Here is a 144,179-nt window from a genome sequence, read left to right on the forward strand (position 1 = left end):
AATATTCCATAGGCTGGGAATAAAGACTAGATCCAAGGCACTGTCCCCTGAACTATTCACTTTTGCCGTTTCAGAAGGGGTTTGCTGACACCTTTGTGCCTTGGATATAAAAATCTACTGTCTTACTGTCATAGCAGTATTAATACCTGAAATACGTTTTCATACAGCCACACAGATGATGGATATTATGTGTCTTCACAAGTTTGCCTTGCTAATCTTTCATGGTTTCCTAGGCAATGAAAAGGGAATATACAATGGACCACAGATTTTCATTTAGTTTGTATTCAACAGTAATGGAAGTGTCTATATTGGCAATAAAAGAAAGAATGTAGAATCAGAAAAATAAATAAGATACATAAGTAAGTCAGCCAGTACTGATGGCCAGAAAACATAACTTTTATCTCATTTTTAATATGGGATTGAAAACAACCAACCACAAAAACAAAACACAAAGCAACCCCTTCTCAAACAAACAGAAATCTCTCCAGCCGATTTTCCAGCCAAAAAGAAAACGCGTTTCAAGAGACTTCAAATGCACATTTTGGCTTCTGGTTTTCCCATTTTCCTGGAAGAGATTTGGGTGCCAGATGCGCCATTTGAACTCTTTTGATGAAAATTATATTTTCTCAGCAATAACACCGTTTTTTAAACCACCGTTCTCATTTAAAATCCTGACTGCCTTCATCTTTTTGCTCTGTCTTCTTGCATAAACTTCCATGGACTAGGATACTGACTACATTTGAAGGATCATTTTAAAGCATTACTTGTACTTGATGTTGTCAGACCTATCCCCCTCCGATCTGTGGAAAAAAGATTAGCAAAAGTGAGCTCGTCTCCAAAGGACTTTTAAGAATATACTGCTGGTGTCTTCTGGGACATCTACTGATAAGCCTAACCATTCCCAACAGAGTTTGATAGAAAAGGCTTTAGAAAAGGAAATGAGGTAATCTCAATAGTTTGACTTTCATGGTGTGTTTTATGGGAGGGTTTGTGCCAAATTCATGTTACATTTGCCATCAAGAATGTGCTTCCATGCAACCTTATAGTCCTTAGTTCTTTAAGGCTGCTTTTAAACCATTGCTATTCCACTGACCCCAATGGCATTGTTTCTGATTTATCCAGGAGGAAATAAAATTAATTAAAACCCAATGTATGTGACCTTGGAAATGGCCTAAAATCAGAGTTTGAAAATCTGTCTGTATCATGTGCGAGTTTGTACAGGACTTGAGTCCTTTCAAATATTTGACTCTTGGATGCTTGTGATATAAAGTCCAAATTTCTCTATTTAGTCCCTAGGCAGGAAAAAATGACTGACTTTGAAGAAAGAACAGAACTGAGAGGTACAAGGGCATTTAGGTAACTAAAAATACATGTAACAGGATGGGCAAACATTGACTACTAGCAGCATAGGAATTTAATTCCCAATGAACTGCCCAGGGTGCCAGACCCTGACACTTCCACAGCTCCACTAATGAGTGTATTTACCTGGTGCTGTGAACTCACATATAGCAATAGGTGATGGCTAAGCCCCTGTGCTTCACACAGCTCGAGGGGAACACAACTGACTCATAGGCAGGGAACAAGAGTTTCTCGTGAGACTTTCTTTTCCCACTGTGATAGAGTGGTAGCTGGGTCCCAGGCAACGTTAGCAGCAGCAGCCCCTACTGCTATTTTCTATCTTAGCCAGAAATTCAGGTTACTTACCAGCCTTTTTCACAGCACAGTCCTGCATGACATCACATGCTGTAAGCCAAGCATGGGAATTGCTTTTGAACTGCTGAGAAAGTGCAAATCATTCATGGGTTGCATCATCCCTGCACAAGGTGTTTACACACACGGGAGTACATTGATGTGCTGCTTCTCCATCCCAAAATCAGCACTCAACATTACCAAAATATGAAACAACCAACTTGCTGAGTATGCACAATTCCCCTGAGTTGGGCTACAACTCAAGTATACAGAGCACTAATTGTAACGAGTTTTTATCTACACATATGCAGTAAGCATATCACAGACACAGAATACAATTACCTGCAGGCTTGGTCGTGCATGTCTGCTACTACTCCCTCTCACTCTGCATGGCAGCCGGGCTCTGGAGATACACACAGGTCTTGGCAATACATCATAGTCTCCCAGTTATAGGTGTTAAAGTTGAAATGTAAACTTTATGCAAATAAATAACTTTTTTCAAAAAATAACTTTTTTAGACGTTAGGGTAAAAGGTGGGGGTTCCAAAAGTACAGTCATTTAGGAATGTCTGTTCTTGCCTGGCTGTTTCATGCCTGGGGCCTTTCTTCAGTCTTTAACAAACAGTACTTGGGGAATACTGCAACCAGCAAACAGATAGGCTTTCCGGTTTTTAGCCATGATGTATCATCTCTGATTTTGCAATATATCGTAAGTAATTATAATTAGTCAGATTGTGTCACAGTGGACATTTTTGATGCATTTGGGAAATGCTTGGTATCACAGTATAAACTACTTTAATCTGACAGAAGCTAAAAATTTTTTTATGTTTATTTCCTAAACCATTGCTCTGGGCTGATACTTTTTTAAAAAACATTGTGTATTGACTACTTGGAATGACATTTTCATGTATTAAGCTGTGAAACCATACAGTTATTTCTGTGAATCTTTTAGTCAAGTCTAGCATATTCACAGCAGGTGAGATTTATTGGACTGGCAGCTATAGCAATGTGCCAGACTATCTGATCTATATGAAGAGCCACAGATGTTCAGCCTCAGAGCTGCACAAAGGCCCGGTCCCTCATGGTTTTCCCAGTGTCACATATAGAGTCAATGGGCCAGGTAGGGAGGAGTGCCTCTGAGCTCCCGCCATCATCATCCTCCCTGATCAGAAAAGGAAACATAACAACCTTTTTCATCAAGACCTACCCACTTTAATTATTAAACTATACAGAAGTAGGGACCCCTTGCCATTTTTAGTTACGCCAGCTTCCCAGGGAGTGCAGTCCTGGTTCCTTTGAACCGACTGCTTGGCTCCGCAGAGGCTGTGATCTCTAGCTAGTTTGCTGCCAGCACTGTAGCGAGGAGGCTTCTCGCCTGCTGCCAACTGTGCCTGTTGGCATGAAAACCCCTCTCCCCGAAAAAATGCACATGCAGCAAGAGAGGACACAAGATAGTAGTGGGGTAATATTGTCAAAAATTTTCCTCGTATACTCAGTCATGAGCCAGATAGTCAATCAACCTTTACTGATCCTTGGGAAACTCCAGCTGAGTGCACAACTGACAGTACCTGGTGCTGACAAGTCAAGTAGATGAGCCCTAACCATCTGTATGGGCTGTGGAAGAGAAACTCTTCAACTCCAGAAGCAGTTTTCTGTAGCACGGTCTCAGCAGGACCTTCTCTAAGTGCTGGCAGAGATTCAGGCTGTGTCTGAGTATGCAAAAGGCATTTCTGCACCTGGCATTTCAAATCAGCCCAGTCTCAATGTGAAAAAAAAGGCTCTGGCTACACAATTTGAAACCAGTGTCTAAAACAGATCAGCACAGGGTGGCTTAATATATTTTTTGCTTCTAACATTTGCTAAAGGATTGTTCTGCTCTCCAATGGCTTTTATAGCAGAAATAGAAAAGCTCATTCTGCCAAAAATGCTTGAATGTTGTATTGAGCCGGATAACTACTACAAATTCCCTCACTGTATGTTATACCTTTAAATCTCGAGGAATCCTCTGGCTTTCAAGGTAGACATCCATTTTGTATTCCAGGCAGCAGAGTCTCTTGCAGAGATATACAAACACTTGGAGTTTTCTTAGGGATATTTTCTCTCATTTTTATCCTGGTTCCCTAAGGAAATCCTCATGTTTTGGGGGTGGGTGGGAGGTTTATGCGTATACATTTGTCCGTCTGTGTTCCATTCTAAAAATTCCCATTGTTTGATTGCAGTTTTCTCAGACAAACAAGCAAGAACAGCTGCAGTGGGAGTTTGCGTGTTCTTAGACACCAGAGAATCTACACAAGCCAGCAGCATTATAAACACCTAAAGATTCAAAATGCTGAAAAAGCCTTACCAGAGGTGTGCAACGTCTTGAGCTCCAAAAATCCACACAGGGGAATTTGTGACCTGGGAGAAAACAGCTTTGAAACTCTAAACACACCAGGCATCAATCAGGAGATATACCTGGAGCTGTGTAAGGTCCTTAACCAGTGAGTCTGGGGACAGTTCAATGCTTGGGGCCAGTGGGATTGGACGGAAGGAAGAACCGGTGGATTGCTTTGGTCCTTAGCATTCAGAAATTGCTATTGATAGGGACTTAGGAGAGGCTGGGTAAAGCCAGGCTGCTCAGAACTCCTCGGTAAGCGTAGCAACACCAGGCTCCAGGGGTTTGTCTCTGCTAGAAAATATTGCAGGGAATCAATATATATCAATATAGCTAACTTGGGAGATGGTAACTACATGCAGAAACCGGTAGATGCAGATGAAAGGAAACCTTAGTAGAATTGAGGCAGAATTAGTTAATCAAGCAACACAAATCCATAGGAATCAGAATTCATTAGTTCTTGTACTCAGCAACCTGCCTATTTTTCTCATTTTCTTTCATTCAGGCTGGATTTAAGAAGCTGCTTCTCATGAAGGGAAAAATGCAGATCGCCTATTCTAGATTTAGAGCACATCCCGAATCCTTTGAAGTTAGAATTTTGTTTGGCTCTTATAAAATGTATGTTCAGAGCCACAGCATATTTCTCCGTCTTATTCCCTGATCTTTCAAGAGGCTAGGCAATAATTACTTTCAAACAAGTTTCCTTACTGTGTGATCATAGCAGGCTCTGAGTTTCTGTGCCAGCATCGGGAAGGATGAGATCTACAGGCTCTTTTTTTTCTTAGCTTCCTACAAGTTGGATTCTTTCATTAATACCTACAAGTGGATCCACTTGTTGGTGTGTAAGCTGCAGGCCGCTGGGCTCCATGCAGCAGTCCTGCTGTGTAACTCCCCCATGCTGGGATGAGGAGAGGGAACCCAGATTTGTACAGGCCTTCCTCCCCTTGGGACAAAATCAAAGCGCAGGGAGGGAGCTTCAGTGTCCACCAATACTTGGATGACTTGGTGGAGCAAGAGCATGGTGCGCTGGGCATGTAGTGTAGGCATCTTCTCGGGAGCAGCGCTGGGTCCGTGGCATTAACCACAGGAGCTGTATGAAACAAGGGCGAAGAAACACTTGACTGTTTGTTCACAAAGCAGGCAAAATGAATGGCTATTAGGAGCTTTTTTAAAGTTTGTTAGGAGGAAAATTAATTGCAAATTGGTTTTTGCTGTGTCTTTTCCCTAATGAAACAGAGTAAAAAGTCAATTCCTAAAGTGTCAGGTAGAGGAGGGGAAAGCTTTTTTTATTTTCCTTCATCCCTTCTGCTTTCATAGGTCTGACTTCACCTGCTATTCTGATTTCTGTTCCTGGTTCCTTTCATTGTCTTCATCCCAGGGCACCAATCCACGATTACTGGCAGACTGCAAGATAAAAACACAATAATCTCTCTTGATACTTTCCCCCTCCTCTACCACCTGCTTCAGCATTAGCACTTTCTAACAAGAAAATACCAAATCCTCATCCTGTGCCCATGAGGAGTTTCACTTACAAGAGACTCAATTGGAACTGCATGCATGGCAGCATAGAAAGGGATTTAGAAGGTGGTAGGCATTGATTGACGCTACCCAGGGCTTCATCCAGCCCTGCTGAATTAGTGCTCACATTGGCCTACCCACACTGACCTGAACAGCTTTAGTATCTCCCTTAGTGAGAGGCTTCTGGCAAGCTCTGGTAAGGTAGTAAATATGTACGAAAGAGTATCTGAGCCATGATATAGCAGACTGGTGGATTGTCTAGTATAGTAAACCTGTCAAGGGTCCACTCCTGTCCTCGTAACCTTGGGGCATCTCTGTCTGGAGACCAAGGGAAGGTCAAATAGCCTGATACTAACACTAGCACACTGGGAGAAAACTTACTGTATCCTTCTTGGTCTACCCCTTTATGACTCTGGAAATAGCAGCAAGAAAGAGAGTCAGTATTAACTGTCATGGATTAAGTGAATGCTTGTAGAATTACCCTTGTTTTCTGTGAATGTATCAGTGTTTGACTAAACAGATATTTATATTTAAATCTATATATCTTTTTACTCTGGAGTCCAAGGCAAAAATTATGTAGAAGCAGAACTCATACCCTATTCCCTGTTATCTGCAGAAGTTGGATTACAGGCTTCTCAGGAGTGAGGAGGTAGCAATATTTTAATTATTTTTTATAAAAACTGCACAATAACAAAAGCTATTGTAGACTGACGAATACCTTCAAACTAATTATCAATCTCAATATGATATGAAGAAAGGCTTTTCAGAGCTTAATCAGAATAAAAAGGAATCAGACTGGAAATTAAAGGAAAAATGTAAGAATAGAGACTAAAACAATTTTTGGAAGAAGCCAGAAAAAAGAACTTGGGGAGGATTAAGGAGTCTTGAATTGCATTATAAGATTCTGAGTTATATCCAAGTATTCCTTTAATTGAAAGGATATTCTGAAATCAAATACCACTCTCCACGTACCGGGAAAAAAGGCCATAGTTTTGCTGCCCAAACCAGGCCTGTGTTACACTTCTGAACCTCTGAACTAGAAACCAATACATTTTGCATACACTTTCTGTGAATAGAGAAGTTGAGTGGTAAACGCAAATAGTATTTTTAGACAGAGAACATCAAGGACAAGCTCCAAAGAGCCCCTGTCTTCAGTGAGATATATCCTAATAAACTTAATCTCCTAAACTATGCGTGCAGGACTTCAGCTTTTGCTCTTGTTTCTGGTTCTTCTAGCTTATTCTCAGCCTAATCGTAACTGTACTCACCTATAAGAAATACTCTCCTATTTCAACACCAATAACCTACCAGCCCAATCAGTATGATGAACGAACCATCCCCTTTAACATATGTAATTCATAGCTGGGAAATGTAGCAGTGCCTGATGTGTGCTCGCGGAGCAGTGTGTGCACGTTGCGTGCAAAATCATTGCTGAATTCACTGCTCACTGAACTTGGAATGAGATTGGCAATGCGATTGTAGGAAATCCTCTAATTTAGCAAAGCTGTGAATCACACCTCTTAGGTGGTGATAAAGTCCGTCTTTATGCAGAAAGCCATGAATATGCACTTAGCAGCCACTGAATGCAATGGGAGTTGAGCATATTCTTAAAATTAATCACATTGGAAATGAGCTTTTTCAAGATCAGGAAATTTATCTACAGGGAGAAGAGCAGTGCAGCTTTTGCTCCCACCCTTTTGGACCTAAAGAGACTGTTCTGTGGGCAAAGCAGGAGGAAGTTTGGTTCCTCCCTTTCAACGCTGGTGTGTTGGAGCACAGCGACAGCAGGCTGCCTCCTGCTCCCCACCACCTGCACCATGACCTGTGCCAGTACCCCCAGCGCTGAGAACCAGGCAGGCACCAGTACCTGCTACCCGCTGAAACACAGCTGAGGAAGTTTAATCTCCAAGCCAGTGTGAAAACTTTCATACCGACTTTAGAAGAGTGAGAAATTTGAGCTGTACTGACTGAAATACTTTCTGAATTAGCAAAGGCAGAAGCTGAGGGAGCTCTAGATACTGTTCTGGGTGTTATGATCCTGGGCCCCTTCTCAGTTCTGCCTAATAGCCAGCCGAAACCAAGAGGGAGAAAATAGTTTCAGGGTGATTTTTATTAACTTTCTTAAAACTTGATACAGCGAATAGCACCTCTAAAGTCAATAGCATTGCTCTTGGAGAAAATACCTATTCAGCAAGGATAAGGCTATAGGAGTCCATCCCAAGGTACCGGGAAAAGGCTTCTCAATACAGTATTTGTATCTAGTGTGTAATTTGAAAAATATCAGCGTTTCAACAGTACCACAAGAGTGCAAGTGTTTCAATAGACTTGTTATAATTGCCTAGAGTTGCAAAAGGCAGTTTTCACGCAGTCAAAATTGCATTTCCTGTTGATTAGCAGCATTTTTTCCCTGTAGCTGAAAAAGTGAAAAAGGAAACTAGGGCTACAGCTGATTTGTTTCAATGTAACTTTTGCTCCTGTCTGTTAAATGGAATGCTATGAGTTAGAAATGCAAAGTGGAAAAATCTATTACAGTTCAGTTTGATTCCAGGGGAAAAAAAAAATAGAGTATAGCACCTTGATTTCAGATGGAGTGAATTAACTGAATTAATCACCAAGTCATTATTTAAGTAAATTAAGGATCTAGTAAGTTGTCAGAACTGCAGTCAGATTCCTCTCTGGATGTTAACCAGGTGATTCTGTTTGGGTCCATGGCCCCGTGCCTTGTTCATTTAAACATCTGCTGCTCTTATGGGCTTTGTCTCTCCCATTGCTGGCCCCTGGCTTGGAGAAAGGCTGTGCCTGGCGCTGCCAGACCCCCCACTGGCCGCTCAGACTCCCACCACACCCGGCTGCTCTCCCACCGCTCAGCCGTCGAGCCCCGTGGGAGCTCTCCTTGGGTTTTATCTCTGTGGGATAGCTGGCAATGCGAGCACATAGCTGAGACATCACAAAGGGCATCCCACTGTACCTGCGTAACTCATTAAATATTTACTATACAGTATAGGGCGACACAGGTGCAATAGAAGTCATAAGGTGCTAATACAAGTTCCCTGCTTCAGCAACTATCTGTGGCTTTATCGAGGCTTAGATCAAGTGCTACAGGCTCGTCCTGTCCGCCCCTCATACCTGAAATGTTCATCAAGCAGTCAGACCCAGCATGGATGCGGGCAGTGTTGTTACTCCTCCTCTTCCTGCGCTGCGGGCCAGGGCGAGCTGCCTGGGGTTGCTGAGCAATCCCGGACCCTTTGAACAGTGTCGGCTCAGGGACATTGTTGCTACTGAAGTGACAGCAGGCAAATATGGCATCATCAAAGCCAAGAAAAAAAATTTTCAAGCATTTTTTAAATTAAAAAGTTTGAGAACTTTTTGGGGGGGGTTTCTGCAGTACTAGCACGGGGGACAAAACTTTCATAAATATTTTTAGCTTATCAGGTGACAGCTCCTTTATGGTTGTGTCTAATCTTATGAGGTTTAAAAACAGCTGTTTTGATCAGAGTTGTCCAATGAAAAGTATCAGTTTAGGTCCTGGTCAGTACCTTTTATGCATATTGAAAGGATTCCTATTTACATCACTGAAAGTAGTATTTTGCCTCAGGATTGGGAACACAGTGAAAGTCATTTTATTATAATACAAAATTCAGGGTTACTGAGGTCTTGTTTTTTTTATATTAACCTCTCTTTGCATGAGGTCCAGAGAATTTTTAAAGTTTAGTAGTTTAACTTTTAAAAATCTTTTTTCTCTTCAGTCTGTTCCATGGAGTTGAGAAAATGCACATAGACTTTTAAACAAAGTAGGTATCATATAAATATCTTCTTTGTGAGAAGCTGCTTTGTACTATGTAGGTACAATTCAGATCAGCTCTTGACTTCAGTGGGGCCAGAATTTCATCCTAAAGATTTAGGATTCAGTGCAGATAACTTTTACTCATACGAGTGATCTTCTCTCCTGTGTCCCAATGACTTATGCCAGCTTGTCACTAATTCTAATAGAAGTACTATTTTCTCTGCTTCTGTATATATAATCACAGATGAGCTGCAATGAATTCGTAGCCTAAATGATGGTTCATATCTGAACCAGAAAAGCAGTTACTACCACACATCATTTGGAATTTGCTGTGATCGTTCAAGCCATTAATAACAGAATTAGAAGAATCTCATTAAAATGATATTCCATATTTGACATCACTGGTTAGTCTTAGTATACAATGATAGACTTAGCCATGAGAAAGGCACATTGCATTGCTGGCTGCTGGAAAAATAAGATGCTGTAGGTTTCTGTACCTTGGGGAATATATGAAGCAGCCTAAATTTCTCATAATTACAGTAGGTAATAAAGATGCATTTTAATAGAAGAAACTAATAGGCGGTGTCATTTTTACAGATGATATATAGCTGTGTTCTGCATATTTTTTGTGAAGTAGTAGGATAAAGCATTTGATTTGAGGCACTAAGTTATGAGAATGCAATATAATACTGGCTGTGGCCTTAAAAATATTTGTCCTTCTAAAATACCTCCTACAAATGATACAGAAATAAATGGATAGTATAAGACAAGAAATGCTGGCTCTCCACTCCAGCAGGCATTTCATTCTCTTTCTTTCTTTAGTAGCCCAACGGAATGGAACCACTTTTGCATTCTGGTTGCTCATAAAACAGTCAATCTGGTACTCCCAGTTGTGTTATAACTTCTCTGGCAAGCAAATATATAGTGCAGACCAGCAATAAAGCATGCTCCAAGCAGTGAGTGTATCGAAGGTACATTCATCTCGTATTGCTGGAGACACAGAATCACAACAGTGGCCCTGGCAGGGCTCTGCTCGTGAGGACCGCCAAAGGTGTCAGAGGAAAAGGAACATAAAAATTATTTACTATCTCTGCATATAAAATCTTGTCGCTAACCTTATATTTTGAGTGAAAAAACCCCAAGAGCTCGTTAAGGGTATATTTTTTCCTCAAAAAACACCGATAATCATTGAAGCCCTACAAGGTGCCCGGCTATACTCTGCATATGGATTGACATCAAAGAAAAGCAGCCTCTGAGACCAGAGATGAGCCAATTTGACTTGCAGGAGGAAGCAGCAGCATTCAGCACTGGCAGCAACAAGTCCAGGGCTGCATTAGAAAGGCTGAGTTTGAAAATGCATTTATTTCTCCACGTTTGACAAAGTCTCAGTCAGATCTGAACTTCATTCAAAGACCTGGAGGTTGATAACTTGTCACAGAATACAGAAATATTTCATCTGGAAGGAGGTAGCTCTCAGCTTGGCAGACTGTGGTAAGACTGAATCAAATGTTTTATCCAGGAATGTATTTCCTTCAGTGGCAATTGCTGCTTCCAGATGACATCAGTGTTTCAGGAGACCAAAATTTGTATTCTCTTTCAGCAGTGTCTGCATCAATTAACATTGCCCATGAATGATTTTAGGTTTGGAGAACTCTGAACAGGGAGAAATAAATCTGAAAGGTCTGCGTAATTTGGGCTTTCGAAAATTGGGATGAATAAATTAATTGCAATATCACCTTTTCACCCAGAAGGGTATCATTAGTATAGCAAAATAGTATAATTTCTTTGATTTGAAAACGTAGGCTGGGCACCAAAGTTATTTTGCTGTCATATATTTCAATAAACCTCACAGAAATAGTTCAAGTGTAAACAAGATGCGGGCTGAGCTGGATGAATAGTTCTGTGGATCGTGCCTTGCACCTTTCCTGCACTTTTCCTAAGGGCTCTAGCCAGCAGCTGTTGGGAAGCCAGGAGAAAGTACATGTCCAGTAGAAAAGTAAGCTACTAAAAAAAGCATTTTTAAAAGTGATTCTATGGGTGTTTCAAGAATGTGCTTTTCTACTAGGTTGTGTGAATCACATTGCAGCATGGACATAGGCAAGATGCTAAAGTTAAGTCTGTCTCCATACTTTGGGCCTTGGTGGGAAATAATGCTTGATATAAGAATCCATGCAGAACCTATGAGTGGACCTACGAACTGTGAATTTTTGCTAACCGTCACTGTAGGTGTGTTGAAAACTCCAGCATTTTGAAGGACATTAATATGGGGTGGGATGTCAACAACCTATTTGACCCAGCGCATACTCTGGTGTCTGATGCTGGTACTGGATCTGAAGTGTATTGTCACTCCTGTCACTCGTTCGCATGAGGATACTTTGTGGTGCAAAAGGATTGATAAAAAGCATAAATTCATGTAGTGGGATATGGCTTTGGAGACAGTTCAAGGCTGCTTACATTTCTGAAGTCCCTGCTTCTCTTGCACAGGCTTGAGAGGTTTCCTCCTTGCATGCAAATCCCATATACTACAATGCTAGATCTGTGATGGTCCTTGTCTGTGGTTCATGAGGTTAATTCTGGATGAAGTAGGCTACTTTCAATAAAACTGAACTTTTCAAGCCATAAGTGTTGTCCATAGGAGCTTTTCTGTCCAAAGAAGAACACACAGTATGGCAGCTGCTTTCAAAGATATAAAAGCTATTTTTGAGAAGTCTTAATTCTATATGATTATGATATAACAAATCAACTTTTTGAAAAAAAATTCTAAGTACTTTTACCACAAAAGGCTACTTTCGCATGAAAAATGGTGAGAAAATGTGTATTTTTAACAAATCTAGAAAAAAGTTATGCTCTCACATTAACTATATTTAATGTTACCTCTTGTTCTTATATAGAGACAGATTGCCTGGCACTACTCCATAGAAGTTAATGCAGTTTTTGTCAGTTCATACCTTCTAAGAGCTTAATCCATAAAAATATAACATAATTTCAGAAATCATTAAAAAGTGAAAAACATTTCTGGCTCTGCATCCCAAACCATTGTAGTCAGGGGAGCTGCCAGAACTGTTCTTATTCAAGGAGATTTCTATGTTTACGTGATGATTAACAGCACTTAATGTGTTTATTCTGCTATGCATGCATGCTACTTCCATTAACACTAATGTGGCTTATGCGTTTCCTATCTTGGAGATATAGACCCCTTTAAAGATGATGCTATCTGATTTTTCTATCCATAAAGTCTGACCTGGTAAATTTAGAAATGTATAAAAATCTCCTGCAGCTTTGATTGATGTTAGTTCAGAGTCTTGCGCATTAGGATGAGGATGGAAAGGGTGGGAATATGACTCCTGCCTATGTGCATGAAGGGTGATGTTAAAGCTCAGTAACATCTACAACACTTTAACAATGCTTCTGGATCAGAATCTCAAATTTTTATCTTCTCCTAGAAGCTAGAAAACACAGTGTTGTTTTCACCTGAATCTTGAACTACCTAAATAATTTTGGAGAAGATAAATTCTCACTGCTTTTGAAAAGGCAACAAATACCTACATCCACAGTGGGCATTGGCACCACAAAGCATGGCAGCACCTGCTCTGTCAGTGGCTGTCCCCTGGGGATTTGTGCATGCATTCCTCCGCGATGCAGGGGAGAGACAAAACGGCTCAGAACAAGTCTCGCAAGGTGCAGTACGTTAGTAAGGGGGGTGCCAGTGCTGACAGGGACGGGAACGACCAGCACTTGCACATCTTACTTGTCACTCTGTCATCGCCTGAGGAGTTGTCTTATACAACTCCTTCCTTTTTTCCCCTTGAAAGGAAATGAGGGTCAATTTTTTTCTGTAATAAACAAAGGGAACAGGTCAGCTGTTCATTTTGGACAGATCACACTCATCCAGCTCATCTCCACCCTCTGCCTGGGGAGCTGAGACTGAGCCTCCAGGAATCAGCCCATGTTCCCAAGCCAGCACTCATCTTGCTCTCTCTGCTGAATCTATTCACATTTTAAAAAGAGAAAGATTTAGGAGAGGAGTTCTGCTTACAAATCATGTTTGAAAACCACCTTTTTTTTTCTGTTTTCAAGCAGTTTGGGACAGGTGCAGCTGAGGCCTGAGGTGATAAAGCAAACAAATAATTAATAATCAATTCTGTAAAAGAAGGGGAATCTGACAAAGCCAATAAAAGAGTGCAGTAGAGGAAGAAAAGGAGATAGACATGACATGAAAAGAATGAGAAACAACAAAAGTTGTATTCTATTATTTTTCTGTTAATTTCCTACATAAATATTCAGTTTTCCTCACAAACTTTGTATTTTACTGTTATCAATGATGGACAAGAAGTAACCGCATCGGTGTGTGTTCTTTTAGCTTTATTAATTACATGAGATACTTATCTAAAACCCCTTCAGAAACTGACTGATTCTTTATCTCAGTTTACAGCAAAAAACTTACATTATTTGTTCTGAATGAAGAATGGTCAACATCCACTTTAAATATAACAATGTGAAATGTATTACAAAAGTTAGATAAGAAAAAGACCTAGAGGTTTGATTCTCAGACTGTTAGGATGCAAAATAATCTTCCTAGTTTCCGTGCACAGTAATTGTATATGCCAACTGGGTGGCAGAAAATATGCAAATAGATATTTAGGTCTGCAATTACCTGATTGGGATGCACAGACATGGGAATTGCTTAATCAGTTTAGGAAAGCAATTACACATGCATTTTATGAACAGCATAGCTTAGTTTCACAGAAATCAGTCTCTTGAATTATGAAATCAGTGACTGTTCTGTGATATGTGCAGTATTAGTTCATACCTTTAGGATTCCTCTATTTTGTTCTATAGATTTTATATCTTTCATCCCTGGGATGTTTCCAGCTGTGCTTTCAAATATGAAAGAACAAAGCTATGAGAAGATGATTATATCAACCATATTATTCTTCTCGTAAATCATAGAATCATAGAATCATAGGTTGGAAAAGACCTCTAAGGTCATCGAGTCCAACCATCGTGTCATACGTGATTATAAAATGGCTGGAGCTATTCCTGAAGCAAAAAGCCCATGGTGGTCATTTATAGAGGCAATCAGAGTCATGTCTATGCCTTGCATTTCTTGAGGTGGGTCCAAGAGGACCTGGAGGAGCGGACATTCATCATCCGTAGATCAGCTGCTCTCTCTAGTTTGGATGCTTTTGCTACCTTCTAGTTTCTTCAAGCCCTGTTTTCTCTCTCAGATCAGAGGGATTTAGTGAACAGCATTGTTGAAATGAACTCAGCTGACATGGTTTCACAAGGTAGCAAGGTAGTTGTATCAGTAAGTTATCAATCCAAGAGAAGACCATTTCTGTTCACAATGGGAAATAGAAAGGACAGAGCTTTTTTCTTTGGGGCTTTTTAGAGTGGAAAGCATTAGAAGTGTCTAAAGATGCAGGAGCTGAAGAAATCTCTGCTTATATCCCATTTTTGAGTGTGATTGAAGTACATAAGAAGTTAGGGACCCACTGACTCTTACCGACTTGCATCCTACCTGTTCAGATTTCATCTAGGAATATTTTATAATACTGTTAGAATAACATTTTTGCGTTTACTACTATGGCAGTGAAGTTTATTTGGGTGTTACTATAGCTTTCTGAATGTATTAACTTCTACATATTTTTTCCTGATGTAAGAGGAATGTATGTCTACTTACCAGCTGTTGATTCCTTGGCTAGCTAGATTTGTGCAATGTTTTACATTCAAGTGAAAATATTAATAGAAAATAGTTCAGGCTACTGGAAAATTTTTGTCTCTTTTTCTTTAGTATTTTTGCCTTTCTCAGAATGTTTAGAAGTTGTGCCATCAAATCACTACAATTATGAATAACTTAGTATTAACTAATGTATCAGTGTAACTAGATATAAAAACTGAGTGGGTCTCTCACTTCAAAGATTTACATATCATTCATTGATGTTGATTTACCCTAGCTTAGTATGTTCATGAGTTCATTTTACTTCTATTAAATGCACATATTCAATGGCGAGAATTTTCACTCAAAACTTAAAGATTTTGTCTGCGATTTATCCCAGTGGAATTTAGTAGCAATTCCAGCTCCGCTCTAGGAAGTCAAAGGATGTGGCTCAGTCTGGGACCAGGACAATCACACCTTTCATGAGTGGGATTAAAGAAAATTATAGAACTGTATCATCAGTATTAACCGTTTTGCCAAAGCAGAACTATGGTTGTATAAAAATTGCTTTGAACATTTTGCTGGTACTTCAGGAGATGAGCACTCTGCAGCTCTCTGAAGATACCAAGATAGATCAGCCACTGAGTATGTGTAAGTTCATCTTCTCTGTGGACTCTTAACGATTTAATAAATTTTCTAGTGCCAGCCTGAACTCTCCTTCCAGCTATAGCACCAAGAGCTCTTCTTAGTTTTTAATGGCTAAATCAATTTCTTTTAGTCTTTGCAATACTGTTAGATCACTCTGCATGACAGTTTAGAGCAGGAAACCTGAAGAGCATATGCCACGTGGAAACCCAGTCCTTCCCTTCTCCCTGCCGTTCTCTACTTGCACATGTAATTGATTTGGCAGCGTTTGTTGTCGCAGGTTACTTGGGTCTTCCCGCAGAACTGAAGACATGTCTGGGAGCCTCGCCAAGCGCCTCTCCCAGCACAGCTGGATGTCTGGAAAGGCGTGAGGAATTTCTCCATAGTCTAGAGCAGCTCAGGTACCTCCTGACAGCCCTGCGCTGGCTGGCATGGCTCAGGGTCCTACCAAAGCCACTGTAGCTTCCAGAACTGTAGGCCACAATGTGGCAGTTTTAGGCAAACATCACCTGATTTTAAAATGTGCTCACAAATATTCTCAAACACTTCTGACTTGATATGTTCTGATTTTCTTTGTGAAAATGTGTCTTCCTCCTTTTCCCTAGAAGATGCACTGTATGTCATTTTCTAAAATTGTCCAAAGCTATTACCATATACACAATAAAAAATCAGAGACTTCTTGGGAAAGCCTGATGAGAAAAATACGCGTTCCACCTCCTCCCCTTTCTCTCACCAAGCTCAAATGAAACAGTTTCCTCTGGAGTTATTATGTAATCACAAGAAAATCTTTACGCAATATTATTCTTACAGCGCTCACATGAAATGTAAAGTCCTTTTCTACATACTGAATCCACTACGTTACCTACCAGAAGATCATCTGCGCCACAGGAAGGCAATGATTCTCACAAGGTGGTATCCACTGCTGACTTTGGAGCCTCTGTTGTTCCACCTGTAAGACAGGCTATTTCTGTCCACTGTGAGAGCCAGATACTTATTTCTTTTCTGGAAGTTAGGTGACAGATCCTCAAAGGACATCAACTGCCCTGGTTCTGCTGAAGTCAGTTCAACAGTTTGCACCAGCTGGGAAGCACATGAAACCGAGATCATTTATCCCGATCTGCCTCTGTCCTTAATCCAGGATTCCCCCTCTGCTCAGCCGGGGTAGAAATTTAACTCAAGAGTAGGAGACCTCAGATGGGGTGAATCTCTGACTTACTAAACAATTTATTTTTTAAGATGTATGATTATAGGGGTGGGCAAGACTATTACAATATCCAAAATTTTGGTATTTGTCAGTTTGCCTGCAAGAGGAAAGAATAAGGACTTCCCTGCCAATCTGTATTCTATCAAATATTTAACAACAATTTCTTGGAAACTGGCATGTAAAACAGGACTGTTGCTCTTGGATCAAATGGTTTGTATTATTATATTACAAGTGAAATCTGAAAATGGCAAAAAATATGCTTAAACAACAAGAACATTTATGTAGCAATTGCTGTATAATGAGGAAGATCAATAGAAGAAAAATGCATATAAAATACTTTAATGCTAACTACCTACTTTAAAAAATTGTTGCAAAATTGGATTCATAATTAAATTACAATTATAAGCAAACATGAAACAGTGATTATTCTCAGAAATTTGTATGTTTTATTTTCAAAGTTCTGTAAGTTTTTTCTGTGTGACTTCTCTTGGTGAGGGTTACTGCGCTCCTTGGTTTGTAGCTCTCATATTGATTTTTAATCTAGTGTTTATTTAAAATAGTATACATTTCTGCTGTCCTATCATTCATGAATATGGTCATTTTTAGCTACACCTCATTTGCAAGCAAAAAAAAGATGAGGAAAAAAATCTATTCCCTTTACATGTGCTAAAAGTCAGTGACCTCTGATTAGGGAAAATCAGATTCAGATGGATGTAAAATGACAGGACTGCTACAGCTGCCTAGCCTGGCAATTGTAATCCTCTGCCTGTTTACTGCTAAATGAAATATTAGCTGTTGGTCTTGGTGCAGTAGTTCCAGAACAACAACTGGTTTGTGTGGAGTAGATGGATGCCTCAGAGGTGGGAGGATGCTGTGCTTGATAGTGAGGATGATGCTGAGCCTGTGAGGAAGACCTGGGAGAGGGGAAAGACAGCATGTCGGGTACTTTCTTTTACACAGAGCAAAAATCCAGCTGACTCTGGATCGAGGTCGCAAGGAAAAAGCCTCTTCCCTTCTTCCTTGCCTTCTGATGAAAAGCCCCGGACAGTGCCTGGATCTGACCTGTGCTCCTCAGCTTTTAGAGAACCAGCTGTTTTGTAACAAGCCATTTTTAATGTTGTGACTCACAAGGTGTTTTTGCTTGTTGGGTTTGGCTTTTTAGTGACAACTGAAAAGACAGAGGGAAATAATCACTTTATATTGAGCCGTACGAGACATGCTTCAAGGCTGATTGTCTGAACTGGCAGAACTCCTCCACCCCACTTCTCCCTGTCCCTTTCCAACAGTGCTTGTTTTGGGTCAAAACATTCCTGGAACTTCACAGAAAATTCCCACTGAAAATGGGAGCCTTCATCCCCTCTCTTATTTAGTACTGGGGCACCAGCCTGCATTCCTCTTCTTGCCATGTAGAGCACCAACATCTGCAACATTGTCCATGTGTAGAGCAGATCCACATTCAACAGCCCAGAGTTTTATCCTTAATCCTTTCTGTTTCTCAATGATGACAATTTTATGAATGTATCTTTACATTTGGTTCATTAGTGTATTTTTTAAGCTGCAGTGCAGAAGATGAGTAATCTGCTATATCAAGGCTTATTTCCTTCTGTTTTCTTACAGCCCTGTACTCTTGCTTTGGCACTTGCATAGGTACATGTTCTCACCGTGGGAGAACTGCAGCCACAAGTCCCTTGTTTTAGGGAGTCTATGGTCCTCACTCGGCTTTGGAGAGCTAATGCAGCATGTCATTGCTAACAGCACACAGGAGCTGAAGGTTTCTGCTAAACTTAAAAGCTTCTCTCAGATTACATTCCTCCAATAAGCTTCACCACTTTTACTCGGCGTAAATGAATCTCATTCTTTGAGCTGTGCTCAACATAAATCAGACCTAGCACATTAATGTCAATAGGAGTTATTCACACCCACGAAGAGTCAAATAGCCCTTTCAGTTCTTTTCATGCACGCAGAAATCATGAAGGATTATTTTAATGCTGCAATTTAATGGCAGATCTCATTTGTGTCATCAGACCTGTTCCTCCTTTCTCCCCTTTCAGATGATACAAAAACAACTCATATTTGCTTTTCTGAAGCAGTCACATAACCAGCAATGTTACTAGATGTGTCCTTTTCCTTTTTCTTCATCTTTCTTTTTCCTACAAATACCATGTCACAGCAATTTCACTCACTGTGAAAATAATGCATTTCTTGTATTAATCTTATGGGGGAGTAAGTTGTACTTTAGCTACTTTCTGTTAACAGCTGCAAGGCTGAAAGCAAAAGGTAACACACTTGTTTTTGACAAAACTGGATGAGGTTTTTTGTAGGCAGGGTGGAGCACGTGTCTAAGATAAGGTATGTTGGTTGCAGTAAGTGAACATGGGTCTGCTCTCCTAGTCTTTGCCTCTGACAGTGATTTGCTGCCTGATGTCGAGCTCACCTAACTTCATCGGTAACACTTTTGTTATGCATCTCTTCTGGGTTATTCTGCATCACAAGTCTATCTAGAGCTCCAGCTACCACAGGCGGGAAATCACAGAATCACAGAATCACAGAATAGTAGGGGTTGGAAGGGACCTCTGTGGTTCATCTAGTCCAACCCCCCTGCCGAAGCAGGGTCACCTACAGTAGGCTGCACAGGATCTTGTCCAGGCGGGTCTTGAATATCTCCAGAGAAGGACACTCCACAACCTCCCTGGGCAGCCTGTTCCAGTGCTCCGTCACCCTCAGAGGGAAGAAGTTCTTCCTCATGTTCAGACGGAACTTCCTGTGCCTCAGTTTGTGCCCATTGCCCCTTGTCCTGTCACTGGGCACCACTGAAAAGAGCTTGGCCCCATCCTCCTGACACCCACCCTTCAGATATGCCAAGGGAAACGGTCCGGAGGACAAACCCCATATTGTCCAGGAGCGGGGGAATTTGCTGCCAGCAAAGCTGCCTCAAGCTGCCCTGCCTGAGCTTTCCAGTGTGGAGGTAAAACATTGGTTCTGCAGCGTCAGGACCTCCAACCTAAATCAAGTTTCTATAGCCAGCATCAATGTAAAAGTTCTCTCCCCTCCATCTCCTCAAATATAAAGGATAACATTTTATGTAATACATGTATCTACGTGTTCTAGTAGCCAGAATTAATATTGTCTTTCTCCTGTAGAGCACGGTTGGTATACTTAGGTAGAAAATATTTAGAGCTCCAGGAGTGCATCAGCACTCTGTTACTGTGGGAAGCTGAAGCGGTCCCAGTTGCTTTGTCCAAAGTCTGTCTGTTGGGAGGCAGGATCCCCCGTCGAGGCTTGCAAGCTAATCACATTAGCTGTCACTCTGAAAATACAAGTGAAAGCATCGGTTTCGGTCTTACAGTCCCTGACATTGCTAGGGCCCACTTCTGCCGCAAAAACGGAAATGGGTAGCCCTGATATAGGTCCCAACAATCTCAATTTTGTTTATAGATAATCTGGTTTATTCATTTATTATCCCTATTTTTTCAAACATAAACGTTTTTGCTTGTGAAAGAGAAGAAACAATCCCTTGTGGAAGAAAGTAAATGTAATAAAATGAATCAGTGTGCAAATAAAGCATCCTTTGGTTGGATGCTCTTTTATTTGCATCCTTGTGATATGAATCTTTGTCTTTCTGCTCTGATGAAAGACGATCTCATTTTCTCTATCTCTCTTTTTCCCTGTTCCTCCTGCACACTCTCCATTAGAACCATCCAAATCCCTCACATTGCATTAGAGGCTCATTTTATTTATAATTAAGCAGTGATGCAGTCATACGTATTGTTGCATTTGAAAGATGCTCTCAGCTATATTGAAAAGCTGGAGATTCTGAGCAGGGTGCATTAAGGTTAATTACCTAATAATTTACAGTATAAAATGCAGCTGCAGACACTTTGATTTTCACTAATTGTGACACTGAACAAAGTAAATAAGAATTTGCTCATATTCCAGCACTGTGTGGAAAAAAAACCTTCTATGGCATTTATGATGTCCTTTCTTTCTCCTTGGCTTCAGCAGCACATGAGCAACCTTCAGTAGGGTATCATCCAGAGTACTGGAATCTCACCATATTTGTTTTATAATGATTTTCCTTTCCTAATAAAATTCAGATGTCAAATGTAGACCAGCTGACTTCTATTGCATTATAGGATATCAAAAGTGTTATTCTATAAAGGCAATACTAATAGGGTTTGATGGTGTTGGAAAGGCAATTGTGAGGGTCTTAGGATGAAGTGGAAAGACATGAAGCCAAGAGCATGAGTTGAGAGCTGCAACAGCTCCTCAACTACAGGATCTTGCTCTCTTTCCTGATCTGTACAACATCATATGGTCCTAGGTCTCCACGTGGTATAAATCTGTGTAGCTTCACTGAATTCATAAAAATGGGCAGGATATTAATTGTGAAAGGAGACATGCATAATTGTTCTAATATTTATATGCCATTCATCCTGTAAGTCTGCTGTCATCACACTGTGTGTTCCATCCTAACTGGGACCAAAAGCGCAGCCCTTGCTCATGGTCATCCTCTTGAAGATATTCTCAAATCAAGCAGTATGGAGAGCTAGTGTTTCCAACTCCCACTTCATGTCTTTTTTAGTCATTCTCAGATGAATATAATCAGCTCAGTTCTGTATCGGACAACATGGAGCAAGAGGTCTGGGAGAAAGCATACTGAGCAAAGATAAATATCTGTAAGGGAAAGAATGGCAGGCTACAGACCAGCCTCTGTACCTGTCCCTCTTATCTCCAGCAAAAATAAGCAATGTTTCATGTTGCCATGATAATTCATTAATGTTGTACTCTGCCAGAAACGGATGTTTTGGTTCATTTGGGATTTTCTATGTTAGATGTATCATTTGAAGTTGGAATGTTCCATGATATTTAGCAGCATCATTTCCTGTATACTAGTCCAAGTCTTGCTATGGTTTTTGTCTTAATTCTGTCATGAATTTTACCCCTTTGTTTAGCACCAGTGCAAGGATTTTGTGTCTCTGAATCCCCAGTTAACCCAACCCTCTGTACAGGATAAACTTCCTTCAAGAGTTTTGGGAAGGGGCTTTTTGGTTTCTTATAGCTTCTTCCTTCTGATGCGATGTAGAGTGGCCGAGAAAGAATATTCTTGGATACTATAAATAAATGCATTTCACATGTTGTGGCAAGCTTACAAATCTTTTCTATTAGGTGTAACTGTTGTGCGAAAGCATTAATTGCATTTAATAAATATTAATGTTTGTAAGAATGAGCATCACCAGCATTCCAGATTTCTGCGCTCAGGTAATAACAGCACACAGAAGCAGTGAACAGCAGAAACCGAGAAACACCTCTCCTCAGGAGATGTCAGCCTTTCTTTACAGAAAGGATAAAAAGACTTCAACATTTCATGCTGCAGATGGTCAAATGCTTCGCTTTCTTTTTCCTATAATTCTTTCTGATGTTCAAAATCCATTCAAAATTTTTCCATTAAGGTTTCTCAAAAGTTTCAATCCAGAATGAAATAGGCATTCTTCTTTCAGCTGGATTCCAGTCTAATAATTTGAATTAAAAACTTGGGTCCTTTCAATTTCTTACAAGGGAAAATAGGAGTTATTTAGGGAACAGATTCCCCTAATCACTACCACTATCTAACATTTCTTATATTTTTTTTAAAAAAGTTGTAACAAAGCGAAACAAGGAGAGTGTAAAGTTTTTTTGTTTTTTTTGTCATCTTTTACTGCAGGAAAGGCTTGGCAGAAAGCAAAAGAGGGATGAGGAACTGGGGCTGACTCATAATGTGTTCTTACTGATTAATACATTTTAATACTCTGAATGAAAACACTTAACAGATAATAAGATGATGGGTTTGGAATTTTTTGGAGCTTGCTTGCTTTAGACCTTTTCCTCTACATTTTCTATGGGAAAGACTTAGAAAAGTGAGATGAGGAGCAGCTCTTAATTGTTCTTGGTTGTTCATAGGCTCTACGTTTTTCGTCATTCTCTCAAGAATAGAAAGAAGGATAGAGGGAATATTTTAAAAGAATAGAAGAAAATCCAAAGAAGCCCAGGAATTCCAAATCTTACTTTTATAAAACAAAACAAATAAAAAATGTGAAAAACCCACAACAGAATACAGCATATATTTCTCGAGTAGCCAGAAAAAGGAGGGATCAAAGGAAAATCTTCAAAAACCTAACTTATTGTCAAAAAGGGGTTGAGTGTTGTTTGCCACCTGTGGTCATGACTCCATGCCCCCAGCAGCCTGCACCCACACCTTGAGCTCCTGGGGCTCAGAGTTTCTCCCCAAGGAGGATGCTGGTGCCACAGCACTCGGTCCAGCCTGGCCCAGTATAGCCACACTCCCTCATCCCAACGTCTGTTATTGATACATGATATTGAGTAATGAGCCGGATTCCCTAACCCTTAATCATTCTGAGAAGCCCTTGCAGAGCCAGTGAGCCCAACAAGATGACAAATGCAACTCAGGGTAAAGAGGTGAAGATTAGAACCTTCTGATATGCCCATGAAAATAAATCAATACAATAGTATTTTACTTAAGTGAAAGTTAATTAGAAAAAATAATCCACAATGTATACAGGGGGCCTTGAGCACTGATAAGACCTTTGTTTTAACATATAATAAATCTTTCACTATTAAGGATCAAAACCAACCAATTCTTGAAGATTCATTCTAAACAAAATTGTTAAACAAAGGGTGATTTATTGAGAAGAGACCTTAACAAACCAGGCAGTCACTTCATCTTTAAAATACTGTTGTTGCATCCAGTGTTGAACTGTGCAATCTTTATATTTAAAGGGAAATCAATATCATTGATTAAACAAAATAAAAGCTGCTCCATAAGAAACTATTACTAAATCTGGCTGTTGGAAAAATACATTGTTTTTAAATCAAACTGATAAAAATCAGTGCGAGTTTCTTCTATCTAGACATGATGACTAAAATGCACAATGAGTAGCACAGAATTACACATTTTAGCAAGAAAACATATGCCACTAGTTTGAAAAAGCTTCTTCTGTCCTTGCTTCTTCCTCGTGCAAACAGCTTTCTGCAGCAAGCAATTTGCTGGGGGCTTTTATTTAATGTTTTAATGGATTTTTTTCCTCTTCCAGAAGATGCATAAAGCAGTCAATCAAATTAGTGTCAAAATCCTAACCGCAATAAAAAAGCCAGCTTAGTACAATTCTTGATGGCACAGCCCTTAGATTTAGCTATGTCTTCATAATATGGTTGTGGGCTTCCATTGAGAAATACTTACACCAAACAGCTATTATATTGGAAAGAAATTTAGCGGTGCCAGTATTGCTGACAGAACTAAAGGGCTATTTTTCAATTTTAGTAGCACTATTCAACTCGAGCACTGAATTTCTGTTTTAATAGTTTTATCAGTCTTATAGAAGTTGACATTAGATAATTAAACTGGCATCCACATCGCCAATGTAAAGGTATAATGGTATATTTAAAGGCACAGAATAAAGTAAATTATGACCTAAGCTGATATAAACCAAAGTTTTGTATGCAAAGTAATTTCTCATAAATTTGTTTAAGGAGGTTATTCATTAAAGCAACACAGTTTCTTAGAAAAAAAAACCCTGTCTGTCAAAGATACTTCAATTATCTTTATTTTACTTTGTTTTTGTTCTAGAAATAATAGTAAAGAAGGTGCTCTGAATGCTTTTATCTGAAGCAATAAACCTCTAGGATGTTCAAGTATAATTAATTGCATTGCTTAAAAGTAAGGGCTTCTAGCAGAATCTATGGGCCTTGACATTTTTGTTATGCATAAACTCTACTAGGCTTATGCCATAATTAAGCATCAGGATTATATTTTCATTACGTTCTTAAAATTTTCATTAAAAATAGAATAAGGAAAACTTACAACAAAAGCTTATACTTGAATAAAAAGTGATGACACATTCCAAGATTGAGGTATGTAAGAACTGAGATGATAATGTTATAAATACATTTCTTTCACGTTTGTCAGAAGAGCTATTAACTTGAAATTTACAAAAGACAGTAAATGCTCCAAAAAGCAAGCTAGGGTTTTGCACTTTGCAAAGAAATAATAGAGAAGCCTACTTTTATGTCACAGTTAAATCAACACAATTTGCTTCTGAGTTATATAGCAATTAAATGTTATTAGGCAGCTGCATGGATGGACTTGGTTACGGCCTAGTTTACAGCACTGCAAGGCAAAAAAGATCTCGTCAGGTTTTCATGGCAGAGTTCACGTGTTAATGAACTTCTCTCCACATCTCACAGAAGGGTGAGGTAGCACCCTGTGAAAAAGCTGCAACAGCACACGTGCTAGTGTCTGCTTTGCCAGATGTTGCTGTTGCTGCTCTGCTTCGTAATAGACAGTAAGACGTGGTTTATGTTCACCTGAATCAAGGTCGGCTGCGGCTTCACACAGGGGACTGAATCCTTAAGACCTTACGCAGCTGAATCCATAGGCGTTAGCAAGGGCAGGAAGAAAATGGGTGGGAACTTCAGCATAGAACTGAACGAATGACTTCCACAGGACTCAGATTTCCAGATTCTCGCTGGCTGGTATTTTTCAAGCACTGGGCTGAAGATTTCTGTCAATCCGCTTTTAACGAGAGGTTTTTATAGAAACTACCTTTGTAACCTTGAGCTGTTAGGGTTAAAATAAAGGGTTTTAGCTGCTTACCTTGAAATGTTATTTTTCTACTTTAGTCCTCTGTTTTTACCTTGAATCTGTCCATTTAGGTGCGGACTACATGCAGATTATGATCCAGCATCATGCTTTCCGTTAGCAGTAGGATATTTTTCCTACTATTATATCAGTGCCAACTTTTCTTGTCGCATGAGGTTTGTCTCTGTGCATTGTCCTTATAGCACTTACAATCCCTCTCAAATAAGAAAATACCTATTCTCATGAGTCATTTGTAATGCCTTAGCCTCAATTACGTACTGTCAGGCAAGTATTAGCAGTTACAACTCTGTCGACAGCCCAGACATGTACCAATGTGCTTACCTGTGGTTTTACATTGGCCGTTGCAGACACTGAACAATGAGCTGATGCAAACAGGGAAACAAGCTGGCGTCCTCGTTGGAGACGATTTTCTGTAACCCCTTTCCATCTTTGTCTTCTCCTACGCTTTATCCATACTCCTTCCTTCACGCTCTTTTTCTTCTCCTACGCTTTATCCCTACTCCTTCCTTCAGCGTGCAGCTCTGAAGGAGGGTGGCCTTAGTAAATAGGCTGAAGATTATCACAGTAGTCTGCTATTTATTTAAGACCGTATTATCTGTGCATACACAACACATTCAGAAAACCTGGGCAGACAGCAGTGAGTAGAACTTTATGAAAGCAACCAGCAGGATGCAAGGGGGATGCTTAGCTCATCAGTGGCTCCATATATCTTTGTTAACAATCAGGGCTAATTTTGTTCCTGTGCTTTCTTCATGTGGGAGAATGAAGAATTATCAATCAAGTTCCTTGACTGTGGCCACATACTGAATGCATGAAGTATCCAAAAAGGAGGAGGCAAACATCTTTGTTATCACCACACAATGAAGGCAAGTGCTGGTCCCCCCAGGCAGAAATGCCCTATTAGGAGATACTTCTCTGTGTCCTTGTTTTTAAGCCTGTTAATTTGACTTCCATTGTATAGGCTCTGCAGTCCTTCTCATTAAGAAAAGATCTTACCTATGATGCTGAAATGTCGTCAAACCTATGTTTGGAGAAAGAAAATACAGTTTGGTTCCAGATTAGGAAAAGGCTGAGTCTATATAGGTTTCAGATCCCAGTTCAATAGAAAGTATCTCGCACTCTTCACGAGAAACTGCAGACCCAGTAAATGAAAGGCTTTAGCCAAAATCTTGTGAGAGCAGGTAAGACGATTTTAGCCATGTCAAATGGAAAGCAGAAGTAAGCAGAGCTAGCCCCGTTCACAGATCAGCAAGTTAGACTCTTGTGAATCAGCCTCTGTATTTGCAAATACATCTTGCATTTAGAAGTGTTGAACAAGCGAGCTGTTGGTCTGGAAAGGAGCCAAATACCTCGTTCAGTCACAGCGTTCACGCTTTACTGGCCCCGCTAACGACAGGGGTTGTTTGCTCTCTGCCCCTGACGGCTGATCCCAAGGGTAAGACTTGCTCAGCCTGGAGCTCTGCACACCGGGGACCATCCCACACCGCTGCAAGACACGCTGATGCAAAAGGCACGAAGCTGCCCAGGTGTATTGCTGCCACTCGCTTGTAACTTTGGGATTTTTTTGCAAAGAAACAGTCAAAGAAACTCAACCAGAGATAAAAGGATACAAATTAGGAGTGCACTAAAAACGTTTAATGCTCGGGAGAAAAGTGCCTTAAGTATGGGATAGCATAAAACTCCCAGATGCTCCTCTGAAATTCATCTACATTCATCTGAGGTTATTTTACCCCTAAACAGAGCGTGCACACTGATACTTTAACATGCCACTCCACAACAAAGACATGGGGTGCATAAGGTAGCGTAAGCAGACATCCATACTAGAGTCTCAAATACACATAGCTGCTGACAAATCCCACATATTTCAAGACAAATCATCCAGTTGTAAATATGCAGAAACTAGAATAAGAATGAATCATGTTTTTTTTCCCATTATTTCTGTAGAAGTAATTCCATTTTGAGTTTGGATATGACTTTTACTAAAATCACAGGGGTGAATTAGGCCTCTGTGTGTTGAACTCAGTTCCTCCATCCCCAGAAATCTGAAATGCAAGATTGAAACTTAGAACTCTCCACATGCCACTCTGCTATACGTACCACTTTCTGGAGGGAGTTTCCTATATCAGGCAAGAACATCGTAATTTAAGGTTCTGTTGGGCACATAGATCTTCTGATGAGTAGATTAGTTCTGGCCAGACCACTGCAGTAAAGCATAGGTTTTCCTATTTTTGTATCCTTGCGGCCATATTACAAAAAAAACCAACCAAACAAAACAAACAAAAAAAAAAAAAGGCAACAGAAGAGGCTCTTGTCACCTCATTCACACACTTCTTTACCTTGCTTTATTTCCAATCCCAGACTCAGCAGTCAGTTGTACTCCTTCTGTAGACAGAAATCCTCCAAGGCTTGCAAATTAAGTAACCAAGGTGAGTCTGAGTGTATCCCTCTGGTCTTGGTTGAACTGCCCCTTCTCCAGCTCCCCCTCACACCCATGGCATTTGTAGCCATCAATCCATCAGTCCCCTACCTGTGAGCTGATTTGGACTGCAGTGGAACCAGGTTTTAAGCACTTTGAGCTCTGACCCTCACACAGTGCGTTAATTTGTTTATGTGGTTTACAGGCATTTCTGTAGCCTACAGAACTATAGTAATGAGCACAGAGCTAAGAAAAACTTTGCTAAACTGCACTGTTGAATTCTGTAATATTTTTTGTAAAATAGTAGCTGGAAGAAAGCTGGGAGCAAAGAAATGTCCCTGTGCTGTCTAGTTATCGCTTTCTCTGTGACCAATTCCAAAATTCTCCAACTTCAAAGAGAAAAAAAACATATTGTTGGTGTACTACATTTGGCATTGCCTTTGAACACATTACTCAATGTTTAAAGGACAGGCATTGTTTTACTACATTTTGAATTTAGTTTCCGGCCATAAATTAAGATTATTTAATCCTGTTTCATTTCAAATCCTCAGTTCTGGTTTTTACTTATGTAGCTGACGAAGATATCCATCCTTCTCCCTTCAAAAACCCATGTTGCAGGTGAATTAAATGCAGTCATATGACCAATACTGAAAGCTATTCATAATTGTCTCTGAAGTACTCGTTTAACTAGCTTTTAGCCACAGTGTTATGTTTAAGGCCAGTGACCTGGCAGCTCATTGCCACATAAATTGATCTTGCTTACAAAACACTACCTAGCAGTAGAGTCATATTCTGCAGTATTACAGCTTCACCCAGACTCATGTTTATAAGTCTAAACTGGGACGCTTTATCTGTTGGTAAAGAATTAAGCATCTAGAAACCATGATGCATAAATACATAAATAGTCCAGTTCCTAGCCATTTCAAAGATAAATGCCAACAACTTGCCTCAATCTGTGGAGACAACATCAGACGGAATGCCAAAGGGAATTTGTGTATTCCCAATGCCAGTATGAATTCTGAGAAAGCATCTTTAATACATTAAAGGATAATATATTTTATAACCTAACTCCATGCTGGTACTTCTGCACTGGCAATAACCTTGACTATTTGGGGGAATAAAAATGTATGAAATGCTTAGAGAAAATAAAACAAGTATAGATTTCCAAAACCTATATAATGACTCAGATGTATCAAATCTAATATGTCTCTGTATAAAATACAGGACTAGACTGTGCAGGAAGGATTGAATTGTAGATTCGCACTCCTGCGGAGTCCAGTCAATCCCAGTATGTGCATGACAATACTCTGCTTCATCAGCTGGCTTATGCTTCGTCCACAAAAGCTACTAAAAACCCATCTTGGTGAATTTGCAGGAGGTCAGATTCAACTGACAAAACAGACTTTGTGCTCCTGTTTCTCTGCTAGTTTTCTAGCATTCCCCTATGTGATAAAATTTTTTTTCCAAGCCGTGGCCCTGCTCAGCTCTCAGCTGCATTTTTGCACCTGTAGAACTGTGTAACACTTGATATAAGTTGAGCGTTCCCTTCTTTACACCTAGCTATGTGAGATAAAAGTGAAGAGCATTGCTTAAAATAGTTATAATTACTAAAGACAAAGGAATTGGTTAGAGCTGGGTGACAGGTTTCGGGAACCTGAGTTCTGGGTCCCTTTCTGATAATCGTTCCCTGGGTGATCGGGGAAAAACAAAGCAAATGAATTGTCTATGACTCAGTTTCTCTTTCTCTACAGCTGTGATAAGGACAGCTCTGCAGTGTTAGACTGTTTTGAGATGGGAGGTTCCACAGATGGAGAATGCAGTATAAAATGTCGTATTATTACCATGACCCATTCAAAGAATAGGAAGACTCTTTTGTGAAACTTCTCCATCTTTCTGCAATAATATGAAAGAAGAAATAATAGTAAAGTCTGCTTGCAGGAAATCTTTCTAAATCTTTGCTTTTACCCTTTATTTCTTTCTTTGAACAAAATATTTTGGCTTTTATAAATTTGTGGGGGTCCACTGCACAATGCTTTGCCAGAGCAAACTTTCTTGTCACAGACAGTGCAGAGAAAAGCAGGGTGGCAGCCATTAGCCCAGCAGCTCTCTGGCTACCCAGGCCGATGGGAGGATCCCGTAGCTGCAGGAACATGCACCAGCATCAAATCCAGCTCTTAGACCACCTAGAAACAGATCTTTTCAAGAGCACCCAAAGTGATTTAGCATGGTACGCCCATGAGACAAAGTGCTCTGGAAAAAAATCTCACTGTAGTCTTCTTGAAAACTGAAAGAAGGATTAAACGGCCTCAAGATAAAGAAAAGAGAAATTCTGTGGGGTCTGTCTTGCCATGAGATGGTCAAGGAGGAGTAGTCCCGCAGAAGGGAGGGCTCACCAACACTGACTGGAGGCCAGTGTCCTTTGGTGCTCAGGAGGAAGAAACTCTACCCTGTTAGTACAACCTTGGGAGAGCTGACATCATCTTTAGTCCTGCAAAAGGGCAGGGAACTGCCACGAGTCCCATCCTGGGCATTGTGCCTCGTCCCCGCCGAGAGCCCAGCTGGGGCGGGGAGGTGGGTGGCTGTGGCGTACCAGCTAAAGCAACATCTGCTCCCATAACCCCACCTGGGCTGAAGGGGGGGTGTTTTTGATATTTGTTATCTTGTCATATCCCTTCTTTGCTAGAAGACAGCAGATATTTTTATGAATGCTACTAATGTGAGTCTTCTTGACTTTGTCCTTCTCTGCAGGTGGGGTCTGGTGCCCAAATCCACCCACACTATTACCGTTCAGTCAGAACAACTGAAGGGGAGGAGATTTCATCTTTGAGCAATGTCCTGCATTTAGCGCAGCAAGAGAAATTTGGTTGGTTGATTGCACGTCAAATTACTTTTTAAAGCATTACCTATCCCTGCAAAGTCTCTTATGTTGGTGCAACAAAGAATTACGCAGATGCATAAGTTTACACGTGGAAGCAGGTGTATCAAAATCTGTGAAACTGCTTCAGCTTTTAGCGTTATACATGTGCTAACTGTCTGCTGGATGTTGTTGTGCTTACGTGTGTAACGATTATGTAAAGACTATTCAAGATCTGATTTGCAGATATAACTAACTATGGGATCTTTTTTAGAGTCTTTATTTTTCCGTTACCAGAATGATTGTGATACTCAGGAATTTCTCCAGTAGACTGGTTTGCCTTTCACAATTCAGAAGACATAAATAACGTCTATACTTTTCAAGTTAATTTAAGTCGGATTTGGTATACCATCAGTTTCAATCTCACTCCAAAATTGAATCAATCTTTATTCAGCTTAAAAATGTGCTAAATTGTTCAGATATTCTAAATCTCTTCTTCCTTAAGGCTTCTGAGTGAAATTCTACATTTATTTAATAAAGCAGCCAGGATTTACTACACCAGTAGTGGTAAGCACTTTTTACTTTCCTCAAGATAGATTAGAGTTGACTGTATACTTTTTTTGCTACAACTGCACAAGTTTACAAGTCGCAATTGAATTACCAAACTGAGGAAAAGAAAGATTATTCCTGTGGGTGCAGTACAGGTTGCAGACTTGTTTTCTTTTAAAGAAGGGTTTAAAGAATTAGCAATAAATGTTATCAACTGCAGCTAGAAAATGATGCTGACTTATTACTTTGTGGGGACCCTAAGGGGCATCATGAAAACCAAATTCTTTAGCTGAGCTTTCCAGAATAAAACAGAAAAAATCTAACAATGCGTTTTGAACTCCTTAAACTCAGATTTACTGTAGAGAAAAAGACTAAGCTTATAGGGATCTCTAGCTTGCTCCTGACATTGCACGACTCTGCAGCCCTTAAATGTTTACTGATTTATTTACTACTTAAACAACATGTTCCCATTGTCACTAACAATGTATGAGGTGGGGATGTTTCGACTGACAATCATCCATAACAGGGGAAGGCAGCCAGCTTTCTCGCCTCCAGCAGAATCCTCCAGCAAAGCGTATGCTCTGCCAGCCGAGAGGAGCACCAGGAAAGGCTGTAACTTTATTTCATATCACGCTGGGGTGAATGCTCCACTGAACTGGATGGACAATGCTTCTCTGAAGACTTTCCCCTTGTTACCTACCACCAAATAACCTAGTGGCTTTAAGGATATGTTTGATGTCTGGAAGACACAAACTCAGGACAAAGCAGAACCGTTGACCTTACTCTTCCATATACCATTTGAGTGGCCCTAACTTCAGGCAATATCGTGATGTTCCAAGAGGCAGAGCTGTTTTTTAAAAGGCTTTTTGAATGTTATTTTCGCAAGTTTTGCAGGTGCTGTTGCACATCAGGGTTTTTTTCCTGTGTCTAAAGAAAAACAATATTGTGAGCCATCAATTTTTTTCTCCATAAAATGTACTTGCTACATTTTGTCCAGCTCTACTAAGCAGTCTTTCATCTTTAAACCCTTAGACTATGTGCTCAGTAAAATTTCTCATCTCAAGGTGAGTTTTTGACAAATCAACAGAGTTTAGAAATGTTCACAATTATTATCTTGCATGCTATCATTACTGGAAACCCCATTTAAGCCAATTCTGTGTCTTAGCCAGGACTGACGTTGACAAACACAAAAAAACCTCACAGCCTATTCCACCAGATGTATGTGCATAATATTCAATACAACTTGTATAAATTTGGGACTTAGATTGCAGCCTGCAAGTCAGAATATTAAACTCAACATATTTTCTGTTTCTAACATTGTTATTTGAACAGTTATATACCCTCATCTGTCTCTCAGAGACCTGAAGAGAAGTATCTTCTGTACTCATTCAGTTAAGTAATTCCTGTACAAAAAGTACATGACAGCTGAATCATGCCCAGTGAATCACTGCTTACAACAGAGTAAACCTAGACTGTCTTACTTAACCTGTATTGAATTCAAGACAACTAAGATAGATGGTCTAAGAGTTATCTTCTTCAGAAGCCTTTATTATTTTTGTAGGAATCCATTTAAACAGTCCACAAAAACTAAAACACATGATGCCACAGTGGAATTCATTTTTCTTACACAGCAGAAACTGCCTTAATATTCCTGTGGTTTAGGTATTCATTCTTCACGTCTTCATTATTTGGATCACAGTTTTGCTTTGTAGAAATGAACTAGAGCTTATTTCTCCCAAAGAAATGAGAAATGAGATGTCCTTAAACAGGACCTGTACATCAGGTTATCTTCTGGCTATTTAGCTATAAATCTGCGTTGCATTGGGCAGTTCCGCTTGTGCACTGATGACCACGACTCCTCTGTAGGACTTTTTGCAATTGCCAAGCCTGGGGTTCAATTCTCAGGCAGCTGCTTACTGTCTTTCTTCAGAGCCCGTAAAGGTTTCTGGTTGTCTTACCTTACTAAAAAAGAAAAAAAAAAATTGCCCAACAGGACCAAATCATGTAGTGTTTGGTTAACTGAGCTAACACCTGTACCGGTAACTGTTGAACTAAGCCAACATGTTTATCAATATGTCAATACTGATATTGATTTCAATATCAATGTTTCTGGCTGGCCACAAGTGCACAGAGAGGAAAAGCATGCAGGGAGGTATGGTGCCTGGCGTGCGAAGGGACAAATGTCCCGCTATCTAAGCTTTGCAGGGACCGGTTACACTTCTTGGGCAGACATGTAGCCAGTTTTGAGCATCTGGCAAGATGACCAGAATTTGAATCTATGAAAAAGCTTAAATAAACAAATAAAATAGACTGACCGACAACATCATATTAGGAAGTAGTAGTTGAGGGTGAAGATGGAGTGAGGTTGTAGGCACAAAGCAAAGCACCTTGTATGTGGAACCTGGACCCCGTCTTCTAAAGTGTCGAAGGTCTTCATGAAAATTTCACTGAATTTGAATACTAATATGAGCGTCTAGTGAAATCTTTAAGCCAGGTGTCCTTAATCTGATTGGGTTTTCTCAACAGGGAAAGTCTGCAATGCTTGATCAGCCCTGAAGATGAAAACAGTGTTCCCCATGACATTAAAGATGTACTCTGAAATAAAAACAGTTTATGAAATCTTCTTGCAGACCTTTCAACAGATATTTTGTATGATTTAGCAAATCAGTTAATAGGATGAAAGTAAATGGAAAACCTTTGCTTTCTGTTAAAAAGAAAAAAAGGAAAGAGAGAAATTTGTAAATACAGTAATCCAAAAAATCTGAATGAACTTCCAAAACTGCATAATTTTTAGCCAAATGAAATTCTAGTGACAAAATTCATTTTAGAGCAACCTAAATGTTTTCTTTTCAAATCCGTATGCCAAAAGTTCAAATGTTTTGTTTCAGTTTTAATTCTTTCCCTTTTCTATTTGAACCAATGTAATCTTTCAAATAAAGAATGAGTTTAAAATTAAACACAGAAGCCTTTTGATCCAAAACAATTCTCTTTTATTTGCAAAAAAAAAAAAATCATTTATTCTAACGTGTCTGCTTTTTCCAAACAGTAGTTGAATTAAAATGGTGTTTCCTGGTAGGGAATTGTTTCACGTAAAATTTTGCAACCTGCTGTAAGTCGGAGCATTGCAAAGGCTGGTCAGGTCTGCCAGGGTTCTTGAGAGGCTCTGGAGGAGCCGCATCGAGCCCTGATGTTCCCGGGAAATGCTCCGACACCAGCGCTAACTTTCCTCTCGTGGAAATGCATCTCATTAGCAGGAGCTGTATGAGCACTGCCAGGCGAGGCTGCCCGGTGGCTGTTTCTACCTCTGCGCGGTGGGAATAGCCGGCATAATGAGTTGTTATACTGTTGTACCAAGCTTCTGAGCTGTTTTGCAGGTACATAGGATAGATGCCAGAATCAATTTTGCTCTTTTATGTTTCGTTGTGTGGTAGAGCACAGATGTATCTTTATTTTCATTTGCTTTGCTATTTAATTGCATCCCTTCAATTTAAGAGAAATTTAGCCTGCTATATACTTAGAAGAACTTTTTCTTGTATTTATTTTCAGACAGAGTTAATTTTAAAGACTACCTTTGTTTGAGAATCCCATATGTTCACTGTAAATAGACCTTTGTTTGCAAAGAAAGGGATAAAATAAAACCCCAAACATTGATTTTTAAATTGAATAAAACTCCAGAACAGCTAACAGCGTGCCTGACTGTCATAACATGGCTCTAAGACATCCACAGAGGCCCCCAACACTGGGGTCAATACAGACCCTCCATCTGTGGGCAGGGCTTGTCCCTTCCTCAAAGCTTTGGTCACTCTGCCCTGGTGCCGTGGGGATCTGCCTCCCTTCAGCATTAGGACTATACAGTGCATTTAAATGTCCTCACAATGAGATTAGAGTAGAGGTTTTTCCTTGTGTCAGCAGTCACTCAGATCTCCGTACTCTCAGCTTGCTTTCGAGTGTGTCAATGTTCATACACACGTTTGCCCTTTGCACCAAAATGCCCCGGGGATGACAGACCTGCTTTGCGGCAGTAAATCCAGGCACACGTGTAAGTACAGAGATAAAGCTGTTTTATTTGCCGATCTCCAGTGCTCTGCACTACACTTCTACATCTAGGTTCCTCCAGCAGGACTAAAAGCCATCAGATTACAATATGGTGGCCTTAACAGGATGGATCAGTATCATGCATTGTAGAAAAGTGTTAAGCATATAAGCAGAACATATTTAGGCAATTCACTGAACTGAATGATAGGTCAAGACTGTATTTAGATTAAGCCAAGTTGCATGGAAATTAATGTTGCCATTTTGCCCCCGCCTCCTGCTTGTTTTTTGCCCCCATATCAGATATCAGGGGACAGAAATTTCCCCCTCCCTCTTAAGAAATTAACTTTTCTTAAATCATTTCTGATCCCATTTTTTCTGCAGCTAAACTAAACCACAAAGCAGAATGAAAAAAAGAGAAGGAAAAAAAAAAAGGAAAAGAACCTGTTAAAAATGATGCAACTGGCTTTTTCCCTTCCCTCAGACTGTGAAGATTAAAATAGTGATTGCTTCCATCAAACGCCTTAGATCACAGCTTTCGCTAAACAGACTATTCAAGCCACATTTCCATTATTCTCATCATCACTTATATAACGGTGACTGACTTTATCATTATTCTTTGTATGCATTCCCCTTAGTGCTCCAGGGTAGGAAAGGGTTCCCCCCCCATTCCTAACCAGCAACAGATAAATAACTTTGGCTCAGTGTCTAAGACAATGTGTTTTCTCAAAGGAGCCTTTTCTGTCTGGACAACAACAGTACAAAAAATATTTTGTTGTGGCATGTGCCAGCCAATAAATTCTGTCACTGGGGGATCTTCATTTATTTACTTTGAGTCATCTGGTTAACATTGTCTTTAGAAGATAGAGAGTTTGAATATTGTAAAGAGCTCTTACAATATGAAGGGCAACTGTAATGAATTGCTGAGGTAAAACACGTGACCAACACAGAAACCCTTTGAAAAGGAGGAGAACATATATCTGCTTCTCTGCCTCAGCCCGTATTTCATGTTAATGGTTCGGCCTGCTTGTTGTGATTATGACATACTGCTTCTTGCATTTATCTTCCCTATCCTAAAACCTGCTGGTAAAAATACTGTACATACTGCAGGTGTGTTCCTTCGGGGGCTTGCAAAAATTAAAAAAAATAAAGCCAGAGCTGCTGATAGCTAATTGTGAGGTTCTTAAGACATTTAAAACACTCCTGTTTCACTGCATGCATCTTTCTAGAAACAGACATCTAAATAGTATGGAAGAGGAGATGCTGCAATATGCCATTCACTCCAAAAAGTCCTTTGTTTTTAACAAATGCCTTGTATCAGAAAAAGGAGCGATCTGGCAAACTGAACAGGATGGAACACCAGGAGTGGCTGGGCTGGCACTCTGGGTACGGCACTGGGCATTTCCCAAACCCTGTCTCCATTTTCTCAGTAGTAACACTGAGGTTGCAATATTTACTCTGCCATGACCTGGCAAAAGTAATTTCATTAACACTCAGAAAATGTTCAGATACACCTAGAAATGACATAACATAAAATAAATACAAAATGTTGCTTAAAAAAAAAATGTTACATTTTCCTTCTGTATGCTTCAGAGTTAGCGTTTCCTTTTTAAGTAAAGGTAAAAGTGCTTTTGTGAAATTTTCAAAGCCACCTCAGTGCCTTTTCCAAACGTCATTACCCAGGCTCGTTTGAACAGTATCTTTTTTTTGGCTCCACAGTCATCTGGCACATATAGCCTAAAGTCTTTGAGGCAAATAGGATTCAACAAAACAGAGCAGCTTTCTATGTAGAATGAATCTAGGAGACCAGGGTATTCCTGACTCTACTAAAAATATTTACATCACCTGAGGAGGACAATATGGTTCTTTATTTTTTCCCCTTATTTTTATAATAAAATATAAATATAAATAAAATATAGATTAGAAGGTAAAAATACTGATCTCTTTTGCAAAGAGAAAACTGGTAATAGCAATACATAAGTTACTCTCAGAAAGTAATTTCTCTTTTTATCTTTACCATGCATGGCCAGAAAGTTTACTTGCACACTCGATCTTCGGTATAAGCTACCAGGCTGACTGCACAGTGGGTATATGTTGAAGGATGTGGGTATAGATCCTCGGCATGTTCTGTAACAGGGATACACACAGAGTGGGAAATTCTGCCCTCGCCAAAATCAATAGGACTAGCGTCATCGAATTCAACAGGATCAGAAATCTGGCTCTAACCTTTACAGTGCAGCTCAATAGAGTTTAAAGTTCTTTAAAAAAAAAAAAAAAATCAAACCTCTAATCTTAAATACCCTTTGAAATTTGAAGTGTCTCCTGAGCTGTTGCTTCTGAACAAGCAAACTACTGCAGCAGTAACACAAGAAGACAGAAGGAAAAGGAATGAGGAGAGAGAAGAAAAACAGTAGTTTCCAGTCCCAGCTCCATCTAGGCTAGTTTATCTGCTCAGAACACCTCTTCGGGAGAAGCTCCTACTGACAGAAATGAAGCATGGAACTACACAATGGAAATGAGCTCAAGATCTGGAAAGTAGCTCAAATTGTAGTCTAAAAACCATAGTTCGTTATCATTAAAATATTTAAAGAGAAACTAAGAGAACGGCTGTGCAGTTGCCCATCTCCCGAGGCCACCTGTGAGTGGAGCCAGTGCTTGGCGTTGCGTGAAGATAACACAAGCTGCTCTACAGTGACTTCTCTACAGTGACTTCTCTGAAACTTTTTTCTTTTGACTAGCAAAATAATTAGTTAGTAATTCTGATTTTAGAGGCTGAGGAGAAGAATTTCGGACATTTCCATCAGAATGCATCTCCTTAGTTAAATAACTTCCTAGACTCTCTAGTTAAAGTTTAAATAAGAGTGAATGACTTCAAAGCAATCAGAAACATTTTGCCGAGGGGAAATCAACAGCATATTAAGATAGTTCAGTATTATTGCTGAATGCTAAAGGCAGCTTTGAAAGATCATATGTTTACAAACTAAAGAAATTAGATACATTTGATGATTCTGAAAAGTATACTGACACCTTTAATGCCATTTTTCTTCTGTCTGTGTGGGAACAATATTTCCTTTACATTACACATATACCAATGGGTAAGGTGAGCTTTCAGGTTTTACCAATTTTATACAAAATATTGAAGTTCCTCTCTGAAATAAACTCTTACGACAAATAATCTTTCTATAACATCATGCATATTATGTGTTGCAATCCCAGGGGTTTTAGATATATACATACACATCTTTTGGGTACAGTAGTGATACATTTTGATTATTCAGAATGGAAAACTTTTTTCTGTTTTTCGGCAATGTGTATCATTCACCTTCATGCCATGTTTTTCCACTTCCTCACAAACTGCAATGTTCTGTACAGAAACAATACTGTGTCTAACAAATTACCTCCCCATTTGACTTATCCCATAGGGGTGCAAATGGACCCACTTACCTTCCTGAAAATCCCCCAAAAATCCTGTATGTTGAGTCCAGAAAAATAAGAAATTTGGGCACAAATCTGTGCTACTGATTCCCTAACATATTTATCAGGAGCATCAACCAGCCATGCATTAGACTTTAAATCAGTGAACTATCCACTTACAGTGGTTAGAGCAATATGATACACTGCACTTGGCTAACAAGTGAAGAAATTGGAAAGAGATTACCTAAAACAGCAAATCCAAGCCCAAGCTGGCTTTTAGAGAAGGTCCCAGATTGTTGGATATTCTTCCATCCAAAATGTTTCTCAGGTTTTTTAATTTGGAATTGTATCCTTCATGATATTGCAAGGCACAAATATCTGTTGAATTCAGTGTATATTTTTAGCATGAGGGATGAGGTTTCATTAGCAGTTCATGTGAAAAGAATTTTTAATTGCTATTCAATTTGATCACACTGGAGTTTAATGCTGATGGCAAAACCTAAAGCACAGGTCGCATCCAAAATCCTTGGAATCAATGTGATTCTTAACACTAAATTCAGTGAAGCCAGGATTTCTGCCTAAATGTTTTTTAAATAAAATGCATAGGTTATTTCATCATTCTGATTATCTCTAGAATTCTGCCAGACTAAGCTGTGACAGTCTGCCTGTCTCCCAAGACAGTTTCTGTGAATCCCAAAACCTTACACTTTGCATATAATAATTCTATCCAATAAAAAAATAGCATGAAGTGACTTCCAAAATCCAAAGGTCAAAAATTCAGCTAACATACATTAATCTTTATTATGTAATAATGATATAATAAATAAGTTTATGAATTCATATGACCTGTACAAAAAGCCGAAAAGGTATTGCACCAAGTTAGGTACCGGCTATTTGGATTTAGTATTTGTTAAACATATGATCTAAAATTACATACAGTTGTGGAGTTAAGGCAAAACCAGATGATACCTCTAACACAAGAGAAGGCTTGAAAAATAGACATAATTACAAACGAGGGGATCTCATCTCCAGCTAATAAAGTGGTTGTGTCTAAGGCAGGAATCCCTTAGTTTTTTAATACACCAGTTATTATCAGTCATGTTAATTAAAATTGAAGAACAAGTGTGACATTCCCTGCAGGGCAAAGCTGTTTTACAAAGTTGTGCCTGAATGATCACCTATAACCACGGTAAGAATATTTTTCTTAATGGTTATAATCTGCTCTTCCTTTTAGAAAACAGCATGTGGAAAACAGGAATGCCTTACATAGCCAACTAAAATACAACCCAAACCTCTTAGCTTTATGTAAGCTAGACTTCATTGTGATCGGTGACAGAGCATAAATATACAGGTGAACCATCCAACACACTACACGGAGACGAGAATTAAAGTCAACCACTTATCAATAATAATTACCTTTCTCAAGACAATGGAATAGATCATGTCAGTTAAGTCCCAATGACAAAAACATGTATGACCAATATATCAATATACAGTTCTTTGGCAGCAACACACTAACTCTTGATTGAAGTCTGAACTCAAACTTTCCTAAATTATGGACCTGGTTGCGAGTCTTTTCGTAATTAAAGAAAATCCACTTCTCCCATGAATCCAATAAGTCCAGTAAATGAAATCTGAATAAATCTTGCAGGCAGATTTAGACTGTAACATGAAGCATAGATATTTATTGTCTGCTTTAGTCTTAATCCAAATATATTGTATTTAAACACACAAAATTCTGCGAAACTTCTGAGTAGTTCAGATGGGGCCAAAATCCATAAAGAGAATCCATATTCACCCATGAAAAACCAATAAAGAAACATCAATCCATGATGACAAAATGATCTTCATGTAACAGAGGCAATGATGAGTCCACACCTGGATGAATGTCACAGGAAAAATTGACTTTACAGGGGAAAGACCAGAAAGCCAGAAAACGTAGAATACTGCCATCCACCGACCAGATTACCTTTCTCCAGTTTCAGGTAAACCTTATCCTCCTTGTCTAGGTAGAGCAGGACTCCGTTAGTGGCAGCTTCACGTGTGACGTCCTTGTCCCCGGCAAAAGCAGAAATGACTGGCTTTCCATTTAGCATCAGATTAACCTGCAAGACAAAAACCACTGAAAAGCTCTAATTGACAGAAAAACATCAAGAACTATCACTGAATATTAGCTACAGTGTAAGAGGTCTGCCAAGGTCCCAATCTTGGCTGCTTGGTTTTGTTTTGTTTTAAACCAATAATTACATGTATTTGGAGTGTACAAGCACTTTTGTGTTTCATGGGCTTGACCTGCAGCTGAGTGAAGTCAGTGGGACACTGTCCTCTGCGCACCACGGTCCGGGCTCAGTCGGTGTGAGAGGCAAACATGACATTGCTTTCATCTGTTGCTTGGGCACACAAATTGTTGTAAATCTCTGGTAATGTGGACCTGTGAGCTATTACCTTGGTTTGTTTCACTTTGCCTTCCTCACAGGTTATTCAGACACACACTAGCAAATAGACATTGTCAAGAAACTTCAGTACCCAGAGATGCGCTAACAGGCACCTAATGAGATGTCAAAGGTACTGCAGTAGGCTGGGACCTTACACTTCATTGAGAGCAAAATATATGTCCCTTCCATTACTGACGCCAGCTTAGTTTTAAAGTCTAGAACAGACTTTTAGCTTTACAAACCACTGCGCTGTGTTTTGGTACTGAATCCATTTTTCTACAAAACACTTCTGAAAGTCAGCACAGCTTCAGCTCTGAAAGCAACATCACACAGGCACTCTGTAAATAAAGATGGGCAGGGGCTGGGGGAGTGGACAGATCTGGGCATTTTTCATTTCCCCAATGGCAACCTATTAGCTTTCTTCTGCTTTTTCTTTTTAAGCAGCTATAATGCAGTCACAGAGGGGTGAATTATGAAATGCTTATTCATATCAAGTATGCTGGCCTTGCATATGCTCCCATTAATTTTAATGGGAGTCACCGTGGAATAAATTAGTGCTCAGCAGAAGTCAGGGCAGCAGAATCTGGCCCTGATTTGGGATTCGCCGATCTGGGAAATCCACTTAATCAGATGTCCCCAGGGAACCAATTTCAGTTTAATGATATTTAATGGCACTAACAGATGTTCTAGGGGCATAGTAATATCACTTATGTAGGAAGCCTTCAGGTGATTTAGTGATGGTGAAGTCTGCCTGTGGCTGAGACTCAAGCTGGTTTGCTCCACTGCAATGGCTTTCAGTCTTCCCCCCTAGTTATCACACATGGAAAACAAGGGCATCAAGAGTTTACTCGTTGCTTGGCTTTGGTTTATCTCACTCCCTCTGTACCGTCTCTCTAGGTCACGTTTCCCTGCAGATCATCTTACAGCTATTTTAATCACAGCAGAAGACATTTTCAGGAAATTTAGGTACCCATCACAGGTTTGCACCAGATGGTCTCGCGTTAACTATGCCAAAATGGAGCCAACAAAACCCATCCATCACTTCAGAAACTCTTGATCTATGCAAGATTCTGGGTCATGCATAAGGCTGTAACATTCCCTGTTACGAGCCCCAGACTCCCCGGTTTGAGTACCTGGTGTGTGAAACACCAAAGGTGGCACTGGGCTTCCAGAACCCAAGCCTTGACATCTTTCTTGGCAATATGTGTTTTAAATCCAATGCAGCTGGCTGACATACAGTTATTCTAGGCCATTTCAACCTTCAGCATTTAAGAGAGTGAAAGGAACAAAGTTTGAGCGTATTAAATAGCTTATAAGCTCATTATAGAGATTTTCATGAGGTCAATATTTTGCCTAGGACTTTTGCCGTTGACCTGAATGGAACGATGATTTCCTGTTGTAGCCCAAAGGCAAATTTCACCAGGGATGTGAATGTGTCTCACACCGGCTTTCTCTGCCTTCTCTACCATTTTCACGTTTCTCAGGAACTTTACTGGCAACCCGTAGCCAGAGTTGCCACAAAGAAATGGCTGAGCAGTCCTGCAGAAACCAGCTTCGTCTCAGCCTTGTACACTGAAAACCATATTCACAAGCAAGACAGGTAAAGAGAAAAGCATCAGATTCTGCTGCACATCTGGTGGCCTCATGGGTGGAAACAAGGGAAGCCACAGATGTTATTCCAGATCTAGGAAGCCAGTATGTAAGTCACAGAAATAGCATGACCTGGCGTGAAGATTAAGGAATGTACTTTAAGGAATTTACTGTCAGCTCAGCGAGGGGGTGTTCAGGAACTTAGAGGTTTTTCCTCTAAGCTAGTACATACTTGTATTTAATTAGGCAGCTCAGCTGCTCTTAAGATACAGAAGAAAGTGCAGAATCACTCTTTTTTTTAAATAGATGACACATTTTATGTATTATATGGTGAAAAAAATGTTTAAACTGCTGTAAAGGTTCCCGAGAAGACATCGCTACAAAGGTATAACATTTTGGTGTGGTTACTGAACAAGTAGACCACTGTAACTAAGCTTGGTCCACAGCAGCCTGGTGTCGTGAACAGATACCTGGCATCATCAGCTGCCAGTCGGGTCACAAAACGTTACCAAAATAAGCAAATCTGGTACCAGTCCCCGGAACTCCTGGCTTCAAGACTGAGTTTAAACTGTAGCAAAATATACCTCTTCAGTAGTATTTATGCAATTAAGTGAAATTTAGAGCTCTGTTTTACGCTTGGATGATTCATTCCATTTAATACTTTGTATCACCCCAGATAGTTCTTATCATATAGAAGTGAAGCTATGGCAATTTATCCGAGGTGAGGACCCTGCCTTATTACAGCTGTTCGGTTTAGACGTATTCACCTTATTGCTAGGATCTCTATGCCACAGGTTGCTTTAAACTAAGCTGTGTTTCCTTGAAGTGTGTTAAATACTCCTGCGTTCAGCCAAGATTCTATTCTAAATAAACAATTTCAGTAAGAGATTTTATAATCATACTTGATCAACGTACCTGAATTGTTTGACTCTGATAGACTTTAATTACGTGAAAACTGAAACTGTAAATTCCTTTTCTTGGTGCTACAAAGACAGACTCCAACGTGAAAAAATTGCCCACATTTACAAGGATCTACAAACAAAAAATATAGCATGGCAATTAGTACAGGTATTCAGTGCTAAATGAAAAATACAGACTATTAACTTTAGGAACCATTCACCCATGGAAATCTGTAATCTACATCTATGCTGTTTTATTCATTGTTCTCACAAGTAAGTTGGAATATTACTCATAAAAGTGAATATTTATTTATATTTATAGTACAACTTTACTATAAATAAATGAGGGTGGGAAATATTTCTTACTTCGCTACTACATCATACCTTCAAGGTCTTTCTTCTATACGTGTTTAGAGGAGATAAAGAAAAGGCATTTTTGTTCATCATTCCCCCAAAATGACATCAAAACACTATTGCAGGGAGCGGCATACTGGTTTGGGCTAAAAAGCAGTGGTCAAGTCAACACCATCTTCCTGAAAGTCTCAAGCTGAGAGAGGAAGGATGTACGTGGATGATCTCATTCAGCAGTTCATAGGCAGACTGAGCTACTGAAATACCTGGCACATCTGAGCAAAAAACTGGCTGCGAGCCCTTGCTGCTTTATTTGTTTTTGTAAGCACTAATAATAATTTGAGTTTGGGTAAACAGAGACAAGTAACAGAGGGGAACATATTAAATGAGTACATTGTCCATATGCTAAATATCTCCTTTAATGACTACATTTTTCTTTCTTTACACTTAGTTATGCTTTGTTTTTAATTGCTATATTCAGGCTCCTTTACGCTAGACACAGCCCTAGAAAGCCACTGGGAATGTCCCTGAAGTTAGGGTAATTTACTTTGCTAGCACTAAGCTACGTGACATCTCTGGCTTCAGTTGTCACGACAATTTACCGTCCATTATGGTACGGTATAGGAAGCCAATCAACCGTCAGCCTCAGTTACCTTGGACCTGCCCTGGGACAGGAGCAGCTCTGTGAGATGTGTGCTGGCATCTGTGCGTTAACGTTAGTGGCTGAGGTGCGAGGGGCTCTACTGCGAACCTGCGACTGTTAGGGGAAAGTTAAGGGATTTTTCCTTAAAATTCGTTCTGCTTTCCCCTCTCAAAGGCCGCGCCAGCCGTCTAAAACCCTACGCAGGCAGCTTGGCCCCGAGAAAACCCTGTCCCCAAGCCTCCCGGGGCCGCGTCCCCTGGCGCTCGCACAGCCCCGGCCGCCGCCCCCCGCCTCTCCCCGCTCAGCGCCGCGGGACCCCGCACTCCGCCTCACTCACCGGGACCCGTCCGCCGCGGGGGCTGGAGAGGCCGGGGCCGGCGGCCCCCGGGGGGGCTGTGCGGAGGGGCAGGCAGCGCACGGCCCCGACGGCGGCTGCCCCGCACCGCTCCCCGTCCCCGGGGGGCAGGCGGGGAACCACCGCGGGGCGAGACACGCCCTGCGCGGGGGCGGCTGTCCCCGGCTCCCCCCGAGCCTCCCGCTGCCACCTGCCCGGCCCCTCCGCTTCTCCCGCTGCGGGGTGCGGGGGTTCCCCGCGGGCAGCCGCCCCCTGCACCCCCAACTTCTTTTTGCCGGAATTAAGGGAACGGGCGGCGGCACCTGTTGATCGCGCCCGGCCGCGTCCCGACGGGGGGTACGGGCACCCCGGCCCCGCCGGGATCCCCCCCCCTCCCCGGCCCCCGCCGCATACCTGGTCGAAGTAGATGATGCGCGTCTTGTTGCTCATCTCGGAGGGCTCGTGGTTGGTGCTCCTCACGGCCGAGAAGGCGACCTTGGAGTTGGCCGCCCGGACGGAGATGCCCAGCGGGGAGGAGGACGAGCCCTTGGCGTCGGTGGCCGGGTTGGAGTCGCAGACCACCAGGCACTTGCCCTCCAGGACGATGGGCTCCGTGTCGTTCTGCGCCCGCGCCGCGGGGCCGCCCAGCGCCAGGGCCAGCAGCACGGCGGGCAGCAGCCGCCAGCCCATGGTCGGCACCCGCGGCCGCCCGCTCCGCGCCCCGCTCCGGCCACCGCGCCACGCAGCAGCGGGAAGCTCCGCCGGCAGCCGCTCCCCGCACACGCACACACGCGCGCGCACGCCCGCACCTCCCGGCAACGCCGCGCTGAAAGTCTGCTTTCCTCCGGCTCCTTCCCTCTGTCTCTTCTTTTTTTTATCTTTCCTTCTTCTCTTCTCCTCCCCGCCCCCCCACCCCCACCCCCCGCCACCACTTTGTGCCTTCCTTTCTTTCTTTCTTTCTTTCTTCACCCGGGTCCTTTCGTGAGCTCTTTAAACCACGCCGCAAAAAGCTGCCGAACAAAATAAACACTTGCCGGTGCCCCCTTTTCTCCCCTCTCTCCGCATCAAAAAAAAAGAGTGAGGGGGGCTTGGGGGTGGGGGGAAAAAAAAAAAGCCCTTCGGTGAATTATTGATGAGAGAGATGCGAAGAGAGAGGTCGTGAAGAAATAAAACCATTTGACGTTGCCACGATTGCCTCTGCTGGCTTGCTCTCTGCTTCGAGCTGGAGTTCCAGGATGCTGCGAGTGGTGGAGTGGAGAGGTGGTGGCTTACCCCAAAGCTGCCAGATCCTGTGTCTGATATCACTGCCGGGGTGCTGCAGGCGCCAGTTATCTCTCTCTCCCCCCCACGCTCTCCTCCCCACCCCCCCCCCCCCCAAGAGTTGTCATAACAAACCTGCCCAGCTCTCACCTCGCTGGGCAGATACGATGCTTCATCACTAGAGACCCTCCTCTTGGAATTGCCCCCTACGCAGACACACACGCTTGTCTTCCCAGGCAACTTTTTTTAAACAGCTACAAAGCCAAAGGGAAAGCAACAAACTATTGCACTGTCCCCTGTTTTCCAAAAGAGGAGGGGGTAAAAATTGCAGCCTGGTTGAAAGGCAGCATCTGAACCCGGAGGAGCCTCGCAGGGCACAGACCCCGACCCTGTGCACACTGCCACTGCTTTCCCATTACACAGCCGGGAGCAAAGCAGCCCTCCTCAAAGCCAATCACTCAGACACTTGGATCACTGATAGGACTTTGCTGACTGCTCTTTGAGGATTAAAGTTGCCAGGTACCACCTCACGGTGCTGCCGAATGGCAGCTTCTGGTAATGTTTCGATTAGACACCTCTGTCTAGTGTTTCTTTTTTTGATGTGTACTGAAAGGATTGGAAGAACTGAGCAGGTACCTTAGCTTAATACTCCCATGTATTTCAAGATTATTAAAAACGTGACTGGTCTGGTGCAGATGATGGCTTCTAGAGAAGATCTTTCCTGTATCACCTGGTCCCACTGACGCAGTCTCATGGTGAAACCTGAGCCCTCTTCAGGGACTGGCAGAAATGATACAGTGCTCCCAGAAGCAGAACTGGCTGAGCAGATTTCCATCCAAAACAACAACAAAGTGCCAATAGTATCTAAGAAATTGAGCATATGATTTTTAGATAGATACCTTTCAATAGAACAATTTTTTGTGCCCATAACCGCTTTGCGACAAATATGTCCCGTGTCAACCATTAGACACCAGCAGCCTTCTTGTCCAAAGGCATCTCTATCTGGGTGCCCCTTATCTGCCTTTCAAACGCAGCTGGGAAAGGTGCTGATCTAGTTTGGAGCTGTGAATGCCAGCACATCTTGCTGCCTCCCATTCTGTAGAGAAAGAGGCTTGGGGTACAGGCAGCTCACACAGCACCTCAGCTCCACGCACTAACAAATGCTGGCCGTAAATCTGGATGCTAACAGACAAAAGAAATTAAGGAAGCAACAGGAAACTGAGGAGCAATAAAAAGCACTGAAACCCACTCTCTACTGAGCACAAAGGCTTCCTCCAGGCAAATGTGAGCTGGGACTGTTTTTCAGTTGATGTGGGGAACTGAGGATGAAGCATTAATGTCTGCAGAACTCAGCAAAGTCTTTGAGAAGCCATAAAGCAGCCTAAAGTCCTCTTAGCTAGCAACAAACGCCATACTCTCTAAAATTCAGAAAGCCAGACTTAAATTTTGAGGAATTCCATTGGTCAGACAAGAGGTAAAAAGAAATTTTACCCTTTTCTAGGAATGCATCAATATGCTCTTCTTCAGTGACACCAACAAAGATGGATAGAAGAATCAAGCTGAGAAGCACCACTTGCTGTAAACAAGGAAAGGAAACAAGAAATAAAGCAAATACTTGCAGCACAACTTTGTCCCTTTTGTAGAAAGTGGATCTACAGATTAAAAGATTTATGCCAACACACAGGAACACCTGTCTGGAGGACTCTTGCGAAACAGAGCTGTATGAAAACACAAAAAGATTTTGTGCCAAAATATTTTGTTAATGCATAGAAATGTATAAATAATTCCGGACTATTTCAACATCTTGTACTCAAAAACTCTTCTGTATCTCATGCTGCCGAGTAGCCTTTTAACACTGCACAAATAACAGCAAATATATTTATACCATGACATAAATTTAGATTGAAATTTCAAGTTGCTGACAATTTTGAAAGATCAATCATTTGTCAGAGGTTAAAAATTTTGCAATCATTTCGGACAAGTTGTTTCAATTTCATTTTGTTGTGGATAATGACATCAACTGTCTCTATAGTGGGGAAAAAATGGAAAAACAAGAAAATAGCTGAAACTCAAGTGAAATAAAGTAACATTAGAAACCCAACTGATCAGCAAGCCAAGGTATGAGCTGAATCAGATTTGTCAAAAGCTGACTTCCCTGGCTCCTCATCTGCAGGAGCAGGCACCCACGAAGTCTGACCTGGCCACACCATCTGCCGTTCCACTCCTCTCACTTCAACACGTAAGGGCCTGGTTTGCACAGAGCAGACACAGTACTGCAGACAAAGTCAAGGTGAGAAGCACCTCTCACTCATGTGCTTTTCTCCCAGAGTTGTGCAGACATTTCTGTGCAAGCAGTTTACTTCAGCTGTGTGAACAAATTAGTAAGTAGGCGCTAACTAATTACAGCTGTTCATGAGCACAGCTGCTTCATTTCAGGGCTGGGTTGCAATAAAGTTAAATGCAAGTTAGGAACAAATTTGCACACACATTTTGCATGCAGCTATAAAACTTCTTTTGAGATCACAGTCTGCAAAAGCTAAGTGCTCCTCATCTCATATGATCTCCAGAAAAATCAGAAAATGTAACAAAATTCTCTTAGAACTGTCAGTCTGCACAAATAACATAAGACATACATTAATGATTAACATCGTAGTTCTCATCACCTACAAAAGGAGACTGAAGTGGACTCTGTCCTGCAGCATGGATTACATTTTCAGAAATGCCAACAATTTCCAAAAATGTTTTGGCAGTTGGCATTACATTTTGATGTCAGTGGTACCCTAATCTGAAGGAAGCCCAATTAAAGGAGGCTGCTAATAAAGACAACAGGAAGAAGGGAGCAGAATCTGCCTGTGCGTTTTGCCTGTGTTTATGTTGGGCACATGCTTATAGGTGGTTCTGGTGTGAAACTCCTGTTTTATTTAAATGACCCTTTTAACTGCAGTATTGGAGAGGGGAAAACCTCAGACCCTGTGGCTCTTCTGCCTGTCTTGGTGCCTTTGACTTAGCACATTTTTTCTTATTTACAAAACAGTATGGACAAACCATTTTCATAATTTCACCATTTTCTTCTCCATGCCTAAAACATCGTCTAGAGTACTACTGACTGTGGTGTGTTTCTGGCTTGATTATAGCTCAGTAAAATTAGCACTTTTACTGGAGTTGAAGGAACGGGCGTGAGCAGAGGTGGTGCGGCAGCATTGGCTCTTGCCTGCAGCAGCTGGTACGCACCAGGGGACAGGGGAGCTCCAGGCCTTGTGGAAACCAGCAGCAGCCCAATCAGAAATTTTATTCCATGCTTGGAACTGGAAGTCACTGTGTTTCAGTAAAGTATGCTTTTCCCCGAAGGGTAACCGGTATTGAGATTTCAGATGACATTTATTAACAATACGAGTTCAAGAGATGAATAAGACTATTAAAACCTTTCCTTAGCAATAAGCTATTTTCAGGATGGAGAGAAGGCAACAGAATAACAGGACAAGCAAAACTCAACACAGCGATCACTATTTAACAGCCAAGTCCTACAAGCACAGAGGAAATCATAATATATTGCCTCTGCTCTGGGAAAAGGAAAGCAAAACAGAGACCATCAGGGAAAGTGTATTTGGAGGGGGAAAGAGATGAACTTAAAATACAAACTGAATTCTTCCTGGAAATAAAATTAATGTAACCTACAATAAAGTCTGCATTCTTGGATATTCAAACATAAAGCATCACACTCAACAATGCTGCAGGTAAAGTCTCTTTTCACCACTCAGACACGGCACCAAATCACGGTTCAGAGATTAATGGTGGCAGTTAAAACATATCCTCGGAGGCAACGTATCAAGCCCATAAGAGGAGACCAGAGCCTGCTATCAAAATTTCCAAGCTGATCACTGGGCTGTTCCAGCTGATCCCGCCGCCAGCTGGGCCTGGCCTTGGTCGGGGGAGCCCATGCACCGACCAGTGTGGAGCTGCTGGCACAACCGTAAACTTTATTCACATGATGCTCTCAGAGAGATTTGATCTACAAATAATATACCTAATCCAGCCTCAAATCCACGCCTAAGCAAACAGACTGAAGAGCCCCGTCACCAAAATACCTGAACAGTATCATGAAATACCTCCTCCGTCTTTTCCTACCCATGCAGCAGGAAGAGAGCTTAAAGGTTATTAGTAACAGTGTTTTTTTGTTTGGGTGGTTGGGCTTTAATTGCTGAACAAAATGAGGGAAGTTTGCTGGGGATGCTGTGGGAAAGATGAGTTGAAAAGTGAAGTTTGCATTTAATTCATAAGCAGCAAGGTTAATGATTGTGCTTATTTTATCTGACAAAGAATTTCTTAGTATTGATCCAGCTCCCTCTAACAGGGATTTTTTTTTTCTTCTTCCTTTGAAAGAAAAATGAGTGAAATAAATAGCAACAATGCTTAAGAATGGAAAATCAGTTAGATTAAGCTCACGGTTTCTTTTCCTTTCTGGACACATACTGCAGAAGCCTAAGAATGTCTCCAGCTGGAAGTATTTAGCCCTTTCACAGGGAACTTTCTGCACCGAGTCAGGCATGCTAGGCATCTTTCTGACAAAGGGAAGAGCCACAGGGAGAATAAGGAGAAAACACCATGTTTACATTTACATTTTCTTTTACCTCTTGGCTTGTAAACTTGCATTAAATCCAATTTTTGTATCAATATTGCATGATACCTTTCAAATCTCTTTGGAAAAAAAACATCTTGCATTGTTATAATTAGTCATTTGCCTTACAAAAGGGAGAAATAATCTGCCTCAGACTTCCTCTCCTGCTTTTGAGCTTCTTGCTTGTGTCTAGAGGCCTTATGAATTCTCCTAACCCCCGGGTAACAGAAGCCCTCCTTCCTCTCCTTTGCTTTTTTCTTTATCCTAATTATATTTCCCTTCTGTCAAGCTGAGCTTTCTCTTTGCTGAATGTGTAACAAGGTTCTGTAGTGAGCTGGTTGAGCACCCATCAGCCTCCTCCTAGGATTAAATCCCCACCTCCGGTGCTGCTCCGCTTGGTTTTTTGCTGAACTCCTGCTGAGGACATGCGAGGTGAACCGGTGCGGGAGCGCGGGGGGAGAGGGGGGCAGGAAGGCTGAACTTCAGGGCAGAATACTGATGACGATTCAAACCTGTGTTTATGAAGCTCAATGTTCAGACTTTTTACCGTCTTCTGACATTCTTTCAGGCTAAATATTGTATTTCCTGCGTTGGCTGTCGTCTCCACCTGGGTGTTGGCTCCCGTACAGACTAACTCGTCTTTTAGACAGCTGGCCCTGTGGCTCTTAGCTAGTCACGCAGTTTGTTGGCCAAATCCAGAACGAATTCACCTGGCTGATGAGCTTAATGGTTCTTAAGAAGATTCCGTAAATTTTTTATAAAGTAAATTTCACTTCCTTTTTTTAAGCATAAAATGTAAAGAGATCCTATAGGAATAAAATAAAATCTTCAGCCAGACATATGTATATGGCTGGAACAACAAAAATGAACAAAAGTTTTTGCTATTTAACTTAATTCAGACAGATGCAGAATCAAGCCTAATTTTATTTTAACTTATTTCAACTTTTATTTTATCCTTGTTTTATTTTAACCTAAAAGCTAATCTTGCTTGGCTTTTGAAGTAAGCTTTTTCTGCATGTCTGCCATTGTTAATGTACCTCTCTTCATTCCATTCCATCTTCAATTTTTTTTTAACTTTCTGAAGTAGCAGAACAGAGAAATCAGTGAAAAATAAATTGTCTACTTATATTTGTTAGTTTACTTTCATTTCCCTGACACTCTGCTATAATAAATCTGCATTTTGATGGCCATCTTAGGAAACAGAATTATAAAATTCTGTGTGAATTTTAGAGGTGATTAAGAAAACGAAGTCAGCACAATGTCTGCATGCATTTAAAGGTAAAACTGTTCAGCTATGCTGATTGCGTTGGCATTTGAGGTCTTTATTCAGCATTTCTCATGCAGCCAGACCTTCTGTTTGGCCAATACTGCAAACCTGAGCACACTTTAGGCCCAAGAACAAAGTGCAAATCAGGGTTTGGAATGCTCATAGCCAGATTCTGTGACTCCTTACAGCATCGTGCTTCTGCAGTTACTCTTTGATGGATGTCTGAAAATACTCCACAGTTCTACTGTTACACGGAGTCTGGTAGACTTAGTCCCGATTTACATCAGTGTAAAACTGAGAGCAAAATTTTACCCTGTAGGTTCTTTTTACTCCTTCTTAGATCCTAGGTAGGAGTCAAATGTTTGCAACATCAATAGGCCAGTAAATTTCATCATTAATCTTGGCTCGGCTATCCACAAATAGTTTAATATTTCTCGTGTTTATTTCGATTCAAAATATTTCCAGTAAACCTAAATTTAATAAACCTAAAGGGCTTTGGTGGATGAGGACCGTAAAATCAACGCACATATATCAACTGCCTTTATAAGAGGTACTTGCAGCTATATAATTTGTTACAAAGTAGAATTTAATTCTTGTTTTACAGTTGCATTTCAGTTCATGTCTAGATAAAAAAAAAGTTCTTTTTGTGTTTTCAACTAATTTACCTGATACATTTGTGCAATTTTATGAAATATAAATAATTTTGCAAAGCACTGCACTGACCGATGCAATGGTCTTAGATTTTTCAGCTGCATTTTAATGAGGCAAGAAGTGTGATTTTTGCCCAAATGGAATAAAATCAGATGATACGGTCAGAAAACCAGAAAAATAGCCTCACAGGAAAATCTTTCCCTTTTAGCAGAAGGGAAAGTGCAGGAACATGGTTTGTTACTTGCTCAGAGCTTCAGAGCCCATTTCACCGAGCAAGATGGTTACAGTGAACTCAGGATGGAGTTTGCAAAGGCTACAGCAATCTGCTGGCAGTCAGTTTAGCTTAAACAGTTGAATAAATTTTGTGGATATAGTTTGCTAATTTGGTGTCAAGGAAACCACAGAAAAATTGGATCCTAAAGTGGTGTAATTTAGTGCATCTCCTTTGACATCAATTGAGGTACACAGATTACCTCCTCTCAGGAGAATTTGTCCCAGAACAATTTCCCACTGAGTGGTTTTCATAGCAAGGGCCAATGAAAAACTAAAAATAGCATTGCTGAGGGAATAATTTGCATTAAAAGAAGCATCTAAGATAGTGAATTAAGAGACTGTCCGTTGGCTGTATTGCTTGTTTGATATTTAAAGGGAGTGGATTGACTAGGAGGCTTGTGGTGCTATTCAGGGAGGAAGCCACAGGGAAGGGCTTTGCATTCAGATTTTTAGTGCCATCTGTTGAGATGGGCCAACTTTAACAGAAGAAAAAAAAATGTTTTTTATATATAGTAGGTTTCTTTTTTTAACTTTTTTTAACAAATATCATGAGAGCGAATCTCCAGAGCCGGACACAGCCCTCCAAATCTCTAGAAACACCTTGGCAGCTGCGACAGAGATGCCATGGCCATTTTTTTTTACTTCTTCTCCCCAGTACATGGCTTCCAACAACTATTCTCCACTCCTCCAACAGGTTTTTTAACCTTTCTGCAGCAGTCAAGCTGCTCGTGGGGGCGGGTGTCGAGGCAAGCTGGGATGGCATAGTAGTGCAACAACCACAGGGAAGCTCCATGTAGAGTCACCTAAATGAGCAAGGATGAGTGAATAAACGATTTCTTTAAAATGAATTAACCAAATAAAAGGTTTAAAGGAATAAAACTATTTGGGGGTCAACCCACAAAAGTGTACTTTTCACTTCAAAGAAAGAGATGGGCTTAGGCCAAATGAATCCCTTCTTTGAGAAAAGTAGAGAGGTTTGTTTTGTCTACAAAATTTTTATGCTTAAATGCTGGCTAATTTCTGAAGAAAAAATTTCCAAAGAAAAAAAGATTACATTGGTTTTGTTGTCGTAGTTTCAACATTTCCACTTTCCTTCCATTCCCTTTTATTTTTTCCTTTCTTTTTCATTTGTTTTTCTATGGGTCAGCAGGGCTAGAGGGAGAGGAGTAAATTTGACCCCAGTTCTTCTAGAAATTTCCTCTAAAAATGTGACCTTTCCAGAAATTATTTGTGACTGCAAATGTGCAAAAGAACCTCAAAGAGTCTAGATTTTACTTTGGTCTTTCAGAGGCAGAATACAGTATCTCAAACCTTGTTTCTGATGTTTTCCCAAAAGCACACATCTTTCAAAACCAACGTGTAATTTTCTCAACTCAATATTTTGGTTCATATATCATTTGGGTAGCAAATATTATAATGTCAATGTACATTTTCTTCTACAAATTGTGGGATTCACTTAAGGAGTTCATGTAATTTATGTAACTTAAATCTCCAAAATATTCAACATCAAGTGTCTATTCAGTTCTAATATGTGCAGTTCACAATTGGCAGTGGGTTAGAAAATTAATAAATGAGACTTTTGATCAGAGAAAGGAAATAATACTGTCTAATTATCCAACAATTCAGGCAGCTCAAATAGTAAGTCTTTTACTGTACTTGTGTCTCTTGGTTGTCTGCTTGAGGATTCAGGGCCAAATTTCACCTTCTCTTGTATTTGTACCATTATCCAAAGAGGTCTGGAAGTAAAGCTTAATAGACCGTTTTAGAAGAAAGGATGCTTGGGTTTGTTTTTTTTTAATTTATCTCCAACATCATTAGTTGGTGTAATAATGTTCAGCTGTGAGTTAGCAACATATTTAGAGACAAACAGGAAGTACAAGCAGCTTAACCTTTGTAGCAGGTAGGAATTGATTAATCTGGTTAAATATTGTGAAGATTTCTAATCAAAGCAAAACAATGCAAGACTTTCTTCCAATGTTTACTTGCCTGCAGCAAGCCTAACTAGTGCTTCTCCTGCATCTCTCTGAAACAGAATCCTAATAGAAGAGCATTTTTTTCCTTTGCCAGGTATTTAAAACATAGTTTAAATGATTTCAAGTTTGAGCTTTCTGTTTGTGTGTCCCTATAAATGCTTAAAGCTGCTCTTGTCACAGAAAGTACGTGGCAAGAAAACCAGTGGGGATTACAATGTTTTGCTTTGTTATTTTTTGTTTGTATTGGGTTTTTTTGCAAGAGACACCCATATATAAGCAGTCATTCCCCAGACGTTGGTACTAGACTCCTCCAAATACGCCTGTTGAAGTATCAGATACGGTTAGGCACAAAAAATCCCCAAACCCTGAAGTTTGAATAAAATATTAAGATCATGTTAGATACATCCTTATTTTTCAGCACTCTCAGCCCTCTATAAAGCACATTTGCAGTGTTCCTCTGTGCTGTGCATACATCACTACTGCAGTACAGAAGCATTAAATTAATTTTTCCATCTTCCATCCTTTCTTAATCTGAAAATTGTACCAGCAACATGAAGGGTAAAACACATTCCCTATGAGCCCTGCAAGGCTTGTCCCTTTATCCGAAAGGTAAATTCTCGTAACTGCTCATGAATAGCACTTATTGCTATTATTATTGGTAAAGCCTGTGTGATCCTTTACAAACCATGGCCACAGAAAGTATCCTGGAAACCACGCACTTACCATTGAGGGCCAAACAAGATGATACCACTGAAGATGATCAGCCATGGAAACACCCAGCACTGCAAGAGCTGGGTTAGAAGTCCTCCTTCAAACCCCCTCTAAATTTCTAAGGAAAGCAACTACATCCCAGAGGACCCCAACATTGTATAATTAACTCTATGTAATCTAGAACTTCTTATAGGTGAACCACAACCACCTCTGGGATGGAAAAAGATCGAGTCTTTTAAAAGCATTTTTCCATTAAGTTTGAATAATTTCTTGGACATGTCACTGAGTAATTTTTAACCAGACCTCTCTGATTCTGTCCAAGCGAAGCTGTCAAGAACAATAAATACCTATTAGCTATTTTTGTGGTAGTGAATATTCTAAAAACATGCAAGGAAGAAAACAATACATACATTTCACAGCTAAGGAATCAAGTCCATCAAATCCACCAATTTCTCTCCCTTGGCTGGTAGATGTCTTTCCCAAGTGACAATGTGTTGTCATATTTTTAATCCACTTTCTTAAGGAAATGAGACTCTTGAGCTCACATTTTATGTTTCTTTTGTCCTCAGCTAACATTCACTAGAAATGTTAAACTCGCCAACAAATTGTGAACTCTCCATCTCCTCCATCATCAGAGATACTCAAAAACTGGACATGGTCTTGGGCACCCTGCTCTGGACTAGATGACTTCCAGAGGTGCCTTCTAGCCCCCACCATTCTCTGATTCTGCTAAAACTCTTTTTTTTTTCTTTTTTCCTTGCAATGAAGCTACCAAAAGAAGTGAAAGAAATACTAGGGGGACCAAAAAGAAAATTAAGCAAATGTCCAAACACTGAGTGCTTCTGAAGAGGTGATAGGGTTCATTAGTCACTCTGCAGTCAAAGTATGTGACATGGGTGTCCTTCCCTGATACTCCCATTCCAAGAGTCATTTCTTAATAATGAAAGAACAAGCGGTATGCTGTTTCCCAGCTTTATGCCAATCCCAGTCTATGGGATTTTCAGCTTGAAACATTGGCTCTCTTGCAACAGGTACAAAAATTTCACTGACTGCATTGAGTTGGGCTTTCTCTATGGCTGCTCAAACTTTTTCCACAGGATGACTTCATCAAATGAATGATAATAAGCTATTATCTGAGTCTCAAAGGATTCAGATAAAAAGCTTTAACACAGAAGCTTTTTTTTGCATGTAGTCCAGCCCTTTGAGGAGGGTGTCGGAACAGCCTCCCTGCTTGCAGAAAGGGAGAGACAAATTGATAGAAAAGATTTACACACCTAAAACACAGGCTTTGCATAACTTTTGTGCATTTGACCCCCAGAACTGGATCCAAAATCTAAGTGTCGTCACCACATTCATAGAAATCAGGCTTTAGGGGTTCTAGCTCTTCAGTCTGTAGCCCACAGCCTTGTTCTGAACAGAGGCAGGTGGAACTCTGTCCTCTGTACCAATGGCAGCTCTTCATTTTAACCATCAGGTTTTCAGTACAAAAAAACCCAAATATTTCTTGAAATAGTGACTGGCACTTAGGTTTCCTCCTTCCAACTGACTGTCCCAATCTCGAGACAGTCATTTTCTCTGCGCAGCTCAATAACACTTGATGTTTTTTGCACGGCTGCAAGAGAAAGAGGTGGGAGCAATTGAAATGAATCACAACTGTTTTCTACATTTCATTCCCTGAAATGTCTGTTTTGCACAGCACACCCGCACGGATATGGTACAATCAGTGCCTCTAAATGAGAAGTTGCGAGAGCCAGAGGAGCGTCCATCAGCTCGGCGCACTGCAGGCTGGCTCCACATGGCTGTTTCATCAAATGCAGCCAGAGCTGTACTTTAGCTTGTAGAGCAGAGCCACCACAGCCGGATTGTCCTTTCGCAGGGCAAGTTCAGTAAATCCATAATCAAAAGGATTTTGGTTGGTTTTAATTTTCCTAATCAGCTTAATTCCTGACAACAAAGTGAGACATAAGATTGTTTTAAATGGCAGAATTCCAAATAACAAACTTCAATTTAAGCATTAATGACAGCAACTTAGGATATTATCTGGGAATTATTTACTGGCTGAGAAAAGTTCCTGTTTTGAAACTGAGTTGAGCAAATTGCTATTTATAATTCCATCATTTCAGGCCAAGTCCTATAGAGCTTGTTCAGGAAAATTTCTAGGAGCTATGAGAATAATTTTGTATAAATATGCTCATCAATAGTTAATCTTTATGGACAATAACCTTTGGGGTTATTTTCTTTTTTTCAGTGCAATGCTTGTGAGCAAATGGCATCACCATAGCATACATCACCAGTTATTCATCTTTGTGCAAGCAAAAGAGAGTCACTTCTTTATGTTTCAAAACACAATGTAACATTTTTAAATTGCATCCCGAGATTTAAAATCTGCATCTGAAACCTGTTGTTTCAAATGTCTTATCTGTAAAATGATCTTAAAGCAATACTTACCTACTTTGTAATTTTCTGTTGTTTAGTTACTGCTGATTGTCCTTGTCTAAAATAGTTTCAACGGGCAAAATTCACCCCTGGGTAAACAGGCAGCAAGTGTAAGGATTAAGCACATTTAGCAATCTCTGCAGTCATTTCAATGTATACTCAAGAATCACAGAATGTTTGGGGTTGGAAGGGACCTCTGTGGGTCACCTAGTCCAACCCTCCTGCAGGGTCACCCAGAGCAGGCTGCACAGGACCTTGTCCAGGCGGGTCTTGAATATCTCCAGAGAAGGAGAATCCACAACCTCCCTGGGCAGCCTGTTCCAGGGCTCTGTCACCCTCAGAATGAAGAAGTTCTTTCTCATATTCAGACAGAAAAAGAAAGTGCAGTCTGCTTCTTAGATGTATCACGTCAGCTGCAGTAATATGCTGTGATGTGAAATACTCCATTTAATGCTAAATAAAATCTTCTTTGCACAAAGCATTCATACCTGCAGAAGTCTGAGTTAGAGTTTTCCTTAAAAGGCTCCCCCTTCTTTGTTACTCTGGGAATAAAGTAGACAGTTCAACTTTTGGTACATTCTACTTGGGTAGTGAGCAGCAACAGTGAAAAAAAGGAATATTAGCATTTAGTTTGGTGAGAAAACTTAATAGTTGAGCATTTTGGTAGTCTGCAAATGTCTTTCAAATCAGGGAATGGAATCTTGGTTCTATGAATATCCACAGCAAAACTTCTGTACTTCCCTGCTGATGCAGGGAAGGATCTCACCAAGAGATTTTTGAGTCCCTGTTTGAGTCAGAGCACCTCAGCACTTCGTCAAAGCAGCCCCTCAGTTTGAATTTTTTAATATATTCTTCTTCAAGGCGAGCAGCTTGAAATTTGTTTGTGGTTCTTCGGAGTCATCATTAGCAGCAACTTCTTAAGCACAGGAGTGAGTATTTTCTAAGAATACTTTCAGGCTTTGGTTGTTGTACAGTGAGTGCCCAACAGGTTCCCTTTTAGAGACCCCCATGATTTTATTCACTTGTCTAACACAATTTTTTTCTTCTCCTGCACTTGGTGTTTGTATTTGAAAAGCATTAATTCCAACTAGAAGACCAGCATACATAAGTGACTTCAAAGCTGTTATGCATAGAACACGTTCCAAGTGACCACAATTTTTATTTTCACTTTACTGCTCATTTATACAAATTAGCAGGCGCACTCTGCCTATCGCCTGGTCTTCTGCCAGTTCAAATAAGAAAGAAAAAGAAAAGGAAAACTGGAAAGCAAAATTCAGCCACTGTCCTAGGATATAATTGTCTGTTTATGAAAGTTAATTTTTTTCCACTGAGTCCAGCATTGGATAATCTCGGCTCTTTACATTTTCAGTTTGAGGAAACTCTGGGAAATTTCTGCCTCTGGGGGAAGATCTTTATGTTTCAAACCATGAATTCTTAGAAAACCCTTGTGAGTGCTGGTACACGTGTAACACTAGCCCCTCTGGGAGCTCAAGTCAATTCCGTGACCCATGTCTATAGGAGCTCCATTTCTCACAGCATTTCTCAGGACAGATTTGAATACACTGGGCAGGCAGATGAAGTCAGAGATTTCTATGGGGAGCTCCAATCCCAGAGCCCAGGGGTTCTCTCAGTCACATTTTTGCTAGAGACAATTAATGTTTAATATGCGATCCAGAAATTTTCTTTCCTGTTCCCGCTGAAGTGCTGCACATACTACCAGTAGTGGGCATTTTAAGGAAATAAACTTTCAAAAGGGACCTCTGTTTCCTTCTGGAGCAAGCACTTCTTACACAGCTGAGCTGTCTTGAAAAAAAAATCAGCACAGCATCTGACCCACAGCCTTACTTCACACAACCGAATATTGAGATGAATTTTACTGAGCAGAACTACCTATATAACATCATCATTAAGCTTTCATATTTCCTAATATGCCAAATGTCAGCTTTGTGGTTTTTGTAGGGAAACAAATAACCCAGATGTAAAATTACTACAGTTCTTTCAGGTTGCTACTCATCAGAGTGCTCCCAATTGTATTAGTTTCCACAAACAGAAGGCCCGCCTGACGCTTTGAGTTTTACGACTACAGGTTTGCAGGATAAAATTGTCAGCTGCTGAAGAAGATTCCATAGACATTATCCACACAGAGACTCAGAGTTTGTCTATATACCTCCGAAGAAATGTTGAGGTGTAGCAACTGTTATTCTTTATACCACTAAACTTAGTAATACAGTCAACTCTAAGAGACTAGAATAAGCCAGTCTTATGCAAAATAACACTTGGGAAAAAAGAATGAGGTAGGGAACAAGGTGTATTTATTTTTTTTTTTACGTGTAAATCAGGAAGTCTCTGAAACTCACAGGCACTGAAGAAATAGCTTGAGACAATTGAAACACATCTCTTCAGTAAGCCCCACTCCATAGGAAAGCTTCATGCTCTCTGAAGGGGCTAGAACTTCTTGCCAAGAAGGTATTTGGACATTAATTTTTTAAATTAATGCTCCAGGATATTCACACAAAGACACAGATATCGACTACTGTGTAGAATATATTTTTAATTGGAAGAGGCCACGCCAGCTGAGCTATAAAACAAGTACAAGCTGTTAGATATAATAATAGAGAAAAAAGACTGGGGGAAAAAAGTGAGTCATGGAAAAAAAAGAGAGAAAAATCTATTTAGTTAAAAGAGACTTCCCAGGACTCCTGAGCTAAGGTAATGGTAGAAAAACATGAAACTTATCATGACCATCACGAATGCTGTTCAGGGATGCAGGGATCTTGATACCATGGAAATGGCACTTGTATTCAGGATTATCTTACATGATTCACATATAAATGAAGATGCTTCAGATTTTGGAGCAGTAACGGCACATCAAAAACTGCAAGTGTTGTTTACAGTGCATGTACTTGCACTGTATAGGGCATTGGGGTATAGAGATGCAAGACATTAAAGTAATTTAATTTTTCTCTTTCAATCAGAAATGAGTGATGTAAGCTTAGCTCCTGACACATAGATAGGTGCCACTGACTTCAGCGTCAACCAGATGTCACTGCTCTGATGCTGATTTGAGGCAAATATAGCCAATATGTTTTCTGTAAAATTAAATCCCTTTATTTGCTTCTGTAAATAATTTTCTGTAAAATAAGTATCAGGGGCACTAATTTTTCTATTTGTTTTTTGTTTTATTCCTTTTGCCTCTGAGAAGCATGACCACATGTTCTTAACTGGAAGCACAGTCCCGACAAGACTGTTGAGAAGCCCGAACGACGCACTTTGTTAGCGCAGACAAGCGAGAGCTTACGGGTGGCAGGGACCCTGGCACTGCAAGGCTGACGGGACCCACTGGGTACTTTGCTGCTGCTGCAATGCAGAGCACTAGTTCAGGATTCCTCAACCTCACACCAGAGAGTTTCTATATATGAGACGTAGGTGCCTGGAAGGTGGTATTAAGAATACTAAATACTTAGTCTGTTGAGCCTCTTCCTCAAAGATCCGTTTAGACATCCTCTAAGATGAAGGGTGGATTTAAGGCAGAGAAGTTAAACAGTGAGGCCCATCGGCATTCACAGCTGGCACCAGGATTGCTCCTCACAAAGCTGGAAGAGCACTTGCTTCTTTGCTCATCAGTGTACTTGCTTAACACCTGATGCCTGCTGTTAGAAGACATTTCCCTGGAGTTATCATGCACTGGCCAGAAATTAGATGCTGCCTGCTCAGCACACCTTTTGGCCAGAGCACCCCTGTAAGAGGAGTATTCTACAGATTTGAATCCTTCAGGGCAGGATTCCACTTCCTCGGTGACTCCTCAAAATAGAGTTGGGAACTATCAATTTAAAAGAGCATTTATCCCTGCTCCCTTCTTTGAAACTGAAGTTGTGAGCACCTGCCCTCGGGACCAGATTCAGCTTCCAAACAGGAGCACCCATGGAGAGCAGGGGTTCAGCCGCATCCCCTTCCCTGAGCAGAGTTGCCGAGGTTGATGTAAAATGAAGCCCTTGTCTTTGGTGACAGACACATTAGCTGCAGGAACACGTCTCTGCCTTTTCACATAGGGGTATGCTGCCAGTCGTGGCACATCAGAAGCTGTAAGCTCCCAGGAACAGCAGTCTGAGATGCCCTTCAAAATACCGAGCCAAGTTATTCCCGCTTTCCAGTCAGTGTCCAAGTGTCTCGACATTCCTGGTGTTTGTCTTTCACTGTCTGACATGACCAGCACTACAAATCTAGGTATTGCAGCAGCTAGCTGCCCGGACTCTTTACTGGAACTTTCTCTAAAAACTCAGATGTTCAGCAGTGGTCACATCTGGAGCAGCAAATGAAATTTTGGATATAGATTAATTTTATATGCCAGCAGTTATAATAATGTAAATTTTAGATGTAAGAGCATCTAAGCCTTTCAGATGGTAAGCCCTAACTCCTTTTAGTACTGAAGTCAGGGAGACTGTTTAGCATTTCCATGAAAGCCCAAACACTGTGAGGCCTGGGCAGTCAGACCTAAAATGAGTCAGGTAATACACTTTTCCTCAAACAACACTGTTTTCAAAACTGGTAGAGAAAATGTCAAATTTTATCAGTGATCTTTTAGAACTATTTTCTGCTTTTAGTGTTAAATACATCCATTTTGTCTTTGCATTTATAGGCCTGCTTTCCTTCTCATATATTTAGGCTCCAGATAATTATTCTAATTAAAAATATGTACCAGCTAACAAATGCAATAGAAGTATTTTCTCTATTGAAAACCATGGATAATTACCTCCAGTTTCCATTACTTAGATGCCTCATGACATGTTTTTATTTTGCTTCTCTGATATTTTTTTCTTCCTGATAATGCAAATCTCACATATTGATTGAATTCTATAGTATTTTACCTGAACTCATGCTATTAGCCATAAAATGCACTGTTTTATTGTACTGCTTTGGGAAAAAAAAACACCCAGCCAGACTCTTTCTCCATTACATACTCAGGCAGCAATACTTTAATAGCAGAAAAACAAACAAAAATTTTTGCCAATCATTCTCCTCTGTGGGTAACAGCTCCCCATTTCATTGTAAAACTTGTGAAGTATTATTCAGAAAACTACAGCAAAAATAATTAAAAATTAGATCACCATACAAAAACTTATTCATTGAAAGTAATACTTCAAACTCAGTCAGAAGACTGGGTATCAAATGAAAAGATTAAAAAGCAAAATTATAAAAAGTCAAAAGTGTCTCCCTTCTAAAAATACCAGCGTCTCAAGGTACAAAAGCACGTACGTCAGAGAAAATAAGGGAGAGGCTCATAAGCAATCAGTGATCTTACAGGTCAATTACCACTTGCAGAACTACACATTATAAATCAAATATCTCTTCAAATCAAGGTGTACTAATGTACAAACTATATACTGTGTATGTGCTACTTACTAGTAGGTAAACTTTCAAACCAATTAACTTAAACTTTGTTTCCTGGACTTTTCTTTCCCTCACCTCTTTATATGATATATGTTGTCCTTATGGCATAACTTCAGCACAGGCCTTCCTAAATCCACTAATGAATGAAGATATCCATCCAAATAGCTCCTGAGAGTCTAGGTCTTGAGGCTCCCCAAATTTTACCTATAAATTTGAAAGAGAAGAATATTTAATATTAGTAAGTACAAGTAATCTAAACCATGTCCAGGATATTCATGAAATTAAAAGATCAAAAGACAAGTTAAATTCCTTCACTATTATTATTAATAATTAGCAAACTTAGAGCTGGGTAAAATCTCCATCAGGCTGAGATCCAAAACATCCCAAGTGGAACTGGCCCAAGAGGCTGTCATAGAATTACCTCAGTAACCTGGATTTCTGTATACCCAGTCTCTCCGGCTGGACTAGAGATCTCCAGCTAACGAGGAGAAAAATCAGGAAATCATGAAGCTTCCTGGCTCTGCAATTTGTTAGATGAATCCATTCATAAAAGGAAATGAGTATATCAGGGAAATTGTTTATATTCGACAGTGGGAACAGTAGCAGCACATTCAAGACAAAACGTTTCCTTTTCTGTCATTTTGCTTTGCAAACAAACAAAAATATACATAAGGAAGCAGACATTTTTAGAGAAAAAGTAATTCATGAAAGAGCCACCTTTCCCTGTTCTCTTCTTTGCTTCACCTGAAAAATGTGAACAGATGGAAAGTTTTAGAAGAAGACTTGAAAAATATCGGCATCATGTCTGCTCTGCTATAAAACAAGAGGTGAAAGGCAGTCGTACTACAAAGTTCAGTACGAGGAGAGGGATTTCTGCATTAGCTAAAATCACTTCCACATAGGTTCTGCAGCTCTAGGATAGGCAAGGATTTTTGATATTAAATCTGTTGCCAAGGTTTAATTCAAGAGGTTTGTCATCATTTTCAAAGATTCGTCCTTAATGGGAACAGTGAGTTAAAGAATGTAACTCTGCCTGCAACAGCTTTCTAAATGAGCAGAATAAATCTAGAGAACATGTTCCAAAGGCTTCATCAAAAAGTTTGAAAAGGCATCTTGTGCTGCTAAAAGTTCTTATCTTGGTTGTAATTGAGCACCACTCTGTAACTGGGGGATACAGCACTCCCAAAGCTGAACAGCAATGTAGCTGTATTTCAGTATCTCAGATTGCAACTGGAATATAGGGAAAGGTCTGGACAAGTGACTGTCGTTATCTAAACATGTTCACCTGGGCATCGTCTAACACCTTCTTGCGAGCACACCCTCTGCCTGGAAATCAGAAGCACAGTAAAAGAAACCACCCACATATATTCCAGTCACAAAAACTTTAACATTTACCAGTGACACCTGATTAATAGTTTTGCCTGTTGTGTTCCTAATTGCACCTCCTGGGTGCTCCAAGCCCTTGATCTCTGGCATTCCTTGCCACTCACCCATGGTGTACCATGAGTTAAACAGTAATGAGAGAGGCATTTCCTGGAGCGAATGACCATCTGTGAGGAGTTGATAGCCCACAGCTATACCACAGGCAGTTATCCCAAATTATTGTTCATTCCATAGAAGTGTCACATGCCAAGGTCATTATTGATTTTATAAGCAGAATATAAAATCATAAAGGTAGGCCTGTGGATTTTTGTTCTATGTGCAACACGATTTCCATGGCTACCTACAACACATTTCCAGATCAGATACTCCCCCAGGTAAGCTGGGCTACACCTTCCTAGTGCTGTTGAGATGATAGCCTGGTCTTTGATCACTCATCCTATTTTATATTTGCTTTACATTTTTGCTGATTTATAAATATGTAAAAAGATCTGCCTAGCAATAACATTATTCAGAAGAAAAAAAATCCATTCTAATGGAGAGAAATATATCGAACGCCTAACTTTCAAGAACAATGGGGAAGGGAGGGCAAAAAGCAGCTGGGTTAAAACTTAAGGAAAGTTCTAGCTACGTGGAAAATGAAATCCTCTTCAGATGCAAATAAGAGTCTTAGATGAGAGTTTCCAATACAAGAAAGGAAAGAAAAGACCCTCGCACAGCTATCTGCAGCACAGCACCACGCGTGTATTGCCTCCTAGCTGAATGTGCGCAGCTGGAGAGAAACCATGTCCGTACAGAAGGTGTATGGCAGCGTACACACACGCAGGAGGGCACATCCAGCCCTCACTGGGCATGACACAGCTCTGCAAGCAGGACCAGCCCCACAACACTAACTCCTTCTGAAGAGGACTTTTAGGTAAAATGGGTCCAATTCTTCCATACCCCATGCAAGAAGTGTCCCACCCAAAGGTTTTACAACAGAAATCTCCCCGCTTTTAAATTTGGTGAATACTTTTCAACCATTTCCACTCATTTAACTCAATTGTTGATTCTCTCATTTACACTATTTTATTCTTTGTTTCTTCTTGCTTTATCCCAATCCTTCAACCTCTTTTGAAGGCTTGGGACAGAGTTCCTTGTCCATGTGCTACATACAATTTGGCTTGCTATCCTATACTGAGGCATTTTTCCCATTTGTGAAGGCTGCAAGCAACACAAAGAAACCCTTGCACATTGTTACAATACTACTTTTAGTAAAACATTACTAATTTAATTTCCTTGGTTAAACATCTTGGTAATTTTCAATGTCTGTTCAGATAGGTCCCCAAAACTCTTCCTGGCTACATGTTCTGTGTAACATTTGCCTATCACAAAACTTCTCTATTTCTAATCTCTCCCCCTCATAAAAAAGGGGGGAAAAAAAGAAAGAAACACACCACTTAAAGCCATGTCCTAACCCCAGGGCCAGGAAATTATTCCAGTTTCAGGGATTAACACCACATTTCAGCAAATCTGTCCCTTTCCTTACAACCTCTTTGAGTGACTATTCTGCCAGAGAACACCGTTACCATAGCAGAGACCTCCTGAATTTCTATCACGCTCCAAGAACATTGTACTAAACGAGGAATCTACATGCTATGTTGTTAAAATTGCAGTGTGGAGCTTTTATCATTCCCTCTGGTGTGACCCTCTGACCCAAAAAACATTTTCTAGTGTATTGGACCTAGATGTGTTGCTTCTGTTCAGACAAAAAAATGATTGAGAAAATTAGGTGCTTCTCCAGTGCAAGAGTGGGTGAATCTAATAGGAACAAACAAGAACAGACAGTTTCTTTATCAGAAATCTTCTGCCTGTGGAGCTTCCTTTCTGCTCTGTTGTTTTTTAGATCTGTGCTGCCACTAACATCTCTACCTTGGTCTCCCTCCTACTCAAATAGCAGTAGCTAAATCAATGCCCTGAACTATAAGCTTGACACTAGAAAAAGCCCAAAGCCCAAGTAACAGCAGATTTGCAGCTGCCTACCAGCCAAAGACACGATTGCTGATAGGAACCAGAAAACATGCAGTTTTCCACAACACGTTTTCTATAACACATTGAAAACATTCAAAAGTTAAACTCAGTGAATTTATAAAGTTGCTGAACTTCTACTTTTCTTTCTGATATTTGGGCCAGATTTTCATTCAAAATATTCCACCATGGTTAGATGTGATTTTTTTTTTTCAGTTTCCACTATAAAGCATGTGAAAGCACGGGAACTTCTTGAACTTCTTTCTTCCTTTTTTTTTTTTTCCCAAGAAGTGTAGATTTCTTTTCATTGCATTTTAGTATGATATGTACCAATATGTTGCTATAAAGCTTCTTCATTTCATCACATCTTTTTGACAGCTGGGATAGATCCCCTTCATATTTCTGAATTAAATCCTGTAATAAAATAAAACTTCTTAATTTGGTATAGGAGCATAGCATTAAAGCAGAAATTGAACAGCAGTGAAAACAAGATAATTCAAATCAAAATTTTCATGTCACAAAAAGTTCACATTTCACAAAAGATAAGCATACATCAAGCACACAGATTTCCTTACAAGTATGAAGACATCAAAGACAAAAAAAAAGAAACGTCACTGTTAGAGAATTTTTTATTGTATCATCCAATGACACTACCTAATTCTGTTAAAAATGACAGAACTAGATAAGCACCATAAGGTCCTAATTTCCACCCGTGTTTGGCATAGTCTAGCCTTTTTGCATTTGAATTAAACACAGTTACTAGTTCTTAAGGAGGCAGAAACTGGGTCTTAGAAACTTAATTATTGAAATAAAATTTCTTAACCATGGTTCCTACGTAACATATACATTTTTGACAAATAAATATGCATTGAAGAAGCACACTATTGAGCTGTTCCAAGGGAGAAGGAAACTTATGGATTGAGCAGATGCCAACACTACCAAATGAAGCACATCATGAAGATACCCGGGACAGCAGAGATGAACATGTCCCCACCACAGAATGGGGAGTGCCTTCACTGGAAACAGCCCTATTCACAACTAGCACAACAGTGCTCTCAAGAGTTAGTTAACTTCTCTGTACTTGAGCTAAAAAGCCTACTGTGTTTGGCTCTGCTGACTCTTGGGCAGAAGTGGGCTCCCTACAGCCTGCTCAGTTACCTCTCCGTTGTGTCCTCCAACCCACATTGCTCTGCCACTAGCGTGGGCAGAATCATTTTAGATCAACCTATACTCCCAATTTAGTCACAATCACTATTTGGATGATGTTTCTTGAATGGTCTTTTGTCCCAAGTGACAAGTCATAGGATGAGCGAAAATGGCCTCAAGTTGCACCAGGGGAGGTTTAGATTGGGTATTGGGAAAAATTTCTTCACTGAAAGTGTCATCAAGCTCTGGAACAGGCTGCCCATGGAAGTGGTTGAGTCACCATCCCTGGAGGTATTTAAAAGAGGTGTAGATGTGGCACTTAGGGACATGGTTTAGTGGTGGACTTGGCAGTGTTAGGTTTACGGTTGGACTCGACGATCTTAAAGGTCTTTTCCAACCCAAATTATTCTATGATTATCTACGCTATTTTCCCTTCTGTCTGAGGGAGAGGAAGTTATTACAAATTCATATATGCTCTAAAAGTGCTATTATTCCAAATTGTTTATTATGGGCAACAGTGGGGCTACCTGTTCCTTATCCATTCCAGCCCATGTGCCTGTGAAGCAAAAGCAGGAGATGAAGAAACTCTGAAAAGCCTTTCCCATTCTGCAGCTTATGGCATGAGACACTGTCAGAGGGGAATAAAAGGCCACTTTCCCTTCAACGCTCCTGACCCGCTTCTCAGGACAGGACTCAGCACAAACTAAGCGGGTTACTCATCTTGTACCTCCAGCCCACAATACAGTTGTGATATCATTACCTTTAGTTCCTTGCAGAACTGTGACTCCTGGGGTGTTGCCTTGATTGTCTTGAGTTTAATAAGCCGCCTGCACTGAATAACATTTTCCAATTCTCTTTTTAAAACTAACAAAAGAGAAAGAAAATGAGAAATTTCGCTAGCATGCCATTGTGTCCAAAGGACTGCAAATGTCTAATCCAGGACACACGGAAAATTTAGGAGAATATGGATCTATAATATGTTCATCTAGGAATATTAACTTTCTGTTTTTAAATAGAAATCCTATATGAGGCATGGGTCTTATGGGAAAAAGTAGTATGTGATCACTTCACAAGCAACTGCAGAATAATGAAGAGGTCAATAGTATGGTTATGCAGCAGCCGTAAATTTGACCTTTCCTAGCTTTGAGCATTGGGATTAGCAATGAAAATACATTCTTCAAATGCACATTTTTGTGTAGAAAGTTCAGGGTTCCTTTAAAGATAAAAGAACAAAAATTCTACTCTATGTAACAGTAAAAAATCTTGTCAGTTGGCAATAAGCACTACATCAGACTGCTGCCATGGGACCTCTCGTGGTGTGAAATGGGGGGAGAAGAGGATCCAGCATTGGCTCCAGGTGCTCAGTCCTGAATTGACCCGGGCTGCAGTCTAGCATCTTCCTCCCCTCGTCCTCGTGCAATACGTGCAGCAGATGAGCCCCAGGATGTGCCTTGGAATACATAGTGAAAAAGGCTCATTCAGTGGCTTTTGGTCCATCTCCTTCCCTCTCTGTCATGGAAAACAGGACTCAGAAGATAAGTGATCTACGCTGGACCCATCAGGAATCCATGGAGCGAAGTGGCCGGTCAATCTCCTCCAGTTCCTATAATTCACCTCCTTTGATGGTTCCAAACAGTTTCTGGTACCGTGTCTATTGTATCATTTTACCCATGACTTTCCAAACTGTATTTGTAATATTTAGTGATTTTGAATTGCTACCAACATTGTCCCCAAAGAATAAAAGAGATTGAAGGCAAACAGTGTTATTATTAGTTATGTATGTCTCCTAAAAAGTTGATTGGAATATCTTGGAACAGACTAAAAAACCACTTTTGTAGCCTCAAGCTACATGCCTGGCTGACACCCAAAGCCCAGCAGATTAGGAGCAAGGGTTTTTCAGACTGAAAGCTGAGAGCAACTATCATTCGGGTGTGTTATCAAAGGCTGAAATCAGATATATTGGTCTGTAGTTACAGTGAACACTCATGCCATATTTTTAAAAGATAGCTTTTTTATAAACTTTCAACACTATACTAGTAATTTTCATCCACTCATACACGTTCTCTCTCAGCTCTCAAAGGGTATAAAATCCATTGAATTCACTGGTCACCTTGTGATCCTGTTGAATGGTAAGTTGTAAATGTCTCCCAAAGTCTACTTTACATTTGAACAACCTTATTCTGTTCCCTCCTATCGACTCCACTGGTGTTGGACTCCTTTCTAGAGAAGGACACCAGTTTGGTTCAAAGAAATTCTTGAACTTCAGGACCGAACTGTAGGAAGTTTTCTCTTGCTGCATTCCGTGCTCACAGAGACTCCGCTACAGCTGTGACTTTGATGAAGCACTTATATCACTTAAAATTTGTAGTTTATGATAAACTCTATTTACCATGGGCAGTATATTTTTTTTATATTTCTAAACCACCTGTACACACTTTAATATTTCTTTTTTAAAAAAATTCTGCACAGTAACATGGCAGGGTAAGTATCACCATAGCAACAATTTACTTCAATGTTTTGAACCTTTACTTCTCATTGCAAACTACAGAAGCACAATGAAAACCTGTTCCAAATGACTGCACAACATATGAAAATCTTTCTCCTAATTTAGAAACCCCATTTACGTACCATCAACTTCAGCACTGAGGCCTTTCATGGAAGCTGGAAGGAAACAGAGAGGGGAAAAAAATGCTAGTAAGTATCATTCATATTGTGAGGATGGGAGTTTCCACAGAAGTTGAAGGACTTCATTTTTTATTTGTTGAATTTTTTTCCCCTCCCTCCTCTTACCATCAGGAACAGCTTCAAATTCTGTCAACTCCTGAGAAAATTTAGCCAAATCAGGCTCGTGTAAGAAGATCTGCTCCACAAGGGCATGAAGCAAGGTGAACGTCCTCTCCTTACCTCGCAACAGAGGTAACTGCAAATAGAATAGAGCAATAATTGACAGACTGAGCTATTATACTAAAAAAAAACAAACAAAAAAAGAAAAATAAAAAGAAAAGAAACAGCAGGGATGATGATAGCTCCCAGGTAAATTTGACAAGAATAGAAAACACATTGAAATTAAACTTATCCTTTGCAATCTGCCCTTTCACAGACATTCTTAAGATCAGCTTTACACTTTTATATCCATTGACCTTCCTTGTTCTTTTCTGTCTTCTTATTCACATGGGTCTTTTTGAACTTAAGGTATCCTAATTGATTGCAACTGATTTTGGACCTCCAAACACAGTCATTATTCCTTTCCACTTAAAAGCAGTGTACTGTGTTCACATAGGTAGTAAAGTTCCTTAATTGAATCTGGGAAGATGCTCTGTGGCAGAAAATGATTTTGTAGGCATTTTTCATTGTGATAGATGGGGTATTACGGTGATTATATATATATATATAAGAAAAGAATGCAAGTTGTGTCTCAGAATTGTCACTAGAGTTATAAATCTCTCACTCATATATTAAAGTCTCCAGATGGGAAAGATACCTTGCAAAAACAAAATAAAAATCCTTCTCTCTTCTATTTACAGATCAAGCATAATCTAACAATAGTGTTAAAGGTACAAGGCAGCTTAGGAAATTTGTATCTATTTCTTCCTTTTTAGGATAAGAATATGATGCTCTGCCACTGTTGGGTAGAGGAGGGGAAAAAAACCCCTGTGCTCAGTAGCAGCATTTTCTGATGACAAATTCTGACAAAGAGGGGAAACAGTTTCCTTAAAACTAATGGAAAACTCAGTCTAATGTCACGCAAGAGGGAGGTCAGTGAAGACACAGAGAACTAAAAGCTAGATGATGCTTCTTGCACAGCAGATCTCTGCCAGGAAAGAGTAAAGATCACAACTGCCACCTTCATCCCCTATTCAATCATCCAGCAAGGCAACGATTGGGAGGTGAAAACTGTTGCAGGCAAATATCACTCCCTTTGAATTCACAAATTTATTAGCACTCCTCTTTTGAAACTTTACCTTAAAATGGCATTGTACCACTTGTTGCCAAAGACGTTTGCATTAGAGTAAAATGTAGCACTAAGAAATTATTCCAGTGCCATAAAAGTGCAACTACCACAAAAGAAATGCCATAGTTACAGCCTCCGACCACAGTGAAATGAAGAGGATTCATACAACAGTGCTCTGCACAGAACTGCAAAATAAAACTTATCCAAACTTGAATCTACCCAGGGGCCTGCAGCTCAGATGCCTCTTCTAGCCAGGGAATCTTAGTATCAGGGCAGTCCGCATTTTGATGTTCTACCTCATTAGAAACACGGTGTGTTCAACACCACAGCACCCCCATCTAGCCAGCGCTGGCTGCTGTCTACGATGGGGAAATGCATCTTGTTATAACACACATTAAAGAATACATTGTTAAACAGGATTTTGTTTCTAGTGTAACCAAGAGCAGATGTTGAAATGTTAGCTACTCATTAAAAATGATTGCCTTTCCTCACATTCAGGGCAAAACTGAGTTAATACTAATGGCTAATATACCTTATAATATGATGATTTTAATGGCAAGATAAATATTTACTCACTTTGGTCAAAGATGACAATCGAAATCCTTTAGCCTTCTCTTTTCCAGCCTTTTCATTTAAATGGTTCCCAATGGCTAAAATATACTCCAAGACAGCGACAAATTTCTGGCTGGATTGCAGCTGCTTACTCGCTTGGATTTTCTGATTTATTAGCTGAAACACACAAATCTTCCTTCAGTTCAAATTAAAAATATGAGTAAATTAGTGGTGCCTGTACCTTCCCTTTACCAAAAGCCTCATCGTCCCCACCTGAAGCAAGTCACACTTTAGCTGATGGATACCTTCCTGTTCAACTTCCCTGGGGAAACAGGCCAGGGGTTTTCAGGAAGGACCTCTTAAAAGCCTCCCACCAAGATAAAGCAGGTGTTGGCACTGTGACCCTGCCCCTGATGTATGTCACATCCTTTCTGGCTGCCAAAATGACTGCAACCTCACTTCTTAAAAATTCTTCTGAAGAAAAAGTATTTTGCTGTTTGAATTCACCAGATTGCACCAAATGTCAGGCATCAGGGGAAGCAGATAGCCCAAAGTGCAGTGTAGGGTTCTCCATTCTTCACCTCCCTCCATTCTGTTTTTACTAGCTGAAGACAGTTATCGTATCAAAATTCTTAGCACAGTTTCCCCACAAGGAAGGAAAATAATTTCCTGTAATCGAACTCAGTATCAATTTCTGTTTTCCCAGGGAAGCCACCATCCTTCTTGGGCCATAGATACAAGGGGTGGTTTTGATTTAAGTTAGGAAATGTTTATTTTTTTAGCACCACACCTCTCGTCATCAGTCACCAACACATGAATTTAAAAACAGGGAAAGGATGAAACATGTGGGAGAGCTGAAAGCCGTTGTTAAAACATTTATAGCACATCACAGGACCAGAGGGTGCTCAAAGCCAATATTCAGATTGTTGTATAGAATTTTAGATGTGTAATCTATGCTTTATAATCATGTGAATCTTGCATAAGTAAGAAAATACTTAGACAACAAATCAGCTCTTCAATGAACATTAAATATGCTTCAAAGCTAACAGCATATATAATATCTTCCAAATATTCAAATATATGATTTCAGTGGAGGACAGCAAAGGTGAAGCATTGCAGCAGGTAGGGTCAGAAATCTGTGCAGCTCCCTGGTGTTTTCCATCTGTTCATCTTCTGAGCTTTGTTCACTGTTACTATGGTTTTAATCACAACCAGACAAAAGATAGCAACTTGGACTTGCAGAACTTTCAAATTTTGTTTTCATTCCCATGCATAATGAGAGCAAAATCTGTGAAATATTTTCACAGAAACAGAATCATGTTGAAATACTTTGTTTTGAATGAAAGCGTGTACAAACCCTGGCAGGTAAGGCAGCGGTTTGGAACAGGAAGATGCAGTCCATGAGACTGGAACACTGTTTATTTGCACCCCTCCCACCCCACCCCTAGGTCATCCTGAAAAAGGCAGGAAGGGACTTGATCTCTGGTTTGCAACATTTCATTTCAGTGCTGTAATCCTTAGGATGAACAGCCTCTTTCAGGCTTCTGAAAATAGTAAATGTCTATGAGATGCCGGTCAAATAAACTTGCTCTAAGTATCTATGACTTTAGCTTGATCCAGCTTGTGGGGCAAGAACCTCCCCACAAAAGGAATTGAAAATTAATGGTGAAATTTGCTTCTGTCTTATCACTGGCCAAAGAAAGAGGAAAGTTTAACAACCCCAAATAAAAATTTGAAAATCCATTCCTGTTCTTTTCTCCTTCCTTTGTGGATGCCTATTCCACTGCCAGGCCCATTACCAACTGCTTCTTGAACCTTAGTGGGATAAGGATGACATTAAATGCACAAACATATATATACCTGCATAACATAGCCCTCATTTGTCTCCATTTTTTTTCACTTTGTTTTGTTTTGAACCAGTACTCTGGAATACTTTCATTAACAAAGCACAGTAAAATTAACTGGATTCCCAAAAGCATTCCCAATGCATCAGCCGACAATTCCACTGTATTTCAAACATAGCCTGTCTCCAACAGTTTCATGTCATTTACAATTCCTTGGCTATCACAGACATGACCTGGAAATATTTTTTAAATTTTTTTAACCTTTTTACTTGTTACTTTTGAACAGTACCATGAAATGTTTTTTGAACACACTAGGCTGCCTGGATTATTACATTATGAATTGCTCACATTATGGACTATGAGATATTTTGCTATAGGGGAGAAAATAAAAAGGAAAAAAAAACAGAACAAAACTTCCCCAACTACAGTACTTTGAAATGCATTGAGGCCACTTGGCCCTCTACTATCTAACTGCTAGATTTTAATTACAAACACACTATGAAGGAGTCATCTTACTTACAGGCTCCAAATCTCTCATGCTCACAGGGAGCTCACGTATGGTAAGCAGGAGATCCAACCTCTGGCCCAAGTGGGGGATTTTACACATCTGCATAGAATTAAATAGAAAAGGAATCAAAAGCCATGTTTATACCAAAATATGCACATATATCTTTCATAATTTATTAATTCAGCTGCACTATAATTTTCCTAACTTCTGTGCTCTTTTATTAATTTTATTCTGGGCCTTAAGTCTGTAGATACAATATGGCAAATACAAAAATCACATACCTGCATCATTTGCGTATGCAAATTCAAGAAAACACTGTATGCTAGTAAGGACAGACACTATTAAAATCAATTACACTGATTTATTGTAAACAAGAATAGTTAAATGCATGTAATTTTATGCTTAAAGGTTGTGGAACTCTAACTCAAAATAAATCAGCCCCTGCTTTGGAGGAAGTGGACAGCATGTGACTTGGAGAAGCAAAGAGATCCACAGAGTTCTCATCATAATATCTACCTATCTCAACTCTGTCTCACATAAATCTTCTTATACTGATTCTGGCTGAGATTGTGAATTTAAGTTTCAAACGCCAGCTTCCTGTAGCGGTTTTATCTAGCAGAAAGTGTACTAGAAAGAGCACATGGTGTCTTTTAATGCTGCGCCTGCTTACCTCCAACATAAACTGATCAACCACATGCAGCTCTGAAGGAGACCCCTTGAATGACTGGTACCTTTCTGCGTCCTTTGGTGTTGGCAAGTATCTGTAAAACAGCAAATGAAAATTAGATATCCTTTTCCTATTCATTCTATATTGTTGTAACATAAACCAATCACCCCCATTCATGCATCGGAATTTCTTACTGTTTACTGTGCTTTATATGTTGCATATTTATTCTTTAACCATTGGAAATTTATAGACTTTTAAGCCAACTACACGATGAAAAGTAAAAATGCTCTGCAGATCCACTGAATGAACCTTTCAAAGGCACCTCGAAAGAATATACACTTTTCAAGCAGTTATGGCCACGGTTGTCTCCAGCAATAACTTTTTTCAAAAGTTAGCACGAAAGGAGAGACTCATGCTGTAGTGTGATTAACCAGTGGTCCCCACATTCTCACCAACTCCTACCTCTAAAACTTGTTTAATTGCCCATGAAACAAGAGTAGGCAATGGTGTTTCTTTCTCTCTAAGTGCTGCATCACTTCCAAGATCCATTTCTCATTTTTGTTGCAATAGCATGTAACACAGACCCTCAACCTTTGTCCTTCTGCGTAAGGTAACAGAATATTCGCCCACAGTACTCCAGAGCTACAGATTTTTAGAACACTGACGTCTTTAAACATGCCTCCACTTGGAAAAATCAACTCTCACCACCACAGTTCCACTACTTTGGAGATCTTCCTGCCTGTCTGACTGATACACTCTGGGAATTCATTGCATATCTTAAAGAAGAAAAATGAAATTGATGTTATAGCTAACATACAAGAAGGAGTGTTAAGAATCTCAAATAAGTATTCAGGTCTACTCTCTTCTTTCTCTGCAAACAACCTATTAAATTTGTAGCAAGTGTGATTAAACATTCATGGGGATAGATATACATTTTCATTAAAAGTAAGGAAATTTGTTCAAAGATGGAAAAAATAAAGATTTTAGCATGTTAAATACAGGACAAACAACGATTTTTTTTTTTTACTGTTGTCAATAATTCAATATGACACTTCAGTTGAATAATTGCTAGGTTTTGAATTATTAAATCTATTTTAAAGCAGAATACAAAATATTCCATTCATCACCCTTCATCATTAAGAAAAAAATGAATTCTCATTCAAAAATAAAGGTTATCTGTTGGCAAATGAAAGGTTTTTTATGTATCGTTAAAAATAGTTTGACTTTTTAAGCAAATTCAAAGAACATTTTTTAAAGCTGACAACAAATATCTATTTAATCAGAATTTTGATGTCCCATCAAATTGTTTTAATGTATTATGTACATGAAATGAAACTTGCAGATTATCTAGAAGATTTAAATCTTAAAGCATTAAACAATGGAAGCTACAGAAAAAGAAGCACAAGAATCTGTGAATGCATTCCATAAATATCTTTTTACATGACTGCAACTCTAATGGAATTTGTGCAATGAAAAATCTCCAGCTGTTCTGAAAAATGAAGTTTGTAGAGACAAAGAGTGTTTTGCTACTGATTTTAAGACATCAGGTTAGAGAATCATTCAGAGAACTGTGGACAGGTTTCTGTATCAAAATAAGTCCTGAAGTTTCTAATAATATTCTACCACATCCACTAACCTTCACTGGACACACGAGCAGATTTTACTTACTGGTCACAGTCTCAAAAATGTAATCTGGGTTTTGTCTTTAAAAATTTTTCATTTTACAATAGTAGAATTTAGACCTTCTGCTCAGGCTTAGACAGTATGACAGTTATAATTTGCAAAGATGAATTTTCAACTCCCTGACTATCCTGTTTAAACTCCTGTCATAACCAAGGTTCTCAATTAACTGGAGGCCACAGTCTTCAACAGTAAAATTTTCCACCATGGCACTTAAATCAAGTGGAAAGGTCTTCAAAACTGCTAAGTGTCCTGCTACTTGTATCGTTCCAACTCTACTATAGTGCATGGTACAAGAAAAACTTCTGATTGATGATGTTTCAAGCTAAGCATCTACCCCTTCCATGAGATGTCTGCATGGGAGCTCTAAGACACTGAACTGCCTTGGAAATCCAACCCTCAATACTGAAATGCACTTCGTCTATTTCAGTAACATTTATAAAACTGTTGGGGTGGAAAAAATTGGCTTCCTTGCACTACATGCATTCCTAGATTTTGGCAATAAATAAGAATTCCAGCAACAGAATCCTTGATCCTATGTAGCATATAGCGATACAACAGGCAATCTCTCTTACACATTCCACTGCCAGAAAAATTTCCTCCACATTATTGCTATCAAAGGAAGACTCTGAAATCTTCAGGGAAAAAATAAAACCTTTCAAGCTTCATTGCCATCAACATTATTATTATTATTATCTGATGGCAAAGAGCCCAGATGCTATAAATCAGTGATCTCAGCAGTGTTACACCAATATCAACAGTGTGGAGATCCTGGACTGAATCTGCAGTGCTGTATTAGGGCTTGAACAATAGAGTGTGTTCAGTGTTTTCCCTCAAACCGAGGCGTGAGCAGAGGCTGCCCTTGTAAGCGGGGCTGGCCAGACCCCAAGCACTCTGCTGTGCTGCAGGACTGGAAGCTTTGCCTCACTCCTGCCAGCTTCAGCCATTAGTTTCCCCAGAGACAGCCGCATGAGTATCTGGAGAGCAATCTCGATGTCCAAGACATTTCACTGCAATTATCTCCTGACCAATTCCATCACTGCATTTAGAAACAGCAGTACAGCAGTGAGATCTTTCTTTTTGGAGTAAAGCCTTTAAGGTCAGTTTTTGAAAGGCAACAGAGCTCTATTACCTTCAGTGGGGCTATACACCTTTCACTAGCTCATAATCTGCTGTGCACCAGTGCAGGGTACAACTGGTAAAAAGCACTGGGGCAGCATGGAAACTTCCTTCATATGCATGTGTTTAATAAAATGGCCCAAGCACCACATGAGGAGTGGGATATATAAGAATACCACTCTAGGATCCCACTTCTTTCCTTTCTTTCTATGTCTTAAATGATTCCAAGAGATACAATCCAGTTCTTACAAATTTCACATGCCAATAGTTCACTTACACTCCTGAAATATTACTTTTCTAAATATACTAATGCACTTTTTTTAATGATACAGAAATTTGCATTCTGCTTTAAACCCACAAATCTCTGCCACTCAGGAATAATGACATTCTTCATATCCCATCATCTCATGAAGCTCCTTTAACACTCAGCTGCCTTTCTCCTCTCCAAACCAATTTTAAATCTTTCATTTCTGATCCCACGATAGACGGTAAGGCTGTATTAATAGATGTTTTGAAGTTTTCTCATGAAGTTACACCTGCTCACTGCCACAGCTTATTCTTTTAGTAACTCTGTGCCTTGTAATTAGTTCTCAAAATCATGTCAGATTCGTTATCATTTCTTGCAATCCACTTTCCTACACAACACAGGAAAAAGTGATATTTTGGGGAAGTACTCTAAAATCTCAGTTACAAGGACTGAGATTTCTGTGTGCAACCCGAATATTCTATTCACAGTCAACATAGATACAATGTCTCAATAACATCTTTCCTGAACTTCCCATTATTTGCGTAAGATTATGTCTTCTCCAAAATATACTATATGGTATAAACAAAAAATTGAACCACAAAGATTACCTTCTTAGTGCTGTTATCTGCTCATCTGTAAGTCCACCACTCTCTTCATGTATAATATATAATTTTTCTTTCAGCTCACTTGGTTTTATACGGAAACTTTTAAGAAAAATATCTGGAGAAAAATGATTCTTCAATTACTTGAAAGAAAATCCTCAAGAGGAGGCAAATCACCAAAATATTTCATATGAGGAGAGGAGAGGAGAGGAGAGGAGAGGAGAGGAGAGGAGAGGAGAGGAGAGGAGAGGAGAGGAGAGGAGAGGAGAGGAGAGGAGAGGAGAGGAGAGGAGAGGAGAGGAGAGGAGAGGAGAGGAGAGGAGAGGAGAGGAGAGGAGAGGAGAGGAGAGGAGAGGAGAGGAGAGGAGAGGAGAGGAGAGGAGGAAAAAGAACAAACCCCAGAAAACCCTCAAAACACTTAGTAGCTGCTAATGCTAAGGCAAAAACTCAGTCTTAGTATTTTCTTTAAATATACATAGCAGTAGCCAAGCGAAAATACATTTCTGTCAGAACATAGCCAATGCTTAAGACAGAACTCTCGAGATACTGTTATCGGAAGGTACTCAACTATTTTCTATTATATATTTCTCTTGTACTCAGCTGAACAGTCAAAACAATTTTTTTCCAAATAAAAATACAATGTACTGGTAGATTATAAAATTTTGAATAAAGATATTAGATTTTCTATTTGTTTTGATTTTATTTACTTGCTATTTTTAATTTCTAGGGTTCAAAACAAGGTAATTAGAGTCCATGTAAGAAAAAATACTCCCAAAATGAAGGCAACCTGGGAAACAGACATGCTCATTTCTTCCACACTGACCAATATTCTAAAATCTGATTAAGAGATTTTGTAATGTTTAAGACTTCTCTGTTGACATGGGGCTGTCTCATAATACATATGGAAAGAAAGCATCTTTTCCCCAAACAGGCAAAGAACCATGTGTAAAGCTGTTGCTTCTGAAAAGACTACTTTACCTCACCAGTTATTCTTTAATTACTGTCTGTCTCCATCATCATTACCAAACAATGAAGGCAAAAAAGGAAGCACAAGGAAGTGGACAAAGGACATCAGCAAAGAAAGCAAAAAGTTTTAAATGCTTCTAGGTGTTGGCACAAAACTTATCCTAGAGTCTCGGCTGTGGCAGAACTCGTCTGAGCAGCACAAGTGGATTAGGAAGGAGAATTCAGAACGGATGTATATGATTTACCTTTTTATTTTTCTCCAATCCTAGAAAGGAACAGCGTTTTTCAGGTTATAAGAACTTGGTGTGGCCCAAATCAGCTATTAATGGTTCTCAGGAGACTGTTGGTCAGTGGAGTATATACCATTTATTCTTCCTCTGACACACTTTCCACCCTTTTAATTTTGTTATAAGTTCTAGCTTTCATGTTCAGCTTGGCAGAATCTTCCCCTTTTATTCTCATGCTTTTCATGCCTTATATCTTTTGTTTCACTATGCCTTTTAAACCATATATCTCTTCAAGTGGGTTGATGTCTATGGACTGTAACAGAGTGAACCATTCGTACTGAAATGTTGATTTTAAAATCTAGCTGCTTCCTTTTCATAAACTGTCTACAAAGCATTTAAGATTTTTTGAGCATTCTCAGTAGCTGAAATTAGCCACTGAAGAAGTTCTAGTCATCAGACTTTGCCAAAGTAATCAGTTACAAATATTTAACAAATAAAATTGAAGATATTGTTTGCTGGTCAAAGGTCACACAGGGTTGTTTCAGCTCCTTTTCCTGGATGATCTGAATCTGAGAACTGGATTCCTAATGAAAATATTTATCACACAAATTCAGAATTAGTTTTCTAATTCAGAATTTTTTTCTAATCACCCGTATGAATTGTCTCTATAAATGCTAAGGCTTTTAAACTCCTTTTCCAAAACACTCATGAAAACCTGGCACAAAGTGGATGAATACAGTGATTTGTCTGAATACAGGATTTCTCTTTAACTCTAGTAAAAATCCTGCTTTTCTATAGCATTCACTCCTTTTAGAAGCAGTTGAGTTCTTGCCTACTTTCTAAACTTCCCTTCATTCTGAAATACTACGAGCAACTTTTTCTTCAAAACAAATATGTTCTTCCTGCTCAGTTTCTATCAGTTTCTTGATTTTTTATTCAACATTACCATGTCATCTTGAGTTTCAAAGTATTTTCCTCAGCAAAATAAGTGTTGTATATATGGTAAACTAGGTCTCATACAGAGAAACAGGCACCAGTCAAGTATCAGAAGCAGGTATTTTGACTCCTAAGTCGTTTTTTCACCCACTAGATCCCACATTCTTGGATTAACATATGCATTACAGTGTCTCCCGAGACTTTGTCATTGCAAATCTGAGGATGTTTTTCTTGTCTCTTTGATACCTGTTCTCTATATAGCAGAAATTTATTATGTCTACAAGAAGTCACAAGTTAGCTTAGCTTTTATTTGCATTTTCTCATACATTGGACTTAAACGTAGTGTGTAGATCTTCTCTCAAAACTCCCATTTTTCTCTTGCGTTCAGAAACCCACTCAAATTCTCAAGAAATTTTAACCTACTGGCTTTTTGGAGCTTCATCTTTTTATTCAGTAATTTAAGAACTGTGGTTTGCAGCACTTGCAAAAATATTATCAGAATTCTCAGGATCAAATTAACTTTTGATCTAAGTAATGTCCATTACAATAAGTATATGCCAAAAAATCACACTGATGGGACTTTAAGGATAAGATTAGGTAACGGGTGTAGAATATCTCCGTGAAAAAAGTTGTAAGAGGAAAAAGATCAAAAGGAAGAAAGGTGCTATTTGCAAACAAAAAGAAATAAATTTCCTCAAAGAAACTGCAATAATTTACTAGATAAAAGTGTCATTGCAGGATTCTTTTTATCTGCAACAGCACTTTTGTGTTACTCCCTTTTAACCCTTCAAATTTTTAGTCAATGGATGCAGTAATTCCAACAAGTTATCTCCATTTACTGTTCCCAATTAAAACTTTACACAGTCTCCAGAATATATCCTCTCTTATCAGTATTCATAAAGATGAAATCATTAAAACTTCAAATTAACTGCCCTAAATTCTTTACGCATGTAACATTTCTTAAAACAGAACTAGGTTATAGAACTTTTATGGAAAGTCATTTCTATAATAGATATCAGAGTAGTCTTTGAAGAACAATTGCTCTTGCTCCTTTAATACCTACCACTTCTCATCAAAGTAATTGAAAGATCTTTACATCATTTTATTAGTAAGACCAGAACTATGTGTTCAACTCCTTCAACAGCTGTGAAACACTGTCTTAGGCCAGGCCTTTGTCAGAATCATACCTGGGATACAAGAAGGAAGGATGCTGTTCATGATCATTCAAGACAGCCGTTCACAGTCTAAGCTATTGGCCAGAGGAAGGCCAAGCAAGCCCCTAAGATCTGACTTGTAGCTGTCTCAAAGGCTTCTTACACCGACCCATCTAAAACTCCATGAATATTCTCGAACTCGATGTAGGAGAGAGACTGAACACAATACTCACAGTTCTAGCTACTAAGGTGTTTCTATTGACTTGTTTAACCGGGACAGCCCACAAAATTTGATAAGTCTTTGAAATCAGAGTCTTAACGTTGACTTCACAGTTGGACTTCATGATCATAGAGGTCTTTTCCAAGCTTAATGATTCTATGATGGTGATTCTACGATCACACATGATTTTACATGTCTGCCCTAAGACAACATCATCACAGCTCGATGGCACATCCATATGTTTTTTACAAGAGAAGCTTGGTGCTTCTACTTTACATCAGTAAGCACCACATTTAGAGCAACTGAGCCATGAGCTCTATTTTAATAAACAAGTAGAGGGGGACTGAACTAAAAGATTATTTAGACACAAGGTTGTCTCCTTTGTCTACTGAATGGCAGAAAGTACAAATAGAAGATGCATGCAGTGCTCACCCCAGGCTTCCACATAGGAGTACACAGTTCTTATTAATACACTTACTGAAGTTATGTGCAATTTTTCGGTCTAACATGATGTGCTGATTCACTGAAGGTTCATTGCCTGAAAACACTGCCATGTCCTGGATCTGGAACTGATCACAGAGTCTGGATATGTCTATTTTTTTCTTGCACGGATCACATGATCCCCAGACAGACTTTTGAATCTAAAAATACAGGAGTGACAGGGTAAACAAAAGGCCAAAAGAACAGAGACACTTTGTTCCATCCACACATACAGAAGGGCATCCAGGTTGTTTTGTGGCACAGCTATACTTTTATGATAACTATTCATGTAATACAGGCTACAATCATTTTTTCTTTAACAGATACCGTCACTTTCATTCTCACCTTATCACAAGGAACAATATCCCAGTGAAAGGCTTTGGTTCTCTTCGTCAATGGAGAGAGACTGCAGGGCTGTGGGAATCCAGGTGGGGCTGGTGGTACCTCTGCCTTACTTAAGGGAAGTGGAAGAGATGGTGATGCTGGGGCTGTGTCTGCCTCTGCAGGGTTTGTCTGGGGGCTTGAAGACTTTTTCAGACTGGTTGTTGCAGAACTCACATCAGAGTGGAGGATCTCCTCTTTCTGTTCGTTCAGAGGCACAATTAAATCCTCATAATCAGCTTCAGAGGAGGTGCATCCTTGAGATCCCTCCTGAGGCAGTGAGGCACCCTTGCACAGTGGACAGTACTTTTCTATGAGAGACACCCATTCATTCTGGAGCTTGCTAACATCCTCTGTCCTGTTATTTTGGACAGTAAAGGGTATTCGAAACCTGAAATTTAAGAATGTCATATATAAATGCAAGGAAGTGTAAATAACATGCTGACTAATACAGCCACAGATATTTCTTATTTAAGCAGAATGATGTTCAGCAGCTTTACTTGTCAAAGGAGCCCAGTGCTGCTGACTCTGACCTTTTCAGAGAGAGTTAATTGCTCATGTGTCTAAGGTTAGAGAGCTGAAGTTTGCCATATATTGACTTTGTGGTGCTGTTACCTCGTAATTCCTCTTCTCCACCTTGGGGGAAGGTGAACAATGTGCTACATCTTACTGTGCTTGTTGTACAAGCTAGTTAGAACATGTTCACACATCTGTCCTATCAAGCTGACTGATACATCTCTTCACTGGCTCCTGACACGACAAGTACAAAGTCTTTGTAGGCAGTACGTCAATGTATCTTCTCAATTCCACAATGTGGTACTTTTGATTCCTCCTCAAAATACTCATCAAATCACCACAGAGCAATGGGAGGGGTTCTCTATATAGTTCTGATGGCTTCGTTTCTCCACTGTTGTATTTTGTTCTGGGACACTGAGATTCTCTGTTGTTTGACCTTATTTTCAGTTCTGCTTTAACATGTTATTAATTACCAACCATACTTACAAATAATTGTGTTCTTTGGTCTGGACTGAAAAGATACGGCATCCATTCTCCTTGCTGACACTCACATTACCACCTGATAAATTAATTGTATTTGTTACAGGGTCTGCAGTCTTGTTATTTCCTCCCAGATCTATGCAATACAAAGTCAATTCTCCTTCACGTAGTTGTACCAAGTACCTGAAGGACAAGGAATGGAGATACAGTTCATTCTTCAATGACTACTTATTTACACAATCCTTGCATTTTCTAACATCAATAAAGCATTTTCTAATGTCAGTATGTCTCCACATGCTTATAGCATCTTTCATGGAAAAGTCAAAAGGTATCAATATTAAAGCATAAAACCTTTCAAATAAGGCCTTCTTATTCTCATCTGACATGTAAGCAAGCTGTGACATAAAACATGAACTTCCAGCCTGCCATGCCTAACGGGAGAGCTAAAACTAAGAAGAACTATCAACCAAAAATCACCTAAGTCCTGTTAATTTGTTAGCCACACTGTGCCTCCCACTCTATTTATTCCTCTCATTTTTTTGGTATGGTGGGTCTTTTGGTCTATGAGCTTTTAAAGGAATTCACTATGTGACCGAGCAGCACACAACATGATAAGCCTTGAGAGTTTCCGTGTCTTCCAGGTTTTACTGCTAACAAGCTACAAACAAGTCACCATACTATAAGCTAGTGCCCAGCCTTATAGCCCAATAACTCTCCATCTTGGAAATGCCTCTGTGCGTGCTCTTACTCCGTGAGGATTGATCCTGGTCCCCCCTCACTCCCACAAGTCACTTGACAGGAACAGGTCAAAATATTCTGCTCTCAAGGGCTTCCATCAGAAATGACTGTGCCAGTTTTGGGTATAACCTATTTAAATGATAAATTAATCCTGGCAGAAATTGCCTGACAATACACAGCTTCTATTACAGCAGTCTTCTGCTTCAGTTTCTCCTCTAGGACTCTGCTCCACTGCTTATAACAAAGGTACCACATTCAACAACAAATCGGGCTTTACTGTATGTGTTTTTTATTCTTATTTAAGCATTTGCATTCTCATTTTTCATGAGGGTTACTGCATTTCTTTATCATTCTGACAGTTCTATCAAACCTTTCTTTTCCTCCACTCTCTCTTCAAGGTGTGGCTAGTTGATTAAGGTGTTCTGTGAGGAATTTAAATAAGTTTAGCTGCTCCAGAAGAATTAAACATAAAATATAAATTGCATCTATTCCCACATAAACAGTCAAAGTGATAAGAATTGTTTAATGGAGCTGGCAGTAATATTGATCTTTCTTTAAAGCAGGGACTTATAGTTTAATCGGATCTCCAGATGTTTCCACCATTATTTACTTTGCCAAAGAAAAAGAGAGGATTAATATCAAGAAGAAAGCAACAAAGGCTTTGCTTCACAAGATAAATAAAAATCAATTTTTTTTTGTTAACAAACTTGTTAAATATTGCAAGGTAACAAATCCTGGGACACACTTGAGGATAACATTTACAAGACATACAGTGGTAGCCTTTTAAAAACAATTAAAATCTTTTTCTATGAACTGTGAAGTCTTTTGAGATAATTGCCCTGTGCAGATAATTACAGTGTTAAATTTTTTTTCATTAGTTTTTGCTAGACAGACTTTTTTTTTCTCTCCTTTGATAGTACAAGCAATTTCCAGGTATTTTAGGAGCTGTCTCAGAGGAAGGGTGGGTTGTCTGTAGGATGGGTAGCAAACTATGTAAAATCATTGTGGCTGGTTCACTAGTTCAGTAATAGAATAAGTGGAAGCAGAAGTCATGCTTATCTGTGATGGTTTAAGGGCTGAATGAAATGGTGGTGACAGTCCATTTCTTACTGAGTACTGATTCTTGTCTCTGAAACCACCACCCCATTAGGCCACCACAATTGGTCACACCCGTGGGAAGGAAGTTCAGAACATTACAAGAATGAACTATGAATTTTGGGGCAGCCATTTGGCCAGTATGGGTCAATGTTCTCTAACAGGACGTGTATATTCCTTATCTGTTTTGCCAGTCTTTTGTATTTTCCTTTCCCTTATAACTGAAAATGGAGCAAAAATAAAGAGGTAAACAAAGTCCCACCGTTAAAATCACTCTGAGCACTGTCACCATTATATATTTGTGTTAGCAGTGCAACAGCAGTCTCCAGCACACACCAGAACTTCATTCTGTTGGGTGCCACTATTGCACTAACTGTTCATTTCAATGGTTTCATCTCATGCAGATTTGACATCTAAATTTTAATTTTAAAAAGCAGTTACATAATTAACTTATCAGCAAATTAAAATCTTAGAGTATCAATCAGAAATTATAACAAAATCCACAACCCAGAGGTCTATGGAACTGCAGCTCGTACTTCACCCATTCAGTGGATGTAAAAGTGTCTTGCTGCAAATCCAGCAGTCCTTCGTGTATCACGTCACATTCTGCAGGTCTTCCAGAGCAGGACTCTGCTGGTCTCTTGTACGAATTGCTCTGTATAACTCTGCTCAGAAGGTATGTTATCTATATAATAAGTGACAGCAGAGAAAGTATATCTTCCTTGTGAATTCTCTTGAATAAGACATTAATAGGTGGATTTTTGAAGCATAAAAATGATAGACAACACCATAAGCAGCAGCCAAATAGGTAAAATAAATTAATGTAAAATAAATAGAGTCTTTCTATGATGCTAAACTACTTAACTGCAATTTCATTTTATGCTCATAGTTCTAAACCTGTCAGTGTAAGGAGAATATAATTTTATTCTGGAGGCATTCTTATCGGTGTGTTCTTACTACAGAATGCATGTACATTTTTGAGCTCTTCTGCTAAATGTAATTTGTTTTGAAAATTAAGCCAATCAACCTTGAGGTACTGTTCATCTGGAATAAAAGTTTCTGCATGTGAACTGTTAAGTTTCATGAGGGAATAATCCTTCTGCAAAAAGCCCCTTAAAAATGGGTAAAAATGGAAGTGTGGATGCAAACTCTTCCATGCTTTTTGAGAGTTTGTGTCTCAGTCTAAATTATGCAGCTGGCTTCAGCATCTCAGCAGTGGGATGTCACAAACTCCAAGACTTGATCACCCCTGAATACACAGGGTATCTGCATTCAGGTGAAAAGCTAGTGCTAAAGCCATGACTCGAGTTTCTCAAGCTTCAGTGTAAAGTCTAATTACACAAACTACTTGGAATATTTAATTGAACCTGGAACTCAAAAGGACCTGAGACCTACAAATGAAATGCTCGTACAAAATCTTGCAACACTGAATAATTTAATTAAATAACTATCGCGTACCTAAGCTGTCTTCCTCCAATAATTCTATAATTTCAGTGTATTTTGGTGCTAAAAGATGAACTGCTAGGTATTTTTCTTCTCACAGTGTCAGAATGGCCTCCTTCATTCTTCTTAAAAGCGTGCATTTCAATAAATATATATAGAAAAAAAATGCTGAGAAAATTTCAATTAAGTGCATGTCATCAGATTTGTTTGCTTGTTTTAATCCAGTCTCAGACCAGTTACATTCAAGGTGTAGCTGAAGAAATGCATCCACTTTCATTGCAAGTCTTGAGCTGGCTTTACATCTTCAGTCCTAGTGAACTGTGACAAAATCCTAAGGCCAAACTTTATCCTGAACTCATGTTCCTTTTGTTCTATGTATGAACATACACAGAATAAAGATATACCTACTTCTTTGCTTGCACAATGCACAGCATAACAATTCCCGTTTACGACTGGGACCTGCTGGGTACTACCATAACATTAGCTGTTATTTATAGCAATCTGTCTATGACATTGTAAAAACTTACCTTCCTTTTATCATCAAGAGACACTGCTTCCAGCTCATAATCTTGTCGCCCGTGAAACACAATGCTGAAGCGCCTCCTTTCAGTATCTTCACAGGCTTTGACTTGTGAGAAAGGGAACTGTTTCTTAATAATTCCTTTTTCAATGTTAAAAATGGTCTTTGTGTTGAAATCAATCTGGAATAGAAAATCCTTCATTACATGACTCCATTGCTTCTCTTCATTGAAAGGGAAAGGCAGTATCCCCAATATCACCACGCAAGGGCATTTAGATAAAGGATCAGCTTAGAATATATCTATCTTGCTGATGAGTAGAATAAAAAAATGACATTCCATCATCAAGATACTGTACTGTATTTGTTTCAGTTACAAAACAAACAGATATTCATTGTAACTCTGTTTCCCCTATCTCTTTTGATGAATATGCATCAATTTATCACTCTGAAATATTATTTCTTTTTAAATTCTCTTTGTCCCAGTGCAAAAACTTCCCATTCAGCAGTAGTGGTAGCACAAATTAATGGTATGACCATCTCAGCAGAGATTCAATTACTAACTGGTTCACCTATGCCCCAGTACTAAAATAAAGTGAAGGTGGTTATTTTTATAACAGTCGCTTCTGTGTCAGAAAAAGAAGATACTATCGAGAGATTACTTTCTGATACAAATATTACTGTGTTTTGTTTTAGATCTTATCTAACACAGTTTTTTTGTCTGTATGTATATATAGACATATATTTGTACATACAGATGAAGGAAGTGATGATAATAGTCAATGAAGTTATTTTATTGCTGTTTCACAACTGTAACAATTAAAATTTTTTTGCTTCAAAATAAGATTATTCTTCTTCTACTGCACAATCTTTATTTGCAGTGTTAAAAACTGGTACAGACAGATTCCAGTATCTGTTCTATGGGTCAGTCCCTGTTGAGCAGAAACAGCTTTGTTGACACAATGAAATGTGAATATTATCTGACTGTGCAGCTTCAGTGAACAAGGCCCACAGAGCAGACAAACTCAGAAGTGTCTCAGATCTTCCATGAGTTAGATATTTACCTTTGGTCATAAATGATTCTTGGCACCTTTCATTCCTATAGTGCAGACCACACCAACCAAATGCTAACACCGTAGCCTTTCCCTCCATTCTGTTTATAGCAGGAAATCTCCAAAGCAGAACCATTCTCATTATTATCTCTGACTTTTGAAGGCTCATGGTAATTAGAGGACTGGAATTAAACTACTCCAGATTCCCAGACTGATCACTTCCACATCTAATGTGGCTTTCTGTCAAAACAAATAAGCTTTTAATTCCAAAAAATGGTGGATATTGAGGGAAATAAGGAGATTATACTTTCTACAGTTAAGATGTAGTAAACAAAAAGCCACCCTCTAGCATGTATGACTTGGACTTGCTCATTATCAAATTTTGTCCAAACTGCAGGAAAAATTCAGTGAAATCTAGGTTCCTGGAAACAACATGAGAGCTTTGTCACTGACTTCATGGAATCCAGAAATCACCGTAAGGTGTTACTGACCAAAGTTTGCTTTAATATCATGCAAGACAATAAAGCCGTAAGGGTTCATAATGTCAAAAAAAGAATTCACCGGACGGAGTAACCAGAGATGAAATGCATAGCCTGTCAAATGAACCTTCTGAGTATCCCTAGAAATATTTCTTCCCAAGTTTTTAGGGAGCGCAGTTGAAGTGATGTCCTGTCAAAAGGGACAGATACTTAAGTATGTCTACATTACTTCTATGCATTTACTGTTGCTAACTAATAAGAACAACTCCCAGGCAAAACCTATGATAATAGATCATCTTTTTGACGAATCATGGTTTTTAGAGATGAAGTAACCTCTTAGGTCATCAAGTCCATGCTACAGCCCCCTCCCAGGGACTCAGTAGAGGGAGTTTCAGATACTACCACCAAAACACTTGTGGTATAAAAGGCAGAAAGTTTGTTCGCTGTCTTATACCTCTCTGATAGCTTAAAACATCTAGTGGTTCAGTGACCTATCTCATAACATTTACCGAGCAACCTAGAGTGTCCTATATTTTTTATATATTGTTTCACAAGTGAGAATTTTTACACTTACCTGCAAAATTCGTTTCTGCCACCGATAGTGTTTGTATTTGTAGATAATGAAGTTAAATTGTGAGCCAGTTAGCAAATCCCGTGAATCCTGATAAACAGAACAGAAATCAGCAACTTGTCCAACACTGTATCCAACACAATTTTTGTTCACTCAAATCCTGTTGTGTCCTCAGGTGAAATCACCCTCAGTGAACAGTGTTCAAACAACACTGGGGACTTTGCAGAAGAACTCCATATGTTGATACATGGATGCATCCTCCTGACCTGATTTTCACAAGCACAAAATATCCACAACTTCTGCTGAACTAATGAAGGGATCACAGATTGGGATGGATGTTGAAAGGGAGAGCAGAAAGCAGGAAGACAAGGAGGAAATAAGCAGACCCCATGGAATTGTACTAAATACGTTTCAAAACACAGGAGTCTATTAAATGGGCTAAGTAGCAAACAAGAACCATATGTGACTTTAAAGAAAAATATTTACAGGCCCTTGAATGCAATGTAGTAAAATGGAAGATCTTTGTTCCTTGGTGATATATGAGGGCATAGAATTTGTTGTCTGGTCCCTTACAGCAGCTATGCTGTGTGCATGGAAAATGACTAATTTTATAATCTTCAAGAAAAAGCAGGGAAGGGAAGGTCACGATCCAACTATATTAAATTTTATTTAGCTCTAATAATTAGCTGTCACAAAAACTTTAATGCGGCAGAAGTAGAGAAGGACCTGTTTCTCTTCTTATTCTAGAAATATATTTCCAAGTAGTCTTACACTGCTGAGTTTAATATTTTTGTTGACAGTAGCACTTCTGCAAAACTTGCACTGCTTTTTTATTAGTATTTATTTCTGCTTCTCTTTCTACTTCTTTCCAGCCAAGAAGTTAATAAGCAGTTCAGAAAGTTCTTTTTAAAAACTCCAAAAAGCACTGGGTTTACCTCAAAATCACTATCAGCTCCTGTGGTGCAAAAAAATTTCAGATTATGTCATTAGCACATCATAAGATTTCATTGTTTCTGGAGGCGCTCCCATGGGGAGACGGGTTCCAAAATCTAGACCAGAAGGGGAAACAGATAGTGAAAATTTCTCCAAAGAATTCTCTGCTGGCACTTCTGTGGTGATGATGGACAAAGATTGCAATGAGAGAGATATTGGACAGGGATTATGGAAAGGAGTACACGGCTGATGTACTAATGTACATTATTAACGTACTCCTCATCCTCAAACCATTTCCACTCACCACTATCGACTTCTGTTTTTCTAAGGAAAGAACTTCCATGCTTTCTATAAAATGGAAACATGCTAATGATCCACTTCTGATTGTCAGTGAAGAGGTGAAGGCTTTAACAGCAGAAAAATGAAATTCTTGTGTCTCAGCCTGATCCAGAAGAAAACTCTGGACTAGACCTCTTGGTCTCATTGACCTATGCTCAGCAAAGCCATGTTGTTGTAGGACCCAAAAACAGTTTTTAAGCCACCTTTACACTGGTTTGACTTTTGGCTGATAGAAGATCAGGGCCAACTGTAGGCAATGTTAGAAATAAAGTCACACTCGCCAAGGCTTTGCACTTTGTAGCCAGCCATTCTTAAGGCCATGTATAATCCTGAGTTGTCACACCCTCTTGTGGTGACCAGTCATACCCGAAGGACAACACAGCACTAGCACCTCTCAGAGATTAGATCCATTATTTTCCCGACGTGCTTCATGCTATCAGCCCAAGCATTTTGCCCTACATTTATTATTACCGTACTTCATGCTGCACTCAGAATAACAAAACTCGTATGGATACATCTGATCTAATTAATTAAACTAATTAATCCAGGTAATGACTTTGGTGTAGTGGCAGCATCTACATGGGATATCCATTACATAGGATATAGGTAGCATTAGCCATTAGTACTGAACATACTTGGTTATAAACTGGAGTGTATATGTTTGCAGAAGTTGGGACTGTATCTTTGAAAGCAATACAGACATGCTCCTAACACTCAACCAGGCTTTCCAGAAAGTGCTCATATATTTGAATGTCCTGCAAGATAGATCAAAGGGGTGACCTTACCTTTTCAGCATACACCTCTTTCTGTGCCAAATGCAAAGCTCCTTCAATGCTCACTTCTTTATTTTTCACCATGTTCATAATTTTGAGGATTTTTTCCTGGCTTAACTGGAAAAAAAAGTCAATCAAATGTTTTTAGAGACTGTTTTTTTCATCTGGCTATTGAGGATACAGAGTTCTTGTGACAGTTACAGCTATGGTATCTGCCACAAAATTACAATTTCATTCATATTTTATGTTCTATCGACAACCTGCCCAGCAAATATAATCTCCCTTTGAAACCTGGTGAGAGTCTACAAGATATCAAATATACAGGAGCCTTCACAATTTTAGAAGATGGGGTGGTAATATCTGGGGATAGAACTGCCAGGAGGAAATCTCCTTTAGTTAGAAAACCTGGCAAGAAGTGAAAACATCAATTTTGCATGCTTGTCTCTGTCTTACCCTAAGTGTAATGTACTGCATACAGACAACACGAAAGCAAAATCAGGACCATTTGAAATTTTCAGTGTAAATGGGAGAAAAACATTATGCTGGTACCAGCAGGTACAGCTGTCATGTGAACTTATCTAACCACACTAACAATCCGCACTACAGTTCCTCTTTCTTTTACCAAAAAAAGGAGGTTGCACTGTCAGTAAGATTACACACAAATTTATGTCACTTATAAGTGAACCAAGTGGGGATTGCAATGCCAAACAGGAATCAAGCAAAGAAAAAAGGCAAGTGAAGTAACCAGGGACCCAGAACTACAGCCGCTTACACTGTTGGTAAAGCTCTTTGACAGACTTTGTAGAAGGAACAAACAACCTCCCTCTGAGACAGCCCAAAGAGTTCCTTTGTGTGATATCCATTCCTAAACAGCAGCAGAACTAGGAATTTGGGAGGAGTGTGTAGGTTTTACCACCAGAGCTCAGGAATTTGTGGTTTTTTAATCCAGTAGCTCAATTACAATATTCAATTCGCTACAACATACATTGTTTCCTACCTCACCACCAGGAGGTAAGTTACAACAGTAAAATCTTTCTTTCAAATCATCCCTTTCAAACTCTTCCACGTGGACATGCAGGTGAAGAGCCCTCCGTGGGAGCGTTGCCCCGGCAGTGCAGCAGCAAGGGGAAGGGGCAGGAGAGATGCCTCCGAGCACAGGAAGGGGCCCTCCCCTGTGTCCCTACTGCTGGAGCTGCCAGGAGACTAAAGCGTTCAAAGCACGACAGCTCAAAGCATCTCAGCATTGCAAGCAAATCTGGATTCGCCTACCCCAAGGACAAGGTACCAAGACCTGGAGTGGGTTTTGCTGTTCCTGCCATAGGAGAAAGAAGGTGAAGAGCTAAAGACAGGTATCTCTAGAGAGCCAGGCCTGCTGCTCGGGAGGGCAAGGGTGGGTAGGAATCGGGGCTCCTGAGAGCTGCCAGTTTCGCTGCCTGAGAGTTGTGATTGCTACCCCCAGCAGCAGCCACCAAGCTGTTTCCCAGCCCTCTGAGACAGGCAGAGCAGCAGAGCAGATAGCAGGGCTGCAGCTGCTTTGCCACCCCCAGCATCCTCATGTCCTAACCAGCCACTCACTTTACCTACGCCTACAGCTCCCCACAGATCAGTAGCTCCTTTGCTAAAAGCCCCAGCAACACAGCCTTGCAGCAGAACAAGGTCCTCTCCACCCGTCCAAGCCCCACCGTCACCTGGCACAAGTCTGATAGGCAACATAAAAATAACCAGTCACACCATAGAGGTCAGGTTCTCTCTCTCTGAGCCACACTACAGCGAACGCACTGCAGCTTACCAAATTTCTAATGTCTCAACAAGTTTCTGATCAACAGACACATTGTATCTTTTTACAGCCTACAAATAAAACTGGGAGTAAAAGAAGAAATATTATGTTTTTAAAGCCTTGGAATTTTCAATGCTAATATAAAGGTAACTTATGGCGTAGCTCCCAGCTGCAAATAGTAATGTGAACAGTGAGGAAAGAATGAAAGCAGTCTGATAACTCATTCACACTTGCTGAGGCACAGAAGGTTCCTACAATGACCTCCATACTCTGTATTTGAATTTTAAATGGCCATATATTTACACCACACATACACTGTATACGATTAGATCTTAACAAGATAATTCCCCACTGAACAGGCTCGGTGTAAGCAAACAAGACTATGGATATATTTGAACTGAAAAATATAGTTTCCTTAAGGCTAAGCTCTTCCAGCTTTAAAGTGCAAAATCATATTTATACAGGATAGCAATTACTGATAGGAAGTTGGATAGCATTTTTGCAACAGTTAGGCCCTTTTGTATGGAGAAGGATTCAATGATTTTGCAGCAGGATGACAATGACAACATAAAGATAACATCATAGCCTTAAGTCAAAGGCACGGTCTGATTAACATAAACAAGAGAAGTATTTATTCCCTTCACTACAGAAGTAATTCAATGAACAAGCTCAGTTCTCATTTGAATCTCGCAGTGTTGTCCAGCTACACAGTATATCGTGCACATCTGCAGGGATGCTTCCTAAAAATCGCCAAGAAAAGAAGAGTTTCAACTTAAAAAATGTGAGGTTTTGAAGTTTTTTTTTCCAGGGTATAGGTGATTTGGGCCATCATCCCTGATCTCAGGCAAGCAGGCTCCATGCTCTGCAGTGCCCCACGCACTGGGTATTTTAAGGTCTGTCTGTCTGGCCAAATATTCTACCTAGGACCAGGAAACCTTGCCACAACACCTCTACCAAATCCAAGACATTTTCTTGTAATGCACTGTGTTTCTCTTTTGCATCGCTGAAAATTTTAAAAAGGTGATGGGGTTTTTTTTGGGGGGGTTGCTTTGGATTTGTTTTGTTATTTATTTTTTACAAAAAAAATTCCAGAAGGGAGTGCATTTTTGGCTCGCTGAAGTGTTCAACTCTTCATTTGGCTTACCTTCACCAAAGTGTCCTTTAGACTAGAATGAAATTCTGCCCAAGACATGAAAACAACAGGGAACATCTCTTAATTTACTTAATAATGTATGAAGAAAAATGTTTGCAAAAGAAGCAAATAATTTTGTATATTGCAAATTCAGGAAGGTTAGTAAGTAAGTTAGATACTGACAGTTAATGCATTCCCCAGGGAGCACACAAAAGGCAGTGCTTCGTACAGGTTATTTTTAACAGCACCCTGTTGCTTCAATGTCTCTCTTAATTCTCTTTCTCTCTGCACATCTGTAAGCAGGAGGGAAACATTTCAAAAGACAAGAGAGGCAAAAAAAGGCACTTTTCAGCTTATGAGAACTGTCAAAATTATTTGTCAGAAGTCTGTCTGGCTTGCTTAGGTTTTTGACAGCCACACGTTAGCATGGTATTTTTACTTGCAAACAGGACTTGAGTAACAGATCCTGACCTTTATCATTTTGTATCTGTGGGGCTTTTCTCTCAGCATGTCACAATTTTTGTAATGCTTATTCTTGTGTTTGTTTCGGCTATATTTTTCCCTTAAAAAGAAACAATTTTTGTCATATTATCCACTGAAATGCCACTAAGTCAGATCATGATATATTGCCTTATAGAATGTGACTGGTGCAACCAAACAGAATATTTTTATAGAAGGCTGGATAACAAAAGTTAGAAAAAAATTCTTTTATTATAAAGCAGGCACATTAAGGAAATACATGAGATTTCATTAATAACGCCTTAGTTTACCTGGCAGGTTAAAGAAGCTTGTTTAATACAGATTAAATTTTCATCACCCACCCAAGATTCAGTATAGCACACAAGTGATTTGAAAGAAAAATCAACGCTCACAATTGGAGGAAGAGCGTGGGGCTGCAGGCATTCTCTATATATCCATTACTCTGCAGGGTGAGGTTTTTATATATTCGGCCTAGACATGCTACAAAATGTGTTTAGTGATGAGACAGGAGATTTCTGGCTTATTCTTGGGCAGCTGCCAACACAGTACTCTACGTGACCCCTTCCAGGGCTTCCTGCCACTCTCTGTTTACGCAGCACAGTCTCACAGGAGGCCCTAAGAGGTATCAAAGGTTTTGCATGTAGCTCACATACTGTGGAAATATTACTCTAATGACTCCAGAAAGGTCCCCAGACCTTCTGAGCATCGACCAAGAAAGAGGGGTTAAAGCCATGTCACCAGAGTCATTTACAGTTGATGGAGCAAAGCAGGGGAAGGCATGCAGAAGATGGGTAAACGTTCACGGATAAGACAGGCTAAGGTCTCTTCTTTCAGACTCTCATGCTCTGATACACACTGGTTCACATTCCCCTCTTGACCACAGGACTGCTGTGATTCTTACGCAGTCAATGGAGATACCTGGGCTTTTCTAGGTGGCAATTCACCACATGTAAGACCTGTCTCATTATCTGACAACCTTTTCTCTCCATTATCTACAGAGGAATTTGAGCTACATGGCTTTTGCTTAGCTTATTCATATTCTGTGGACCTTCGTACCTGAATCATAATAATATGACAGCAATCTAATGCAAAAAGACTCCTGGAATGTGTGCACATACACCCATGGAGACATAGAACAAGAAATCTGGCTGTCAGTCAGCTATACGTATGATCTCAATTATTGCAAATACTGGCACAATTCAGCGAGACATTATTTCAGGTTTACTTAGATGAAGATCATAGCTAATATGCACCGAGCTCTATCATTTCCTGTGACAACAAAACCAAGTCATGCAGAAATCCTGCTCCCCGTACAAATGAGGAGAAATTTTTATTCAAGTCTAGTCAAGCGTTTCACTGTTAAGCATTCCTTACACTTGTCCTTATTAAACATTAACAGCGTTAAACATTCTCATCTGCTTGCTGCCAGGAGTACGAGACAAACCAGGTGCCACCGGACCCAGAAGGGAAGGCTGGACCGAGAGGGCCTCTTCCTCACCCTCTGCACTCCACAGTAGCATCGCCCTTATAGCACTGATAGGATCAATGCTCTGAAGGACAAGGGCACTCAATCCAAGAGGGAAGAGCCAAGTAGTGGCTACATATTGCTTCACAGACATCTCATGAATTTCTGGGCGTAAATCTGACTCAATACTATTGTTGTCCACACAAAAAGAAATATGCTGTTTTAACATACAGGCCTGACATTTTTTAACCAGCATAGGGTCATATTTTCATTCATTTTTGAGTCCATTTTTTAAAATACAGCTTTTAGTAATAGAAGATTTTTTTTCTATCCAGAACAGCAGGATAAAGCAACTTTGAGGTAAAGCCTTCTGGGGATTTTCTGTTGACTCAGTGCCTTCCAGCTATGGTGCACAACACTTTCTGCAAAGCAAGTACAGTGTAGAAGCATAACAATAAGTGCCAGGATAGAATGCAGTGATTGACCTGTGATGAAATTTCAAGTAGCAACTTCCTTTTCCAAGCTGTGCTTTTATAGAAAACACTTTTTCTTTTCTTTTTTTAAATCAAAGGCACTGGCTGAGTTTACTGTGGATATTTGTCTTCCTCACAATATTATGCTGAACTGCACTCTGCCTGCATGTTGAACGTATCATTGAAGTGATTTTAAAGACAGTGGACCCAGTCTGGGTCGCCTTAAAAGTTCCAGTTTGGCGTTATCAACGTTCATCTCCTAAGGTATTCACTTTTACCAGGTTTGAACTTGGCCTAAAGTGCTCCCATACATCTACAGGGAGTGGCTGTCTTCTATGATTGGGGTATCTGAAATACCTTCATTTGTAATTTACATGAAATATCAATACAGATGACTGATGTGATATTGTTATGTGGCAATACCATCTTTTGTAGCCAGTCATAGAGATAGACCAATATTATTTGTCAAACCGAGCTGCTATTCATCAAATAAATTATCCATCTGTAATAATGTTTTGCATTGTTTGTTCAGATCTGTATCTGTCAACGTTTATTCTAAGAAGAAGGTATTCATCAAACAGTAGCTTGGTTTCTTTGAAAACACTGGAAATTCTGACACTTTCAGAAGGAGCTGGAGAAGCCCAAAGATATTTTATTATAATATTTTTTTAATTGGTATAAAGTTATATAGTGATTAAGTGCAGCAATGAAAAAATCTCAAAGAGCTAGTCTCAAAAATATTTAGGAACCTAAAATATAAGCTGGTGCCTCATGACATGTATATAGTATAGTGTATGATACGAACTAGTCTACCTACTTCCAGTTTTGAAAATATCACCATATTGAGGAATCTCACTGCATAAACATTGCTTGAAGTTCCCTCTGAAAAACTGACGATTTATAGGTCTCACGTGAAGCAATTACTTTAGAGTTTCCCTCGATCACCTCTTAACAGACCAGCATGTTCTCAGCAAGACCCTGCTGCTCTAACAGCACTTGGAACTTGTCAGGAAACGACACTCACAAAGTAATTACCGGAGTTTCAGTGTGAAAACTCAGAGGACAAATTGAGTAGCGTTGCACTGGGGACTGGCTTCGTTTTGCACTATTCAGTGTTTTCATCAATGATCTGGTGATGGACTAGAGATTTTGTGTATTAAATTTGCAGACTTTGACACAAAGATGGAAAAAAACTGCAAGCAGGTCAAAAGGGGGATTCAAGTTCAAAACAAGATTGACAAATGAGAGAGGCAATAATATACAATTCAACAACTGAAAAAAAAAAAATCTTGAAAAAGTTCAGCAGGAATTACCAGCTTCAACAAGGACTGGCTGAGGAATATATTTTCTTCAGAAAAAGACCCAGAAGTTACAGCATCTTACAAACTGACACAAGTTAACAACGTCATGCTGTTGCAATAAAAGCACATATCCCACTGGGAGGTTATAGACAGCAGCATAGTCCGCAAAACACAAGTAATCTTTCCAGTACTCAGCACCAGTAAAGACTTCTGCTGGAATAGTGCGTGAAGTTTTCCATGTCTCCAGAGAAGAGCTGGACATGTTGGAGTGGTCCAGATCAGGCCAACAAGAATAATCAGAGCTTTGGAAAAAGACGACTTACAAAGAAAGTGAGGAAGGGCTGGGATTTCACAGCCTAGACAACGCTGGGGAGTCACAGTCTTCAAGTACATAAACAGCTGCTGCAAAAAGGAAAGGAGCAGGCTGCTCCCTGTGTGGCAGGATGAGAAGTAGTAAAATTTAAATTACAACAAAAGAGGTTCAGCTTAGATGTTTGAAAAATGGTAAGGACAACACTAACCACTGAGCTATCTAGGGAAGATTATGGAATCTCCTATTACTAAGCATCTTTAAGAGGAATTAAACAAAAAGTTTTATGGACACTGTGGGATGCAAAAGCCTTGGATGGTGCTTTGATAGATGCCTTGCTAGGTTTGTGCCATACTTAACCTCCTTCTTATTTGACCCATATTTTGCACGCTTGTTTTGCATTTTAATTAAGTCCAAGCCTGAGTGAAAAGAACAGATGGTTTCACTGCTTTTCAAAGCATCACCTTCAGGGAAAGCGGCAGTCAGGGATTTAAAAGATTTTAGAAAACTTTATCCAGCCTATGAGAGTTTATTTCCAACACAGAGATGCTCCCTGAAAACCCCTCCTTTCAGGAGACCATGTGCTACTTTATCAGAACTGACAGCATTTGGTTGGGTATTATGCAGCCTCAGCCTTACCGTTGCGATGAAGTACCAAAGAGCAAGACCTACAGAAAAACCTTTTGCAGCAAGCCTCACCTCATAAGAAATACAATGATGTTTTCCAAATCCGAACTCACACATTGTAGGTCCTGTTTCAGCAGGCTTGTACTAAGGGCCTGGGCAATCTAAGGCAGGGAAGGAGATGCCCTCGGCTGTGCAGAGCCAAGGCTACAGTGCTTCAGTTCTTCAATACTGATGGAGATCAAATATGATCACCACATTAATGATCATTCTTATTTCCACCCCATGCATATTTGGTGCCAATTGTCTATTGAGTTTATTTAGTACTGACAGCTAAAGCTAAGGCAGATGTTTCCAAAGGGTGATCTTGGAGAAGTATTTTTAGAAGTTTTCCACTCACACTTCCTCTATATCTCGGTCCAGTTGCTTACAAATATAAGTGAGAACTTTGACTATGTAAAAGCATTACATATTGCTAAAATTCATGGATTCTGTGATTTTGCTGCTTCACTTCCTTCATGTTCAGCAGATGCAATATTAACTTAAGCAATCTTAACATGGTATTTGAATTATCCGCTAGTGATTTGCAAATACCTACCAAAATATCTTTACAGATAGCGCTCAAAACAGAAATTAAGATGGCGGAATTTTTAAGTATGATAGTCAGTTCTCCATGCCTGAAATGTGCACAATTGAAGTGCTGGTGCGGCTACAGTCATACACACCATGAGATTCCTGTCTATATATGTACAGAGAGAGACCTCAGTGTACACACTACACAAGGAACAGTGATACCTTTCCGTTTCTCGTAAAGACTGCAATGATTAAAATGTCACTGCCCCATTCATGCTAGAAGTACATCTGATCAGAATACTACAGTGAAAGGGCAGGGAAAGAATATATGGAAAGCTTTGCGTTACAATTGGTATTACAAAGGCTGGAGGCAGGCACCTCAATAAAAATGCAGGAATTCCCAGTGTGAACTAGTTTCCAGCTTGTACTCACAGCTTGTGAAATGAATGGCCAATGTGTTCAGGGTTTTTTTTTTTGTATCCTGCTTAAGCCATTATTAAATCAGGTTTACACTCTCTTCCACAGTCACTTTGTTTTCCTCCAAGCATTGACCTCCACAAAGACAAATTGCATTTAAAAAAGTAAATAAAGTGAATCCTTTGTTTAAAAAAAGTGTAAGATTTTTATGTGCTAAGAGGCTGACTTGCTGAACATTGCTGTCAGTTGAAATGAACTAAGTGGGTGCAATCTGAATTACCTAAATAGAGGCAGTTTACCTTGGAAGTAGCTACTATAGGAAGATTCTCAAAGGCATTCAAGGATAGTTTTACTTATGCTAGGCACATTCAGTACAGAAGTAAAACTCCCATTGATTTCAGTGCCCTGCCACCCCAGAAACATGCAGTATATGTCCTCAATATATTAGATGATACTTGATTTCCAAACAATACTGAAGTGTGAATTTACCTAGTAATTTCTTGGTGTATTGAGGTATAAGTTAAATGCTACACTACAAAATGAACTGAAATAAAGAAGATGGTTCATATAAAAGTTTTTCAGTTTGTTACTAAAATAATAACGTTCCTGCCTCTAATTACAGTAATTAAAATAATCCACAGTGATAAGAACTATCAAGGATTATCATGTTTGCTTATTAACATGATAGTCCAATTACTCTTGTGAAGAAACAAAGATTACCAGACTATTTAACAGTGACATCTAATTATTCTGGAGAAAACTATGTAACTTTCTGTTCACAGGCTTGCAATCTCATCTTGTGCCCTAACATCTTATAAAAGATACATATCAAACAAGAATTGGGCTACGGAAATTATTAAATGCTGAACAAGACTCATTTCATTATACTTCGGTTTATTAGATTGTGTTAGTTAACACCTGCTAAGCAAAAAGTATGAAGCACAATATAGAGAATGCAACACTGATTTCATGCATGTTTAACTGAGAATCCAGGGTCTGCATGAATTTTACATTAATTAGCTGGAACATTTAATAAACAAACTCTTCATTATGTTCTAATCAAAACACAGTCTGAGAGCTTAAGGAAAAACCCCAACGAGCATCCATCTGCTGATGTATCATTTCTGACCTAACTTTTTTTTTCCCCCCAGGATTGTGGTTTGATAATAAACCCTCCTATCAAGATATTTAGGTAAAGAGGGGCCATTTCTCCTTGCCACTATCCTCCTAATCTCAGATAGATTTAGCAGAATATAATCCTTGTCTGTCTAAATGATTTTGCTATGCTCTTAATACTTCCCTACAAAAGCACCCTACATTTTCCAAACACCAGCTTCCTCAGGATCGGTTAGTTGGATATCTATTTATGTTGGGTCTTGAAGTCCTTTCTTAAACTCAGGAAATAATTTCCATTCAAAAAGAGGCTTGGCAATATTCATTGTGCTCCCAGTTTCAGGAACTCAGAAAATATTGAGAATGAAACAAGACAGATGGAGCTCCACATGGCTCAACAGCAGGAGATTTAACTGAGGGATGTCACCTTTGTATGGGTGATGAGGAAGACATTCCTCAGGATGTGCTTTATCCCTGTCCCACAGGCCTTTCTCATCCTCTTTGTTTAATGGGCTACTTCCCACTAAGTAGCAAAAATATGAAAATTCAGTGCAGCCTACCTGGGTCTTTTGATCTTGTTCTATACAAGAAACACATTCCTAAGCTTTGGGGTGTTTTTTAGATGGATCAGGGAAAGGTGAGCTCTGATTCCCACCCAGACTGTTTCCGTATTGATGCTTTAGTCTGTCTACAAGTGATTCTGGCCTTAAGTATAGGCATGGTCTCAAAGTAATCTGCACTGATACAGCACATCTCATCCAGCAGTTCTGCAGAACCCACAGACACCCAGATTCAACACACCAGCAGGACCAAGGAAGCTGAACTGTCTCAAGTCCTGTGCACTAGTTGATACTTGATGTTAGCTGCAAGGCGCAGATTGCTCTAATTCCACATCAGTGCTGGACTGACCACCCGATATGTATCGTCAAGTCATTAGAAGCCCCAGTAGATCAGAACATCAGATCTCTGATTTGTGGTATAACAACAATAGCTCATCTCAAAGGCTACAATACCTGCTCCAGAGGCTGGATACATGTTCATGAATATAGATATCAGAAGATATGGAATCATTTGGCCTTATTTAAATGGAATTGATCCCTTGGTAAATATACACTGAAAATCTGCTTTAAGCGGCCTTGGAAAAGACTGGGGGGGGGGGGGGGGGCAGGTAGGGGAGTGGAAATCAATCCCTTAAAAGAGGCGGCCTTTAGCAAAAAGTCTAACAAAAATTGTATGGCAAAGCCATGGGGATAAAGTGCTTTAAAGGTGTTGATTAAAATAAAGCAGGGTGGGAAAGCAAAAGGTCTGTCAACTATTCCACCTTGCACTGTGATCTTATCAGCTCTCAGAAGACTCAGACCAAAAACCTCAGGAAGACATATAGTCAAGTTTTAAAAGGAGTTCACAAAACGTTAATACACACTTTTTTCTCAGGTGCAGTTTAGCTTTGCAAATACTTTGGTGATCGTACAACCTGAGCTTTGTGCATATGCTTTATAGCAGGGCTTGGGGAGTGCAAGAAACGGAAAAGTGGCACCATCTGATTACAGTTTCCTGTTTTCTGATTCTCATTCACGTAAACCCTTTCTGGTAGCAAACATTTGGTTATTTCCACATCTGTGCTGCCCCAGACCTCCCCAGTGATATCTGAAGTAAGAAACAAGAGCAATGATTCATAAAATGCACCTCAGGCCTGTGCGTCAGTGCCATGCGGTACACACACAAGCTATAGACAGCAGAGAAAGGGAAAACACTTCCAGACTGGATTTGTGCCTTTTCAACACCACTGTTATCAACAGCTTCTCCAAATAGATCCCAGCACCTCAGCATGTCGTTACACTGAGTACTGCCAGATGGGACCTGAAATTTTATTACACTTCAGGTGCTATTACTTCATGTGAAACCATTAATATCTGTCAAGCTAAATGACTCAGTCTTTGGATCACCTATCACACTGCCGTCCACAAAAGTCTTAAAAGGCCAAGGAGGTTGATGTGGTATGGAGGTAACCAAAGGCAGCAATTTGTCCTGTGCCCTTTTTCCTCTTTGACAAACCAAAGAACAATAAAAAGGTTTCACCCTGGTTTATGCAATTGTTCTGGATTTGTCTAGAGCCTTGCCTAGGAAACCGTTTCAATGAACATCTCATACTTCTCAGTGAAAAAGCAGAATCGTGCGGACAGGGCTGGATTCTCCCTGGTGCTCATGCTTTGCTAGCCAAGCCACCCTCCGTAGCTGCCCAGGACTAACCCACACTACTCCATCACACCTTCTCAGCCTACACAAAACACTATCGTTCTTTCTCCTAACTGCTTTTTACTCCAGGTCACACACCAGGGAACCTCTGCCAATACATGCCATCAGCTATCCTAGTTAGAGAGAACTTTTCCACTGCTTAATTCTCCAGATAACAGACTTCCAAACATGAAAGCATTGAAACAAGCAGAATGCTACGACTATATATCTGGCAGGCACTCTCAGACAAATTCAAACAAGCTGATGCATGTTCAGTTCTGGCATATCAATCACTTCAAATTCCAGTATGATTATCAAAAGACTGCATTTGCCTATAATATAAACCCCTTTTTTTCCCCCCTCCAATTACCTTATGGAAATTTTTAGTGCAGATAATATATAGTATTAATAAATCCTCTCTAGCGTGGCAACAGCAAGACTGATTTTCTCTTTGTCCCTTTCTTCGTATCAGGAAAACCTCACACATTTCAACTTTCTTAAGAATAAAGCACAGAATAATATTGTTTCATACTCATCTTCTGCAAACACTTTCTGATATACTAGACCAGTCTGAGCTCTTATCACATAATAATCAATTACATTAAACAATTTACTGCAAAATCCTTGCCAATAGAATACAAACTCATTTTCAGTTTCTGATATGTCATCTCTTCAGTTATGCACAGCAAATAACACTTTCACACAAGCCATAACAGTTTCTGCCTTTACCTGTGAAAAAGTGTCTTGTGTTCTTGTATTATCCATGTCTGTGAAAATTCTGTTTGTTTCATCAGTACTCCATAGGGTTGCAAACTATAGTTTATTCATGAATCACACCTGCTTTTCCACAGCACGGTTCTCGTTCTTTCTCTCTGCTTCTCTCTCTCTTATGAAATCTTGCAGCCAATGGCTTTTATTAAGTGTTACTTCCTTTTATGCTGAGAACTGAAAGAAACAATAATGATGCTTTGCTTCCTTATGGCAGCTCTGTGAAAAGACAAAAAAAAGTAGAAGTTGTTTGTTTGCTTTTCCTGAAGTGATATTTTTGTTCTAGTCACTTCCTGAAATCACCAAGCCATGAATGCTGAAATTATGATCTATTGCTACATTGGACCTATCTGAACAACCAACACATTAGTTACCAAAACAAATTTTATACTAAATGTAGCCAAATTTTGGAATTGCAAATACAACGCTCAAATTTCATAGCAACATTTTTATGCGCAGCAGCAATCTTTAACATACGTCTTTGAACTCCAGCATGAATATGTGCATATTGGATGAAAGCACAAAGGCACCTGCAGGTTAATGTACAAGGTTCCTGTAAAGATATACAGCATTTTAAACTTTGCCTTTGCTATCTGTAGTGGAGGAGAGAGTCTAGTGATTAGAAGATGGAATTAACAGTAAGGTATTCCTGAAATCTAACCCCGGCTCTAACAAAAATTTTTCAGCACCTACAGAGAAAATGTACCTCAGTTTCCCCACCTATATATGGTGACTTCTATTTTGACACAAAAACATATCAAAATTAATTCAGAGATTAAAAGTTCTGAATAGACATGGCTGGAAAATGAACTTCTCGTTTCGAAATTTCTTCCCCTCCAAAGAGAGGCAAAAGGGAAAATCAGAAGCCATTAACTATCTCCTGCAAAGTACATTTTTTTAAAAAAAGTGACAGGAGTTGAAACATTTTGTTTTGATGACAGCCCTCCTTCCTCTACTTGACCAGAAGCAATTTTTCAGTAGAAACAATGGAGGGAGAGGAAGCTGAGAAGTTCAGTGCAGAGGAGGTGTCAATGGAGCACTCTGGGCACAGCAGCAGAGCTCCCTGGCCCAACCTAACGTATCCATACATATAAATCCCACCTGCTCTTCCCACTGAGGTAGTTATGGACCTTTTGCTGAGGAGCTCAGCTGATTTATTTGCCCGAGCTCAGCCAAAAGACAGCACTGAAAAAGTAAGAGGCAAGTGCAGACAGCCAGAATTCAGGCTGGAAGCCAGAGACAAGCTGTGGAGAGCGACATGCTGTGGAGTTGGCAAACACATTCACCTTGTAGGCAGGTTTTCAACATGTCAGAAACAGATCTGAACCTTCTGCCTAAGAGCAGGCTCTGACAGCCATGCAGGATTCACCAGATTCACAATCAAGAGCCTTTAAGCTCACACTTGCTAAACACTGTAGACGGACCCAAGAGAGACCATACTAGCAAATGTGTGGGTGGGAAAGGATTAGGAATGAATGCTCCCAAGATTACTTAAGGCAATGCAAATTAAAAGGAAGGTCAATACATGCTAATATAAACAGGTTTTAATCATTTGAACTGATTAAAAGTCCTATTCTTTGAAAGAATGTTAGCTTAACAAAGGCAAATATTGTAACATGGCCTAAGTCCAAATCTTCTAAAGAAATATTTAATGCTCTCAATTCTGACTATTCTACACCCAGCATGACAGGATGGAAATTTTTCACTGAACTGGAAAAAGAAGTAATGGGAAACATGTTACTTTGACAGCTATCTTTTATTATTTGGTAAAAATAAAATAGCAACTAATTCACTCAGAATCAAAGTTCTAGTATTGGCCTATTCCCCCTTAGAGTCCTCAGCCCTTGAGGAACTATGATTTTCTTTGCAAATTAAAGAATTCCAAGGAACTTCCTTTTATAACATGATTATAGCACCGCAGAACATTTTAAAATGGGAAAATGACAGGTTTCTTTTATAAAGGTTCTGCAGAGACATTGGATGGTCTTTTCCCCTCCACTACCTGCTGAGCAGCACGTTCTGCAAGGTTACAAAGCCTGTGAGAAAGCAGTTAATCAAAATGGAGCTCAATTGCTACTTTTAGAGCAAACATTTTCAATTAACCTGAAGTCATTAATTACACCTTCCTTTAATAAAGGCTCTGGTGTAATTTTCTTTTTTTCTTCTCAGTTAATCGATTCAAACATATGCCAGAATCATGTACTGCAGCAAACACGTGGGAAAATTTGGTACTTGCATTAACTACTCTCCAATGTAGATGAAAAGAATGGGGAAAAGCGTTTTGAATCAGCATGGAAGAACAAGAACACCGTGTGCGTTGTCTGACTGATGCACGAGGTAAATATGTTGCACCAGCAACGTATATTTTCCTTCAGAACAACATGAACAACTCTGACAATAGGGAAAAAAGCTGATGTCAAAGGTGACTTTGTAACCACTATTCTCTCTTCTTTAGTACTTGCTCCAGGTGTGTTTGTTGCCAAGCACGGGGGTCTTTTGCCTGGGGAAGCTCTGTGCCCTGCCTTGCCATGACCCCTCTGAAAGGGGCTGCTGCCCAGCTTGCTCCCTGGCTGGCTATGACTCCTGAGACAGGTCACCCTCCCACCAGCGTGCATCTGCCATGCTTTCCTTATGCTTTTTAGGCTAAAAAGACTGCTCGGGTGTTTCAGATTTACTAACAGGAATTGCAAACAGCTTTTTCCAGACTTCCTTCGCTTCAGTATCCAACCACAAGGTGTGAATCTCCTTGTCAGTCTCCTGGTTTACGTTATCTCACTTCTCTTGTTCACCAGGGCCCCCACAGCCCTGAGAGTGACTTCACATGCCAGAAATCAGAGATTTCCCTACCTGCTTTATTAAATGCTAAATCCCCAGGATTCTTCTAATAGCATAACGTGGACAACCCTGTGCGAACTCATCATTTTGTACTTTTTGTGGAAGTTAAAAAAAAATCCTGACAAGTATGTTTTATATCAACCTGAAATATTTGTTTAATAACTAAAGATAAAAAAATATGTTTGTGTGTCCCTTTTTAATTTTGTTAAAGAATTTTCTTAAACTTTTTCATACCCAAGAAGAGGACATCATTAATTAAGTAATTTTAGGTTAAAAAATCAGAGTTTTAATGAAATTTTTCTTTTTTTTTTAAAAAAGGCAACATCATGGAAGCATTTTTGCCTCTCATTCAAGCATGATTGCTTCAGCAGAGCTGGAATGCTCTCACAAAATATTTTAGAGTTGAAAACAAAGTCTTTACTGGAAACTTGTTTCACCTCAAAATTGTTGCCTAAACCTACTTTATAAATGGCCTCTTTCTTTATTCTGTGCAATGGTGCTGAAAAAGAGGAAGTCAGAGCTCCTAATGACTCCATCATGTAACGTGGGGTTTTGAGCTAGCACAACCACGAGCATACCAAGGGTGCTAATCAGCAGAAAGTGATGTGATCAGAGATGGTGAAGGTAAATCAAGAAAAAAATAACTGGAGGAAAAAAAAGTGAGTAACTGAAGAGAGGACAGTTCATTTTTCAAATGGAAAGAGGAAGCCTGAAAGGACCAGAAGGGGTAGAGCATCTACTCCGAAGGAAGCATACTGCAGTTGTAAGTGTCATTTCTCAGACTAGATTAATGGGTACATCAAGGAACTAACTAAGACACTGGATAAAAAAAATCTTGACGTTAAGGATTGGCACTATAAAGGGCTTACACATACTGCTCAGTGACCAAGGGAAAGAACATTCCTTGAACTGCAAACACAAAAGAGAAAAACGATACCTTCAGCACAGCCTGGATCTCCACAGTGAGAAGAGGTGGTAGGTTGAGAGACTCGCCTAGGTGCAAAGGAGACCAGGAGAAAAATAACCAACCTGTAGGATGCTGGGCTTGCACTTTCCATTATGTTTGTGGTCATTAGCAGGCCAAGAACTGGCATTCGGCCACCTGTCTGTCTCTCTGTCCATCCACCCATCCACTCACCCATACCCCCATGCACTCACTCACTCGCTCCTCTTGCCATAGAAATTTCATTGTTTGAGGGCTTTCAGTAATTTTATTTTAGTTGCTATTTTAAAGCTACAAGTCTAGCAGCCCTGGGAGACTGACACCTTCTGCTTGCTACGTGAGCTACCCACCCAGGGTGCTCCAGTCCATGTCTGAGACACCCTCAGCCAGATCCTATCTGTTTCCTTTGCAGTCAGCAATGCCAACAAGCAGAGCTGGGAGTTACTGATGGGACAGGGCATAAGGGAAGAGCGGTCAGCCTGGTCCTTTTCACACCTGAAAGTGATAATTGTTTCACATGCACCTTTATTTTTAAAGAGACAGAGAACATTTGGGGCTACATTGCAGGGATTATTTAGATTTTCAGGATGAATAGAGCCCCTTCTCTCCCCCAAATGATTGCTGAGAACAGTAGAAGGCCACTGATGAATATTTCAAGGTGTAAGGTCCTATAGACATCACACACATCTCTACAGATCAAAAAAGAAAGCCAGGAAGAGCTCCTTATGCCTTGCATTTATGAATGGCTTATTCTTCCTCACTTTACCTTCAAAGTCCCAGTAAGACAGCATGGAAAGCTCTGATACAGATAAGCCAGGTATACCAATTGACAGCTGCCTGCATTGGTGAGGTTCAGCCCTGCTCAGGAGAGAAGCTGCTTCGCTGCCAGGAAGCGAAGGTCACTTTTTTTCTGTCTCTACCAGCATCTAAAGGGAGCCAGTCTCAACCCAGAGCCTGTTTGGTAACCACTTGCTCCTGCCCTTATGGATTCTTCCAGTGGCACTACTCTCCAGGGAGGGAGATCGGCATGTTAGAGAAGCACAACAGGCAAGATACAACCAGGAAATCATACACTGACTCCTTGTAAAAAGCAGAATAAAAGTCAGTATGAGAGCTGCCAGGACTTGCCCCATGCGGGGAGCTGTGCAGCAGGAGCCCCTCTCTGCACCCCAGCCTGGCTGTGGGGCTGCACTCCAAGGCACAGCAGTGATGCAAACAGCAGTCGTGGTCAGTCACGTAGGAGCACATTGGACTGGACACAAGGAAGTAAAAGTATTTACCATAAGGCAAACGAGAACTTGCAAGTTTTAGAGGAAGTGCAGGGAGGGGATTTTTTTCCCCATCATTCTGCCTCCATAGGCACAGGTGAACAAAACAAGCTGAAACTGGTATTTCCCTCAACTTTCTTTGAAATCATTAAGAAACTTGGCTCATTGAAGAAGTCAAGTGTCAAAATAGAAACCCTTAGCAATTCAAAAGAGAATGTTATTAAATTAAATCACATAAATCACCTAAATATAACCTCTGCTTTTTAACATACACAAAAAATCCAGTCTTTTGAAGCAAAGGAGATCTTTTGGTCTGAAACGGCCACACTCCTCTTCATTTCAAATGATGCATTGCGTGACTGTGCCAACAAGTTCTGAATGAAACTGGAAAACCAACCAAACATATTACAAGGAAACCTTGTTCCAACAGGTTTTTCCTTTTCTATTTCCCCAGTGAATATCTAGCACAGAAATTGATGGTGTTGCAAATTTTAGGTATTTCTGTTTGACCTAATTTTGATCCTGGTTTTAAGCAAGAAAAATATTTATGCACAACACATTATGCTACACTGAACTGGAAGGACCCTGTTCATTAAGTGAGAAAAAAAAGGGGGGGGCGGAGCTGGAAAGATGAATAATTTAAAATTAAAACTTCTGGCAAGCGATTCAGCCTGTGAAACTAAATTCAGGTCGAGGGTGACATCTAGTGATGCTCAGTACATGATCCTTGCACAAATTCTGCCAGTTTTTGCAGTATTCTCACACGTAAATCCTTCCCAAGCTACACAGCTTCATACATCATAGCTTCTTTTATGTCTCTCTAAATTTATTCTCAAATTGTAAGCAGAAATAATATATTTCAATATGAAAACTGAACAGTTTATGTTCAACTATTCCTGTTCAAATCAGACTCTTTTATCCAAAACCCGGTCCAGCCGTACCTGGCAGGATCGAGAGAGATGACGCTCCAGATCTGAGAGCACCAGAATGTATAAATTTCATCTTTTTTTTTTTTAGTTTATAGCTGTGACTTTGAAATAAAGCCCCAGGGAGAGAGGAGAGAGCTGGGGAGGGATGAGGTGGCTGGGACAGGACCATCAGCATGACAGTGCATCCAGCCCAGCAGGACACGCGGATGCCCGGGGACCATCAGCCTGTACGGAGGCACCAGCATTGTGCAGTGGAAGCTTGTGCCAGCCACACTGGCTGGACATGTGAAAAATTTAAACATTTTTCCATATGTCTCACCAGGAATACTGTAACAGAAATATTTTCTCGTGAAATGTGGGATTTAAATTTTTTCAGGTAATTTGATTTAATTTTGTAATTAGTTCAATGTGCACATTTTGAATGACTACTGGGAAAATCCAGAAAAGGAGAAAACAAAAGCTAGGAACTAGAAAACAGAGATAATACATCTGTTCTTCAAAATGAAGAAGTAAGTACATGGTGCCTAATTGATGGAGGTGTCAGGTTTTAGCTTCTTTTATAAAAGGAAATATTGTTTTTTCATTCTTCACTTTTTTTGTACAATACATTCTGCAAAGTATGGTGGCAGTTTGATACATAAATAAAGCAAATCAGTAATTAGCAATGGAGCTGTTAGTTGCTCCTTTGTGAATCGGTAATGCACAAACAACTTAGTTGCTGAATTTTGAACAACAAAACATTTCCAGCGGTCTTCTGCCTTTGATAGTGGTTCATTGTCACCATCAAGAAAAGAAAAGAAACAACCCACACATTTCTAAAAATAACAGTTCTTTATCTATTTGAGCAATTTCCTTTGAGCTTCCCACTATGTGCAACAAACATTAATAAAGGAAATGTCAGAGCAGTGCTCCCCATGCATCCCTGTGGTGCCCTGGTCCTTCTGGAGGCTCTGCTCGGCTGGGAGGAGGGGATCATCCATCCCAGCCGCCTGCTCAGCTCCACCGGACGACAACACCGACCCCAAACTCTGCACTCAAGGAGAGGAGAGGGAGAGGAGAGAGCCACAGCTGCCCCTGTCATGGCAGCAGCCACCGCACCTTCCATTCTCCTCTGCCTGCCACAGCCCAGAGGGGCCGTGGGGGTACGGAGGCAAAATCACTTGCCTGAAAGGGGTGAGCTAACCCTGACAAGGACAGCTTTGTAAAATTGTGATGAAGTAACATAAAGCCAAGCAGCGCTTGTTGTGAATGGTTCCTTTCAAGTTTAGTTGAAGCTCAATGGCCTTTAGCCTGCACTGCTCACACCTGCTTGCCCCACAGCCTGCGCTTTAGGGTCAAGAAAGCTTTGCTGAAGGTGGTGACACTACACCAATTCATATTTTTAACTCATTTTTCAACTGCTTACGATATACGTCATGCAAAATTCTAGACCTCTGGTGATCTCACTTTGTTAATATTGATGCTGCATGCAGTGATGCACCCAAAAGCTAGACAAGTTAAAAAACCACATTATTCCAAGTTAAAAAAACAGGTGACAGCTCTATATGTTTACTCTTCTGTGACACAAGATGGCACCACACACTATCTTAATGTCAGGCTATCAAAAAAAGTAGACCATCAAAGCAGTTTAAAATTGAAAAGCCAGATATATGGGTTTAAATAAGATGAGTCGGAATACAGTGGACTCTACAGTTATTGTGTCCAGGGTGTCCGTGTGGGAATGGCTGAGGCACAGCAGGAGCAAGTGGTAAATGCTGAAGGGTTTGAAACAGCAAGATATTGGCTGTAGAATCAGAGAGAGCTAAAGCAATCCTGGCTCTTGAAAGCCTCTGAGGGCACCAGTCGGATCTCTCTTCTGAAAGCTGTGACAGTTGGCTGTACCACCCCTTTAATGAGGTGCAGAGAGGGTAGAGGAGTCGGGGTCCTCCAGACTCCAGCATGGCCTTTTCATCCTGGAAAGAGCTCTGTGGCAAAAGGATGCCTTTTCTCCTGCAACCTCCTTTTGAAACTTCAGTCCTTTAATCAACCAAAACAGACACTCTGTTTTCGACAAAAGCAAGTATTTAAAAAAAAAAGCACAAGAGACTGCAGCTTCTTCTCACCATCCCCCCCATTTCATTCTGGCCACTGCACCATGTATGGAGACAGGTCCGATACAGTCACCTGCTCAGTTTTCAGTCTTGGTCAGCAAATGACAGGGTAAGAACAAAGTAAAAGGCTTCCACACACAGTCACTGTGTCTTGGGTAAGTGATAGTGTTGGCCGAAGCTACCCATGCAGTTGTCCATCTGTGCTGTACACACAGTTAATCCCATTGCAGGCTTTAGACAGCAGTGTTGCAAACGTAATGACTAAGCATTCACTAAAATCCTCACCCTTGTTTATACAGGCAGTGGTGTAAATTTAAGCTCAAACAAGGGAGCAAATCACCAGAACTTTAGCAAGCACAGTTGCAAGCCCAGCTTTTCTGAAGAGGGGGCTATTACACGTCACTAAAGTCAGTGAATACAAGCCAGATTCCTAGATGCTGGCTTTAAAAATGGTTGACAAAACTGCTGTTCGAATGAGGAATTTCACTGAAAGAAATCTTGCCTTTGGGCAGCCTCTTTTGGCACAGTCTCTGAAAGAGCATCCCCAAGAAAACAGGCCTGCAGGCACCATCTTGGGCACCAGCAGCAACAAAACTGAAATGGGCTAAATCGAGACCCTGCCCTGCCAATTTTCCCTCCAGGAAGCACTCATCATTATCCTCTATTTTACAATGTAGGGGGCACTCAGCTGCACTCTCTTTTGTATTTTTAGCCATAGCTGTTATTTAGCAGCCTTAGCCACCAATGTTTGCCAGTGGCAGGTTATTACTAAGAGCTTTTTGAAATTCCAGTCTCGGTGTCATTGAGGTATTATTCATCATCAGGCTATTTGCTGGGCAATGGAAAGACCAAGGGGAAGTCTGCAGAGCTTGGCCGTACTCAGTCATCGCTTGGAAGACGAAGGAAGAGATTTCAAGAAAAAACACCTGCCCAGCTATAGAGAAAACATGAAGCTCAGACTCACAGACTGAATGAGCTTACTTCTCTGCTTTTCATGGAGTGAGAGGGAAAGGAGAACTACATTTAGAAACAAAAGTATCTTGTGGGTCAGACACAGGAATGAGATATCCTGGCATTTAATCTCATATCTCCACAGCAAAATGGTGAAAGCAGTATTTTATTCTCCTTCTTGCTCTGACGTCTAATTAGCCAGCGAAGGAACAATAACCCACTAGGCAGGGCTGTGTACATACAGCAGTGACAGATCTCTGGACACCCGGTTAGCACGCAGTCTGTCCAGACAGTCCACACAAGCCTTTCAAGCTGGCATTGCTTGGAGGAGGAAAGGCAGCATTAACTCACATAAAGAAAATCCTTAGTAATATTATGCCTACTATGGTAATATTGTGCCTAGTATTTTGTATTTAAACACATTTATTATGTGCATACATATAAATAAAAAAATTAATAACAACCAGTCCAGCACACAAAGGGAATAACAGAGCACAGATTCAAAGTGTTTGGAGTCAGGGGAAACAGGAGGGGTCTGAAGGTTCACTCTGCCCCTCTGCAAAAGTTTGCTGGGCAGTGACACCATATCCTGCAGATAGCTATGAATGAGGGAGATCCTGAGGTCAGGCTTTGTTGGTTTAGGCTTCTGGCACCTGCATCGTCTGAGGCACTGGCCTAGAAGACCAGGTTTACAAAATGTTTTGAGAAGTTTCTAAGCAGTCAGCAAAAGTGCCCTTGGTGAATTCAGCTGAAATTTAATTATTTCTGCCATCAGATGTTGTGTAAAATGAGTGATAGATGTAACCTTTCCAAGACTTTTTCTTGTAAAGACAATATTCAGTACAAACAAAAACTTAAACACCAGCTTGTTTTCTTGTGTTAAATGTGAAAACATGCTATTCAGAAACACCTAACCGTATATTATTATTAAATACAAAGAAAGATGTGTAAATAATCTTGTTCACTTGAACTGAAAAAAAAGGAAGAAGAAATTATATTAGACTAACTAGTTGTCACTTACGTTTTCCATAATAAATGGATACAAGGTTTCATGAGTCATATTTGCTTTCCAAATCAAGAAGATTCAATTTTTAATAGAAAATATTCCATATTCACACTCTGTAGTTTGACAATACTCAGAAAAACTGTCTCATATTGCAAATTTCATAATGTAGAACATTTTACTGTTGAAGTGCAACATCTGAGGGCAGCAGTATGATAGCGCACGTGTGGTTGGTTTAATAGATGGACACAGTCCTTTGCTACTCCTAGCTACCCCTAAACCATAAGCAGTAAGGAAAGATTGCCTCACTCTTTTCTAGAAGATATTTACAAAAAGCAATGCACCTAAAAGCAGTGAAGCTGAATCCTTTACAACCACAGGACAGTATCTTCCAAACACAAAGAGTAGAAAAGGAAATCTTTGGACCAAATTAACAAGACAAAAGTTAGCCCTACCTGATAATTAAAATTACAGGACAGATTCTGATAGTTTTATCACTGTCTTTGAGAGAAGCAGTCTTACAGGAGTGCTCTTCCGCAGCTAGAAAGAGGAAACCACCCACCCCATGGCCTTTCCTACTGATTTCAGGAAAAGCCCATATGCTGAAATGTAAACTGACAAACGAAGTAAACACTTATGGGACTTTTTTATCTCTCTTTTTTTTTTTTCAAGATGGCTTAGTCAGCCAAGGACATTTCTTTTGCAGTCTTCCCATGGGGCAACACAGAAATAGGCAGACACACAAGTTGACAACATTTTAAACAGTCTGAAACTGGTACTTGTGCAGATCTAGGAGTGGCTGGTGACAGGCATAGCACAGTCCACCTCTGGCATGTAAGGAGTGGCAGCATCAGGGCAAAAATTTCTATATTCTGGTTGTGGGGTGTTTTCTTCTGTCCTTTTATGAGTATTTTTTCTGCAAGGAAGCAGCACTGGACTCCAAGTACAGCAACAAATTGAGGTGCTCTACGCATCAGCAGAAAAATCTCTCCCAATATCCATCCACCCACAGCATCTGACAGCTCAGTAAAATCATCTTTAAAACTTGTCGGTCTCCAAAGTCTTCCAGTTACCTATAGTGCCAGAAATGAGGTCAGTCAGCAGTATTACGTTATTAGGCTTTAAAAGGCCAAATGCACCCACTGCTCAGCCCCAGCACTGCAGGGCAATGAGATTTATGAAGACAAGGTCTTCCAGGGAGATGAGGAAGATGTTCCAGGGATTCTTGGCACTGATGAAGCTCAACAGCAGAATGCAGCTGGCTCAATCATGTTTGCTTGTCTTTCACTCTGTAAGTGAGAGGACAAAACTGATACAGAGGATTATTACTCTAAAGCACTTAAAATCCATTGAACATGACAAAGCACCTGCAGGTGCTGGTAAGTGTTTTGCAATCAGGTCTGCTTTGTCTCCTTTTATCTTTAGATGAGAAGGAAAATTTTATATAACGTCCAAAAGTTAAGACTGTTTAAATTAACCTGTTAACTGGCTGAAATTACAGAAACACTCCTCTGAAACCCAATTCATCGCAATCACTATTTGATGTTCCTTTTCCTCACTAACCACAAAGGTTGGCAGGCTGCCTCTTCGTTTGCAGTGCTGGTGCTTTTTGCTGTAGCCAAGGCTGAAAGAAAATTCAGTGGGTCAGTTCCCAAATGATGCAAACTGCTAGTGCTCTGCTTCAACAGGGTTTCAGTTGGTTGTGTCAGGTGAGGATCTACTCTTACAGTTTGAAAATCTCTTCCAGTAATCTGGTACAGATATATGCAACTTCCACTGACCTCAGCTTATGCCAGATTCATTCTTGCCTCAGATCACAGTGAGCCTCAGGCTATAAAATAACCTTATTAGCTATGGACATGACTTCTTGGAAGAACACAATTTAAATCTTTCCAATATCGCATCTGATATCCAACATTGCAAGTGATTCTGCAGTCTGTGAATCTGACAGTACTTAAAAATGCTCTTAGGAAGGTGTTGCCCTAAGACATCCAAGAAAAACACAGCATTTTAGTAGACAGCACTTCATCATCTGAATGTTTTAAGTGGTGTCATTGTATGTCCTCTTGGCCAGATTCTTGTGAAGTTCCTACTTCCAGTTCTGTTGGCGTTTGACTATCAGCAAGTAAAAAACAGCCCAAACTGCATTTCTACTATTTAACTAGTGATCTCTTCATGATTTCATTGAAAAATACTAAACAGCTTTTTTCTTGAACTAAGTCAATACTTGAAAGTTTCATGATCCACAAGTCATTTAGCGAATAAGGTCTGAAGTTTAATTTATTGCATTTGTCAAATATTCTATTATCAAAAACTATAACTCTACTAAAACAGCTCTTCAGCATAGAATAACTCTGCCTGTCAGTAGAGAGCTGAGTAACCATCATGAAGTGCCCAGATGATGAATTCAAGCACCTGTTTACAGATACTTCCAAATCAATGCCTGTAAAGTAATGATTACTCCAGAAATGTACACAGAATTCAAAACCAGTGTACTTTGCTTTTGCTTTGCGAAGATAAAATATTTTATCTGCTAAGTCCTTTCCTATAAAGAATAAAACTGAAGAGAGGTCTTCAAGAGCATTTGACTCACTGTTTTGGCTACTTGGAACCACAGGAAAGTAGTAATTCACTACTGCATGCGAGCAACTATCGGTTTATTAACCTCTAGCTTCCTTTAAAATTTCCAGTTTTGTCTGGTACAAACTGTTGTTGAAAAAGAGTGAAAATAAGGAAAAATTATATTCATTTATCAGCCATTATCATCTTGAATTTCATGACAAGCGTTCAATGAGGTTTTTCATTCAACAACCTCACAAGGGAATTCTCTCTAGAAAACTCCATTATCCACATTTAGCAGTAGGCGTTACTTTCTCTACCTTTCACTGAAGAATAAATAGTTTAACTAGTGAAGAAACAACTGAGTAATAAGAACACTAAAAAAGGAGAAACATTACAATATTAACTGCTTTGTAAAACATGACTGAGAATTTTGCCAAAGAAAATGGTTCATTTCTGCTTGTAGTTAAAACAGCTAAATCTTTTTCTTTTATTTCATCACAGCAAATATTTCATTAATTGTGCTGATGTTCTCTTACTTACAGCTTTTGTTTCTTAGAAAGGGAGTTATTTTAGGGTAAAATGATGAGATAAAGAACATGAATGAAAGCTTCCTTGGTAACAGACATCCTGATAGATCTAATCTCCACATTTTACCCATCTCATCTTTGGGGTCTTGGGGTGGGTTGCCCTGACATTTTAGAAGGGCTACTCATGATCCTTCTAAGGATCCATCTGCTTGAAATGAAGCACACATAACATTCATTACCAATATTACAGATTCATGGACTAGGTAACAATTTTGAGTTTGGAAGCCTCAGATAGCAAAGCAAGGCCCTGGCACTGGCAGATAAGCAAAGATGATGGCAAGTGTGTATTAGAGGATATTGTTAAAGAAATGGTCTGCTAGTTCACAGAGCTCTATGCTGCCCTGAAAGTACAGGGCAAAACCCTAACAAATCAAGGCTTATGCTAGCAATATGTGAAAACATGAACCTGAAGATAAACTGTCTTAGCTTTTCAGGCAAAGAAAGGAATGGAAATTGGGTCTTGCACATCCTGGGCAAGAGCTCTAACCAGTAGCCCAGAATACAAAACAGTAAAGATGCATTTTCCTCTGAACCCGTTCTAAGATGTGTCCACTGCTAAATATTGTCAAATCTGGTCACAGGTATAGCGTGCTGTGAGGAGAGAGTACCTGCAGGTGTCTGTCCAGCTGCCTTACAGGTCCTGGTCAGGCTTCAGCACAAGGAGCCAGACCTGAGATGCAGAAATCTTTAGTGTCTAGGGACCTTCAGGGTCAAAATGACCAGCACTGGCCAGCACTGACTGAGTTCATATGCCTCCATGGTTAGGGAGGTATTTTCACAATGAAATTCTATGTTCATTTTTGCACTCTGGCCTTCGAGTTGCTGAAACTTTTCATTTTTATGGGTTTTTAAATTATTGTTTATATGAGCACAGAAGGGTGTTTTCCTCAGCAAAAACTTAGTTAGGTCACGCTTGTTTAAAGAATTGGTTTTAACTGTAGCAGCCTACCCAAGTGCTGGTATTTGTATACAGAACCAATACAAGCTTTGAATTCTAGATGCATTTCAAAAGATTTCTATTGCTCAGCTGAGCGAGACCCTGAAGACCATCCCCACAATCCACCTTCAATAAATCACTCTGGAGGTTGAAGAGCACTGCTGTATTCAGAATCAGGGTGTAGGGTGTTAAGTCTTCATAGTAAAACACAAAGTATAACAAGCATAAAAATCACCCGTTGCATCTATAAACTTTTGGGTGTGTGAAGGCTCATCATAAGAAATTATTAACAAAAAAATCAGAAAAGACAAAGGGTAATTCTGGAGGCCAAAACCACAGAGATTTCTTACCACCTCTCTGATTGTTACAAATAGATAGTCTAACTGAATCAAAGTCATGGCAAATGGGTGAAACACGCAAATTCCTCTCCACATGACAGGAACAATACAGTTTGGGGATTTGCAGCTGGAAGTTGAAAGAATAAAATCTGAGAAGCAGGCGATATAATTATAAATGATAACTGATACAGCAGGGGACTGCACTTAATGTTGCAAGAGATGATTTCCCTTCCTGTGCACCTATTCTCCTCTGAGCCATGGCCCCAGCTGCTGTCTGACTTCAACATGGCATCATGAACTACACAGTGAGTAGGTGACAGTTGCATAGCAACTACAGGGACAGAAACCAAGAACTTGTGTCATTCAACACACCAGATTAAAAAACAATATCAATAATTTCAACAGTGAACTTGTTTTTCGAGTCCAGGGAACGAAGAAGAACACAGCAGAAATAGAACACTGTTACCTGGGTGTCAAAGACACATACTCTTACAACACCTGGAGAGAAGGTTGTGAAATGTAACATTAATCATGGACTGCAGAGCCCACAACAAGAAGTGAGAAGGGTATTCTACTCACTGATTTAAAACAGGACATGAAACCTTCTGTACATTAACAGAGTTGCATTGAAACATTCAGATGTACTGTGAGCTTACTGACTCACCGTGACCCAACAAAGCCCAAAGACCCAAAACCTTTATTGGTCCCACTCAACCCACATGACTTCCATCCTGGATCTCCTCTGAGCACATCCCACGCAGCAGTTCAAAGTTTTCACTTGAGACCTTGGGTATAAGAAGTGGCGATAGCTATGCAGAAGACAAGATTTGGGGAGTACAAACAGACATCTCATCTCCCTAACTTTCCAATCTTTACTTCACCAGGTTTTGGTGGAGAGAGGACCCATACCAAGTATTATTTCATTTTGTATGTCCTGGATTGCAACAACTGCCATGGCTCTGCTCCCCTACCCAAGACAAGTGGACTTCACTGTCTAGGAGACTGAGGATATAAACGTCTACCGCCGTTTTAGTAAGTTGCCACTCCTCAGATGTAATATAGAAATCGCCGGGGTGCAAATCCACTGCAACACTGCAGTGGATGTTAGAGCAACCTGTCTATTTTACACTGCAATGGACAGGAACTGACAGCTGAGGGGCAGCAACTTATTACAATATGTTGTTGCAAAATGCAAAATTTCAGATCATATAGGTTTTCCAATGCTGAGCAGAGAAATCTCTTTACACCTTTTGAAAACAAGGCCTAACATGTTGCTGTCTTTTGTACAAACACAGGTTCTTCCCATTTTTGCAAAGACGTTAGAGTCAGTTTGAGCTTGCAATCAGATACATGAGGCTCCAGATCGCTATTTTTAGCACTTAATGGCAAAGGTAATAGTGCCATTAATCCACTTTGGTATACAACATTCAATTCCCACTTCAAATTGCATCTCAGTGCAAATGGCAGCTTGATTCCTGCTGCCAGATATGTTTCACCTTGAATTTCTGAATGTATTTAATGACTACTTCTTCTCAGATTCAGCTGAAAGGTGGAAAAATCGGCAGTGGTCTTTGAAACACTGTGACAACAAGGGATGAAGCATTCCGGATTTGATATTTATAGGACTAATGCAATATATTGCTGAGACTAACCAGATGGGGAAGACAGGACTAGAAAGTAACGGGCTAAGTACTCCCATGAATTGGTTTACACATGGGTGCCTAAAACTTAAGTGCCCCTCCATCAGCAGGTAATCTGGAGCCAAGCCCAGAAGGATGTTGTTCCTCCAGGGTGAGCTCTTCTCCATGAATGGGAGCTCTGCCTTTGGTCCTGTCCTCGCCCTGGGAGGATACGACCTCCGCCTGCCACTTCACAAGACAGTACCGGAGGACAGAGCTGGCAGGGAGGGACATCTGTCCAGCCTCGCAAAGATGGGCTCCTCCTTCGCTGGAAAGACAACATTTACAAGGCCAGTGATAGTCATTATGGCTTGAAATCGCTATCCTGATTGCAGTTCATCAGCTTGAGAAAGCTGGCAAGAAGAAACTGAGGCTCACTGCACAAAATCAAGATAGCTGCTCTCGGCATAAATCCGTAACTGCTACACTTGAATGGAGGGAATATATTTTCCCTGCCATGGGATTAGAGGCATGGGAGGTATAGTTTGTTGTTTTAAGTTATCTGCTTCAAAATACACCACTACATAACCCCATACATTAGTATACATGACATTGTGTTGCTTTGATTCTAAAGTACTTCTGCAAAAACATAAGTCATGAAGTACATAGATATCAGTGAGCACTTTCAAAAAAAAAAATCAAACAGAAAATTCACCACAAAGATATAATGCAAGTTAATAATGTGCAAAGAAAATTTACCTTATGATTGCCTGTTAATGTATGGTAACTGAAAATCTTCCTAGTCCTGCATAGGCTTAAAATCAGTACAATTTAGTTAAGACCAGTTACCGTGGGCTCCTGTGAGAAAAAGCAGCTGCTGGGGGGAAGGATTACTTTTGAAAGAATAAAGAAAGGAAATAGCACATGGAAACTTGTTCCCTTTCTCCAGTGGAGACATCTAGCTGGACAGCTCTTCTACTGCAGGCACCCAAGGGTGCATGGGCCTGCTGACATACTGGAGACAAACTCAGCAACCCAGTACCACACTGGGTCAGACCAACTCATCCCACATGTCTGTTCACATGAACTGCTCATGAAGGTTACTAGAAAAATCTTTGTTAAAATAGGTCTGATATCAGAGCAGTCCCATGTACCCAGCGTTTAGTCTTAGGAATAAGGGACTTCTCAGAGATTTGAAGGATGATGAGAAAGTTCAAGAACAGTTAGGTCAGAAGGCTTCAGGCTATTGGACATACTACCAAGGAAACCAGAACATTAAATGTCCATTCTCATGAACTGGGCAACAGTATTTAAAAAACAAAAAACAAAAGTTTTAACTGAGACCATTGAAGAAGCCTGTCCTTGAAACCAGTGTTGCCAGTGATGCTTTGGAAATTGAATTCAGCTACAAATTAATTTCCATGTAACTGGTTTAACAACCAGCTGGGGCTCTGGCCCTCCTGGAGTGACCTTTCTCTGCCTGTGCAACATAGCACACTTCTGCAGACAGAGGGAGGGGGCGGGGGGGAGGAAATCAACTTGCAAGAGCTGGTTAAGCTGTTAAATCTTGCTGACTGACATCCTTTAGCAGAGATTAAGAGTCATGATACAGAAAGAGAGCATGGTGTGAAGACTCACACCCGTACTTTGCTTCACTTGTAACCAAGGAATTTAGGAACCAAAATAAAAAAACAAAACCATTTGTGGTCAAGGAATGAAATCCCTGTTGCTTGTCTTAACACCATCTAGGTAATGACAGCCTTTGGAGCACCTCAGCAACTATATCATGGGTATATTATTTGCACCCACACCCCACCTGTGCTACAGCTCACCCTCATGTTCTCATCTTTAACCACAAGATCTAAAGTCCAAGTTTGCCCAGGACATACTCGAGGGAAGCGTTGTCTGGACTCAGCTCAGGGCTCGGCTCATTCAGTCCAGGCAAGAGGAGCTCTGGCTCCAGGCAGGAGATGGGCCGAGGCCGGGGCATCCTGCCCGCCCCTGCTCGCTCCCACGGGCGGACCCGGCTGCCGAGAACAGGCATCAGACATTGCTGGGTGAAAATCCCGTTTTTCAGACGAATTTTAAGGCCAGTCCATCCCGTCGCTATCTGCAGAGGGCGCCAGAAGGTTGCGATCCGCCGGTGGAGCCCGCGGTGGGGATGGGGATGCCGCGCCCGCTGCTCGCGGCTGTCAGTCAGAGAGGTGCTTGCTCTCGAATGGCCACTGCTCCGCACGCAGGATTAAGTAGGAGTTGTTTTTTCTTTGATGCTTGTATAAATCCCTTAGTTCTCTCTTCCTTTTTTGCCACTGAAACAGAAAGAGATACTTCACTGAGCCTGCAACATACTGGCAACAAACCTGCGCTGGCCCCAGCTGACAACAGCAGACGAGAAAACTCCCTGGTTTTCATCTTCAGGAGAGCTAGAACCAGCAATGTGCTGCTGCTGACTTTTCCCTTCAGAGAAGACTGTTTGATTCCTGCAAGATCTGAAGCTCACTTTCTAATAAAGGAGAAGAGCAGCCTGCAACTGACACAAAACTCACTGTAAACACAGATTTTGTTTCTACTTATAAACGTGACTAAAGAAAAGTCCTGCTGCACTCCATCCCATGTGCACAGCAACAACTTGGAAGCACTTCTTTTCCTTTTCTCCCCCCCCCCCCCCCCCTTTTTTTTTTAGCCTCTGCTCTACCAGGTCCGTAGTCATTTGTGAACTGGAGTACTTTGCTGACAATGAATACCACTCACTTTGCATTTTCATTCCAGCTTGTGCTGCTTAATGTCACTGAAGACTTCAATGACTCAATTCTGAACAACAGAAGTGGCGATGGATTTTGCGAGCAGGTTTTCATAAAAGCCGAGGTCTTCTTGACTCTAGGGATCATCAGCCTGCTGGAAAACATCCTTGTCATTCTTGCAGTGCTGAAGAATGGAAACCTACATTCTCCCATGTATTTCTTCCTTTGTAGCTTGGCTGTGGCAGATATGTTAGTAAGCATGTCAAATGCCTTGGAGACTATCATGATTGCAGTCCTGAGCAACGGCTATCTGATCATTGATGACCACTTTATTCAGCATATGGATAATGTTTTTGACTCAATGATTTGTATTTCTTTGGTAGCCTCAATTTGCAACCTCTTGGTTATAGCCATTGACAGGTACATAACTATTTTCTATGCTCTCCGTTACCACAGCATCATGACTGTGAGGAAAGCTTTAACCCTGATCGTGGTCATTTGGATTGCTTGTATCATCTGTGGCATCATATTCATTGCCTACTCAGAAAGCAAAACTGTCATTGTCTGTCTCATCACCATGTTCTTTACCATGCTCTTTCTCATGGCGTCCCTTTACGTTCACATGTTCTTGTTTGCACGCCTGCATGTTAAGCGCATTGCAGCCCTCCCCGTGGATGGGGTGCCCTACCAGCGCACCTGCATGAAGGGAGCTGTCACCATCACAATATTACTTGGTGTCTTCATTGTTTGCTGGGCACCTTTCTTCCTTCACCTCATTCTCATCATTTCTTGCCCAATGAATCCATATTGTGTCTGCTACACTTCACATTTTAATACCTATCTGGTCTTGATAATGTGCAACTCAGTAATTGATCCACTCATTTATGCTTTCCGGAGTCTGGAGATGAGAAAGACTTTCAGAGAAATAGTGTGTTGCTGTTACGGCATGAGTGTGGGACAGTGCATGCTGTAAACATCTGGCTTTGTATTGAGAACAGAGAGAGGATACATATGATAGGGGTATAAATATATACATGTACCTATATACACAGCAAATCCACTTTAAAAGCAGTGCTTGAAGGAAGGGCACAGAAAAGAAAAAAATAACCTTCTCCTTGATCCCTTGATTTATAACTTTTCAAAATTAAAACCAGATTCAACTAAATTATTTGAAGTTTTTAAATAGTTGTAACAGAAGAAAATCCAGAGAGGTTTACAAAACAGCTTAAGAAACTTGTTGGAAAAACTAATCCTGAAAGTGAATGCTACCTTGTAGAGACTGAAATAATATTGTCTCTACCATTCATTTGTACCTGATGCTTTATCTCTGTGCCACTATCAACAAGTCTGTGTTTTCTAAAAGATTCCATTAGAAAACTCTACAGAAAGCTATTCACTTACAAGACAAATAAAACACCAACAGGTATTTCCTCTACACTTACTCCCATGCCTCCACCTTTTATTAGAAGAATAGATTGACATTTATGCTGCTTGCTATAAAGCAACCCAAGTAAAATCTTTGAAGGATGAAAGTAAACATTCCTCTTGCACCAAAATATTCTTTCAGTAGAAATCAGTTAAGTGAAAAGGAACAGCTACTGTATCCATGATAGTGTGACTTAAACAGCTGGCTGATAGAAGTGACTCATTTGAAGAGGCCATTTACATTCATCATTGTGATATAGGAGTATGATATCCCCAAATCATCTATTTTTTAAGAACCTGAATGCACTGATCTATGTAACATTTGGTATGCTGACAAATTACAGAAATCTCCTTTCGATAAATTGTCACCAATGAGACCCATCCCTCGAGAATTTTGAAGACTACACAGAGCTGAACATAAGAAACAGCTAAAATGCAAAATGGTTTGAGTTCAGGTTTGTGTTAAAGCTATATGTAGTCTTTAGAGACAGCCATTCGGCTACGCTAGGTACCTGGAAGAAATAGGATGTGTATGGCAGATGACTTCTATGCATTGAGAAATACATGTCATTGATCAGTCTTTTTACTTAAAAAGCTTTACTCTGGGTTCGGTAGATGGACACTCCTGCACTGGAAACAAGAAAGCAACATGCTGTTTGCAATCATTTTAAACTGGAGTTGGTGGCATGAAAATATGCAACTTCAGCTACATTAATTTAGTCTTTGTCTCTGCTTTTTATAGGAATAAAACATGTAAATGGCCTTCAAATAGCATATTGTAACTGAGCAAAGGCTGATGTGATTTGTGTACAACAACATACAGGCAGTATCACAGACAGTGCCAGACTAAGAAAACTCTAAGCCATTCTAAAGGCTACTTAGCACCTTTCTGGTATCTCACTTTTAGGAAGGGCAGTAACCTGAAACTCACAGGGGAGGGAGGGGATTCAAATATCCTCTAATGCTTTTCAACATCTAAAAGATCTCAATACTTTTTTTTTGTTTGAGTGGAGTTGCTAGGTTGTTGTTATTTCTGGGGCTCCCCTATGCCAGCTCGGGAACAATGATCCAGACCAGAACTTCCCAGTCTATTCTGACTCCAGTTCTGCACACACACACTAGTCCTGGTACAGCCCAGGCTGATGGTGTTTGACTGCTGCTTGCTCCAGAACCCAGCTCTGACTGTCTGTGGGGAAGATGCATCCCACAGTTTGCAAATACTGGCCTGTGTCTGACTGCATTTTACTTTCAGCAGCCTACAACATACGTAGGGAGTGACCTAACCTCCCAATCCTATGGAGTGTATAATTTTCACGGGGCCAAGAACTATCCCTCCCTGTGCTATAGCCACACCATCTGTCAGCCCAAACGAACCTCATCTTCCTTATTTCCCTTGCCCTCTGATCACACCTCAAGTTCCCTAACTGAGTTCTCAATTCCTCCCACAGTCCCATCTTTCCATCTCCCCAACACTCCCACTGTTCCACCACTTACCTAATCTCATAGCCCTTAATTTATAAAGCTAAATTAAAAATGCACCAAGTCCTTTGGGCACTGTGGAGCATGCAGCAGAAGAGACAGATGAAACTTCTCCCATGTTTCAGGTAGGGACCAGAGAAAATCCCAACAACTGGCAAGTAAGCTAAAACTGAATGCTTTCAGCCTTATCTGTGTCTCACAAATTGCAGTTTGGCAGTTCTCTTAGCTCAGCCTGTCTTACTTCTGCAATGTCTGATGTGCACATTAGAGATGAACTGAAACAAATCAGCATACGAGACCACACAACTGGCCTTTCATGGTGTGGATAGACTGTACCTACTTGTCATAAAAAACTCTACTTGTTGTCAGTGTTATGTAATGTTATACTCTGGAGCATGGTTTGCCATGATATTCTGCCTCAGGCTATTGTGTATTTAGGTTTTCTTGTAACTGATGTCCTGTTTGCTTCTGTTTTTTAAGGTGATTTTAGATGAGACTGATTCATACTATGCTTTGCTTTTAAGCAAAATATACATATGTTGAATAAAACAATCTGAAGACTTCACTTAGAAACCTGTTTGCTTCTATTAGAGCACCATGTCATGTCAAACCATCGTGCTGGTGGTCTGGTTCAGAAAAATAGAAATAGAGTGTAACAACAGGCAAAAACTTCCTCTGTCCTCCTCAGGACAGAGCTGAGGCTCAAGTCAGGACTCATCTACGAGACACACAAGGACTGGAACATCAGCAGAGGTACCCCAAAACAGTATCGTTTTCCAGCAGTGCACACTATATTTGTGTACATATAGCAGAACAAAAACATCACAGCAACACATGCTAGTACAGGGCAGCAGTCCTTAATGTACACTAGTAACCAGAGCAACAATTCTGTCTGCTGAGAATCTGTCCCTGTGTACAACTGCAGTGAAATGTGAACATGCTTTCAGAGTTATTATTATTAAGCTCAATGTACAGTCTGTTCGTAAGAAGAAATGTTTCTTCCTTGATATGAGTCCTGGTTTGAACAAGATCTATGCAGTTTCCCTCCAGATAGTATGAGAAATGGCAGACTGAGATAATACCCTTTTCATCTAAAGGTGCCATTTATATGGATTTATTGACTCAGTTTTTCTGCAAGAAAATCAGGCAGTACACAAGCACTGTAGGATTACCATTTGTTCAAAGACTTGTTAGAAAACCCTCATGTATTCAGACAAATATTTAATTTGCTGGAGCATCAGTTATCCCGCTAAGTCAACTCAACACAGTATATTCTGCAAATTACAGGCAGATTTGCCTCTTTCATATAAAATTTAACACTATGCAATTCAGCATTTTTCCGATCAAGGAATGTCTAAATATTTTAAAATTGAAAGCATTTGTCCTAATGGATAAATAACAAAGTCCAGGCACAGAATTCTGCTGTCAACCAAGGTCATCAGTAGCACCATTAGAACAAATACCTTGATTACTTCTTCACTGCAATAAGATGCTTCTCTTTGCTGAAGCCTAGTTTGGGATGAGGGCTAACTGTTTGGTTTGGTAGCTATACCTAAACCATTAAGGTGATTTTGAAGCTCACCCACAAAGGAATATTGCTTCACAACAATACACTGGAAACCCCTTTGCTGGGCAAGCCAGCCCAATCTCAGTTCCACACCTCTGAGACAGTATGAGAGAAAACAGGTAATCTGGGCACTGGGACACCCAGCACGGGTACAGCAGACACAACAGTTCCAGAACAGCTCCTTCCCATCTCTGCCATCCAAGAGTAGAGGCAAGCTACACTCAGACTGATTGGTATGAGGTGATCCCTTCTGAATAAGGCATAGATATTTGGACAGCGTTCAGTGGGCTACAGGGCACAGGAGGGCTCCCTAAACCTGCCTGATACAAGGAGGCTTGTATATCATAGGCGAGTCAAAAATGTCTCTGAAACAGAAACCATAAAAACTGGAACACAGTAAATTTGGTGTTTGTGCAATGCTGTATTGGTCAATAGGGGCAGAAGTCCAGAAGTATATACTTTATCAGAAAGATTTGAACCAATATTTTTAAGAATTCAGATAAATTTATATAATATTCACTTCATTCTGAAAACACTAATGATGAAAGTAGATTTGCTTGCTACTTTTACCCATTTAAATTACTGTGCACAAGAAGAGGACATACCTCCTTGTTCTGGTCTGGTGGTGGAAGTCTATTTGTTACCTGCTCTTTTGCTGGTATGAATGTTCACAGTGTCATAGCTCAGCATCTGCCCTAATCAGTCATGAATTTCCAAGGATTTTTTGTCTTGTTTTATACTTTTCATGTCTTTGTTTATGAAAAAACACACAGCTTTCATTTGAAACTATTCCTCTCTTGTGATTACAAAGAAGGCACTGCTGAAGTAAGATTTACGCAGAAAATCCATGATTCTACTGCTCAAACTGTCTCCATTCATAATAAACACAGCCATTACTCACCTTCAAGCCTAACTGATGCAATTACGGTTTGTTCTATATCTATCACTGATTTGAGGTCAGAAACAAACATTCTAGAAAAAAAATCAAATATATAGAGCAGTCTTCATTCACTGTAATGAATATAATAAGCAGCACAACACTTTCAACACATTACTGATATAATGACTATAATCATAAGGATGAACATTGGGGCTACATTGCAACTGAACTATGAAGCCAGAGGCCAAACATATTGGACTTGAGACTGCTCTGTATTAACATATAAATACTATAACCAGATATTAATTGATGAAGCAATGAATACAGCTTAAATTAACAGGATGAAGGCTTGTTTTTTTAAAATAAACACCCGTGCACTGAATCAGAAACACTTCCAGCTATTCAGATTCATTAACTTAACTTGAATTAACATTTAAGCACATGTAAACCTACAGACAACCTGAGAAATTAACATTTCTTTAGACTTACTTATTCACAGAAGTACAAGAAACTGTAGGTGAGGCAGAATAACTACAGACCTCCTGCCTATACGCACCTGCTACTACACATGTTCCCATTCAAGTTTGCTCACTCAACACAATCCCATTTTATACAAGCAGTTGGGTAGCAATTGCAGTGCCTCTCCACCTTCAAAAGCTGCCCTACTGAAACAACCTACCCCAAAAGGGCCATTATACTGAGCCAGTTGATAATCAAAGCAGTGAAATGGTGCAGCTGGGAGAATCGGTCTAAACAGTTATTTCCTCTGATGAGAAAAGACAGTGAGGGCCTATTAGCACTCATTTCATTAGGGGTTCACATTACACCTTAACAGACTTTTGCATGAGTGTTGGTGTGTAAGACTTTAAGCTGCTGGAGCCCACGCTGAGAAAAGCATCCAAGTGTGATTCAGAGTAAGTGCGTTAAGAAACAGAGTACTTCCTCTGCTATTAGCATACAGCTGTGAGAGTCACCTCAGGACTTCTTCAGCTCTAAGTGTATTTAATACTTTTTCTCTTTTTATAATGCTTTATTGTATGGTGGTAAGTATTCTCGATGGCTAATATTGCAGGCAAGGAAGTTCCTCTTCAGCAGTCACTGAAGAGGATGAGACTTGTACTCACTGTCTTGACAAGTCAAATTCTGCTACTGCTTCACCATATCTATGCCAGGAACAACTTTCTCCTTCAGCTACAGAGGGAGCTGACAGGGACTTCTAAAACTTTGCACGCTAAATGTTTTTACCTTATTGTTAGTTTTGTCAAGGTAAGTGGTCAAGCAAAATTCTATAGTCAGTCTATAATCAAGAAGGAGCAGGATTTTTTGAAAAAAACTCTGTTTATCTCCACCTTGGTGAAAGACAGTGACTTTCTATACAACCTTGTAGACCTTGACCTTTCCAAATTTGAAACAAAATAGTGAAAAAGTTACAAAGTTGCATTTTTAGGTAATGCCTATATGATGGAAAGGGTCAGGCAGAGGTATCTCTGTCCCTTCCAGTTATGACATCACCTCTGAGATCATAGAGAAAATTTGGTTCCAGGATTGCCCAGATGCTGGGAGGCCTAGAGCTATCAGCAGATAAGAAACATTAACTGTGAAATCAAGAGTCTGCAGCTAATTAGTACAGACTTCATCTATATCTTTGTCACTGTCTTATTTCACAAAGCCTACATGCTACTCCTGTCTTCAGCCTTTAAGAACAAAGCACGTCTTCACAAAACACTTGTCTCTCAAAATGAGGCTGAACTTCTTCATTTTGGCAAAGCATCAGACCAATACTTGTAGCCTTTTATTACCTGCCTCTTCATTGCAGTCACTTACGTGATACCTGTGAAATGATTTGCCTTTAGTAATCTCAAAATTGTACAGCATGCACTTGGAAATGTGCTCTACATCAAGGACTCATAATTTAAAGTTCTTAAGTGGTATATGGACAGTAAATAATTTTTTGTTTTCAGATTTCTCTGAGTGAAAGTAATTTAGGTAGACTTGAGAATTCAAAACTTCTGGTAAAACAAATCAGGAGGCAGGACCAAACATGAGGCATGCAGTAAACTTATCTTCATATATAAGAAAGCAATTAATGGGTTTGCATATACAATTTAATGTACAGAAATCAAACCAAACACTGTACTACTGCCATAATAAAGTGTACTGCATTATATTTTTGCGTTTATGTAATAGATCATCTATTTAATTGAAAAGGCATGTTATATAACACAAGGGTTGTTCTTTAACATATAAAGATGCTCCTGAACTCAAAAGAAAGCGTTCTTATGTAGACTCTGCTACTATATTTACACACTTGCAGCCGTGTATGAGGTGAGGAGCCTTAGTTCTTGATTTTGTGACTGCACTGCTTTTCAATTCCTTCTGGGTCAAGAATGTGTAATCAGTAGCTGTGATCATGTATCCCACAAAAACTATCACAGGCACCACTAATGACCTTCCTATCCCCCATTTGAGACTCCAGCTAGCACAGCTCTAGTACAATCTGAGTAACAAAAAGTATTTGCATAGGGTTATGAAAGTCTAATGCTTAAACAGCTTTCATGGGTATTAATCATCCAGTATTTCTGAGATATCATAGGCAAAGTAAATCAACATGTGATTTAATTTATGGTGATGAGTCATGTAAATTGCATAAAGTTGGGGGGGTGCAAAGAAGAAAATTTCAGTAGGCCTGGCACAAGCTTTTGATTGCCCAAACAGATTTGGTATATGTTAATAAATGATTAACATTTATCTTTGTTAGTCATTGTTATTGAGCGGGGGATGGGAGGGAAGTGTTGGGGGTTTTTTGGTGGTGATGGTTAGTTGTATTTTAATTCACAAGAGAAAACTGTTCAGCCTAGGAAAAGACTGGTGTTTTAAGAAAAAGGTATTCCCTGACCAGGCTGGTCCTGGCATTTACCATTCAAGAATCAGAGACTACCACATAGATAGTCTTGGGACAGAGCCAGAGGTACTCCCATTTTAAACAGATATCCATGAGCCCAGCCTGCTTTTTCTGAAAGACACAAGTGTCTGTCTCAGTATCAAAATCGTGAAAGCAGGTGCTACTTAAAAGCACAAAACGAAGGAGAATACCACCTGCATCATGCAATGACCTGAACATTCAGTTCCGGGGGGAGGAGAGAATAGCAAAGAGGGGCAAAGTGTCCATCAGCAGACATCAAAGCAGTCTTAAAATAGTTTATTATAAGCAGAATCAACTAAAATTCTCTAGAATCAACTCTCCTCTCAAGTTTGTTTAAGCTTATGGGGACACCATGCTGCTCCCTGTGACATCTATTACAGCAGGCAGTCACAAACAGCATCTGGCTACAAGCTGGTCTGTTGGTCATTTGATTGCTATTGTGTGCCTCCTTGCCAGCCATGCCACAGTGTTTTCAACCCTACGCGTCAAGTGCAGTCTCTCAGCTATTGCCCTTCTCCTCTCTACTGATGGCTATTGTTACTCAAATGATAGCTGAACAGACAAATAATTCACTCCATTTCCTAAGTACTATTTGACACTGCTTCCCTGTTTAATGCCATGTGTAGCAAATGCAAACTTCACAGGATGAGGTCTAAACAAAAAGAATCAATAATCCATGTATACAACTGGCGCAAATCTGCCATTTCTATAAATGGTGTGCAGGTGTGTAAGTATATGCCAGTGTGTCATTACTACTTGTGCAAAAAACGCAGGTGTGTGCACAGCAGTAACTGAGAAACTTCATATGGGCTAATACACTTTGGAGTGTGCACAAGTAAACATTTAAAATGAACTTAGATAAATACAATTAGTCAGTAAGACACCCATATTAGTTTATTTATGAAATCAAAGAAGATCCCATTGATTAAAATCAGAGTAGATGAAGCAGAAAAAAGTGCACCGAGGATGTCAAATTTGGAAGCATGTGTGTATTTGTATACAAAGTGACAGTTGCATATTTCAATAGTAAAAGGCTTTTACTAACGAGCAATTGTTCTGTTCTGCTAACTGCATTTAGCATGGGCTTTTTTTTTTTGACTAAGCAAGCTAAGTTGAAACTGAAATCATATACAAGTGTATACAACTGAGAGCATACACAAGCTGATTTGTGGGTGTAATAACAAAGCAAACATTGTTTCCACCACTGATTCATGTAGCCTTATTATGGATGATCTGACATGCAATTTGATATCTCTACCATATTGTTATTTCCCATGTATTATTACAAACTAGGTATGTCATAAATTCTGTTACAACATTAGTAGCTATGAAAACCTAAATTTTAAATTAAAAGCTAGAAGAAATGGGAATGACATTGGAAACAAAATAAAATTTTCATAGGGCAGTGACTCTCTACCAACAGAAAAAAGATTGTATTTATCTTTTTTTTTTTCTAGAATTTCTACAGATAGGTAGTAATTAGTTACAAAATCTATTGAAATGAAATCATGCATACATGGAATCAGATAGTGCACACATAAGTTACTAAATATGCTTTTTAAAAATTAATTTACCAAGTGGAAAAACATGATGATCTCAGAGTTTCAATTCATCTTTTTCTTCCCAGATCTCATATAATATTTATTTAAACTGGTTGTAAGTTAGATTTCTACCACATCTGACTATTTGTTGTGTAGTGTCACTAGGACCTGACATGTCACTATGACTTCACGTTGTAAAGACTTTTTTCTTTTATATTAAAATACCTTCTTTGCTGGCTGACAAAAAACTATGCCAGATGCACTTAGCAGGCTCACATATTTCCAAAGGCAATCATATAAATGACACAAGGGAATCACAGAATCATAGAACGGTTTGGGTTGGAAGGGACCTTATAGATCACCTCGTTCCAACCCCCCTGCCACAGGCAGGGACACCTTCCACTAGACCAGGTTGCTCAAAGCCCCATCCAGCCTGGCCTTGGACACTGCCAGGGAGGGGGCAGCCACAGCTTCTCTGGGCAACCTGTGCCAGGGCCTCACCACCCCATAATGAAGAATTTCTTCCTTATATGTAATCTAAATCTCCCCTTTTTCAGTTTAAAGCCATTACCCCTTGTTCTATCACTCCATGCTCTTGTAAAAAGTCCCTCTCGGGCTTTCTCGCAGGCCCCTTCAGGTAATGACAGACTGCTCTAAGGTCTCCCCAGAGCCTTCTGCTCTCCAGGCTGAACAGCCCCAACTCTCTCAGACTTTCCTCAGAGCAGAGATGTTCCAGCCCTCCGATTGTTTTTGTGGCCTCCTCTGGACCTGCTCCAGCAGGTCCATGTCTGTCCTGTGCTGAGGGCTCCAGAGCTGAAACACTTGCTCTCCCAGTTCTGCTAACAAGAAGACTTTATATTATTTTATTCAGGAGCAACAGCTTCCAGGTGGCTTGATGGGAATTAGTTCTAACCTCTGCCGACTCCGAAAGAGACAGAAAGAGAAAACCTCAAAGGGATACGTGAAAATTTTGCCCTGTAGCTTTGGCCTCTATATTTAGGTATTCTCAGTTTGTGTTAGCTAAAAATATATTGCACTTGTAAGGGTTAAATGACAACTAAGCCAATAATATCCTTTCAAACTTAAAGCCTACAAAATACAGATATTTAAGACAATCAAGAACAAATAACAATGTTACTTAGAGTGAAATATCCACAATCTAAATTCCGTATGATAACACAAGTACAGTGAAAATCAATGCTCTCTCTGTTAATGAGACAGGGTAATCAAAATGGAACTAATTATTTCTCAGATATGCTGGTTTTTAAATATCATTTTTTGACCTAAGTGCAGCTCCTTACCAGAATCTGAGTAGTGAAAATACTGACAGTCCAAATGAACGAGAAAGATTCAAAACCAGCTCAATTGTTATCCGAAAAGCAATATATGAAGAGGTATTGAATATTGTACTGGACACTTTCAGTTTGCTTTGCTTAAGGAAAACTAGAGTACGAGGCTGTGTTTGTCTGGCTTACCGACCAGAATACTATTTAATTGGTACCGTGGGCAGAAGCATCTTTTGCATACTTCCCTGCTTCTGTCCCCTGCTAAATGAACAGGATTTCTTATTTAGCCACCAAAACATGCTGCTTGTAAATTTTCACCTTTGAAGGGTCTGTGAAGCTTAGGGGAGAGATAGAACAAGATGTAGGGGACCATTTCTTAGTTAATGTCAGATCCTGAAGCTAGCAAAGTTGGCAAGGAGGATATTTCAGGGAACAGTATTTTCCAGATTGTAACAGCCAAGAGACAGCTCAGGAAACAGAATTTTCTGGGATAGTTGGAGCTATGTGACAGTTTTGTATTTTGTTTTCTCAAATGCTGTCCCTTTGGTAGTTCTTCATTAAAAATTATTCTGATATAGTGAAGTAATACCTTAATTCTAATGTGACAGTTTCTCCCAATTTGTTGTATAATTACTAATCAGGAAAGGCAAATAGCTTCCTAGGCATATGTACAATTATTGCTGTTTAGAAAATTAATTCACTGATATACTACCCACTTTCTTGTTTTATTGGAAGCTGGTAAGAGCAGAACACGTAACACAAGGTTTTAAAGTTACTTTCCCTGAAGAGATAAGTACATTAAAACAGCTCTGGTAAACAGTGAGTGAAAGCTCTCCATGATCAAAACCACCACATCAAAGAACTTTGAGCAATCAGATTTTCTGAATAAAGAAAAAGATGGAATTAACTAACAATACAGTTCCCACACTGATATAGCAATGAATACAAGATCATTAAGCCATCTGCACAGTGAGTGAGCGTGTGTTAAAAGAAAAAAGTAATTTCTGTACGGGAAGAAAAGTCTAGAATCAAGCCATATCTTAATGAGAAATTGTCATTACAAAATATGTATTTGAAAAATATTGCTTAGCATGATCATGATAATGTTGTAACAAATTAATTTTCAAAAACCTTTTTGTTTACACTGTGAATCCAACAGCACCTTGCTCATTGTGTCAGCACCTGTGTAATCAGACCCACCTTGGCTGTACATTCATGGTGCCTAAGTAGCCAAAATGTGTACTTTCACATCCTACAATCAGCAGTTTACAGTAAAAAATAGTGGTTTGTTATGAACTTTCCCATCATCTTGAGTTATAAATGCAATATTTACATATATATATGTGCATTTATACATGTATATGTTCAAGCCATATATTCATTTCGCTTATGAAGGCACACTTTGAATCACTCACTGACAAATCATAGAAAATCTGGAATTATTGGGTTTTGCAGTCACGTTTGTTCTTTGCATGTGTGAAAGTGTTATTTGTTTGTGTTCTTTTAGTAAGAATATCAGCATCCTCTGTTCTGCTGCCTGTCTTACCTCTAGCTAATTTGAATTACAATGTGAAAAACAAATTAGATCCACAGATTTACCATGGTCATTTTAAGATTAACTGGCACAAAGTAATCTACAATTTACTTAGAAAGATTGACACTATCTACTTCTTCTGGGAAGATTAAATCTCAGCAGTTCTCTTCTAGACCCTATGTCAACTTAATCCAGCTGCTGTTTCAATTTGTATTATCTTATTTTGTGGACTACAAAATTCAACTGTCCTAATGGAGAAATTAGAAAACAAAAGCAATTCCTTTTTTTATTTTTCTCCCTTTTAGTTCCTCTGTGTATTTAAAGTTATGGTGGGGCCAAATGTCTTCAGAGATCTGGGAACACTGAGTTCTGGAAGAGTATAGGATCTTGACCATAAGCACCACAAAATGTGAACTACTGAGTGCAAATCCGTCTGAAGTTTGGTTGCAAATCTAACTCAGCAGGTCAGCATTTCCAAAGAGCTCAACATCCTATTCTGGAATAACAAAAAAAGTGACACTCCACAGCACAGCACAACCCTGCAGTTTAAGCTCAGCAGGGTGACTTGTTGGCTTTCAGTATGCACTACATCTGCAGAAGGTTTGCTCCTCTTTTCCCAGGATGGTCACAAACCAGGCCCATTCACACATGGCCACCACGAGCAGGTTGATGCTGCGAGCAGCTTGCTGTGCCATACCACAGGCAGGATCAGAGGCACTCAGAAAAAGCACTATCTTGCAGGAGTGCCTGAATTCAAACAGATCTAATCAGCAGTTCAGACAGGGCTGCCTTCTCCACCTGGCCATAAGTGTTTATAGCAAGACCAATATGCTAGTGTTTCCCTGACATTCATGCAAATAAACCGTGGAAGGAAATCAGCATTAGGAAGCAAAACAACATATAATTGCCATAGACAAGTACTGCAAAACAGCCAATTTGTCTGTGATTCAAATGAAAAATTACTATTACTCTGCCTTCATTTGCTATCTTCTGTATCAGAACCTGTTATTAATCATATTTCCAGTCCAGACTCCAGGAATAATACAGTTTAATACCCAGCAGGAAGTGGGTATGTTGACATAATAACCAAAGTGTATGTATTTTGGTTGAATAATTACTTTCTTTCAAGGAAGTAAGGAAGTTTATGGAGCTATCGTGAATCCAGCTTTGACAAAAAATTCAGTTTTAAACAGAGTTAGACACCACCATGGGAAGAGTCACTCAAGTGGAAAAACATAATCATTGGATGCAACAGTGTATATTAAATGACAATTAGACAAGTTTCTTGTAAAAAAAAAAAAAAAACAAAAACAACAACAACAAACCCAAGACAAATTACAAATCAGTTACCTCTTACTGTCAAGCACACGAAAATTAAGGCTTTCTTGACACCATACTGTGAGATACTGGCAGGGGTTTTTTCTATTCTGTATAAGCAAATGCTTCAAGCCCTGACTCGTTACACTGGCCAGCTTCAGACCTTCAAATGAGCTTCAACAACAGTAACAAAAATGCTTGAGAATGTCACCTAATCACAATAGGGTGAAAAATTGACTGAGGGAAAAATCCTAATGATCAAAAATCCTCTACAGAAAAACTATCATGGTTACTGCTTGTACCTCGCTGTCAGGCGCCTCTCCATCCCATTGCCAAAGAATCTTGTTCAACAAGGTATTTCTGAAAACTCTATCTGTGGCTGCTCCTTTTCCTGAATTTGGAATCAACCTGCACTGCTACAGAGCGAGGCAGTCAGGTGCCTGCCTTCTCACTCTGCCCACATGGAGCAGCACAGCAAGTTCCAGGAAGAAAAGGAAACTCTACCTACAAAGAAGTTAGGCTCCGGTGGTGACACGGACTCTCATCGTTTATTCACCTGTAACTGTCAAACTCCGAGAGACCAAAAGACAGGAGCAAGAGTTTAGAGAGAGACACGTAAAATGAGGGTGCCACCATGCAAACCTGGTGACACTACAGTATCAAGAGTCTTGCCATTTAGACTTTGCTGAGCCAGATTTCTCAGAAGAGATCAGCTCCCATCTAAGCATCTAAACAGCAAGTTCACTACTGAAAATGTCACCACTCCCAAAAACTGTCAGTATGGTTTCCAGAGGACTCAGTCTGCTGACTGCTTCTGGAAGCCTCAGTGGGAGAAGAGCCCTCCCAGAAGCACTGACCAGTGGGAGTGGGACCAGCTAGAAGACACAACAGCAGCACAGGTGGCCCATTTCACTATAGACTCTTCTGAATTTGGCTAATAAAATGCAAGTATCTACAAATGCTTTATCAGAATAAAATTAAACTGCATGCAGTTGATTGCCAAGTATAATGAAGGAAATGTCCATGGAGAATGAATGAGAGCAAAGACATTTTCAATGCATGAGCATTTCTTGTACTCATCAGTAATTTCTTTTCATGCAGCTTTTACTCTCCTGGTTGATAAGCATTGTACCTTTCCTGTACTTTCTTCAGGAAGCAAAGATTTGTGCATTAGTTGTCTCCTGGTTGCTCTCATTTATAACATGGTGCCATAGTTCTAGATTCGTGCTTCTAATTCTACTATTCATGTTAGGAAAGGTGTTACTTTTTGACAATAGATGATCATCTTCTCTCTGGGGTGCTCCTGCAAAGCGAAAAAACAGATGCTGTGAGGCTCACAGTGTTGTTTCTGAACAATGGTAAGAGAAAATCCAAGCTCACTTCAATTTACTCAGACTGCGCCAACCTGATACCACTCTCATCTCAGAGGTGCTATCACTTAAGGATTTGCCATAATGTACTTGAAAGGGATTTTTTTCTCCAGATATTTAAAGGAGAAGCAACTGGAAAGATACTGCCATTTCTGTAGGCAAAAGTAGACTTTATACACTGTTTCCAAATTGTATGACTCTTTTTGAAATAAACAACACAGGACTTTGTGATTAACACTACCAACCAGTAACATCTGAGAATAGTGTAGAATGGAGACACCAGCAGAACTGTCAAGTGGATGTGCAGGATCTGACCTTCAGGACACTGGTGATTTAAAAGAGGGAGGCCTGTGTCATAGAAAGTGAATATTTCATGCTGAATTTGTTCTAAGAGACCTGTTTTCCTGAATATTCCAACTACCATTGCAGAACAAAGGCTAGAGCTACAATGCAGTCAGGGACTTGGAGGGAAGAGGTGGCTTTTTGTGGGTTTTGTGCTTTTGGTTGGTTGGTTGGTTCGTTGGTTGATTGGGTATTTTGCAACACTCCTAATGACATTATTTGGTAGACTGCTCAGTTAAAGATCAGCCCAATTTGCTTATCAGTTTTCTATAATGGTTCAAGATAGCCCACTTCAAGAGGAGCTGCAGAATTCCTGTAGCAGCAACTAGAGCAACTGGAGAGGCACAGGCCTCTCTAGCCCCCTCAGAAACTGAAGAATTAACCTTTTTTCTGCCCCTTCCCAAAGCTGTTGATTGTCTTTGACATCATGAACCCTGACCGCTGTGGTTCCAGTGGGTTATGCCCTATTTGGAAAGCAGGACTGTGGCCAGTCTATCGTTGATGGTGCAGCTCATGTCAAAGACATAGCTCATGTCAAAGCTCATGTCATGCCACGATGGAGCTCATGTCAAAGATCAGCAGTTTCATATCAGGACTGGATACAGTTATAATACAGATAGGGACAGTTGCAGGCCACAGAACATGAGTGAGCATGAAAAGTACATACACTATCTTGTAGTCGACTTCTCAATGCTTCTCTTTCTTCTCACTCTGTTTCCTTCTCACCCAGGAGACAGAATCATGTTTTATGAAGATATTTCTATGCTACAGGGATATGGACATAACTACAGAGTAGAATAGTCGGGAGAGGCCAGAAATTCAAAGAACCATGAAGACTTGACTCCCTTCTTTTCTAGGAACTACTGAAGCAAAATCCCAGAGTGTTTGTTTGATTTTAACACTTCTACTGTCAGTGGCAAAGATCTTCCTCCTGGTAGTTTCAGCAGTAGGAGGTAATTGAAGGACATAATATAGCACAGTGTTTTCAAGGAACACTTGTCTTCAGATACCTGCTGAGCACCATAAATACATTCATTCTGGTTATGCTGATGCAGTCAGTCAAGCACAGGTCTCCAGCAGGTACTGTTCAGCTGACTGACAGGTGCTGAGGATGCTTTTATCATCTTTGAATATAAGTCACTAGCAAAGAGTTCTGATTTGCTGCAGTCCCAGAAAAACTTGGTTTGGAATGTCCACCTGGTGCCAGATTACACAGTTCACTACCAGCATGTAGGAAACAGAAACAAGCAAAGAAAAATCACTTTGTTTAGATTGTTTTTCGTTATGGTGAAAACGTGATTCTTCATGGCAACTTCAAGTCAAGCACTACTTCAATAATCACAGAAAAACTAAAGATGGGTAAATATTTGCAGCCATTTAGTTCTGTTGCACAGCACAAGTAATTGACCTCCACAGCAAGAAAATCAGGTGGGTACTTGCAGTGCCAAGTGCAAGTAAAATGTATTTAAGACATTCCAGCCTGACCAATTCTGGATGACCTCGTCCATAGTGTGCCAGAGCTCGGTCTTGGTGGAGCTTTGGAATGTGCCTGGGCCTATTTTGCAGACTGCATCTAGGCAGTGTGTGCATCATTCTTTACCAAAGAAAACAAGTGGTTATGTGTTTCCCATTGCTCTGAAAACCTTCCAGCTTCTCTTGCATCAGCAGAGGCCTCAGCAGAAAAATAGCTTTGTGGCCTTGTCAGATATCTGAGTCCCCTCCTTTGAGGACTTAGAGAGTGAACAGGCAGGAGTACTTGTCCTTGTTCTCTTCCAGTGACAAGTCCGCTTACCATAAAGTGACGCTATAGTGTATCACTTCACTGTATCAAGACATGGTACTTAAAATGTTTGCCACCAAAACTGAGGAATTTCTGATATTTTGCTCAGGTTTTTTACTACCTAATCTACAATCCTTAACTACAGCTTTCTGATGTCTTTCAGAATCACAAACACATTCTATGACAGCCTCCTTTTTCTGTTTTGTAGCATCTAAATATAAAGAATTTTCATGTCGAAGTCAAGTGATATGCCTTCCCAATGTCTTTTAGATGAATGGAAACATTCCAGACAATAAAGCGTTTTGTTTCCTGTGCAGATGACGTTGATGTTATTCCAGACTACAGCCTAAGCCACTTGCAGTAACCATTTAATGCTTTAATTTTTTCCATTATATGTAATTTGGGACTCCTGGGCAGGGAAGTAGGGAGTGCATGGACAACCAAAATAGCTAAAAGCTTCGCTATTAGCACCGTATGTAGTTCAGTGCAATTAACATTAGAATGAGTTAGGTTTTACAGTTTTTTAGGCCAGCTCCTGAAACATGCAGTACTTCACTTTTAGAATAATTTAAGCATTACAATGGTCTTGAAATTGCAATGGAGAAACTCTGAAGTAGGTTTCTTTCCACTAGCATCAGTGCAATTATAGTTGCCCTGATACTGACTGTCCTGGGTTTGGCCAGAACAGGGTTAATTTTCACCGGAATCCAGGAAGGGGCACAGCCGGGGGGTGGGGGCTGACCCCACCTGGCCAAACAGAGCCCGGTATTCCATACCATGTGACGTCACGCTGGGTTCCGGTGGGGGGGGCGGCGCGGCGGGAACGCACTCGCGGCTTGGGGGGAAGCGGCGTCGGTCCTATTTCGGGAGAGCGGCTGTCTGGGTCGTTACGGTTCGTTGTTGTGTTTTCTCCTTATTTGTACCGTTGTTGTTCCTGTTTCCCTCTGTTTGCTGTTCTGTTAAACTGCCCTTATCCCGACCCACCGGTTTCTGCCTTTTTCTTTCCATTCTCCTCCGCACGCTGGCGGGGGGAGGGGCGGCCGCGTGGCGCTTTTTGTTGCCGGCGGCAGCCGAAACCGAAACATTAAATTGGCGCCCAACGTGGGGCGGGGATAACGGCAGGGCTGAGCAGCGGGTGTTAAAACTGCTTTCATAGATTTTGTTAAAATTTATTATACGCATTTACTGTGTTAGTTAAAGTCGCCGGTAAAAATGTTTCTGACTTTGATCAAATATCTCTGCTACGTAAATCCTTACTTGCTGTATGTGTTTGCCGCCGTGCTGTTTGTTACCTCGGGAAAGAAGATCAGGATGATGATTTTGCTGTACTGTATGATATCGATTTATGATATGATAACATCACTGTGCATGAAATTAGGCTTGTGTTTGCATGCGGCACTGCAGTCATTTCCGTACCTCGGGTCCTATGTCTTAGATTTTGTTAGTAATCAAACCCAATCTGTGGGGAAAACCGAAGGGGATACCTTCCCCCACTCTTTCGCCCCCCCTCTCTCCCTCAGGCTGGTCCTAACGGCTTTTGAGAATTTCGAGTACCCGTGGGATGCTCAGGCCAGCACTCTCCTTTTGTTCTGCCTCCTGAATGGGTTTCAGCTTTTGTTTAGGGTTAAGCAAGTCGTTAAGAACATGGTGCAGAGACCTGCCCCGGGGCCGGATAGCTGTGAGTGGCTGGGTGTGTGGGACAGCATGGGCAAGTACCTAGGGCAGTGGGCACCTCCGGTGTTTTTTAAACTCACCCCTGAGGAAGTACAGGATCCGGACAAACTAGTAAAGTATCTGCAAAAAGTGTGCTGCCACCCTGGGAACTCCAGAGAGACACAGATCACCGCAACGTGCTGGGGTCTGGCCCACGCCTACCGAGCCCTGTTCAACACTGTTCAGTGCCTTAAGGGGGAAAGGGGGGGAAACGAAGCAGCAGGCACTGCAGCTGGCGCTGCCCCCCCAGTCGGCCCTGCAGCCCCTCCAGCCCAGCAGGCAGTCACAGCCCCCCCGACCGGCACCACGGCTGCTGCAGCCACAGCTGCAGGGTCTGCCTCGGTTTCCCTGGCAGGCACAGCAGCTGCTCCAGCCCCAGCTCCAGCCACAGGCACAGTGACTGAGCCCAATGACCAACCTGTGCAGGTAGCAGTCGCCCCCCTAAAACTAAAGAAAGATGCAAAGAGAGCAGATCGCTCCGGGAGGGATGATGATGAGCCAGGGTCATCACGGGAGATAAAGACAGAGATCATCACCCGGTCCTTGTCCCTGGGCGAGCTGCGAGACATGCGGAAAGACTTCAGCCGCCACCCAGGAGAGCACATTGCCACCTGGCTGCTGCGGTGCTGGGATAACGGGGCCAGCAGCTTGGAATTAGAGGGCAAGGAAGCCAAGCAGCTGGGATCCCTGGCCAGGGATGGGGGCATTGACAAGGCCATTGGGAAAAAGGAACAAGTCCTCAGCCTCTGGAGGAGACTTCTGTCAGGCGTGAGGGAGAGGTACCCCTCCAGTGACGATTTTGTATGTTATCCTGGCAAATGGACCAATATGGAAAGGGGTATTCAGTACCTGAGGGAATTAGCTGTGCGGGAGCTGGTTTACTGTGACACAGACGATGAGCAGGTACCCACAGACCCAGATGAACTTAAGT

General features: G+C 40.2%; 3 protein-coding genes across 3 annotated transcripts; 1 reads left to right on the forward strand and 2 right to left on the reverse strand.

Annotated features, from left to right (window-relative positions):
* Positions 1 to 40,583: 40,583 nt before the first annotated feature.
* On the reverse strand, positions 40,584 to 45,857 carry CBLN4 (cerebellin 4 precursor). Its single transcript, XM_075438639.1, has 3 exons — positions 45,457 to 45,857; positions 43,731 to 43,847; positions 40,584 to 40,895 (listed from the first exon to the last, which is right to left on the reverse strand). Exons 1-3 carry the CDS (start codon positions 45,730 to 45,732, stop codon positions 40,698 to 40,700), a joined length of 591 nt encoding a protein of 196 aa, XP_075294754.1. The 5' UTR covers positions 45,733 to 45,857; the 3' UTR covers positions 40,584 to 40,697.
* Positions 45,858 to 63,180: 17,323 nt separating this feature from the next.
* Positions 63,181 to 105,385, reverse strand: LOC104328857 (formin-I). Its single transcript, XM_075438734.1, has 17 exons — positions 105,358 to 105,385; positions 92,633 to 92,737; positions 90,579 to 90,665; positions 88,484 to 88,657; positions 87,050 to 87,198; positions 84,687 to 84,863; positions 83,649 to 84,075; positions 83,302 to 83,464; positions 79,327 to 79,438; positions 75,676 to 75,766; positions 75,018 to 75,104; positions 72,678 to 72,830; positions 70,940 to 71,069; positions 70,778 to 70,810; positions 68,910 to 69,013; positions 67,334 to 67,417; positions 63,181 to 63,820 (listed from the first exon to the last, which is right to left on the reverse strand). The coding sequence occupies exons 2-17, from the start codon at positions 92,708 to 92,710 to the stop codon at positions 63,716 to 63,718; spliced, it is 2,154 nt and encodes a 717-aa protein (XP_075294849.1). The 5' UTR covers positions 92,711 to 92,737; positions 105,358 to 105,385; the 3' UTR covers positions 63,181 to 63,715.
* An 18,701-nt stretch (positions 105,386 to 124,086) lies between these two features.
* On the forward strand, positions 124,087 to 125,237 carry MC3R (melanocortin 3 receptor). The gene has a single exon (XM_009933835.2). The coding sequence runs from the start codon at positions 124,087 to 124,089 to the stop codon at positions 125,062 to 125,064; it is 978 nt and encodes a 325-aa protein (XP_009932137.2). The 3' UTR covers positions 125,065 to 125,237.
* The last annotated feature ends 18,942 nt before the right edge of the window (positions 125,238 to 144,179 follow it).

The sequence above is a fragment of the Opisthocomus hoazin genome, chromosome 18, assembly GCF_030867145.1.
Source record: "Opisthocomus hoazin isolate bOpiHoa1 chromosome 18, bOpiHoa1.hap1, whole genome shotgun sequence".
In the NCBI taxonomy this organism is placed as follows: domain Eukaryota; kingdom Metazoa; phylum Chordata; class Aves; order Opisthocomiformes; family Opisthocomidae; genus Opisthocomus; species Opisthocomus hoazin.

Bases quoted from the DNA above. Each gene is read 5' to 3' on its own strand.
- CBLN4 (XM_075438639.1), bottom strand. From the start codon at position 45,732: ATGGGCTGGCGGCTGCTGCCCGCCGTGCTGCTGGCCCTGGCGCTGGGC. The intron at 43,848-45,456 runs GTATGCGGCGGG...TTTTGTTTGTAG, and splicing joins GCATCATCTACTTCGACCAG to ATCCTTGTAAATGTGGGCAA. The intron at 40,896-43,730 runs GTACGTTGATCA...TTTGTCTTGCAG, and splicing joins ATCAGAGTCAAACAATTCAG to GTTAATCTGATGCTAAATGG.
- LOC104328857 (XM_075438734.1), bottom strand. From the start codon at position 92,710: ATGAACATGGTGAAAAATAAAGAAGTGAGCATTGAAGGAGCTTTGCAT. The intron at 87,199-88,483 runs GTAAGTTTTTAC...CTTATTATATAG, and splicing joins CTCTTGATGATAAAAGGAAG to ATAACATACCTTCTGAGCAG. The intron at 67,418-68,909 runs GTAATGATATCA...ATTTTATTACAG, and splicing joins AGTTCTGCAAGGAACTAAAG to GATTTAATTCAGAAATATGA.
- MC3R (XM_009933835.2), top strand. From the start codon at position 124,087: ATGAATACCACTCACTTTGCATTTTCATTCCAGCTTGTGCTGCTTAAT.